This window comes from Bufo gargarizans, chromosome 4 (assembly GCF_014858855.1).
Source record: "Bufo gargarizans isolate SCDJY-AF-19 chromosome 4, ASM1485885v1, whole genome shotgun sequence".
In the NCBI taxonomy this organism is placed as follows: domain Eukaryota; kingdom Metazoa; phylum Chordata; class Amphibia; order Anura; family Bufonidae; genus Bufo; species Bufo gargarizans.
Genome location: NC_058083.1, coordinates 361602653 through 361746831, shown reverse-complemented (window position 1 = coordinate 361746831; position 144179 = coordinate 361602653). Strand labels below are relative to the sequence as shown.

Below are 144179 nucleotides of genomic sequence, written 5' to 3'. Positions count from 1 at the left end.
CCTACAAAGACCTCGGTGCCCGAGTAATTGTCCTGGAGGAACCCTACTCCCCGTTCTACAGAGAACCACAACACAGTCCCGGTTCTCCTGGTTAATTTGGTGGGGTACCCTGGCTGGGGGTTATCAATGACTTGTTTCACCCATTCCTCAACCGCTGACTTGTACTCCCAGGCGGTCTGGGCAAATGCGGTGATCTCATGAGACACCTCAGGATTAAGGCTCCGTAACTTGGCGTAGCTGGGCGGTGGAGTGGAAGCACCTTCCGCCTCCTTAGGAGGTACCGACAGCGGGGCAGGCTCGGGCCTGGTGATGTTGGCTGGGGTCACAGGACGCGGTGCAGGGGCAGACACGGACCGGGCCGGGGCCTCAGGGAGCGCGGCAGCTCCTACCTGTAGTTGAGGCCGGGCGGCTGGTTCCGGTGCCTCCTGGATGCCATTGTGGGACTCTGACGCCATCTGCTTCACTGGCTCATCCCTGACATGAGTAGGTGTGTCAGTGGTGTCCTCCGCGGGTGCTGGCTTGACGTCCACCTCCATTCTCATAGGCGCGTCGTCTTCCGCGGGGATACTTGACAAAGCAGAGGGCTCCGCGGCCTCCGGGAACTCCATCAAGTCCGGGCTCTTTGATGCAGGAACTGGGACCTCAGCGGTGGCCTTTTCAGTGATCTCCGGGATGCTGGACAAGGTAGGTGTCACAGACTTCTTTCGCAGGGAGGAATCCACAGCCTTAAAGGGGTTATAATTTGGTTAGGCTAGATTTCATCAAGTTAAAACCCATACTTACACCTTTTCATGGTTGTGTTATTGCTGTGTTTACATGCTGAAGTACATGCTGAGGGGGCGTGTAACAACAAAGCCTGAGCTCTGCCTCATGAATATTTCTGGGCGTGAACAACCTGACCTTTCCTTCACCCTGCTCTGCATTTTGCAAAAAAAAATAAAAAATACACACTTGTCATGCGGATGGACGGATCCCTCTGCCAGTCTTTTTCACAGTATTCCCGGTTTGTGCATGCGCAGACCGGAAGGATGGATCCGTCTATCTGCTTGCCATGTGGATGGACGGATCCCTCTGTCAGTCTTTTTCACAGTATTCCCGGTTTGTGCATGCGCAGACCGGAAGGATGGATCCGTCTATCTGCTTGCCATGTGGATGGACGGATCCCTCTGGCAGTCTTTTTCACAGTATTCCCGGGTGGTCTATGCGCAGACCAGAAGGATGGATCCGTCTATCTGCTTGCCATGCGGATGGACGGATCCCTCTGGCAGTCTTTTTCACAGTTTTCATGGTCTGCTCATGCGCAGATCGGAAGGACGGATCCGTCCTTTAGTTGTTTTGCAACGCCGGATCCGCAAGGCAGCTCCGTCGTCAGAGCTGCGTGCCTGCTGGATCCGCCGATCAGTGTGACAACGGACAGCATTTGTAGACGGATCCAGGTGCGGATCCGTCTAAAAATGAATTGCAATAACGGATCCGTCCAGTGGCACGGGCAAATAGCGGCAGGGCGGATGAACAGCCTGTCGGATACGTCCTGCCGCTAGTGTGAAAATATCATTAGCATTATATCTGTATCTAAGCAATATCTATATTATTCAAATATATATTCAATATGGATATTGCTTAGATAAATATATATATATTGGTGGCAGATAAGGATTTTATATAGATGAATATGATGGCCAATTATTTATTTATATTTCCCAGGGGGTGTTCAATGTGTACTAGTGGGGGGGGGGGGGGAACCAGGGCTGTAATAACGATCCCCAGATGCAGAGGGGAACGTTTACAAACTGCCACCTCTAGCCCCAGTGAATGCAGGAGGGTCAAACATACCCTGCTGCCTGAGAAGAGATCACCTCGGCTCTGGTATGTACTGCACATGAGCGATTGCATACCAGAGCCGAGGCAGTGAGAAGAGCTGGAGGGGGGAGGGCACCAGAGCTCTGACGTCTCGTTTACACAGCCTGGACACTCCCTCAAGCAGGGAGAGCTGTAAACGAGATGTCAGAGCCAGAGCCAGCTTGCTGACGTCAGGGGTCACATGACCCAGAACTGAACTGGACAAATGGTGATAGATAGCTTATGAAAGTGACTTTAACCACTTAAGGACCACAGGTTTATACCCCCCTAGTGACCAGGCCCTTTTTTACAAATCGGCACTCCACAACTTTAGCGGTTTATTGCTCGGTCATGCAACTTACCACCCAAATGAATTTTACCTCCTTTTCTTCTCACTAATAGAGCTTTCATTTGGTGGTATTTCATTGCCGCTGACATTTTTACTTTTTTTGTTATTAATCGAAATTTAACGATTTTTTTGCAAAAAAATGACATTTTTCACTTTCAGCTATAAAATTTTGCAAAAAAAACGACATCCATATATACATTTTTCGCCAAACTTATAGTTCTACATGTCTTTGATTAAAAAAAAATGTTTGGGCAAAAAAAAAATGGTTTGGGTAAAAGTTATAGCATTTGCAAACTATGGTACAAAAATGTGAATTTCCGCTTTTTGAAACAGCTCTGACTTTCTGAGCACCTGTCATGATTCCTGAGGTTCTACAATGCCCAAACAGTAGAAAACCCCCACAAATGACCCCATTTCGGAAAGTAGACACCCTAAGGTATTCGCTGATGGGCATAGTGAGTTCATAGAACTTTTTATTTTTTGTCACAAGTTAGCGGAAAATGATGATGATTTTATTTTTTTTATTTTTTCTTACAAAGTCTCATATTCCACTAACTTGCGACAAAAAATAAAAAATTCTAAAAACTTGCCATGCCCCTCACGGAATACCTTGGGGTGTCTTCTTTCCAAAATGGGGTCACTTGTGGGGTAGTTATACTGCCCTGGCAATTTAGGGGCCCAAATGTGTGAGAAGTACTTTGCAATCAAAATGTGTAAAAAATGACCGGTGAAATCCAAAAGGTGCACTTTGGAATATGTGCCCCTTTGCCCACCTTGGCAGCAAAAAAGTGTGACACATCTGGTATCGCCGTACTCAGGAGAAGTTGGGGAATGTGTTTTGGGGTGTCATTTTACATATACCCATGCTGGGTGAGAAAAATATCTTGGTCAAATGCCAACTTTGTATAAAAAAATGGGAAAAGTTGTCTTTTGCCAAGATATTTTTCTCACCCAGCATGGGTATATGTAAAATGACACCCCAAAACACATTCCCCAACTTCTCCTGAGTACGGCGATACCAGATGTGTCACACTTTTTTGCTGCCAAGGTGGGCAAAGGGGTACATATTCCAAAGTGCACCTTTCAGATTTTGCAGGCCATTTTTTACACATTTTGATTGCAAAGTTCTTCCCACACATTTGGGCCCCTAAATTGCCAGGGCAGTATAACTATGCCACAAGTGACCCCATTTTGGAAAGAAGACACCCCAAGCTATTCCGTGAGGGGCATGGCGAGTTCCTAGAATTTTTTATTTTTTGTCACAAGTTAGCGGAAAATGATGATTTTTTTTTTTTATCTTTTTTCCTTACAAAGTCTCATATTCCACTAACTTGCGACAAAAAATAAAAAATTCTAGGAACTCGCCATGCCCCTCACGGAATACCTTGGGGTGTCTTCTTTCCAAAATGGGGTCACTTGTGGCGTAGTTATACTGCCCTGGCAATTTAGGGGCCCAAATGTGTGAGAAGTACTTTGCAATCAAAATGTGTAAAAAATGGCCGGTGAAATCCGAAAGGTGCACTTTGGAATATGTGCCCCTTTGCCCACCTTGGCATCAAAAAAGTGTCACACATCTGGTATCGCCGTACTCAGGAGAAGTTGGGGAATGTGTTTTGGGGTATCATTTTACATATACCCATGCTGGGTGAGAGAAATATCTTGGCAAAAGACAACTTTTCCCATTTTTTTATACAAAGTTGGCATTTGACCAAGATATTTTTCTCACCCAGCATGGGTATATGTAAAATGACACCCCAAAACACATTCCCCAACTTCTCCTGAGTACGGCGATACCAGATGTGTGACACTTTTTTGCTGCCAAGGTGGGCAAAGGGGCACATATTCCAAAGTGCACCTTTCGGATTTTGCAGGCCATTTTTTACACATTTTGATTGCAAAGTTCTTCTCACACATTTGGGCCCCTAAATTGCCAGGGCAGTATAACTACCCCACAAGTGACCCCATTTTGGAAAGAAGACACCCCAAGGTATTCCGTGAGGGGCATGGCGAGTTCCTAGAATTTTTAATTTTTTGTCGCAAGTTAGTGGAATATGAGACTTTGTAAGGAAAAAAGAAAAAAAAAGAAAAATCATCATTTTCCGCTAACTTGTGACAAAAAATAAAAAATTCTAGGAACTCGCCGTGCCCCTCACGGAATACCTTGGGGTGTCTTCTTTCCAAAATGGGGTCACTTGTGGCGTAGTTATACTGCCCTGGCAATTTAGGGGCCCAAATGTGTAAGAAGTACCTTGCAATCAAAATGTGTAAAAAATGGCCGGTGAAATCCGAAAGGTGCCCCTTTGCCCACCTTGGCATCAAAAAAGTGTGACACATCTGGTATCGCCGTACTCAGGAGAAGTTGGGCAATGTGTTTTGGGGTGTCATTTTACATATACCCATGCTGGGTGAGAGAAATATCTTGGCAAAAGACAACTTTTCCCATTTTTTTATACAAAGTTGGCATTTGACCAAGATATTTTTCTCACCCAGCATGGGTATATGTAAAATGACACCCCAAAACACATTCCCCAACTTCTCCTGAGTACGGCGATACCACATGTGTGACACTTTTTTGCAGCCTAGATGTGCAAAGGGGCCCAAATTCCTTTTAGGAGGGCATTTTTAGACATTTGGATCCCAGACTTCTTCTCACACTTTCGGGCCCCTAAAAAGCCAGGGCAGTATAAATACCCCACATGTGACCCCACTTTGGAAAGAAGACACCCCAAGGTATTCAATGAGGGGCATGGCGAGTTCCTAGAATTTTTTATTTTTTTGCATAAGTTAGCGGATATTGATTTTTTTTTTTGTTTTTTTCTCACAAAGTCTCACTTTCCGCTAACTTAGGACAAAAATTTCAATCTTTCATGGACTCAATATGCCCCTCACGGAATACCTTGGGGTGTCTTCTTTCCGAAATGGGGTCACATGTGGGGTATTTATACTGCCCTGGCTTTTTAGGGGCCCTAAAGCGTGAGAAGAAGTCTGGAATATAAATGTCTAAAAATGTTTACGCATTTGGATTCCGTGAGGGGTATGGTGCGTCCATGTGAGATTTTATTTTTTGACACAAGTTAGTAGAATATGAGACTTAGTAAGAAAAAACAAAAACAAACAAAAAATTTCCGCTGACTTGTGCCAAAAAAAATGTCTGAATGGAGCCTTACCAGGGGGGGGGGGGGGGTGATCAATGACAGGGGGGTGATCACCCATATAGACTCCCTGATCACCCCCCTGTCATTGATCACCGCCCCTGTAAGGCTCCATTCAGACATCCGCATGATTTTTTACAGATCCATGGATACATGGATCGGATCCACAGAACGCATGCGGACGTCTGAATGGAGCCTTACAGGGGGGTTATCAATGACAGGGGGTGATCAGGGTAATCACCCCCCTGTCACTGATCACCCCCCCTGTAAGGCTCCATTGAGACATCCGCATGATTTTTTACGGATCCATGGATAAATGGATCGGATCCACAAAACGCATGCGGACGTCTGAATGGAGCCTTACAGGGGGGTTATGAATGACATGGGGTGATCAGGGTAATCAGGGTGATCACCCCCCTGTCACTGATCACCCCCCCTGTAAGGCTCCATTCAGACATCCGCATGATTTTTTACGGATCCATGGATACATGGATCGGATCCACAAAACGCATGCTGACGTCTGAATGGAGCCTTACAGGGGGGTTATCAATGACAGGGGGTGATCAGGGTAATCACCCCCCTGTCACTGATCACCCCCCCTGTAAGGCTCCATTCAGACATCCGCATGATTTTTTACGGATCCATGGATCGGATCCACAAAACGCATGCGGACGTCTGAATGGAGCCTTACAGGGGGGTTATCAATGACAGGGGGGTGATCAGGGAGTGTATATGGGTGATCACCCGCCTGTCATTGATCACCCCCTGTAAGGCTCCATTCAGACGTCCGCATGTGTTTTGCGGATCCGATCCATGTATCCGTAAAAATCATGCGGACGTCTGAATGGAGCCTTACAGGGGAGTGATCAATGACAGGGGGTGATCAGGGAGTGTATATGGGTGATCACCCGCCTGTCATTGATCACCCCCCTGTAAGGCTCCATTCAGACGTCCGTATGCTTTTTGCGGATCCGATCCATGTATCCGTGGATCCGTAAAAATCATACGGACGTCTGAACGGAGCCTGACAGGGGGGTGATCAATGACAGGGCGGTGATCAATGACAGGGGGGTGATCAGGGAGTTTATATAGGGTGATCATGGGTTTATAAGGGGTTAATAAGTGACGGGGGGGGGGGGGGTGTAGTGTAGTGTAGTGTTTGGTGCGACTGTACTGACCTACCTGAGTCCTCTGGTGGTCGATCCTAACAAAAGGGACCACCAGAGGACCAGGTAGGAGGTATATTAGACGCTGTTATGAAAACAGCGTCTAATATACCTGTTAGGGGTTAAAAAATTCGGATCTCCAGCCTGCCAGCGAGCGATCGCGGCTGGCATGCTGGAGATCCACTCGCTTACCTTCCGTTCCTGTGAGCGCGCGCGCCTGTGTGCGCGCGTTCACAGGAAATCTCGCGTCTCGCGAGATGACGCCTATTGGCGTTAGTGTGACCTGGGAGAGCCGCCGCGATGACGCCTTTCGGCGTTAGCGCGGCGGCAAGCGGTTAATAAACTTTCAATGGACAACAATAAAAGCAATTAGAATAGATTTATTTAAGTCGGATAACCCCTTTAAGACCTGGGAGACATGAATCTCCAGTGGGCGCTCTTCATAGACCGATTCCCCACCAAACGACATCTGGTTCCACCGAGGTTGGGGAAACGCCATCTTGACCACCTCTTCAATCCAGCGGACGGCTAGTTCTAAGGGTGGAGTCTTTATCCCCTCGGCTCACACTAGAAAGTTCACTGGGGGCAGTCTCTATTTTTCCCGCTCCCAGAGGGGCGTATTTGATATCTTAGCGCTCATGAGGAGGAGTTGCTAGGTTTTCCCGCTTCTGGGGGGCGTAGTCAATAGTTTCGCGCTCTTGAGGGGGTGTCTTTGTCTCTCACCATCTCTTGGGTTCGGTTACAACAACTTCTTGCAGGGGCGTGTATTCGCTATCTTCGGGATCATAAAGAAGCTGCGCTATTAGGGAGACATGGCCGATTAACCCTTTTAGTGCCGACATGCACAATGCAGCGTTTTCTGGGCCCGCAATGAAAGTAATAAAGTCAATTTTTAAAGTTTTTTGCACAATCTTCAGCCCTTGCAATACTGTGAAACATTTGATGGGATCCGTTTTAACACACAATTGGATCCGGTTCTGTTAGCAGGGGTGGCACACAATTCAATCTGATCCTGTTCGTGACACCACTTTAATGCAATGAGCAGGACACTGGTACAGTGGGTCAGCTATGCAGTGGGTCAGTATATATGTGTAGTAGTTTGTGACACCAATTGCAGCTTGCGCAGGTACTGTAGCAGGGCCCTTTAAGATGTTATAACTCACGTACCAGGTGAGGAATGCCAGAGGGGGATAATGTCTCTGTATAGCAGATATGGTAGTGTCAACGGTGTCTCCTACCTTGGTACGGCTGGACTCCTGGATCCTGGCTCACTTGCAATAAATTGAGTGTTGTTAATAGGAGTAATGAAAGAATGATGGAGATCCAGACAGGAGATATAATCAGATGATTTTCCTATTTCATTACGTAAAGTCATGATTTTATTAAAGACACGGAGGCGAGTATTGCTATTCTCCTTCTTTACTCTGACCAATAGCAGCAAAGAATAATATTGAAACATGTGACCAGCCCCTCCCCATAGTCCCAGTATAACAGGCAACTCCGCCTGCAAAACCTCCTCTTTCTTTGTAAACCAAGCCCAAAAAAGTCCAACTGAACCGCAAACCAGGAAACCCGAAACAGCCTGGAAACAGAACCGCCATCCATCCGGAAGCAAACTGGGAACCACTGGAAACAACGCCGAAGGATGCTTCTCAACTTGTCCACATGACACGATCGTCTGGAACTGAACTGCCGACCCGCCGAACCATGACGTAGACCAATGGAAACAGCACAGCAGGCCGGTCTCAACCTGAAAGGTGAAAAAACAGAGAAATGATAGAAACAAAATTGGGACATTGTATCCAAAATCAAATGGTTGCGACAAACCTACTCAGGAAAAACTCATAGAGTTAAAACCAATATGCGAATGACACACAATCAAAATCAGTCATAGTTATAAACCTAATCATAGGGAGGGAAAACATAGGGTGGGCAATACTCGCCTCCGTGTCTTTAATAAAATCATGACTTTACGTCATGAAATAGGAAAATCATCAGATTTTATTACAAGACCCGGAGGTTCGTATTGCAAGTTCAAAGTTAAGACAAATTATCAATGATAGATGAGAACACATGAGGACCCGGCCGAAAATAAAATTCTCTGAATGTGGAAACTCTGGACCAATCCGCCAATTTTAAAATGTCCTCCAGTCTGGCGCCAGAAACCACCAAAGAGGTAGCCGATGCCCCCCTAGCGGAATGCAGCGAGAAAAGAGAAGTGTCCACGCCCGCCAATTCCATGACCCACTTCATCCACCTAGCCAGCGTGGGAGTGGTCACTAGGGCAAAAGGCCCAATGGTAGACAGGAAGAGCTGAGGAAACTCTCGCAACCGATGAAGAGAAGTGCGAGCTTCATATTCCTTGAGGCACGCCACGGGACAAAGTGAAGGCGAGGCCGGGAAAGCAGGATAAGCAACTGAACGTATGTGGGTCTTAGTCCGTCTAGAGATGTCAAAGGAGACCCCCTCCGGGGTATGCGAGCAGGCATCCAAATCCAAAGCCCGCACGTCTGACACCCGCTTGCAGGAAATCAAGCAGAAAAGGGTGACAAGCTTTGCCGACAGCTGCCTCAGGGAAAGGAGAGGCCAAGAAGACAAAAAAGAAAGGACACAAGATACATCCCAAGTGGCAGAAAACCTAGGCCTCGGAGGACGAGACATCCGGGAGCCGCGTAAGAGACGGCAGACCAAAGGATGTTGACCCGCAGGAGTGCCGTCAAAACCTAGATGAGATGCAGAAATGGCCGATCTGAACAGGCTGATCGTGTGATAGGCCTTGCCGTGGTCAAATAAAGAGGACAGGAAATGCAAGATCTCCGTCACAGGTGCCGAAACGGGATCCAAGTCCCTAGCCACGCACCAGCGAGCCCAAGATCCCCAGGCTGATCTGTAAGATCTCCTGGTTCCTGGGGCCCATGCATTCTCCAAAAGGACTCTAGCTGTTCCCGAAACTCCAGGGACCTCCCAGGGTCCCCTGAAATCCGACATGCCAACAGGTGCAGGGATCCGTCCAAGAGAAGAGGATGCGGTTGGTGATGCGGACCGCGGAGGAGAGTCTGAGATATCGGGAGCAGGTACGGGATCTCTATCATCATCTCCAGAAGGTGGGGAAACCACGATTGGGAGTTCCAAAATGGGACCAGAAGCGCCAGATCGCCACATACCGGCTTACTTGAATCAGGGTCCTGGGAATCAGCTGGAAGGGAGGAAACGCGTAGAGCAGGCCCTTGGACCAATCCTGTAGGGTCCGGGCGCCAGCTGTAGAAACTAAGCAGTTGCGTATTCAGGTCGATGCAAAAAAGGTCCCGAAAGCGACGTTAAGGAATGGAACACCGCTGGATCTAACTGACAGTCGCTGGAGTCGGAAAGATACAGAGAACTCCAATCCGCATGAATGTTCTGGACGCCTGGAAGATATTCCGCCAAAACAATCAACTCCTTGTCTAGGCAATAGTCCCAGAAATCCTTCGTCAAATGAGACAAGATGGTGGAACGGGTGCCGCCCATGCCGTTGATGTAACGCACCGCCGACACATTGTCCTTGTGTAGTTGAATGCAGGATCTGGCCGTGTCTCTCGTGAAGCTCTTGATCGCGAACGAACCTGCCAACAGCTCCAGCGCATTGATATGGAATCCTGCTTCGGCCTCTGACCAGCCACCTCCAGTTGTGATCCCCTCGCAATGAGCTCCCCAGCCCGACAGGCTTGCATCCGAATCTACCACAAAGTCCGGACGATGCCTGAAAATAGCCTTGCCGTTCCAAGCTTGCAAATTGTGGATCCACCAGGATAGCTCCTCCTGGGTCTCCTCGTCCAGGGAGATCCAATCCGCATAGGAAACTCCCGCTCGCAGGTGGGAAGTTTTCAGGCACTGAAGAGCCCGGTAATGGAGTGGGGCCGGGAAAACCGCCTGGATAGATGAGGCCAGCAAACCTATGATCCTCGCCAGTTGACGCAATGGGATCTGGGAAGATGACCTGGCTCTGCACAATTCCTTCCGTATCGACCGAACCTTGGCCGGTGGTAGGCTGAGCGTCCCTGCCGTGGAATCCACCAGAAACCCCAGGAACTCCATCTCGCGAGACGGGGTGAGGCAGGACTTCTCCTGATTGAGAAGGAAACCCAGATCCGACAGAAGATCCATGGTCCAGCGAAGGTGATTTAGCAACACCGACCGACTCTGGGCCATGACCAGAATGTCGTCCAGATACACGATGAGGCGAACTCCCCGACTGCGTAGCCATGCCATAGCCGGACGCATCAACTTGCTAAAGCACCACAGAGCTGACGAGAGGCCGAACGGGAGGCACGTGAACCGCCAAATCCTGTCCTGCCAAGAGAAACACAGAAGGTTTCTGGACGCGTCCTCGACAGGGACAGTAAGATAAGCGTCCTTCAGGTCCAACTTGACCATCCAATCTCCCACCTGCAGAAGGTCCCAAAGGAGATGGATGCCCTCCATTTTGAAGTGGCGGTACCTGACGAACGTGTTGAGGGCGCGCAAATTGATGACGGGCTGTAGTTGGCCCCCTTTCTTCGCCACTAGGAACATATTGCTGATTATCACAAAAGGGGACATCGGGGCCGGCTCTATGGCCCCCTTGCGGAAAAGATCCGACAGCTCTGAGTCCACCAGTATGTGGCTCTCCACCGACAGCACTACAGGGTGTGGAGGAGAAATGGACAGTTGTGGCGGATGTCAGCTCGATGTGGAAACCCCTGACCGTGGATAGGACCCATTGGTCTGAGGTGATACGGGACCAAGCTGGAGAAAAAAGACGTAGTCTGCCCCCTACACAAACATTTAAAGAACTGAAACGAGTTGGTAGACTCACCGTAGGGACGTCTGGAATTAGGATTCCCTCTGTATCCTCTTGAATGCCAGGAACTTCCCCGGGAAGGGAAAAAAGACGACGGCTCCCATCTGTGCTCCTGGAAGGCAGATCTCTGAGAGAAGGAGCCTCGGCCCGAACCATGGGACTGAAACTGGGCACGGCCGGGTAGGCGGCCCCTAAAGCTGCCGGCCCTGGTAGAGACCCTACCGTGGAAAACTCTCTTCATTGAGCTCTGGGCTTTGTCTAGGGCAGTGAAAGCTCCCACAAAACGCCCTAAGTCCTTAATGAAGGACTCTCCAAATAATAGGCCCTGGGCCTCCTTACCAGCCTCAGTAAGAGCCAGGTTAGATAACTTGGGCTCAATTTTGAAAAGAATGGCTTTACGCCTCTCTATAGCTAGGGATGTATTTACATTACCTGCTATGCAAATGCCTGTTGTACCCATTCGCGCAATTCCACAGGATCAACCTGCTTATTCTCAGCCTTTGCCACCTCCGCCAGGTCAAACAATTTAGCTAACGGCCCGAAAATGTCAAGGAGCTTGTCCTGACAAGATCTTAACGCCGACTCTAGACCTCTACTCAGGTTCCAACCGGATTTTGCGAGAAACTGCGTCATTTTGGGGTCCACAGCTGGAGTCTCGCATACCTTATTGGGGATGACGGGTCTGGGGCATTCTGCCCTAAGCTTATTGCGAGCCTCTTTGGAAAGAGGGCAGCGCACTCGAGCCTCCAAATATTTGGAAACGTGCTCCAACGGCAACCACTCTGCAGAACGGGGATGGTGGAGCGAATCCAGGTCAAACAAGGGTTCCCCAGAGGGATCCGTTAAAGATGCAGGCATGACCTCTGCCGCGAACACTAGGGATCTACACCCGGGTAGGGGGTTATCATCCATGACCCCCGAGGGGTCCTCCTCTGCCTCCTCAAAGGTGTCATCCATAGCCTCCTCATCGGATCCGACCTCAGAGTCGGAACCCAAATCCTGCTGTGCTCTAGCACATTTCCAATTGCGCGTGCGTTCTGTCTGACGCGTACAGGCTCTTTTGCGCGGACCTAGCGCGCCAACATTGGTGGAAACATCATCACCCTTATTTCTTTTTCTGGAGGTAGGCGGCCCTGGCCCGGCGTGTGTTGACGCCATGGCGGGATGCAGGGTATGTGAGGTAGCCATATGGGCAGCAAGGGCCTGGGCAATAGATTGGGAGATGACCGAAGTCATAGACTCCATGGCCACAGCAATGGCGCTAGACAGTGGCGCCTGAAAATCTAAGGATTGATCACTAGTGATCAGGACTTGAACATCCTCCCCCAAAGGGGTTAATTCCACTAGAGGAACGTCCTCCTCTGCAGGGCCCTGCCCACTATGTGCAGCGTTAGGCATGCTGTACTGCTGAGTATATATAGATACCTATAAATGCCAAAATTCTATATTTTATATGAATGCACTAACTAGGCTGGGGACTACTAGACTGGAGATAGGGATTTGCCCCAGGCCAGTAGGAGAAAAAACGCTGAGAAACCTGTAAGGAAAAAACCCCAGACGGACCGAGGCTGCCGGAGCTCCGATTTGCACAGACACACAGCGGAAGCGGACGCGCCTGCAAGAATAAGAGAAGGCAGACGCAAGCTGCACTGAGGTAAGTAGCGGCGGGAACAAGGCGCCGGATAAAGGAGGGGGAGGGAAGAGGGCACAGAACAGGCAAAACCAGGTGCAGCAAGAGAGATAAAATTGTCCTACAGACTAAAGAGGGGGAAGCGCAGAATTAACCCCCAAATGGCCACCACAGACCAAGAACAGGAAAATTTCCCTATAAAACAGAGTGACTACAAGATATATATAAATATAAATATACCTCCAAAGAGCCCCCCCCCCCCCCCAAAAGGAGGGAAAAGTAGCACACAGATAAAACTAAAAACCCCAAATAAAAGAGCAATAAATCACACTACTTATCTCTGTGGTCAGCAGCAAAGAAAGAGGAGGTTTTGCAGGCGGAGTTGCCTGTTATACTGGGACTATGGGGAGGGGCTGTGTGACGGTAGTAGAAAATATCCCCGTCAAGCATTCCCTTCTTCCCATGAAAGAAAGTCACCCAATATTCCACGAGTAGGAATATCCCTGGGATCGCCGAGTAATCCACACATGAGTCAAAACTTAATGTTGGAAACACGAGACTAACTTTACTGGCGCACAGAACTCACAATTTATGCAGCATAAAACTCCTCCTCTGGACCCGGCTAGATAATTGAGTTTTAACAATACACACAGCTCAATTGTCTGCTGGCCAGAACATTTACAACTTTTAACCCTTTCAGAATACACACAGCTCAATTGTCTGCTGGCCAGAACATTTACAACTTTTAACACTTTCAGAAAAGTACTTTCCATCCCCCATACAAACATAATTTCAGCCTCCCTGTTCGGTACACAAATACATTCATTCTTGACATTTGGAACCGAACAATATAGACCTTAAAATAGCAGGGAGAGAATTAAACTGAAGCATATAGGCAATTGCATCAAAGTCCTTCACAGGCTGGTCACATGTTTCAATATTTTTCTTTGCTGCTATTGGTCAGAGTAAAGAAGGAGAATAGCAATATGAGCCTCCGGGTCTTGTAATAAAATCCAACTTGTCTTTACTGTATAGCAACAGATATCCATACGAGTTACAGCAATAGTCTTTTGGGTCCCAGCAGGTATTGGCAATATGTGGCAGGAATTTATATCTATTCTGCTTCTTGTCATATGCCTAAAGAATCTGGCAGGTATCTATCTTCTGCTCTGTCTGTCTTCTGCTTGTAATGGGCCTGACTAGCTGAGGAGGAATTTGGCTTCTCCTGGACTCTGGATTAGTACTCACAGGACTACTCGCAAGGAATTATGTCTTCCTGGAGATCGGTAGTTCTGGAGATTGTTGCTTGCTTGTCACCAGCTGAGGTAGGTGACTCAGGCTGGGAAGATGGATCCTTGGCCTCAGCCGAGGCTGGATCCAGGGTTGGGATCCTTGGTTCCGGGAGCTCCTACTAACACAACCTACCCCCAGCGGGGGTGGCTGGCATACTAACTAACTTCCTTCTCCTCCTCATGAGAGAGATAAAACGTAGTAGATTCTAAAGTAAAGAATAATCCAAAAAAGGAGTTTGGAGATAGATATATATATCTATTTATCTATCTCCAAACTCCTTTTTTGGATTATTTTTTACTTTAGCATCTACTACATTTTATTAGCGGATAGGCGCCATTTGGTGATTTTTCTTTTTATCTCTCTCCTGTTTTACTATATTGCTTTTCTGCATATAGTTTATAACCTAGGCTGCCCTGCTTGTTGGTTCTTTATCCTTCCTGTTTAGCAGAATCTGGACTTGACTACACACATTTTTTTCCACTCCACTGTGTCCTCCCACTTCTGCCCATACAGGGGAGACTAGACTGAAATGGACTATTCCAGGCTAGGTATACTATCTGGCTATGGTCTGCTACATACTGCTGCCACCTGCTGGCGGACAGGGAAATTACAGCAAATACATAATACAGGCCTGGAAAATACATATACAGGAAAATGCTAAGTTTGACTACACAAGACGACAATAAATATACACTTGACATGTTGTAGCAGGGAGACAGAGTTTAGTGACATTCTCTGGGATGTTACGATTCTTTCCCATAGATTTATAGGACATTTCATAATTTTCCCAAATTCTTACTCCCGACAGCCCTAGGACCAAGTCTTTACTGTGCCTGGAGTTTAGCCAAATCAATGTGAGCGGCTAAACACTACCTCTGTTCCGGTGTAGCGTTATACTACCCTACCTCGTGAGATTTCCTTACCCTCTGACTTCCTGTCGCATCAGTGATGACGTCGGGAGGCGTGCCTTACTTTTCACCATCTGCGCATGCCCAAAAGGACACTCTAGTGAAAATCTCACCACTGAATTTAGCAGCACACTGGGACACTACGCCTGCGTCGGGGAGCTGAGGTAGGGAAAAATCACGGGTCAGTGCGCAAGCGCGGTTAACTTATTAAAAGCCACCCGATATACGCGCCTGCGCAATGTGGTGGTAGGGAAAAATTACATCCCAGTGCGCAAGCGCCAAGGATAATTATGAATATCCATGCAAAAGCACTTTTAACCCTTTGCAGGAGCTATTCTCATATTGGTTCTTGATTGATTGTCCTCTTATATATAGGTTCTATTATATAGGGGGTCTGTCTGCACAGTATATTTGGGGGGCTGCCTGCGCATTAAATGGGGGGCTGTCTGCGCAGTATATAGGGGGTCTGTCTGTACAGTATATTTGGGGGTCTGCACAGTATATTTGGGGGGCTGTCTGCGCATTAAATAGGGGGCTGTCTGCGCAGTATATGGGGGGGCTGTCTGCGCAGTATATGGGGGGCTGTCTACGTAGTATATGGGGGGCTGTCTGCACAGTATATGGGGGCTGTCTGCAAAGTATATGGCGGGGCTGTCTGCAAAGTATATGGCGGGGGCTGTCTGCAAAGTATATGGGGGGGCTGTCTGCAAAGTATATGGGGGGGCTGTCTGCGCAGTATATGGGGGGGGCTGTCTGCAAAGTATATGGGGGGGGCTGTCTGCGCAGTATATGGGGGGGGCTGTCTGCGCAGTATATGGGGGGGGCTGTGCCTGCGCAGTATATGGGTGGGGCTGTCTGCGCAGTATATGGGGGGGCTGTCTGCGCAGTATATGGGGGGGCTGTCTGCAGTATATGGGGGGGCTGTCTGCGCAGTATATGGGGGGGCTGTCTGCGCAGTATATGGGGGGGGCTGTCTGCGCAGTATATGGGGGGGGCTGTCTGCGCAGTATATGGGGGGGGCTGTCTGCGCAGTATATGGGGGGGGCTTTGTCTGCGCAGTATATGGGGGGGGCTGTCTGCGCAGTATATGGGGGGGCTGTCTGCGCAAGTATATGGGGGGGCTGTCTGCGCAGTATATGGGGGGGCTGTCTGCGCAAGATATGGGGGCTGTCTGCGCAGTATATGGGGGGGCTGTCTGCGCAGTATATGGGGGGGCTGTCTGCGCAGTATATGGGGGGGCTGTCTGCGCAGTATATGGGGGGGCTGTCTGCGCAGTATATGGGGGGGGCTGTCTGCGCAGTATATGGGGGGGCTTCTGAGCAGTATATGGTGGGCTGTCTGCGCAGTATATGGGGGGGGGCTGTCTGCGCAGTATATGGGGGGGCTGTCTGCGCAGTATATGGGGGGGCTGTCTGCGCAGTATATGGGGGGGCTGTCTGCGCAGTATATGGGGGGGCTGTCTGCGCAGTATATGGGGGGGCTGTCTGCGCAGTATATGGGGGGGCTGTCTGCGCAGTATATGGGGGGGCTGTCTGCGCAGTATATGGGGGGGCTGTCTGCGCAGTATATGGGGGGGCTGTCTGCGCAGTATATGGGGGGGCTGTCTGCGCAGTATATGGGGGGGCTGTCTGCGCAGTATATGGGGGGGCTGTCTGCGCAGTATATGGGGGGGCTGTCTGCGCAGTATATGGGGGGGCTGTCTGCGCAGTATATGGGGGGGCTGTCTGCGCAGTATATGGGGGGGGCTGTCCTGCGCAGTATATGGGGGGCTGTCTGCGCAGTATATGGGGGGGCTGTCTGCGCAGTATATGGGGGGGCTGTCTGCGCAGTATATGGGGGGGCTGTCTGCGCAGTATATGGGGGGGCTGTCTGCGCAGTATATGGGGGGGCTGTCTGCGCAGTATATGGGGGGCTGTCTGCGCAGTATATGGGGGGGCTGTCTGCGCAGTATATGGGGGGGCTGTCTGCGCAGTATATGGGGGGGCTGTCTGCGCAGTATATGGGGGGGCTGTCTGCGCAGTATATGGGGGGGCTGTCTGCGCAGTATATGGGGGGGCTGTCTGCGCAGTATATGGGGGGGGCTGTCTGCGCAGTATATGGGGGGGCTGTCTGCGCAGTATATGGGGGGGCTGTCTGCGCAGTATATGGGGGGGCTGTCTGCGCAGTATATGGGGGGGCTGTCTGCGCAGTATATGGGGGGCTGTCTGCGCAGTATATGGGGGGGCTGTCTGCGCAGTATATGGGGGGGCTGCCTGCGCAGTATATGGGGGGGCTGTCTGCGCAGTATTATGGGGGGGGCTGTCTGCGCAGTATATGGGGGGGCTGTCTGCGCAGTATATGGGGGGGCTGTCTGCGCAGTATATGGGGGGGGCCTGTCTGCTGCAGTATATGGGGGGGCTGTCTGAGCAGTATATGGGGGGGCTGTCTGCGCAGTATATGGGGGGGCTGTCTGCGCAGTATATGGGGGGGCTGTCTGCGCAGTATATGGGGGGGCTGTCTGCGCAGTATATGGGGGGGCTGTCTGCGCAGTATATGGGGGGGCTGTCTGCGCAGTATATGGGGGGGCTGTCTGCGCAGTATATGGGGGGGCTGTCTGCGCAAGTATATGGGGGGGCTGTCTGCGCAGTATATGGGGGGGCTGTCTGCGCAGTATATGGGGGGGCTGTCTGCGCAGTATATGGGGGGGCTGTCTGCGCAGTATATGGGGGGCTGTCTGCGCAGTATATGGGGGGGCTGTCTGCGCAGTATATGGGGGGGCTGTCTGCGCAGTATATGGGGGGGCTGTCTGCGCAGTATATGGGGGGGCTGTCTGCGCAGTATATGGGGGGGCTGTCTGCGCAGTATATGGGGGGGCTGTCTGCGCAGTATATGGGGGGGCTGTCTGCGCAGTATATGGGGGGGCTGTCTGCGCAGTATATGGGGGGCTGTCTGCGCAGTATATGGGGGGGCTGTCTGCGCAGTATATGGGGGGGCTGTCTGCGCAGTATATGGGGGGGCTGTCTGCGCAGTATATGGGGGGGCTGTCTGCGCAGTATATGGGGGGGCTGTCTGCGCAGTATATGGGGGGGCTGTCTGCGCAGTATATGGGGGGGCTGTCTGCGCAGTATATGGGGGGGCTGTCTGCGCAGTATATGGGGGGGCTGTCTGCGCAGTATATGGGGGGGCTGTCTGCGCAGTATATGGGGGGGCTGTCTGCGCAGTATATGGGGGGGCTGTCTGCGCAGTATATGGGGGGGCTGTCTGCGCAGTATATGGGGGGGCTGTCTGCGCAGTATATGGGGGGGCTGTCTGCGCAGTATATGGGGGGGCTGTCTGCGCAGTATATGGGGGGGCTGTCTGCGCAGTATATGGGGGGCTGTCTGCGCAGTATATGGGGGGGCTGTCTGCGCAGTATATGGGGGGGCTGTCTGCGCAGTATATGGGGGGGCTGTCTGCGCAGTATATGGGGGGGCTGTCTGCGCAGTATATGGGGGGGCTGTCTGCGCAGTATATGGGGGGGCTGTCTGCGCAGTATATGGGGGGGCTGTCTGCGCAGTATATGGGGGGGCTGTCTGCGCAGTATATGGGGGGGCTTGTCTGCGCAGTATATGGGGGGGCTGTCTGCGCAGTATATGGGGGGCTGTCTGCGCAGTATATGGGGGGGCTGTCTGCGCAGTATATGGGGGGGCTGTCTGCGCAGTATAGGGGGGGCTGTCTGCGCAGTATATGGGGGGGCTGTTCTGGCGCAGTATATGGGGGGCTGTCTGCGCAGTATATGGGGGGGCTGTCTGCGCAGTATATGGGGGGGCTGTCTGCGCAGTATATGGGGGGGCTGTCTGCGCAGTATATGGGGGGGCTGTCTGCGCAGTATATGGGGGGGCTGTCTGCGCAGTATATGGGGGGGCTGTCTGCGCAGTATATGGGGGGGCTGTCTGCGCAGTATATGGGGGGGCTGTCTGCGCAGTATATGGGGGGGCTGTCTGCGCAGTATATGGGGGGGCTGTCTGCGCAGTATATGGGGGGGCTGTCTGCGCAGTATATGGGGGGGCTGTCTGCGCAGTATATGGGGGGGCTGTCTGCGCAGTATATGGGGGGGCTGTCTGCGCAGTATATGGGGGGGCTGTCTGCGCAGTATATGGGGGGGCTGTCTGCGCAGTATATGGGGGGGGCTGTCTGCGCAGTATATGGGGGGGCTGTCTGCGCAGTATATGGGGGGGCTGTCTGCGCAGTATATGGGGGGGCTGTCTGCGCAGTATATGGGGGGGCTGTCTGCGCAGTATATGGGGGGGCTGTCTGCGCAGTATATGGGGGGGCTGTCTGCGCAGTATATGGGGGGGCTGTCTGCGCAGTATATGGGGGGGCTGTCTGCGCAGTATATGGGGGGGCTGTCTGCGCAGTATATGGGGGGGCTGTCTGCGCAGTATATGGGGGGGCTGTCTGCGCAGTATATGGGGGGGCTGTCTGCGCAGTATATGGGGGGGCTGTCTGCGCAGTATATGGGGGGGCTGTCTGCGCAGTATATGGGGGGGCTGTCTGCGCAGTATATGGGGGGGCTGTCTGCGCAGTATATGGGGGGGCTGTCTGCGCAGTATATGGGGGGGCTGTCTGCGCAGTATATGGGGGGGCTGTCTGCGCAGTATATGGGGGGGCTGTCTGCGCAGTATATGGGGGGGCTGTCTGCGCAGTATATGGGGGGGCTGTCTGCGCAGTATATGGGGGGGCTGTCTGCGCAGTATATGGGGGGGCTGTCTGCGCAGTATATGGGGGGGCTGTCTGCGCAGTATATGGGGGGGCTGTCTTGCGCAGTATATGGGGGGGCTGTCTGCGCAGTATATGGGGGGGCTGTCTGCGCCGTATATGGGGGGGCTGTCTGCGCAGTATATGGGGGGGCTGTCTGCGCAGTATATGGGGGGGCTCTGTCTGCGCAGTATATTGGGGGTCTGTCTGCGCAGTATATTGGGGGGTCTGTCTGCGCAGTATATTGGGGGGTCTGTCTGCGCAGTATATTGGGGGGTCTGTCTGCGCAGTATATTGGGGGGTCTGTCTGCGCAGTATATTGGGTGGTCTGTCTGCGCAGTATATTGGGGGGTCTGTCTGTGCAGTATATTGGGGGGTCTGTCTGCGCAGTATATGGGGGGTCTGTCTGCGCAGTATATGGGGGGGTCTGTCTGCGCAGTATATGGGGGGGGTGTCTGTGCATTATATAGGGAGGTCTGTGCAGTATATAGGGGGGCTGTCTGTGAAGTATATGGGGGGCTGTCTGTGAAGTATATGGGGGGGCTGTCTGTGCGGTACGGTATATTGGGGGATGTATGTGCAGCATATTTGTGGGGGGCAGTGTATTATATTTGTGGGATGTGCGTTAGATGTGGAGCTGTGCACCACGTGTGGCCTGTGTGTTAGATGTGTACAACCCTAATTTAACAAATACTACGAAACTGCAGCCATCTCGTCACTTGGAGAAGGATGAGAAGCTGCCCTCCATCCAGAGGGACACACCTGCCACCAAATCCGTCGCTCACTGGATTCTGTAATCACCGTCTGCTGTTTATATGTGCACCGTCAGTCTGCATGCACTGCGTCTGTTCTGCCATTTGCTCTAAAAATAACACAACCGATTATAGTCGGTCACACTATAGTAATATCTGAAATGCTAGACCCTTTAGATCCAAAAAATTATATTAACATTAGTGGGTAGCTTATTTAAGTTAAGACGTAACATTTAATGTGCTGTTTAAATAAAATAATAGGCCCTTAAGTACTGAACACAAGATTATTGTAGCCACTGGTCACACTATTCTCCTAATAGATGGCGGAGGTGGGAGAGGACCGTATGTAGGGACAGCAATAAATGTTGACAGACAGGATGAAGGGTACTTTGATGGAAAGATACAGTGCTAGGACGAGGCCCTAAGTAGCCCTTTCAATCTATATTGATAGACCTGGCTGCTAGTCTGACCCTATTGTCACCCTCCCTAAGTGTGGACTGCCCAGCTTCGCCCAAAAGACAGAATACAGTCCTATTAGTAAAAGGCCAGATGGGTTACAAAGGGGACATAAAGACTGGTTTGATATGTGCAATGAGTATGGTCCAATTAAGATACCTTATTGATGTGGGGCATCCATGGCACAGTACTCAACTTAGTTCATGCACATATCCATCAAATTAGGTATATATGTGACTATATATATATATATATTCTCGTCCTGGTGAACAAAGTGGCGTGTTCTGGACGACATAAATGTAAACACATATACACCATCAAAAAAGTTTAGAGTGTCCCTGAGGATATATATATACAGTCACATATATACCTAATTTGATGGATATGTGCATGAACTAAGTTGAGTACTGTGCCATGGATGCCCCACATCAATAAGGTATCTTAATTGGACCACACTCATTGCACATATCAAACCAGTCTTTATGTCCCCTTTGTAACCCATCTGGCCTTTTACTAATAGGACTGTATTCTGTCTTTTGGGCGAAGCTGGGCAGTCCACACTTAGGGAGGGTGACAATAGGGTCAGACTAGCAGCCAGGTCTATCAATATAGATTGAAAGGGCTACTTAGGGCCTCGTCCTAGCACTGTATCTTTCCATCAAAGTACCCTTCATCCTGTCTGTCAACATTTATTGCTGTCCCTACATACGGTCCTCTCCCACCTCCGCCATCTATTAGGAGAATAGTGTGACCAGTGGCTACAATAATCTTGTGTTCAATACTTAAGGGCCTATTATTTTATTTAAACATCACATTAAATGTTACGTTTTAACTTAAATAAGCTACCCACTAATGTTAATATAATTTTTTGCCATTTGCTCTAACCATTAAAAAAAAAAAATTTTGTGTCACAACTCTGACCAGCATGTTCTCCTATGGAACACGAAGTACCTGAAGTGGAATGAAGAAGCCCATGTGTGAGGCCTACGCCCTGGCTGGAGCATTGAAGGGGCATCTGACACGTGACAAGCTGCTCCTGTGTACTGTTATTACCGCGAGTTCAGAGGTCGGCAACCATAGGTCGTCCACATGCTGTGAATTACATCTCCCATCATGCTGGTAAAGTATTATGGGAGGTGTAGTCCAAAACATCTGGAATAGCAAATGTGTATGAATGAAAAGCATGGTGTGTGTGACTGGTCAGTAACAAGGGTTGAAGCCTTGACGTGGCGTTACTGCTCACATGTGTATCCATGTGCCAATTCAACCAATATGAGTGACTGTAACTAATACTGATTAGGTAACTATAAATACTGTGACAATGGAGAATTAAACGACCGTATCACCTACACACTGCTTACACTGTGACCGTAACACCTACACACTGCTTACACTGTGACCGTAACACCTACACACTGCTTACACCGTGACCGTATCTCCTACACACTGCTTACACTGTGACCGTAACACCTACACACTGCGACCGTATCTCCTACACACTGCTTACACTGTGACCGTATCACCTACACACTGCTTACACTGTGACCGTATCACCTACACACTGCTTACACTGTGACCGTATCTCCTACACACTGCTTACACTGTGACCGTATCTCCTACACACTGCTTACACTGTGACCGTATCTCCTACACACCGCTGACACTGTGACCGTATCTCCTACACACTGCTTACACTGTGACCGTATCTCCTACACACTGCTTACACCGTGACTGTATCTCCTACACACTGCTTACACTGTGACCGTATCTCCTACACACTGCTTACACTGTGACCGTATCTCCTACACACTGCTTACACTGTGACCATATCTCCTACACACCGCTTACACCGTGACCGTATCTCCTACACACCGCTTACACCGTGACCGTATCTCCTACACACCGCTTACACTGAGACCGTATCTCCTACACACCGCTTACACCGTGACCGTATCTCCTACACACCGCTTACACTGTGACCGTATCTCCTACACAATTATGTCTGGTTTCAGCTCTGACCACACCTTTTGGACTCTTGTACACGACTATATACACTAAAACATGTATATAGTATAGTGTTAGTTAACGGGCGATATTGATCGTGCGTACAGGAGCACATGGCATCTTGATGTTGTTCATGTTGTGCCTCACAATGGGCTATTGTCCCGCATTCATATGATCTATTCTCTGTTCGTGCTAATAAATAGTCCCACCTGAAGCTTGACTTGCGCAGCATCATTGTAATCTAGGATTGTGTGTACTCCTGTTGGCATGATCAATGCCAGTGCGGGACATATGGCCCTGTTGTAGGGAATACAGTCGTGTGAAAGAGGCCTTAAAATGGGTTTTCTCATCTCAGACAATAGGGCTGTATCACTTGGATATGCCCCCATTGTCTTATAGCTGCTGTTCCCCGCACCTATATTGAGAACAGGTCCCCGAAATTGGAGTATGGCGCAATGCGCATGCTCTGCCGCCCTCCATTCTTTTCTATGTGAGAGTTGTGGATTAGCAAACAGTGGTCGACGGACCCCATTAAATCTGGTGTCCTCCAGCCACAGCGCTACCTGCTCCGTTCTCAATATAGGTGTGTCTCCCATCGGTGGTACCCACACCTATCAGACAATGGTTGCATATTCAAGCGATATGCCACCATTGATTCACACTAGTTATGTCATAGCGTCATAGGGAAATCATTAATCAAACTGTTAAATTACAATTTATTAATGAATTCCTGATGATGCTGATGGACCGTGACTCCCACAAGGGCTCATATGAAAAGGGGCAAGATTGAACAACGAACAAGCATTTGCTGTTCATGTGCCAATCATAGGGTCTACGATCAATAAAGAGCCAAAAGATAGCTCATTACTGATTGTATTGTCCATGGTTCACCTTTGGCAATAATGTCGTTTTGGGAAAAAATTAAAAATACCAAGGGCTTTTTAATAAACGTACAGTAGTGACCCTATGGTAGTTTTAATGTCACCACAGCGGTAGTGCCAAAGGTTACTGCTACCCTGTACTGGCCAATGAAAACACAAATACATTGAAGTTAAAGGGGTTGTCCGGGTTCAGAGCTGAACCCGGACATACCCTTATTTTCACCCCGGCAGCCCTCCTGAGCCTGGCATCGGAGCATCTCATGCTCCGATGCGCTCCTGTGCCCTGCGCTAGATCGCGCAGGGCACGGGCTCTTGTGTTTACAATAACACACTGCCGGGCGGTAACTTCCGCCCAGCAGTGTGTTCGGTGACGTCACCGGCTCTGAGGGGCGGGCTTTAGCTCTGCCCTAGCCGTTTTACTGGCTAGGGCAGAGCCAAATCCCGCCCATCAGTGCCGGTGACGTCACCGGGCTGCCTGTCAGCCCCATAGAGAGCCCCGGTACGTCACCGGAACTCAGAAAAATGCCTTTGCCCTGCGCGATTTAGCGCAGGGCAAAGGAGAGCATCGGAGCATGAACTGCTCCGATGCTCATGTCAGGGGGGCTGCCTGGGTGAAAATGGAGGGCTGTCCAGGTTCAGCTCTGAACCCAGACAACCCCTTTAACTATACATTTTTTAATTTTTGTATAAATTACAATATATCCATAAAAAAAAATATATATATACATATTATACAAAAAAAATGAAATTTTTAGTGGAGTAGGACTGTCGGGTAGGTGGTCTGGAGTTGGCAATGGTAGCCCCCCTGTCCTCTTTATTCTCTGAGCTAAAAATACAGTCCACAAGAAAGGATTGCAGGTTGAAATTGTGGGTTGTAAAAGGGTCTGAGGAGGAGGGTACCCAAGCATGTGTAGAGGTGGTGGGGAAAATAGTGGGACGGAGAAGTAGAATAAGAGACAGAAGGGAACACATGCTCGGGGGCTGGGAATGGGAAGGTTGTTGGTAATGGTCACTGGTGTGGGATGGGGTTGTGGGGGCGGGGGCCAATTTCTGTGACACATTCTCTAGCATGATATTAAACTCATGCAACTGCTCGGGCGTCATTGAGTCCACCAAATTCATAATGCTTACTCCATAATGGTAGTTAGGGCTGCGTTGGATCGCCGACTCTGCTCCCTCCCCCAGCGGCGAATCAAGGCAGCACTAAACTCCTTCTGATGTTTGTCCAAACCTTCTACAGTGTTGGAAACAACCTCTACACGGTCCACATAATCATTTTGCTTTGGCACACCGGATCTCTGCATGCTCAGCAGGGCTCTTAAATTTGGATGTCAACCTAAGAGCCTCTGTTGAGCAGAGGGATCCGGATTCTCCCGAGCAGATGCATCAGGGACAGGAGGTCTGGCGTTGGCGATCCATTCATTTTCCGCATCAGGAGGTTGTTCAGTCTTAGTTCTGTATGAAAAAAAAAAAAAAAACAACAAAAAACAACTGACCTTTAAAAACACCATCCAAGTCTGATGCTACGTCTACATTACACCATAAGTTGGCTGTCCAAAACAGGGTAGCCAAACGCTCTGCTGTTACAGTCAGTCCCTTAAATTACATTTCTGTTTACATTTCATTTACATTTCTTTAAAAAATATATATAATTTACCTTCTTTGTGCCATTGTGCGTCGCCGTAAACCAAGGCTGCTGTATATGTACTCCCTGAGGTTGCTCCGGACCCAGTCGGGGACTGAACCTCCTTCTTATAGTCCATCCTGAAGCCGTCCTGGATAGATCAGCAATGCGTTGTGTAACCTGTTTGAAAGTTGAAAGAAAAAAAAAAAAAAACATAACATGATGTAAGGTTAAGAACAATATGAATGTTTAAAAAAAAAAAATGCTGTTCTTACAACATATCTCCGGAGACACCGCATTTAACTCTCCCCAGGTCTCAGAAATGTCAGAACATATGTCCCTCTATGGCTGCTTGGTCCAATGATGATCAGTGTGTTGGCCGTCGGAGTGGTCCCGTAAAGATTGACGCACCACCACAAGTTAGATGAGGAGCTAGATATCAATGGTAGGCACCCCAAACTCCTCATCCCCTATGTTGTAGCCTCTTGAACCATGAAAGAAAAAAAAAAATATGAAAAGAATCTAATTTAAAGCAAAATAGAAAATGCAAACTTAAACTATTTAATCAAGATTCATAAGTCAATAAACGCCATGCACACTCCTGCGAACTCTGTAGGCGACTGAGGGATCTTACATATTGCATAAAAAAAATTAAAAAAAAATTAATAAATAGACAATGCTCTACCTTCTCCGCGAGTATCAATCAAGTAAACCACCTTCTCCCTCATATGCCACTTGACCCAGTACTCAAAGTAGACCAAAAAAATATAAGTTAGAATATGTAATTTTGAATTTATAGCTCGGTCATACAACTTAGAAGTCTGCCTGTATTCTCTGGCACAGGCACTACAAAAGAACCTCTAGAGGCCGAGAAGTGTTACCAACCCTACAAGAGGCGTTTGCCTGAATTATCAGCTTGCTTAGAACATAGCCCCTGGATAGGGGAACCAGGAAGGTCTGTTGTGTACAGCCTACGAGGGCATACGTACCAGAGACACCGTGTAGGTGTCCCAGTTGCTAAGCACGGTGATGGCTGCGTTACCTGTGCAGTAATTACCTGAGCAGGCAGGAGAGTGCCATCCAAAAGAGGTCTTCCACTAGAGGGGCACCAAACTTGGGTAGGGTAGGTTCCACCGTGCACGTTTGTCTTGACCTCAGAGGGATTCTGCATGGTGGAAGACCGCCTGATGCTCTGTTCTGAGGGAATCGGTGCAGAGGTGTCCCCAGAGGCAACGGACAGAGAAGGTTTCTTCACCATCCTCAGGCCTGTCCTGTGGCTACCCGAGGATGCCGAGGAGGGGTGGAAGCTAGTTGAGACCATCCAAGGAAGGTCCGTGGGCGACTCCTTGCGTGACCCTGTATCTGAGCGTGAGCGTGGCCCATCTGCAGGGAGGACCCGGGGGGGAAAGGGGGGCAATTTGTAGGTAGCGCTCCAGCGACTACGCCAGGGATTGGGCGAGGCAGGCAAGGTTCCCATGGTTCGACAGGGAGGGAGCCCATTCAGGGGGAACCTACACAAAAGGGTGGGAGAGGAGGACAAAGCGACCACATTGAAACCTCCATAGACAACGGACGCACGTGAAATACGTAGCGATCCGATAGGGAGGCAGGGAGAGGATGCCCTCATAGAGCAGCAGGGCTGTACTATCTGTCTCCAGATGCCACGTTCCCAAGAGGTGCTGCAGCAGCTATAGAACAGGTGCATGGCTGCAGGACAATGCGGCAATTGAGAGGGAGGGGGAGGAGCCTGCAGAGCAAATCAGCCAGAGGCTGCCTACCAGACCCCAGGAGCTGTGCAGCGCGCCCCATGCAGGAGAGCAGAAGATGGCGACCCAGTGAGAGAAGGAGCCGACAGCCGTAGGAAGAACCGCCCCTCTGAGAAGAGCAGGGAACCTGGAGCTGAAATGGGCAGGCAGGAGAGGCCCCTCCCAGGCTCCCCCCACAGAGGGAAGGTGACTGAGCAAGCGTGGGAAGCCAGAAAGTGGGCGGGAAGTTGCGGCCTAGTAGGCCCGAAAAGCCGGGGCCTCGATTAGTGGAGGGGGTATAGATTGTGAGGTCGGTAAAAATAAAATATTTTGTTACCTTGTGTCCTGGTAAGCCTTCGATGACTGATGCACCCACAGGATGGTGAGAGGGTGATAATTGTAGATGAGTAATATATAGGTTTTCAAACCTGCAGTATGAGAGGACACTCAATCAAGAACCAGCTCATATGAGAATAGCTCCTGAAAAAGGTAAAAGCGCTTTTGAAATGGATATTTATACTTACCCTCGGCGCTTCCGCACTGGAACATAATTTTTCCTTACCCCCACAATGCGCAGGCGCGTATATCGGGTGGATTTTTAATGAGTTACTGGGCCGTAATTTTTACCTACCTCGGCTCCCCGACACATGCGCAGTGTTCCGGTGTGCTGCTGAAATCGGCAGTGAGATTTTACCTAGACTGTCTTTTTGCGCATGCGCAGATAGTGAAAACTAAGGCATGCCTCCAGACGTCATCTCTGATGCGACAGGAAGTCAGGAGGTAGGGTAGTGTAACGCTACAGTGGCATATCGCTTGAATATGCAACCATTTTCTGATAGGTGTGGGTACCACCGATGGGAGACACACCTATATTGAGAACGGAGCAGGTAGCGCTGTGGCTGGAGGACACCAGATTTAATGGGGTCCGCCGACCACTGTTTGCTAATCCACAACTCTCACATAGAAAAGAATGGAGGGCGGCAGAGCATGCGCATTGCGCCATACTCCAATTTCGGGGACCAGTTCTCAATATAGGTGCGGGGAACAGCAGCTATAAGACAATGGGGGCATATCCAAGCGATACACCCCTATTGTCTGAGATGAGAAAACCCATTTTAAGGCCTCTTTCACACGACTGTATTCCCTACAAGAGTCCAAAAGGTGTGGTCAGAGCTGAAACCGGACATAATTGTGTAGGAGATACGGTCACAGTGTAAGCGGTGTGTAGGAGATACGGTGACAGTGTAAGCGTTGTGTAGGAGATACGGTCACGGTGTAAGCGTTGTGTAGGAGATACGGTCACGGTGTAAGCGGTGTGTAGGAGATACGGTCACGGTGTAAGCGGTGTGTAGGAGATACGGTCACGGTGTAAGCGGTGTGTAGGAGATACGGTCACGGTGTAAGCGGTGTGTAGGAGATACGGTCACAGTGTAAGCGGTGTGTAGGAGATACGGTCACAGTGTAAGCAGTGTGTAGGAGATACGGTCACAGTGTAAGCAGTGTGTAGGAGATACGGTCACAGTGTAAGCAGTGTGTAGGAGATACGGTCACAGTGTAAGCAGTGTGTAGGAGATACGGTCACAGTGTAAGCAGTGTGTAGGAGATACGGTCACAGTGTAAGCAGTGTGTAGGAGATACGGTCACAGTGTAAGCAGTGTGTAGGAGATACGGTCACAGTGTAAGCAGTGTGTAGGAGATACGGTCACAGTGTAAGCAGTGTGTAGGAGATACGGTCACAGTGTAAGCAGTGTGTAGGAGATACGGTCACAGTGTAAGCAGTGTGTAGGAGATACGGTCACAGTGTAAGCAGTGTGTAGGAGATACGGTCACAGTGTAAGCAGTGTGTAGGAGATACGGTCACGGTGTAAGCGGTGTGTAGGAGATACGGTCACAGTGTAAGCGGTGTGTAGGAGATACGGTCACAGTGTAAGCAGTGTGTAGGAGATACGGTCACAGTGTAAGCAGTGTGTAGGAGATACGGTCACAGTGTAAGCAGTGTGTAGGAGATACGGTCACAGTGTAAGCAGTGTGTAGGAGATACGGTCACAGTGTAAGCAGTGTGTAGGAGATACGGTCACAGTGTAAGCAGTGTGTAGGAGATACGGTCACAGTGTAAGCAGTGTGTAGGAGATACGGTCACAGTGTAAGCAGTGTGTAGGAGATACGGTCACAGTGTAAGCAGTGTGTAGGAGATACGGTCACAGTGTAAGCAGTGTGTAGGAGATACGGTCACAGTGTAAGCAGTGTGTAGGAGATACGGTCACAGTGTAAGCAGTGTGTAGGAGATACGGTCTCAGTGTAAGCAGTGTGTAGGTGATACGGTCACAGTGTAAGCGGTGTGTGGGTGATACGGTCACAGTGTAAGCAGTGTGTAGGAGATACGGTCACAGTGTAAGCAGTGTGTAGGTGTTACGGTCACAGTGTAAGCAGTGTGTAGGTGATACGGTCGTTTAATTCTCCATTGTCACAGTATTTATAGTCACCTAATCAGTATTAATTACAGTCACTCACATTGGTTGAATTGGCACATGGATACACATGTGAGCAGTAACGCCACGTCAAGGCTTCAACCCTTGTTACTGACCAGTCACACACACCATGCTTTTCATTCATACGCATTTGGTATTCCAGATGTTTTGGACTACACCTCCCATAATACTTTACCAGCATGATGGGAGATGTAATTCACAGCATGTGGACGGCCTATGGTTGCCGACCTCTGAACTCGCGGTGATCACAGTACACAATGCTGAAGTAGCTGTGCAAACAGGAGCAGCTCGTCATGTGTCAGATGCCCCTTCAATGCTCCAGCCAGGGCGCAGGCCTCAAACATGGGCTTCTTCATTCCACTTCAGGTACTTCGTGTTCCATAGGAGAACATGCTGGTCAGAGTTGTGACACAAAAAAAATAATTAAAATGGTTAGAGCAAATGGCAGAACAGACGCAGTGCATGCAGACTAACGGTGCACATATACACAGCAGACGGTGATTACAGAATCCAGTGAGCGACGGATTTGGTGGCAGGTGTGTCCCTCTGGATGGAGGGCAGCTTCTCATCCTTCTCCAAGTGACGAGATGGCTGCAGTTTCGTAGTATTTGTTAAATTAGGGTTGTACACATCTAACACACAGGCCACACGTGGTGCACAGCTCCACATCTAACGCACATCCCACAAATATAATACACTGCCCCCCCCCCAAATATGCTGCACATACATCCCCCAATATACTGTACCACACAGACAGCCCCCCATATACTTTGCAGACAGCCCCCATATACTTCACAGACAGCCCCCCCCCATATACTGCACAGACCTCCCTATATAATGCACAGACACCCCCCATATAATGCACAGACACCCCGCATATACTGCACAGACAGCAGCCCCATATACTGCACAGACCTCCCTATATAATGCACAGACACCCCCCCATATACTGCGCAGACAGACCCCCCAATATACTGCGCAGACAGACCCCAAAATATACTGCGCAGACAGACCCCAAAATATACTGCGCAGACAGACCCCCCAATATACTGCGCAGACAGCCCCCCCATATACTGCGCAGACGGCCCCCCATATACTGCGCAGACAGCCCCCCCATATACTTTGCAGACAGCCCCCCCATATACTGCGCAGACAGCTCCCCATTTAATGCGCAGACAGCCCCCCAAATATACTGTGCAGACAGACCCCAAATATACTGTGCAGACAGACCCCCTATATACTGCGCAGACAGCTCCCCATTTAATGCGCAGACAGCCCCCCAAATATACTGTGCAGACAGACCCCCTATATACTGCGCAGACAGCCCACCCATATACTGCGCAGACAGCCCCCCAAATATACTGTGCAGACAGACCCCTATATAATAGAACCTATATATAAGAGGACAATCAATCAAGAACCAATATGAGAATCCTGCAAAGTGCTTTTGGCATGGATATTCATAATTACCCTTGGCGCTTGCGCACTGGGATGTAATTTTTCCCTACCACCACATTACGCAGGCGCGTATATCGGGTGGCTTTTAATAAGTTAACCGCGCTTGCGCACTGACCCGTGATTTTTCCCTACCTCGGCTCCAGACGCAGGCGCAGTGTCCCGGTGTGCTGCTAAATTCAGTGGTGAGAGTTTCACTAGAGTGTCCTTTTGGGCATGCGCAGATGGTGAAAAGTAAGGCACGTCTCCCGACGTCATCACTGATGCGACAGGAAGTCAGAGGGTAGGGAAATCTCACGAGGTAGGGTATTATAACGCTACACACGTGTCACACATGTTTATCACGTCTCCAGTCACTGTACGTGCGCGTTCCATCTGCCACTACCCGGCATGCAGTGCGGGGGCTAATAGCTCAGCTCTCCTCCCTCTCCCTGGGGGTGACGTGGGCGCGGGTGTGTCACGTGATGCTTCGGTGGCGTTCTGGTCTGTTATCTCGGTTGCTAGTTGATACAGGACGGGCAGAAAACCCGGAGAGGTTCCGCTGATACCGGAGATGAGGGGCGGGTGACCGGTTCAGAAGCGGTAGGTGGCTGATGCTGTACACGGCGCGAAGGAGCATGATGAAGGAGGGGGGCAGGGAGGTCACTGCTCAGCTGGAATGGTGGCATTCGTCCACACCTGTGAACAGCATCCTGTGCTATGTACAGTTGTCAGGTGTCAGAATATTAGGACCAGCCATAGAGATGCAGTCCAGACGTACCAGTTACACTCTACATAGTCCAGGTCAGCTCTATGATATTGGCCAGTAGAATACACAGAATCAGCCATCCTCCTGTTTAACCCTTACCGCCCTGTGTACGGCCATTGCCCTTAGTGAAGCATTACCCAGCACCCACTGAAGCCAGTGGCTGTTCGTGTGATGTATGGGCACGAGGGCTCCTCCTGAGTAATATAGAGGGATTGCCCATAGAGCACCCCCTTGTTTGCATCGGCTATTGAAAAAGATGGGAGTGATCCACACCGGAGTGCGCTTGTCCTCTACCTGGAGTCAGAACTGAGGGTGACAGAGCTCTGTCTGTGCATAGGGCACTCAGGTTGGGTATTGATGCCCACATGCCATGTCTTCTGCTTGTAATGAGCCATCTATCTGCTCAGCTCCTGTAAATCTGCATACATGTTCAATATGTCAGGTTCCCTTTAGGTATTAAGGCATCTCTGCATTAAAGGGGTTGTCCACAGGATAGGTGTTAAAGGGATTCTGTCACCTCCCCTCAGCCAAAAAACGATTTAAAAGCAGCCATGCAGCACAGCTTACCTGGATTAAGCTGTGCTGTTTAATCTTGAAATCCGTCCAGCAGTTACTTTAAAAAACGACTTTGATCAATAAGGAAATGCGTCCTGAAGGTGCCCAGAGGGGCGTTTTTTTCTTCCTAGTGAGCCCAGTACCGCCCCTCTTTCAGTGCCCAGCCCGCCTTCCTTGTATTTTCTAACTGCCGCCCCCAGCCTGCCACAGCCTCTCCTGCCTCTCCTCCCCCTCCCTCACGCCGAACGAAGTCTCGCACAGGCGCAGTACCCACTGAGGGCTGCGCCTGTGCGATCATCAGGAGACTGAGGGCGGCAGCTTCATCTTCGTCACTGGGCATGCGCCGAGCCCAGTGACGTCCGATGCTCGCTCTTCCCTCAGTCAGCAGGGAAGAGAGAGCATCGGACGTCACTGGGCTCGGCGCATGCCCAGTGACGAAGATGAAGCTGCCGCCCTCAGTCTCCTGATGATCGCACAGGCGCAGCCCTCAGTGGGTACTGCGCCTGTGCGAGACTTCGTTCGGGGGGGAGGAGAGGCAGGAGAGGCTGTGGCAGGCTGGGGGCGGCAGTTAGAAAATACAAGGAAGGCGGGCTGGGCACTGAAAGAGGGGCGGTACTGGGCTCACTAGGAAGAAAAAAACGCCCCTCTGGGCACCTTCAGGACGCATTTCCTTATTGATCAAAGTCGTTTTTTAAAGTAACTGCTGGACGGATTTCAAGATTAAACAGCACAGCTTAATCCAGGTAAGCTGTGCTGCATGGCTGCTTTTAAATCGTTTTTTGGCTGAGGGGAGGTGACAGAATCCCTTTAAGTATGTTACTGCTGGAACCCCCACAGATTAGTGTACTGCTGCTCCATTCATCTCTATGGGACTGATGGAGATAGGTGAGCGCTGTGCTCTGTGACTCTTCAGCAGCCTCATTGATTTGGATAGAGCAGTGATGTGACCTCCATTCACTTGGGGTGTTTGGGGACCCTGTTCTCGTGATCGGTGGGGGTGGTCAGGTGATGGGAGAACCCTCTAATTTTCCCCATGTTTCCTCACAAGCAGTGGTATCTGGGGGACATGGTTCATTCATGTGATCGAGGTGTGTGCTTTCCTGCACGTATACTTAGAAGCCCTAATGTGAACAGAGCAATGAAAGGGCTCCTATCTGTATTCTCCAGCTATGGATGTGGTGGGACACATGAGTAGGGATGAGCGAACTTCTGTTTTCAAGTTCGGCGTACAAGGTTCGGGTTATCTAAGAATTCTGTTATGGATTCCGCTACCACGGACAATTACCTATGGTCCATAGTAGCGGAATCCAGAACGGAATTCTTAGATAACCGGAACCTTGTACGCTGAGCTTGAAAACAGAAGTTCGCTCGTCCCTACACGAGTGCTACCTCTATAATGCCCGGCAGGAATGCGTCAGTATATGACACGTGAGTGCGCAATTGTTTTATTTTTTTTAGACCACCTAAATGAGTCCAGTCCCAGTGATTGATCTCGCCACCCATAGGGCTCCACAGGGAGCAGAGATTTCAATAACTAAATTGATCCCATTTGTGCAAAGTCCTTGCAGTTAGACCCTACAGACCCATTCTATGTACCTGTGCTTGTTAACATAAGTGTATACATATATTATGGCTATTACATTGCTTGGCTGGCTTTGTTTTCAGAAACTAAACTTTGTAAGGGCACCTATTAAACGATATGGCGTCCGCCAGAGCTTAGATAATGGAATATGCTTCCAAGCCATGCATGCCATGCTAAATTGTATGGAAATGGAGTCTCTACAGCTTTTTAGACCAGGTTCGCATAAGTGCGTTCAATCGGGAAAATTCATTTTTTTGGCTCTGAGATGTCGGCTTCTCCTGGAACCCCTTACAGATCGGGAGGAGGTTCTGTGGCAGAGTTCAGGAAAACGCTGCGCTCAGTGAAGGAAGCAAAGCTATTATTGAGATTTTAAGAGGGCATGCAAATGATGGTAGTCGTACAAGGAGAACCTGTCTGGTGACAGATACTCTTTACCATCTAGTGTTTTTTTTTTGTTTTTTTTTTACTGGTTGACATTGCATGATACATTATTGCAGTTTGTGATAGAACTAGTTAAAGCTCTGAGTATGTACTGTCCTTCATATATGTTTAAGCCTCATTCACGCGTCACTGTTTAGTCAGTGATTGTGAGCCAAAACCAGGATCGGCGCCTCCACAGAGATAAGGAATGTTTAGAGCCACCTCCTGGGTTTTGCTCATAATCACTGACTAAACACTGGGGGAGATCTATCAAAATTGGTGTAAAGTAGAACTGATTTAGGTGCCCATAGCAACCAATCAGATTCCACTTATGTTCAGATGGAGCTCTGAAAGGTGGAATCTGATTAGTTGGTATGGGCAATTAAGCCAGTTTTAACCACCTCAGCTCACCTAGCTTAAACCCCCTTAATGACCAGACCACTTTTTACAATTCTGCACTACACTACTTTCACCGTTTATTGCTCGGTCATACAACTTACCACCCAAATGAATTTTTACCTCTTCTTCTCACTAATAGAGCTTTCATTTGGTGGTATTTCATTGCTGCCGACATTTTTTGTTATTAATCAAAATTTTGTGTGTCTTTTGTTTGTTTTTTGCAAAAAAAATGACATTTTTCACTTTCAGTTGTAAATTTTTTCAAATAAAACTACATTTCTATATAAATTTTTCTTTAAATTTATTGTTCTACATGTCTTTGATAAAAAAAATTCAATAGGTGTATATTTATTAGTTTGCGCAAAAGTTATAGCGTTTACAAACTATGGTACAAAAATGTGAATTTCCGCATTTTGAAGCAGCTCTGACTTTCTGAGCACCTGTCATGTTTCCTGAGGTTCTACAATGCCCAGACAGTAGAAACACCCCACAAACACCCCATTTTGGAAAGTAGACACCCTAAGGTATTCGCTGATGGGCATAGTGAGTTCATAGAACTTTTTATTTTGTCACAAGTTAGCGGAAAATGATTATTATTATTTTTTCATATTCCACTCATATTCCACTAACTTGTGACAAAAAATAAAAACTTCCATGAACTCACTATGCCCATCACAAAATACCTTGGGGTGTCTTCTTTCCAAAATGGGGTCACTTGTGGGGTAGTTATACTGCCTTGGCATTTTAGGGGCCTTAATGCGTGAGAAGTAGTTTGAAATCAAACAAAGTTGTCATTTTAGAGAGATATTTCTCTCACCCAGCATGGGTATATGTAAAAAGCCCCAAAACAGATTGCCCAACTTCTCCTGAGTACGGCAATACCACATGTGACACTTTTTTGCAGCCCATGTGGGCAAAGGTGCACAAATTCCTTTTAGGAGGGCATTTTTTGACATTTGGATTCCAGACTTCTCACGCTTTAGGGCCCCTAAAATGCCAGGGCAGTATAAATACCCCACATGTGACCCCATTTTGGAGAGAAGACACCCTAAGGTATTTCATGATGGGCATAGTGAGTTCATGGAAGTTTTTATTTTTTGTCACAAGTTAGTGGAATATGAGACTTTGTAAGAAAAAAACAAAACATAATTTTCCGCTAACTGTGACAAAAAATAAAAACTTCTATCAACTCACTATGCCCATCAGTGAATACCTTAGGGCAGTGATGGCGAACCTATGGCACGGGTGCCAGAGGCGGCACTCGGAGCCCTCTATGTGGGCACCCGCACCCTGAAAAAAGTCTATGGTGTACCAATATGCCTTAGACCAGGCATGCTCAACCTGCAGCCCTCCAGCTGTTGCAAAACTACAACTCCCATAATTCTCTGACAGCCTACAGCTATCATCCTACAGACGGGCATAGTGGGAGTTGTAGTTTTATAACAGCTGGAGGGCCACAGGTTGAGCACACCTGCCTTAGACTTCTCATGCAATTCATTCAGCGCAGGACGCACTATGAACAGCACATAGTTCACTGAATGTAGGCAGGCTATTATAGCTAAATAATAAAGTACATGGAAGATACTATACTGGATGGTAGTATTCAGGGTAAATTTCTGTGTTGGCACTTTGTGATAAATGGGTTTTGGGTTGCAGTTTGGGCACTCGGTCTCTAAAAGGTTCGCCATCACTGCCTTAGGGTTTCTTCTTTCCAAAATGGGGTCATTTGTGGGGTGTTTGTACTGCCCTGGCATTTGAGGGTCTCCGCAATCATTACATGTATGGCCAGCATTAGGAGTTTCTGCTATTCTCCTTATATTGAGCATACGGGTAATGAGATATATATGTATGCCTCACCATGTAATCCGACAGCGTCAGCCCCACTCTGCTGCCCTTGAAGCGGATCCTGCGCAACCTGTGGTCTAGCAACACTGGGCCGGGTACACCTGGTGGTATCGGGGACCTCAACCTCATCATCCGAACTTTGGGTCAGACTGCCACTGCTTTCTACAGGTTCGTATTCTGACCCGCTGGATTCGTCAGATGAGGGTTCCCATTCCTCATCTGACTGGGTCAGAAGCCTGTAGGCCTCTTCAGAAGAATACCCCTTATTTGCCATTTGGTCAACTAAATTGAGGGGGTATTCCCTGAGACTACCCAAGAAAAAAAGCAAGCGTGTCTTACAAATGGGAGGCTAGCAAAGTATGTAAGCCGCTGCGATTGATAAAAAATATCAAAACTGATTTTTTATTTTATTTTTATCAGTGACTGCGGTAGGCTGGGCGCTCACCGACGCTAACTACCTAACAAAGGGGCCTAAACTATCCTAAAACCTAACCTTCAATACTAGTGGAAAAAAAAGTGACAGGGGTGATCAAGGGGTTAATTGGGGTGATGGGGGGGGTTATCTGGGGCTAAGTGTAGTGTTTGCTGTGTACTTACAGTAATGTGTGCTCCTCTGCTGGGACCAACCAACGAAAAGGACCAGCAGAGGAGCACACAAGCCATTTAAAGGGTTTCTACCACCAGAAATACTGTTATGTAGCTGACTGACATTAGCGATTCGCTAATGTCAGCACTACATAACAGTATGTTTCTAACAGTAGTTCCTGCATCCGGTTTTGTTAAAAACGTACTTTTATAGATATGCATTTCAGCCGCCCATCGCGTCCCTCCAGCTCGCCCCGCTCCTGTTGATTGACGTGAAACTTCTCAGTATCGAGTACCAATTCCCGCGCCTGCGCCGTGCGCTTCTGTATTTGGCGCAGGCGCAGTGAGTGAATGCCGCGTTCCTGGTGCCGGCTTCCTCATTGTAGCGTAGTTGGCGCAGTGAGGAAGCCGGCGCCGGGAGAATACAGAAGCGCACGGCGCAGGCACGGGAATTGGTACTCAATGCTGAGAAGTTTCACGTCAATCAACAGGAGTGGGGCGGGCTGGAGGGACGCGATGGGCGGCTGAAATGGTTAGTGGACGGAGCCCTCATAGCACATAGAGGCTCATTAGCATATCTATAAAAGTACGTTTTTAACAAAAATGGCTGCAGGAACTACTGTTAGAAACATACTGTTATGTAGTGCTGACATTAGTGATGCGCTAATGTCAGTCAGCTACATAACAGTGTTTATGGTGGTAGAAACCCCTTTAACACCTTATATTTATAAATATAAAGTGTTAAATGGCTTCTGATTCCGTTTTTTTAAATATCGCCAGCCTGCCAGCGATGATCATTGGCTGGCAGGCTGGTGACGGTCCCCCGCCAATCTTATATTGATGACCTATCCTGAGGATACGCCATCAATATTAAAATCCCTTCAATTTTCAGCTGAGCATGGTCCGTGGTATACAGATAACATAGAGGGCAAAATCAATGTCAAATGGACATGAAGATGTGAACGATCTATAGCAATAATGAACATGCTGTGGATTTTATATCGGTCCATGCAGATATTTCCTGAGTGTGTAAGTGGAGTGTAAAATACTCCATTCTGGCCTTATTCACATGACCGTGTCCAAAACATGGGTGCTGGCTGTGTGCATATCACAAGACATGTTCTATATAATTTTGCGGGGCCATGCAATGGACATATGGACAGAGTGTGCTGATCTTTTTTGGTCCCATTGAAACGAATGGCTCCGCATCCTATCCGCAAAAAGTGCGGACTGAAAGGTTTTGTGCATGAGGCCTTAGGCTACTTTCACACTTGCATTCGGGGCTCCGCTTGTGAGTTCCGTTTGAAGGCTCTCACAAGCGGCCCCGAACGGATCTGTCCAGCCCTAATGCATTCTGAGTGGATGCGGATCCGCTCAGAATGCATCAGTCCGGCACCGCTTGTCCTCCGCTTGCAGCGTTCGGATGTCCGTCTGGCCGTGCGGAGGCAAACGGATCCGTTTGAAGTTGACACAGTATGGCTCAATTTTCAAACGGATCCGTCCCCCATTGACTTTCAATGTAAAGTCAAAACGGATCAGTTTGCACTATTTTAGTTTTTTGTTCATGGTAATGCAAACGGATCTAAGCGTTTGCATTATAGGTGCGGATCCGTCTGTGCAGATACCAGACGGATCTGCACCTAAACGCAAGTGTGAAAGTAGCCTTACATGTATTATCGTCAGAACGTTAGCGGATTCTCAGGCTTTAGGAATCTGTGCCTGAATCATGAACATGGCCTTAAAATTCTTTCTGACTTAAGCCACAAAATGTGGTGACTCAAGCTTGGCGTAGTTGACAGGTAAGGATCTAGGTGTGTCTGTATTGGTCTGCCTCATCATATCTCATCACAGTCATCAGCATGGGCACCTTAATTGTCCCTAGTTATTTGCATTCTCAGCTAATGGGTTATTTTTATTCAACACGTTTTTCGGCGTATGATTAAATTGAAGTCTGTGGTGTAGTATTAATTATATCAGTACCTGCTTCTTCAGTCCCCTTTTGATACAGGACCAGTGGTCCAGTAGTCTCTCGATAGTCTGTTTCCAGTCAGGCAGCAATGACCTGCCCATACTGCAGTCACTGATATAACATGTACCACAAATGTGTGTGTGTTTGTTTGTTGTGGTGGTGGGGGGGGGTCTTTTGGACCAGTTGTGTTTTTCATGTCAGCATGCTGGTGGGGGAGTTATCAAAATTGGTTGATAGGAAATATGGATTAGTTGCCCATAGCAACCAATCAGAATGAAGGGGAATCTGGTTGCTTAGGACAACTAAGCCAGTTTTCCTTTGCACCAGTTTGGATGAATATCCTCCCGTGTACTTTTTTTCACTTATAGATAGGCCTATGGAAGAAATGCTGGTAAAAACTGTCACACAAATGTCAGAAGACTATTAAGGAAACACAGGAAATACAAGCGGTTTTTAGGCTACTTTCACACTAGTGCTCAGAGCGGAAACCTGTAGTGAGGGGACTTTCATATCTGCTGCAGACCCCACTGAGCTACATGATGTCATCATGTGAAGTAAGGAGGTGAAGGTTAGTCTCGGCCCACAGACGGGCACATAACCTGTCTGATCTCATGACCGTTGTCATTCCTTTTTTCTTCCTTTAGAACTGGGTCTTGCCATTCGCCTTGTCAATGCGTGTGTTCTTCCAAAGTGTGATACTGTCAGCCCTGACTGTACAATGTTGGTGTGTAAGGACACAACCATTAAATGTACCCAAAACTTTTCAGGAGAAATAAGAGGAACCACACAACACAGAAATATATAATAGAAGATGCTTCCTGAACTTTCAGGAAGAAGAACATTTTTCTCTAAATCTGACATGTCAAGAGAACTGACAGGTCCTCTAATAAATGTGTCATGTGCATCGGATCTACCTATGGATAATGGGGTCCCTTGAGCTGGACACTGCATTCAGGTGGGCTTTATCCACTGCCCAGTAGCAGTGCACGACTCTCACCATTTCTTCTCTGCCTGGATGGTGGCTGGTGGGCACCCCACCAGTCACACAATGGGGGTCATTTATCAAAGACTGGCTTTTTAAGCGTGAAAATGTTAGTAAATGACCTCAGATGTGTTTTTCGGCACAGACACATTGTGAACAAAGCCTCAGCTTGCAGTAACTGAGCTGTGACTGTGTGTGGCTAAGTATATTTAGAGCAAGCTGTACTTAGTGTCTTTCAGTTTATTTAACTATGTTGCCATCTAGTTAAAGGGAACCTGTCACCGGGATTTTGTGTATAGAGCTGAGGACATGGGTTGCTAGATTGTCGCTAGCACATCCGCAATCCCCAATCCCCATAGCTCTGTGTGCTTTTATTGTGTAAAAAAAAAAAGATTTGATACATATGCAAATTAACCTGAGATGAGTCCTGTGTGTGAGATGAGTCAGGGACAGGAGTCATCTCAGGTTAATTTGCATATGTATCAGCGTTTTTTTTTTTCTTTTTTCTTTTTTCTTTTTTTATACACAATAAAAGCACACAGAGCTATGGGGACTGGATATTGCGGATGTGCTAGCGGCCATCTAGCAACCCATGTCCTCAGCTCTATACCCAAAATACTGGTGACAGGTTCCCTTTTAAAGGGGTTGTCGCATTACACAAACATATCCCCTATCCACAGGCCCTGCTGAAGGACCTTGCTGATAATAAAAAAAAAAAAAACTGCAGCCTGTGTTCCCTGTTTGAATGGAGGAGCAGACACCTATGTGGTCCCACCGCTCCATTCATCTCTAGAAGTTCTGTTTTAGAGTCCTGTGAAGGAATCGGGTACAGTGTATGAGCGTGATTTCCTGTCTGGACACTGCTTGTTTTTTAGGAGCGCATGGCATTATACAGATTTTATAATGCTGTGTCTTTGCCTGACCTTATTGCTACAGAATCATTCTGAAATAAAGCGGTCACTATGATTCTGTGGCGATAAGGTCATGCAGAGACACATAGCATTATAAATCAGTAATGCCATGCGCTCCTGCAAATCCAGAACGGAGGATCACGCTCACACATAGAGTGTGATTTCTGCAATGGACTCGCTCGTGTGAAATGGCCTTAAGGCCCCTTTCACACGGGCGAGTTTTCCGTGCGGGTGCGATCCGTGCGGCGAACGTATGGCACCCGCACTAAATCCTGACCCATTCATTTCTATGGGGCTGTGCACATGAGCGATGTTTTTAACGCATCACTTGTGCGTTCAGTTGAAATCGCAGCATGCTCTATATTTTCCGATTTTTGACGTGACGCAGGCCCCATAGAAGTGAATGGGGTGTGTGAAAATCGGATGGCATCCGCAAGCAAGTACGGATGCCGTGCGATTTGCACGCATGGTTGCTAGGAGACCATCGGGATGGAGACCCGATCATTATTATTTTCCCTTATAACATGGTTATAAGGGAAAATAATAGCATTCTGAATACAGAATGCATAGTAAACCAGCGCTAGAGGGGTTAAAAAAAATTAAAAAAATTTTAATTCACCTTAGTCCACTTGCTCGCGAAGCCCGGCATCTCCTTGTGTCTCCGCTGCTGATGAACAGGACCTGGGGTGAGCTACTCCATTAAATAGAGCTTAAGGACCTTCGATGACGTCACTCCGGTCATCACATGATCTTTTACCATGGTGAATCACCATGGTAAAAGATCATGTGACGTACCATGTGATGACCGGAGTGACGTCATCAAAGGTCCTTAACCTGTATTTAATGGAGCAGCTCACCCCAGGTCCTGTTCATCGAATCATCATCAGCGGAGACACAAGGAGATGCCAGCTTCGCGAGCAAGTGGACTAAGGTGAGTTAAATTTTTTTTTTATTTTTTTTTAACCCCTCTAGCGCTGGTTTACTATGCATTCTGTATTCAGAATGCTATTATTTTCCCTTATAACCATGTTATAAGGGAAAATAATACAATCTTCAGAACATCAATCCCAAGCCCGAACTTCTATGAAGAAGTTCGGGTTTGGGTACCAAACATGCGCGATTTTTCTCACGCGAGTGCAACGCATGACAATGTTTTGCACTTGCGCAGAAAAAATTGCGCATTTTCCCGCAACGCACCCGGCTCTTATCCGGGCAAAAAAACTCACGCCAGTGTGAAAGAGGCCTAAGAGTGCCAGATATTGCCAAGAGCAAGCACTTTATCTAGTGCCAAGGAAAACTAGCATAGTTGCCCATAGCAACCAATCACATATTTTTTTTATTTTATTTTTTTTCCCTAGTCCTTCACAAATGTCCTATACGGCCATGTGCGTGAGTCTGTATAACTTATTTTAGTTTAAGCTGAACGTTCCTTGAACCCGAGCCTTTGTATCCTATGTTTTATTAGGAAGAATAATTCTACAGAATTGTGCAGTGGAATAAGTCACAGGCCTGTACGTGTCGGTAGCTTCTAAGCTGGCACTTCAGGGGCAAACCTGGTTGCTTGCCCAGAGTGCTTAGCAACGGCCTGGTAGTGTTCTGGATCTGCCTGCGTGGTTATCAGCCAAAGTAATACATCTTATTTTTGTTAAAAGGTATTGCAAATAGTATTCTGGAAAGGTTATCCGATTTTAAAAACTGATGGTCTAATCTTTGTATCATCAGAGCCAGTAGATTGCGAAGACACAGTGATAGTCCTCAGCCATTCATAACTTTTAATGATGTACAGGCCCGAAATCTTGCTATTTGTTGCCATCTTTTTCGATTAACCACTTAGTGTGCCTGGACATAGCTGTACATCTGAAGTGAACGAGGGGAGTATGGAGACTAAAGAGCAGAGCATGCTCCATATGCTGACACCCACTTGCTGCTGCCTGTAGAGGAGATAGCTCTGATCCAGCCACTTCACTGCTCAGGTGACTTGGTCAGTCACCACCATTGCATCTGAGCAGTGTGTGAGTTGGCTCCCTCTGTCCTGATTCAATGAAATCACAGTGTGCCTATCAGCTTGTATGACAGCCTGGGGCCTTGTGAAGGCTTCCAAACCTGCGATTTGTAAACTGTCTAAGGCTACTTTCACACTAGCGTTCGATCGGATCCGTTCTGAACGGATCCGATCATATTAATGCAGACGGAGGCTCCGTTCAGAACGGTTCCGTCTGCATTAAAATGGCAAAAAAAAGCTAAGTGTGAAAATAGCCTCGGACGGATCCGTCCAGACTTTCAATGTAAAGTCAATGGGGGACGGATCCGCTTAAAGATTGAGCCATATTGTGGCATCTTCAAACGGATCCGTCCCCATTGACTTACATTGTAAGTCTGGACGGATCCGCACGGCCAGGCGGACACCCGAACGCTGCAAGCAGCATTCAGCTGTCCGCCTGTCCGTGCGGAGGCGAGCGGAGCGGAGGCTGAACGCCGCCAGACTGATGCAGTCTGAGCGGATCCGCTCCATTCAGACTGCATCAGGGCTGGACGGAGGCGTTTGAGTCCGCTCGTGAGCCCCTTTAAACGGAGCTCACGAGCGGACCAACGAACGCTAGTGTGAAAGCAGCCTAATATAACGTGCCATTAAAAATTGCCATTTGTCCTGCAGAAAACAAGCCCTCATATGGGTATGTGAAAAGAACAGTAAAAAAATTATGACTCTTGGAAGACGGAATAAAAATACGAAAACTATCACATTCCCAAAGGGGTTAAAAGGTATCAACTACTAAGTACACTATATCTTCCCTGAGTGGCAACCCTCTTTATTCTGCGAATTTTTTTTAAAAAAAACTAACATGAGAGGAGCGTGTGCCCAACAGGGAGGAAGTCACCACCACATGATGTATCGGATGATGAGGAACAGTATAGCATATCTTCTGAGGTATACATGATGCATTGGAGGATGAACGAAAAAGAGGATCTGCCTAGGCGTAAGGACACTGGTGGAGGCGGTCGTGACCGTCGGATAAAAATTCCTTCTTTATTTGAGAAAAGCGCATGTGTATATTAAAACGTGTTTCGGGGATAAGTAGTTCCCCCTTCATCAGGTTTAATGGGGAGTATTACAAACATGCGAGGAAAAGGTGGGTATTTAAAGCATAAAAACCGCCAAAAACACACCTGTGGGCGGTCCCTGATTGGGGGGGGGGGACAACAACATCAGGTGTCATTTTCAAGGCAGGGTTCATAACAAGTATTCGCAGTAGGCATTGGAGAATGAGGAACAGTATGGCATATCTGCTGACGTATACATGATGTATTGGAGGATGAGGAAAGGTATAGCATATCTGCAGAAATATACACAATGTATTGCGGATAACGAGGAACGGTATATGTTATCTGCTGAAGTATACATGCTGTATCGGATGATGAGGTATTGCTTATCTGCTGAAGTATATATGATTTATCGGATGATAAGGAAAAGTATGGCATTTCTGCTGATAGCTCAGTGCCTATTGAACGGTATAGCATATCTTCCGAAGTATGATGAGGAACGGTATAGCATATCTGCTGACAGCACAGTGCCTATTTAGAACAGGCAACACTTGTGGGACTGGTTTCTATGGATACACTTCACAGCTGCAGCCTTGTGAGTAGGGTTGTTAGGCAGTGCATCCTAGCACTAATGAGGTCTTCAACTCAAAGCTTAAAGGGGTTGTGTCACTTCATCAAATGGCAGTTATCCATTTGATGAAGTGACACAAAGCATTAACTAATGTATTGTGATAGTCCATATTGCCTCCTTTGCTGGCTGGATTCATTTTTCCATCACAATATACACTGCTTGTTTCCATGGTTACCACCGCCCTGCAATCCATCGGCAGTGGTTGTGCTTACATACTATAAAAAAACAAAACGCTAGCCTACATGTGCTCTACCGGTCATTTAATGTGCAAGCACGACCACCACTGATGGATTAGAGGGTGGTCTGTAAACATGGAAAAAGTGTATAATGTGATAGAAAAATGAATCCAGCCAGCAAAGGAGGCAATATGGATAAGGCTACTTTCACACTAGCGTTCGGGTTTCCGTTCGTGAGCTCCGTTTGAAGGAGCTCACGAGCGGACCCGAACGCAGCCGTCCAGCCCTGATGCAGTCTGAATGGAGGCGGATCCGCTCAGACTGCATCAGTCTGGTGGCGTTCAGCCTCCGCTCCGCTCGCCTCCGCACGGACAGGCGGACAGCTGAACGCTGCTTGCAGCGTTCGGGTGTCCGCCTGGCCGTTCGGAGGCGTGCGGATCCGTGCGGATCCGTCCAGACTTTCAATGTAAGTCAATGGGGACGGATCCGTTTGAAGATGCCACAATGTGGCTCAATCTTCAAGCGGATCCGTCCCCCATTGACTTTACATTGAAAGTCTGGACGGATCCGTACTAGGCTATTTTCACACTTAGCTTTTTTTTGCTAAAATAATGCAGACGGATCCGTACTGAACGGAGCCTCCGTCTGCATTATTATGATCGGATCCGTTCAGAACGGATCCGATCGAACGCTAGCCGAACGCTAGTGTGAAAGTAGCCTAATAGCCATACATTAGGCTTGTATTAACGTTCTCTACATGATAAAGTTGTTGTCACTTCAGCAAGTGGCCTTTAACTGGCTAATTTTCCGTATGGATGCGATGTGCGTTGTGAGCGGACAGCACCTGGACAGCACCTGAATTCTGACCCACTCATTTCAATGGATCTGTGCACATGAGCAGCGTTTCTCACAGATCATCCCTACCTTCAGTTAAATCACAGCATGTTCTATATTGTGCGTCTCTTAGGCAGCCTGGCTTCATAGAAGTAAATGGGGCTTGCATCCGGTTTCAGTGTGTTTTTCACTGATTGTGACTAGGAGATGTTGAGTGTTAGTTTTTAGTTTTTCTTCACAGGCATGAAAAATGCATAGAAACCTTTTTGTGCAGAAAAAACTGAAACTCTGAACGCAATCGCAGACGTTGGTAACCCTAGTCCCATGAAGCTGTTGATGTGGATCTTCTGCACATATGATCCGTTTACTGCTGGAGGAACCTCATTGTGTTTGCAGTCTTGTATCTGCTTTCCCTCTGAGTGACAGAAAACTTCTTGCTCCATCCAACTATATTGCTGCACTCGGCTGTGCATTTACCAGGGATCAGTGGGGCCCTCAGCGATCCTACATCATGTTATGAGAGACACTTGTACCGACCACCTACCTGCACACGTGTTCCATGTTCTTCATGGTGATATCCATTATTTGCATACCGCTATTCACAGCCTCGCTCTTACATTTATTCATTTGTAAGTTGTTTTACAGGACATTTTAACACAATCAACATCAATTGTACAATTTTTATTTATTTTAAAGGGGACCTGTCACCATGAAAATGTGAAGTAGTCTGCAGGCAGCCTGTGATAGAGCAGGAGGAGCTGAGCAGATTGATAAATTATTTTATGGGAAAAGGTTCAGTATAAGTTATATTTTGCGAGTACTTGTAATTACACTACGCTGCAAGGGAGACAATGTATAAGTAATGAAGAAGCAGCAACGCTCGCATGAAGCACCGGCTCCTCTTCAAATACCTGATGGACAGGGAGGCCGGGTGTCAGACCCCATCGATCGGATATTGATGACCTATCCTGTGGATAGGTCATCAATATATACTACCTGTACAACTCATTTTAAGGTCTGATTCACATGGCCATGCTCGGTCCAGGAAAAACATTGTGGCCTATGTGTTGGCCAAATGTCGCGGCTCCCCTGACCTAAACTGAATGCAAGATGTCTGATAAAGACTAAGAAAATGTAGAAAAGGACGACTGGAGATTGCTCATGTTTAACCATCTGGGGTCTTTTCTGGCTGACTGTAAGGTTTCCATTTAGGTTGGGATCAGTGCCATCAGCTCGACCCCAATTCCATTAATCCTCTGTGCCATCTGTCCCCAATGCTTTGAGTACTCTGTGCCATCACCCCCCTCCGATACCAGCGTGCCCTCAGCTCCCCCAGTGCCACCATCTCCGCTCCTAGTCTCCAGCAGCCCTTTAATACTTGCCTCTCCTGTAGGGGCAACGCTCTACAACTCCTCTGTCTTCTATGTCCTGACGATGTGTCAGGAGGACAGTGCAGTGCGCAGGCTGGTGGGTGACTACTGAGAGGTGAGTAGTAGCAAGCGCTTCACTCCCACGCTGAAACATCAATGCAAAACATTTGAGAATTTATTTGATATTTTTGTCGAGTAATCGTTTCAGCCCTAGTCACATGGCCAATTACACACACATCTTTTGTTATACACACCAACTATTGGTCTGATTGTACAGCAATTGGTCAGATAAGGCTACTTTCCCACCCGCGTTAGGTGCGGATCCGTCTGGTATCTGCACAGACGGATCCGCACCTATAATGCAAACACTTGTATGCGTTCAGAATGGATCCGTTTGCATTATTCTTTGAAAAAAAAAGTCTAAGTCAAAACGGATCTGTTCTGACTTACATTGAAAGTCAATGGGGGACGTATCCATTTTCAATTGCACCATATTGTGTAGGTGAAAACGGATCCGTCCCCATTGACTTACATTGTAAGTCAGGACGGATCCGTTTGGCTCCGCATCGCCAGGCGGAACGGAGCCAAAGTGATGCATTCTGAACAGATCCTTATCCATTCAGAATGTATTGGGGCTGAACTGATCCGTTTAGAACCGTTTGTGAGATCCCTAAAACGGTGACAGCAATGCTCCCCAGAGAGAGGGCAGGGACCGTTCCTGGGTGTCCCTGCCCTCTAGGTCGCTGTATACACAGCACTGAATGTGCTGCTTTATTACCACATAAAGTGTCATGTCAGATTTGCAAAATTAGGCCTGGTCAGGAAGGGGTTAACAACTTGCTCATAAGGATTAATGGTGCTGGGAGACACTATTGTCTATAGATGTAATAGCCACTGAGAAATGGATACTGCATTTATATATTCATCACTTCCCCCACAAAGACATTGTCCAAAGTAGAAAATCCCCTTTGGAATATCCTGTAGGTCCTTTAAAATATTAAAAGGAATACTCGGGGTACTCATGGGTTCTCCGATTTACTAATAGACACTAGTTATGTCTGCCTTCAGGTCTGCTCTGGAGTATTATTTATCTTACATTGATTGATGCTGCCTGCGGTATTGCTCATATTGAATGGCTGTACATGTTATCTATGGAAAAGCCCTTTAAGGCACCCCAGTGTACATGTAGATCATTGTGATCAGCTGTGCCAGCACAATAATACTCAGGAGGGTGACTGTGACACCCCTGAGACCTCCCCCCCCCCCCCCCCCCCCCCCCACACATCTCCAGCTGACACTATGCTGCATTTGGCTGGTCGGGCAGTCTCCTGAGGCCCTTGGCTTTCAGGCTAGGTCTACACGACGACATTTGTCGCGCGACATTTTGTTGCACCAATGTCGCGCGACAATTTTTATAATGGCAGTCTATGGTGTCGCACTGCAACATGCGACATGCTGCGACTGCGACGCGACAGTCGCAGAAAATCCATTCAAGATGGATTTTTCTGCGACTGTCGCGTCGCAGTCGCAACATGTCGCATGTTGCAGTGCGACACCATAGACTGCCATTATAAAAATTGTCGCGCGACATTGGTGCAACAAAATGTCGCGCGACAACTGTTGCGCCCTATCTGTCGCGCGACTTTTTGTCGCGCAACAAATGTCGTCGTGTAGACCTAGCCTCAGAGCCAGCGGCTGTGTACACTGACGTGACGTACTTTCACCTTCAATAATAGTCATTTCAGATGTCTTTCACTGGTTTTATGTAATTGCATTTCAGAATATTTCCATTCAGCTGTGGGGGAACACCCTCACCTCAAGTCCTAAAAATAGTTCCTGACGTGTAATTTGGTTGCTAACTCTCTATGTAAACAGTGGGGTAAGGATGTCTGCAAACTAACTTTCTCAAGAAAAAGGAATATATAGAACCCTGCCACGTGAAAGCGTTTGGTAGTCTAGAAAACTACCCCCGTGTTATAATTAGACTAAATGGGGGCCGGAGTGAGCGTAGTACTGGCAGGAGCACCAGTACAGAGCTCACTGCGACCCCTACCCCCTCGTAGCATACATGTCAGCCGGTGTACATAACAGTCAAAAGCGCTATAGTGAATATTTTGGCAGTAAAACTAAGAACATAACAGAAATGAGGTTGAGGGCATTTGAGAATAATTTCAAATAAAGTTATACAAAAAGTTGGTCACATTTTAAGGGCTTGTGTACACGGCTGTAGTTTCTGTCCACCTCCAATCCGCATTTTTTTTTGTGGCTCTGATGTGGACCCGTTCATGTCACAAAGATGCAGCTGTGTGTTGTCCGCATCTGCACATCCGTTCCGCAGTCCTGCAAAAAAGAGAGAGCGTGTCCTATTCTTGTCCGTTTTGTGGACAAGGATAGGATGTTTGTAGAGGAGTTTGGGGGGGGGGGGGGGAAATGGTAGCATGCACTTGGCTGGGATTTGTGTTTTACGGATACGCAACTGATGAGGTTGTGTGCATGAGCCCTTAAGAGGACTTGTCAGCCTGGTACAGATGGCTGTTACCAGCTGGGGGTATGTCCCTGTATAGTCTGACCGTCCGATCAGTGCTGCCAGTGTCAGACTTTGCAGGGACACGCCCCCAGCCAGTAACTCCCGTCTGTTCCTTTATCCATCCATCAAGCTAGTCAGTCAGCTGAAACAATTGAGCGTTTGTTAAATTGAACCTGATGAAGGTACCTTATCGTTTGAAATCATCTGGTTTCATCATCATTTTTTAATTTTATTTTTTCCTAATATTTGTGGACATCTTTATACATATACTGTATATTGTACGTAAACTGGCCATATCCGATTATTATATATTATAATTTTTTTTTTTTTTTTTTTGTGTGTGTGTGACAGATCCTCAGCCTAACCACTCCAGATACAGGAAACAAATCAGACATTTTGGACTTTAAAGTGGTTGTCTGAGATAATTGGAGCAATGCCCCCAAATGCTGTAAAAATAAATAGAAATAATGACATACTCGCCTTGTCACCTCCTTTCTCGGCGTCACTGCTTTTTCACAGACTGCAGTGGTAACATGCAGGTGTACAGCATATGACCTCTGCAGCCAATGACTGCTCTCAGGGACTAAAGGGCGCCAGAGAAGGTGCTGACTAGGGATGAGCAAAACGACTTCGGATGAAACATCTGAAGTCGATTCGCCTAAAACTTTTTTTAATACTCCGTACAGTATTAGAATGTATTAGCTCCAATGAGCCAAAGTTATTACTTCGTGAGACTTCGCATAATGACTTCAGAAATTGATTTATACTGTAAAAATCAATTTCCCGAACTCTGGTTCTGTTCCAAGTGATATCTTTGAACCGAACCTGAGTTCGGGAAATGTGTTTTATAGAAAAATAAAAAATAAATAGTATAAGGCCTCCTCCCTGTGGCCGTATTGCGGCCTGCATAAAGCGTGTCCAAATACACGGGCACCGGCCTTGTGCATTCCACATCACGGAGATGCGGAACAGCGGCACGGATTGGAATCCTAACGTAAGCACTACAGAATGACAATATATTCAGACAGGTAACAAAATATTATAAATTGTACAACCTATAGTGCTGTGTAATGTAAAGGATCTGACAAGTTAAAGGAGTTGCCAAAGATAATTAGAAAATGTATCATTAAAAAGGTCAGCACTAGGGATGAGCGAATCGGCTTCGGATAAAACATCCAAAGTCGATTTGCATAAAACTTTGTTTCAATACTGTACGACGCAAGCGTGACTGTGCTGTCTGCAATGCACAGGCACAGACCATGGGGCAGCCACATGCGGATTCGGACCCAGTCACTTGAATGAGATCCACGATCTGCATCTGACGGTCCGCACCCAAAAAAAAGTGCATGCGCTACTTTTTTGCTTTGCAGAGGCACGCTGCGGACAGCACAGTCACGCTTGCTTCGTACAGTATTGAAACAAAGATTTATGCGAATCGACTTCAGATGTTTTATCCGAAGTCGATTCGCTCATCCCTAGTGCTGACCTTTTTAAATATATTGTCATTTCAAAATGAGAAGGCATGTATGTACATGAGGAATAACGCTATAACTGGCCATTATATGACCGGTATATGACTTTTATCATTTTACCCTTCTGCAGGCTCTGATGGTCAGCCTCTCACTAGCTCAGGGAAAACTATGTAGCTGTGTATCCAGCAAGGATGAGGGGCAGACAAAAAACATACCGTACTAGAGCCAGGAGCAGCAATGACTCTGGTTAGATTAATCAAAACTGGTATAAAGGGAAACCTGCCCACAGCAACTAATCAGATTCCACCTTTAATTTTTCAGAGCTGGAATATGAAAGTTGAAATCTGATCAGTTGTTATGGGCAACTAAGCCAGTTTACCTTTACACCAGTTTTGATAAATCTCTTCCCGTGTGTGTGTGTGTGTGTGTGTGTGTGTGTGTGTTTTGCATTTATAACGTTCTCCCTCAGTGAAGCTTAAAGGGGTTAGGCTACTTTCACACTTGTGCTTTATCGGATTTGTTCTTTTACGAATGTAAAGTCAATGGGGGACGGATCCGCTTGAAGATTAAGCCATATGGTGTCATCTTCAAGCGGATCCGTTCCCATTGACTTACATTGTAAGTCTGAACGGATCCGCTCGCCTCCGCACGGCCAGACGGACAGCTGAACGCTGCAAGCAGCGTTCAGCTGTCTGCCTGGCCGTGCGGAGGCGAGCGGAGGCTGAACGCCGCCAGACTGCAGTCTGAGCGGATCCGCTCCATTCAGACTGCATCAGGGCTGGACGGAGGCGTTCGGGTCCGCTCGTGAGCTCCTTCAAACGGAGCTCACGAGCGGACCGACAAACGCAAGTGTGAAAGTAGCCTTATCCGAGTATAAATGTTTCCCTTTCATTGTGCTTCCCCTGCCAGGTTCTGCAACTTACTAATGTACTTGCAGTACTTTTTCTGTCGCACTCCAGAGATTGGGAAAGTGGTCACATGACTGCGCGTTCTGTGGAGACTGGGTCAGCAGAGGCCACTGCTTGTCATATTGAAGCTGTTTGAGAGGATACAACAAATGGATGATGAGGATTGTAGCACACAGCACTATGGGAAGTGTTGTGGCTGTAGCTCATCTACATGCACAACCTGGAAGTACAGGTTGTAAACAATGGAGTGTAACAGGAGAAGTGAAGAGTCAGGAAAAGTTGATTGGTACACTCTGTAGGAGATTAGACAAGGTTTATAAAATTTAATAAAATGTTTTAGGATTCTGCACAGCCCCTTTAAAATGGGGCTCATCTCTGCCTCTCATCAGATGAATTTAACCAGGGATTTGAGAGTGAGTTATTAGTGTAGGAGGCTGCTGAGGGAGAGTCTGATAAATGACAAAAGGGACTTTCTCTAATAAGATATATTATTATACACTTTCTTATACTATTAATTTTTGCAAAGTTGTGGAAACAGCAATGACTCTTTAACCCCTTAAGGACACAGCCTTGGGACCAGGCCATTTGTTGCAAATCTGACCAGTGTCACTTTAAGTGCTCATAACTTTAAAATGCTTTGACTTATCCAGGCCGTTCTGACATTGTTTTTTTTTGTCACATATTGTACTTCATGACACTGGTAAAATGAAGTCAAAAAAATTTTTTTTTTTTGCACCAAAAAATACCTAATATAACAAAAATTTGGAAAAAATTAGCAAATTTCAAAGTTTGTTTCTCTACTTCTGTAATACATAGTAATACCCCCCAAAATTGTAATGACTTTACATTCCCCATATGTCTACTTCATGTTTGAATTATTTTGGGAATGATATTTTATTTTGGGGGGATGTTATAAGGCTTAGAAGTTTAGAAGCAAATCTTGAAATTTTTCTGAAATTTACAAAAACTCAATTTTTAGGGACCAGTTCAGGTCTGAAGTCGCTTTGCGAGGCTTACATAATAGAAACTACCCAAAAATGACCCCATCTAAGAAACTACACCCCTCAAGGTATTCAAAACTGATTTTACATACGTCGTTAACACTTTAGGTGTTGCACAAGTTATTGGCAAATGGGGATGAAATTTGCGAATTTCATTTTTTTGTCTATTTCATTTTAACCCATTTTTTCCACTAACAAAGCAAGGGTTAACAGCCAAACAAGACTGTATCTTTATTGCCCTGACTCTGCCGTTTACAGAAACACCAAATATGTGGCCGTAAACTACTGTACGGCCACACAGCGGGGCGTAGAGTGAAAGGTGCGCCGTTTTGGTTTTTGGAAGGCTGATTTTTATGGACTGGTTTATTTAGACCATGTCCCATTTGAAGCCCCCTGATGCACCCCTAGAGTAGAAACTCCCTAAAAGTGACCCCATCTAAGAAACTACACCCCTCAAGGTATTCAAAACTGATTTTACATACGTCGTTAACACTTTAGGCGTTGCACAAGTTATTGGCAAATGGGGATGTACGGCCACACAGCGAGGTGTAGAGTGAAAGGTGCGCCGTTTGGTTTTTGGAGGGCTCATTTTTATGGACCGGTTTATTTACACAGTGTCCTGTTTCAACCCCCCCTGATGCACCCCTGGAAACTCCCTAAAAGTGACCCCATTTTGGAAACTACGGGATAAGGTGGTATTTTTTATGGGGAGTATTTTTAGGGTAAATATGATTTTTGGTTGCTCTATATTACATTTTTGTGAGGCAAGGTTACCAAAAATTTAAATTCTGATATTTCATCTTCATTTGCCATTAACTGTTGAGGAACACCTAAAGGGGTTAATAAAGTTTGTATAATCAGTTTTGAATACCTTGAGGGGTCTAGTTTCTTAGATGGGGTCACTTTTAGGGAGTTTTTACTCTAGGGGGGCATCAGGGGGGCTTCAAAAGGGATATGGTGTCAATAAAAAAGGCCATCAAAATCGGCCTTCCAGAAACCATGTCGGTCCTTTCCTTTTGCGGCCTCCCTTTTACTGATACAGCAGTTTACGACCACAAATGTGGCGTTTCTGTAAACTGCAGTATCAGGGTAATAAATTTTAACTTTTGTTTTGTTACCGGAAAAAAACGGATTGAAATGGAAAAGTCCCCTACTTATTTACAGGACACAAACTCCTTTTCTGGAGGCAATGAATCGCTTCCAGTGGCAGGATGATTTCAATTTAGTGTCACTTGATGTGGAAAGCCTGTACACCCGTATCCCACATGGGGAAGGTGTACAGGCTGTCATCAAAGTTCTTAGCAAAACTAACAAGAGTGATTATCTATTGCATGTTTGTCCAGGAGGCACTTAATTTTGTACTCGGTAATAATGTGTTTACTTTTGGAGGGCGCTGGTACAGGCAGATCCACTGTACGGCCATGGGCACACCGATGTCTTGCACCTTTTGCTAATTTGTTTTTGTCAGTATTTGAACACCGTTATGTCTGCTCCACTTCTAACCCATATCTGCAGCATATAAAATTATTTCTGCGCTACGTGGATGATTGTTTTTGTTGTGTGGCAGGGCACGAGGCAGTCTTAAGAGGATTTTGTGCATTTTCTCAATAGCCATAATGACATGAACATGAAGTTCACCTTGAATTTTGGAGGTGGAACTTTAGAATTCCTTGATGTCATGGTTACTATAGAGAATGGCGCAATAGTTGCCATGGGTTACCGCAAGCCTATGGCCACTAATTCCCTGCTGCACTACGACAGCTATCATCCACGTAGCGTAAAACAAGCAGTGCCATACGGACAGTTTATACGGCTCGGACGCATAAATAGCACGGAAGCGGGTTATAAGAAGCAGGCTCAAGAACTAAAGGAAAGACTAATAGCGAGGGGTTACTCCGAGATTGCTCTAGATGCAGCATTGGCAAAAGCAGGTCAATTTACCCAAAAGGAGTTACTTAAAAATAAAGATAAAAAGAGTAGCCAAACAAGAAACACAGAAAGGTTTACCTTCGCTTTCAGGTTTAGCCCTCTGGCAGACACAATTAAGCAGGTCATATTCAAGAATTGGGAGATTCTCAGGAACGAGGAAGGGTTACAAGATGTAATAGGTAGTAAACCACTGATCACTTTTAAGAAGTGCCACACGATCAGGGACAAATTAGTAAGAAGCAGATTGAGGGAAACCAAAGCTAAGAATTGGCTCACTGAATGTACCCCAGTAGGGAGCCACAGATGTGGCGATTGCTCATTTTTTAAACAGGTCATACAAGGCAAGTATGTCTTCTTTGCAGGCATTGAACACAGGCTCATGCAGTTCACCACGTGTAAAACTAAGTATGTAGTTTACCTGGTCTTTTGCTCCTGTGGATCTTTCTACATAGGAAAGACTATTTGCCCTATGTATGAAAGGTTCAGGGAGCACATAAATTCTGTTAGATCAGGAAAAGGCCCTAGAGCAGGTATTTGCAGGGGGGGAAGGGGGGGGGGGGGGATAGAGATCGCCTCCTTATGCAGAGGGAGGCAGATTGGATCATTCGCACAAATGCGATGGGACTGTTGGGGTTAAACGACCACAATGATTTAAGTGTATATTTCTGAGGCGACAAGCATCTAGATTAGCCTTTGCATGTAAATGTAGTAGCTGTCAGGGCTGATTTTATATCAGATACCGCATACATGGTTCAGTCACTGCTCAGGAAGCTGTTTACTGATATGCCTTAGCGTCAGAGGTTGCCTAGGCAACTTGAGACCTGGTATAAAGGAGCGCACAGGTAGCGTGATGAGATCAGAGGCCAGAGAAAGCGCAAGGTGAGCGAAACGGCCGTCGCCTGTTTGATCACTCAGCATATACACTCTTCTGTCCGCCCCAGCCTGCTGAACTTTGTATCTGATTCCACAAGAATAAAGTTACTACTTGCAACATTCAGGTGAGTGCCGCTATCTTTATTCCTTCTACTTATCGCATCGAGCTGATCAAAGAGGGGGCTGCTCTTTGACCTGAACGTGAGACGGGTGGCAAAATAGTACTGGTCCTTCCATTTGATTCTGTGAAACCCCCAAAGGTGAGGTTGGATTGGCAACAGCTTGAAGGCATCCGAGATATCCGCCTTCGAAAGCCAAGCGCCCGCCCCCACTTGTAAGATCAGTTCAATGGCTTCATCCAGGGAAGAGTAATGCATCGAATATTCTTCAGACGGGATCAAAGAGGTGAGACGGGACACTGGATGCATGAGGTGCTGACAAATCGTAAATCAAACGCTTTCTATTGGTGTTTCTTTTGCTGACCAGACTGATGGGGCTTACCCTATAGACCTGGAAAGGAGGTTGGGAAAAGGGGCCTATGATGAATCCCTTCTGCAACTCGGCCTGCAGAAGAGCATCCACCGAGTTCGGGTCCTCCATGGCTGACACGAGGTTGGGGGCCTCCCATGAACCCTGGGCAAGGTGACGAGACCGGTGTGGAAGCCTACGGGAAACCCGGACTATAGAAATTTGACGAAGCCGGGGTTGTGGTGGGTTTTGAGGAGGGAGACAAGAATGGGGACATTAATGTCGGCTAGTCAACTTTTTGCAGAGCGCTAGGAGCAGGAGGATTGGGGATGGGCCCGAAAGCAGGTAGAACAGATGTGCTCCACATTACACTTGTAATTACAGAAGCTAGTGTTAAAATTGTTGCACAATTGATTTTTTCCTAGGTATACAATGGTGCGACCTAATTTATCCAGGAGTGGACCTGGCTTTTGGGGGGCTGAAGTGCTGGGCTGCTGTTTAGGCTGAGAGGTGACGTGAGAGTTTGGGCACCAGTCGGACGTGTGCAGTACTGACTGGCAGTTGGAGCAATACGGGGACCTGAGACCGGCAAAATGTCTGCAGAACAGTTCCATATCTAAGGATGCCCAATTGGTGACATGCTGGAACTGGGCGAGGGCTGTGGCTGCCTTCGCCGAGAATGACCGATGGTAGCCGCAGTAGGAAAATCCTCCGTATTTGTACCCGAGCTCCGTGACCCTGTATAGTTATGCGTCAAGCTCCTCCCTTCTAGCTGGCTGTGCCGAGCAGATGATGTCCCGATACAGGCTGAACGCAAGCACAAACTCTGGGATGGAGTTTTTTGTTGAGGTAAGTGTCTTTGGCCTTCAGTACAACGGACACATCACCGCATGCGATGGTCCTGTCTTCCACTGTGTCATGGGTGGAGATGAGGACCGCCGCCAAATTGACATCCTTGCCTGCAAGTATATCTCCGTGCAAGTTTTCGGGTACAAAAAAGGAAGGAGCAATCTCGGGGGCCCCGGAAAACCTACCTGGGGAAGAAGGCCGGGAAGTGGACAGACCTGGGCACGGACAGGTGGGAGCGGAAGGTGACTCGTCCCTGCTTTTGACTGCCTGGAGTCTGGTATTTATGTCGCAGATGGAACTGGACAGGTTGTTGATGGTGGCGTGCAGTTGCGTTAGGGACAACTGTATGGTTGACATGGAGACTTGCTCCGTGGATGGCTTTGGAAACAAAAGGCGATATAGTTCAGCCTTACGGGCTGTGGCCGAATGACGGATCCCTCGCTTGTTCAGCTCGGCGATCATCTTGGGAATTGTCCAAGTCCGGTAGGATGAACGCCTTGCTCGCTCTGACACCGCGGACTCTACGGTTGACAGAGCGTCCTCGATGTCGGAAACGTGAGACATGTTTTGAGCTGAAAAACAAAGGGGGACATGAGGGAAGCTGGAGGGGGAAAATTGTGGGATGGGTGCGGGCGGTGCTGCCTGAGAACGCTCGTAGGAAGGTGGGGGGGTTAGCTTAGCACCTGAAAGAACAAGACCGTACATGTTGACTTCATGAACCGTGACTGGGATGCGACCAGATGTTCATGGGATATGACGGTACAGGTGCCAGAAACGAAACGTGTGACTGCTGCGGAGGCGGGCCCAGCGTGGGGAATGAGCTGAACCGGCAGCATGGAGGGGGATAATGGAGCATGGACCATGAACCATTGACTGATGGAAAGACTAGCAACAAGGCTGCAAATCAGCAATGCTGGCCAGACTGGGACAAGGATGTTCATGGCAGGTACCCTGCGCATGATCATTCCGGAGGAAATGATATGATGCAGAGCACTTTGCGGGACTGCTGTGCCGGTTTTGATACGGAGCGAAAAATCTTGTTGCGGCCGCAGCGGAACCCTGGAGCTGCTAGAGACTTCCCTAGTCACAAAAGCATGGCGTCCACCATTCAACTGCAATGAGTGATGGCAGCCATGCGGACACACTGTGTGGCAACCATGACCCTGGCGTGACTATCAGCGACTGGTACAAAGGAGGGCAAAAGGCAGTACACCTTGCGTGGAACGTGCGCAGCAAAGTGCCCCACGTGACGCCAGGTGCACTGTCCATCATTTAAGGTACATTTATTTGATTGAATTGGTTTATCTGGACAGAACACATGCTGAAAAGGCGCTGAGATCTGTGAAAGTACTGACATGATACACAAGGCTGCAGAGTGGTGGTTTGAGATCCACATGTTTACTTCAGGTAACTAAGCATTCAATTTGGATGAACTGTAATGGCTACGAGGTACAGGGAGCACAGCCGGGCAGCGCGGGCGGCCCCCCGCCGACTTCCGGTTCACCGCACGGCGGTCACGGATGCGTTCCATGACGGCGGGTGGAAGCGGCGGGGGTGGGAGAGGAACGTCGGGTGCGTGCTAACGGCTCCGGGGAGGACAGGACGGAACCTAAAGGGGTTATGAAAAGAAAAACTGGAGGGGGCAACTTACCTAAGAGGCGGCGGGTTCTGGTGCACAGAATCGCCGCACGTGTGGGCAGCTTGGCCGGAAGTGAAAAACTGACTGGTGTAACTCCTCCTACCAACGAAAGGCGAGAGAGGACGAGCACCAGGTGAGCTGGGCGGCGGGGCTTAAGAAACGCACGACTAGGGCTATTCTGACGAGAGAGAGATCGAGAGAGATCTTTTTTTTTTTTTTTTCTCCCACTCGCCCCTCCCCCTTTAGTTACTGGCCCAGCCGGCCCGCTAGTGGCGTCGCTACGCTGTTGGCTGTGCAGGGCTGCGCACAGCGTGAGGTCGCTCTGTGACCTCGCGCTGTGCGCGCCAGTTTAGAGCACAGTCGACTGAGGTAAGTGTTGTGTGTTTTTTTTTTTTTAAATATAAAAATGGGGCTAATGAGGCATAAGGACTGATGAGAGGCATAATTTGTCATCCACAGATGCCCCCATAACAGTGTGTCTTCCACAGAACCACCATAACAGTGCGCCTGCGCACTGACAAGAGACAGAAAAAAGGGGAAAGAATCCGCGGAAGCAAGCAGAGGATGGCACAGCAGACGACTTTTTCAAGTAAATTGCTTTATTATAAAGGTATTCCTGCATACTGCAATTCTCTCGTATTTTGTAATTATATATATATATATAGATAGATAGATAGATGTGGGCAGCACAGCTGTCTGGACGGTACGGTCGCAGTGCCAGCGGCTGAGGAGGCGATCCACCTCCAGCGATATAAAAGTAGAAAAATCCACAGCACATCCAAGTTGTAAAAAGTAAAAAGACGGCTTTATTCACCAGACACGCGACGTTTCGATCCGCTCAATGGGATCTTTTTAAAGCAGTGACAAAAGTGGGCAGTGCATAGTGCATATTTATGCGGTTTAAACATCATTAAACAATTAACAAATCAAGTACATTTATCACATATAATACAATGAAAACGGCAATAAAATAATGTTATCACTTGTGTTTGAACAGTCAGACTCTGCAACTCATTTAAGTGTATCACAATGGCATTATTCCTTCTTGTACAATACATCATAGCCATCGAAATTATAGCATAATACATTAATTGTGATAATAGTGAATACAGGTGTAGGTCTTTCCAATACCTTAATAATCTAAAGTGCACAGGTGTACCTTCAGTTGGAGATGACATGGATCGCGGGAGTATGTGGCGAAGTCAAAACACATGGATCTCGGCGTATCAGACAATGCAATGCGCATGTCAGAGGACCTTTCCAAATAGTTCAGTCACATGATCGCGCGTACACCGGTCACGTAGTGCGCATGTCCAAGAACCTTGGAACATGTGATCGCACCATGTGATCACGCACCCGATCTCTTGACTAAATACATCACGTCACAGAAAAGGAAAGGGGATTCTAAATTTTCCGTACCTTACACTACCTAGAAACAGCTGATCGTGTATCCGATCATGTGTTCCAATATAAGATCGCCTCATCATGAAAAGTATACACATGTAGAATACTTAGTTAGATAGTATAGTAATCTTGATGGTATCTGCATCTCAGCACATGAAAACCTTGCCTGCACCAGCATATCCTGATCACCGTATGTCAGTATTGACCGCAAATTGCCGGCTCCGATGTGGGAGGCAAATAGATATGGGTCAGTGGTTCATCCGGGAACTTGACAGGCAACATCTTAGACTGAAGTACCGTTATTATAAAGAGAGGGAAGGAGAAAGTGTATAGTGAGCGGTAGTACCGCCAGATACCCATTCGAGTTGTCAGCTCAAAGTGGTCGTTCTAGTGCCTCCCAGTCATATCGAGGAACACAACCTATGTGGCCCGGTTGTCACCGCTTAGCCCCAGGTTGAAATAACCCCCTGTTCATAGGATCCCATTCCCGGAAATCCGATGTAACAGCCCGGGGTCATCCTCTAGGCTGGGGGGCAATCACAGAAAACACCCATTAGAAAAATCCTAGTGTCGCCTATCCCTCTGATACCGCTGATTCCAAAAGCAACCCCCATAACCGGCCAGAAAGTGCAGGTCGCTTTCTGAACATCGTCGGTCCCCCATGACAATGCTGTGCATGGCAATGTTCATGTGCTAAGTGCAGAAAAAATTGATCATATACTATAATGCTCAAAAATTAAATAAATGGTAATGTGTATGAAGAAAAAATGATGAAGATTCGTGATATGACTAATCCAGGTCCCATGATGATCCAGTCGATTGACCTTGCACTGCTCTCCCCTGGCAAAAACCAGATCCATTGTCACCATCCCCTGAGGACAATAAAAACAATATATAGAATTACCTTGTTAATTCAACAAGGGGCACTACCACAACCTACTATGTACATGCATGACAACGATTTTCGCATTAAATATGAATCCATCGCTAATAAGTTTGCATTGGACCTTATTTTACTTAACATGGAGTTTCTTCAAAAAGATTTGGCTGACACCACCGAAAAACAGGAAGCTTTACAAGCCACATTATGTTCCCTGTTGTCCACAGACGAATATCAGGAATACTTATCTAAATTTCAACCGTTCCTGGATAAATTAAGGACTGAAATACAGGATACAAAGCGCAGCAAATGGCAGCGCGACTCATCGGATTACAACACAGGGAATGTCTACAACTGGACAATGAATCGCCAGCCACAACAACGCACTCAAAAAGCAGGAAAGAAACCTCCTATCAGGGACTTAACCCAATCGCAACAAAACAACCTTGTTACTGAGCCTTTTTTAGAGCACACAGCAATCTTGTCAGGAAGAAACGGACGCGACGCGGAGGACGAAAACGCCACCGCTACCAATACAAAAACAAGGAGCAAGTGGCTATTTGTCAAAAAACGCAACTGAATGATGCCAACATTGTGGTAAATATTTCATCACACGTTTTGTCAGATACACAATTGAGTGTGTTGGCCAGCGGTTTGAGTTTTTGTCCCAATAGTAATACAGATTGGTTACAACTTGAAGCGGACTTATATCAATTTTTCCGTAGACTTAAACTCAGAACCTGGTTCTCAACACATTCATCTACAGACAAAATTAGTACCCATACTGAATTGAAATTGAGTGATTATAACCTGTCCAATAAGAGTGATTTTGTTCCACCTGTGTCTTCTCCAGCAATTGAGTTATTCATTGATGCAGTGATCAAAGATGTAAATACATTGAAATTGAATGCTCATAGCAAATTTGCACACCCTAATATGACACTATTGGAGTGGCGTGCTATTGATGAGTTGGTCCATGACCACAGTCTCACCATCAAGCCTGCTGATAAAGGCGGTGCGATTGTGGTCATGGACACTCATCAATACATTGCAGAGGCCAATAGACAGTTGGACGATTGTGAGGTCTACCAAAAATTGAATACTGACCCCAGATGGGACATTGAACGTAAGATACAGAGTGTAATACAGGGGGCTAGCAATGCTGGCATTATTGATGACAAGCTTAGAGATTTTCTAACAATTTCACATCCCATGACACTGTTTCTATATTTGCTGCCCAAGATCCACAAAAATCTTAAAACTCCACCTGGGAGACCCATTGTCTCGGGCCGAGGCTCCATCTTGTCCAATATTTCTATCTTTTTAGATAGGATATTGCGACAATACGCAGTATCAGCTCAATCTTATATTCAGGACACCTCAGATTTTCTGAATAAACTTGCAGTGACCACCGTTCCACCGAATGCAATTTTAGCATCGTTGGACATTACCAGTTTATACACCTCAATCCGACACAATTTTGGGATTGAAGTGGTCACTAGGGCCCTGACCCAGTCGACCTTTTCAGCTGAATGTCAGGACTTCATTTTACAACTGCTACATTTGGTACTGACATGTAATTATTTTTTGTTTGGAGATTACTTTTACCTCCAGAGGAAGGGGACCGCCATGGGGTCCAATGTGGCCCCGACTTACGCCAACATGGCGGTCTCCTTCCTCGAAGAGATGTACATCTATGTATTGCCCCACTTCCGGCATGTCTTGAGGTGGTGGCGATACACAGATGAAATTTTTTTGATTTGGACTGGGTCAGAGAATGCACTTATTGAGTTTTTTCATTTTTTGAATACTATTGACATAGATATTACATTTACATTAGAACATTCAAGCGAACAAATTCACTTTTTGGACACTTTTGTGACTATCAAAGAGGGTATGCTGTCGACGAGCTTGTATTCCAAGCCCACTGATCGCAATACCTTATTGAGTTACAACAGTGCACATCCAAGAGCCATGGTGAAATCACTCCCTCTGAGTCAGTTCTACCGTGCCAAACGCATTGTGAGCAATAATGATGAATTACCGGATACTCTCAAACGTATGACACAGGCCTTTGTGGATAGAAATTATCCTCTGTCTCTACTAAATGAACACCTTACTACGACGCAAGAGAAATCATGTGACGATCTTCTCAAAAAGGATAGGAATAACAACAAACATATTAAGAGAATTCCTCTAGTTACTACTTTATACTGAAGATAGTATACAGGTTAGACAAATCATATTAAAACACTGGCCGGTACTAAAGAGTGGACATGGGGGAATTGAAGAATTTCTTCATCCTCCCCTCATGTCATATAAGAGCTAGGAATCTCAAAGACAAAATAATACACACTGACATAGGCCCACAAAAAGAATCTGGCCAGACCTTTCTACGTTGCCCTAAATTGGGAAGTTTTCCTTGCTTAAACTGTATAAATTGTCGCTATATGCAGAAAGGTAGCTTCTTTCTGCATCCATCGACACAGAAAAAATACCAAATTAAACATTATTTAACATGCGAATCTTCATTCGTTGTATATATTCTTTGGTGCCCATGTCAGTTATTATACGTGGGGGAAACCTCACTGGATTTTAAAAGTCGAATCAACCAACATCGGTATACCATCCGTAAAAAACATATGGATCTTCCAGTTCCAAAACATTTCACTGACATGGGCCACAAAGAAAGGGACCTCAAATTTATGCTCATAGATCACATTCCTACTCCCCGCAGAGGTGGCAATAGACACAGTCTACTCAAGAAATGTGAGATCTGATGGATCGCTAGACTAAACACCTTGAGACCCCAAGGGTTAAATGTGGATTATAGGCCCTGGCTTTTGTCTTGAGTGGTCATGTTGGGATTCTGCTCGCCTGTTTCACTTTGAAGTTATTTGTGGTAGTGCCCCTTGTTGAATTAACAAGGTAATTCTATATATTGTTTTTATTGTCCTCAGGGGATGGTGACAATGGATCTGGTTTTTGCCAGGGGAGAGCGGTGCAAGGTCAATCGACTGGATCATCATGGGACCTGGATTAGTCATATCACGAATCTTCATCATTTTTTCTTCATACACATTACCATTTATTTAATTTTTGAGCATTATAGTATATGATCAATTTTTTCTGCACTTAGCACATGAACATTGCCATGCACAGCATTGTCATGGGGGACCGACGATGTTCAGAAAGCGACCTGCACTTTCTGGCCGGTTATGGGGGTTGCTTTTGGAGTCAGCGGTATCAGAGGGATAGGCGACACTAGGATTTTTCTAATGGGTGTTTTCTGTGATTGCCCCCCAGCCTAGAGGATGACCCCGGGCTGTTACATCGGATTTCCAGGAATGGGATCCTATGAACAGGGGGTTATTTCAACCTGGGGCTAAGCGGTGACAACCGGGCCACATTGGTTGTGTTCCTCGATATGACTGGGAGGCACTAGAACGACCACTTTGAGCTGACAACTCGAATGGGTATCTGGCGGTACTACCGCTCACTATACACCTTCTCCTTCCCTCTCTTTATAATAACGGTACTTCCGTCTAAGATGTTGCCTGTCAAGTTCCCTGATGAACCACTGACCCATATCTATTTGCCTCCCACATCGGAGCCGGCAATTTGCGGTCAATACTGACATACGGTGATCAGGATATGCTGGTGCAGGCAAGGTTTTCATGTGCTGAGATGCAGATACCATCAAGATTACTATACTATCTAACTAAGTATTCTACATGTGTATACTTTTCATGATGAGGCGATCTTATATTGGAACACATGATCGGATACACGATCAGCTGTTTCTAGGTAGTGTAAGGTACGGAACATTTAGAATCCCCTTTCCTTTTCTGTGACGTGATGTATTTAGTCAAGAGATCGGGTGCGTGATCACGCAGTGCGATCACATGTTCCAAGGTCCTTGGACATGCGTACTACGTGACCGGTGTACGCGCGATCATGTGACTGAACTATTTGGAAAGGTCCTCTGACATGCGCATTGCATTGTCTGATACGCCGAGATCCATGTGTTTTGACTTCGCCACATACTCCCGCGATCCATGTCATCTCCAACTGAAGGTACACCTGTGCACTTTAGATTATTAAGGTATTGGAAAGACCTACACCTGTATTCACCATTATCACAATTAATGTATTATGCTATATTTTCGATGGCTATGATGTATTGTACAAGAAGGAATAATGCCATTGTGATACACTTAAATGAGTTGCAGAGTCTGACTGTTCAAATACAAGTGATAACATTACTTTATTGCTGTTTTCATTGTATTATATGTGATAAATGTACTTGATTTGTTAATTGTTTAATGATGTTTAAACCGCATAAATATGCACTGCCCACTTTTGTCACTGCTTGAAAAAGATCCCATTGAGCGGATCGAAACGTCGCGTGTCTGGTGAATAAAGCCGTCTTTTTACTTTTTACAACTTGGATGTGCTGTGGATTTTTCTACTTTTATATTTATATATACCTATTTTGTTTTTGCCCCCCCCCCCCCCCTCATTTTTGACTGTGGTATCTTTGTGCCCCCCCCCCCCCCCCCATATACAGGTCCTTCTAAAAAAAAAATAGCATATTGTGATAAAGTTCATTATTTTCTGTAATGTACTGATAAACATTAGACTTTCATATATTTTAGATTCATTACACACAACTGAAGTAGTTCAAGCCTTTTATTTTAATATTGATGATTTTGGCATACAGCTCATGAAAACCCCAAATTCCTATCTAAAAAAATTAGCATATCATGAAAAGGTTCTCTAAACGAGCTATTAACCTAATCATCTGAATCAACTAATTAACTCTAAACACCTGCAAAAGATTCCTAAGGCTTTTAAAAATTCCCAGCCTGGTTCATTACTCAAAACCGCAATCATGCCAGAGTGCTGTATCAAGGCACCTCAGTGGGAAGTCTGTGGGAAGGAAAAAGTGTGGCAGAAAACGCTGCGCAACGAGAAGAGGTGACCGGACCCTGAGGAAGATTGTGGAGAAGGACCGATTCCAGACCTTGGGGGACCTGCGGAAGCAGTGGACTGAGTCTGGAGTAGAAACATCCAGAGCCACCGTGTACAGGCGTGTGCAGGAAATGGGCTACAGGTGCCGCATTCCCCAGGTCAAGCCACTTTTGAACCAGAAACAGCGGCAGAAGCGCCTGACCTGGGCTACAGAGAAGCAGCACTGGACTGTTGCTCAGTGGTCCAAAGTACTTTTTTCGGATGAAAGCAAATTTTGCATGTCATTCGGAAATCAAGGTGCCAGAGTCTGGAGGAAGACTGGGGAGAGGGAAATGCCAAAATGCCTGAAGTCCAGTGTCAAGTACCCACAGTCAGTGATGGTCTGGGGTGCCATGTCAGCTGCTGGTGTTGGTCCACTGTGTTTTATCAAGGGTAGGGTCAATGCAGCCAGCTATCAGGAGATTTTGGAGCACTTCATGCTTCCATCTGCTGAAAAGCTTTATGGAGATGAAGATTTCATGTTTCAGCACGACCTGGCACCTGCTCACAGTGCCAAAACCACTGGTAAATGGTTTACTGACCATGGTATTACTGTGCTCAATTGGCCTGCCAACTCTCCTGACCTGAACCCCATAGAGTATCTGTGGGATATTGGGAAGAGAAAGTTGAGAGACGCAAGACCCAACGCTCTGGATGAGCTTAAGGCCGCTATCGAAGCATCCTGGGCCTCCATAACACCTCAGCAGTGCCACAGGCTGATTGCCTCCACGCCGCATTGAAGCAGTCATTTCTGCAAAAGGATTGCCGACCAAGTATTGAGTGCATAACTGAACATGATTATTTGAAGGTTGACTTTTTTTTGTATTAAAAACACTTTTCTTTTATTGATCGGATGAAATATGCTAATTTTTTGAGAGAGGAATTCTGGGTTTTCACGAGCTGTATGCCAAAATCATCAATATTAAAACAATAAAAGGCTTGAACTACTTCAGTTGTGTGTAATGAATCTAAAATATATGAAAGTCTAATGTTTATCAGTGCATTACAGAAAATAATGAACTTTATCACAATATGCAATTTTTTTTTAGAAGGACCTGTATTGTTCCTAGAGTCGCCACTGCGGCCCGCTGCTTACTTACTGTTCTCTAAAGGGGCGGTCCTAGGGGTGGGTAGGGGCGTGGCCAGGGGAGGGGGGGTGAGTTCCACCACCTTTTCTCTGAGAAAAAAATGATCTTTGGGCACGTCGGATTATGTTGGCTCCTTAACAGTAATGCTGAGTCTAGTCTTCACCTGCTCCTTTCAAAGGATCGGCCCCGTCTTCTATGTGTTTGTGTTACAGTTCATGATTTAACAGAGCCCACTATTTTCTAATAGATCTCTGACACAGCCGTATATATGGTTAGTCAGGAGTGTTTTTATTGTGTCATGTACAATTTTAGCATTGTACTGTACCCCCAGCTGCTGTACTTGGATTAATGTCAAAACTGGGCCAGTTATCTGCATATCACAATACTTGCTCAGCTACATATTAATAGTAGTATAGCATTGCATTCCTGTCCAGCCAGCCCATGTTCTATGCTAGATATTACCAGCGGAGGGCGTACTGCTTATTGATGACCCATCATCTCATGATCTATGCTAGATATTAGCAGAGGCTGCATTCCTTGATACAGTTCATGCAGAACGTCATCAAAGTCACTGATGTTGCTATTGATCAAAAGGGCAGAAATAAGAACATATTGAAGCACTGTTACTTTTTGGTTAACTCAAAGTCCCTTTGCAAGGGCAGATAACCTGTGCCAATAGACCATATAGCTTGTTCATCGGGACCAGTTTAATACATTTTAAATGTTACTTTTTGTACTTTCTGTGGAATTCCTATCATTAGTAGTTATTTGTCCTTTTAGAGTTAACAATCTCCAAAAACTAAAAGCTTCGGCATGCGGAGTAAAAACAATTATTTTATTTCATGCAATTAAAAATCCAGTACATGATAGCATATTCACCTATGCATTTCAGATTAATCCAGTCGTATCATCTCATGTGGGGGGCATAACACTAGGATATGCCCACAGTGTGTGATAGGTGCAGGTCTCACTTCTGGGACACGCAACTAAACTGAGAACATAGTGGCAAAGTCTCTGAGGGCACACAGCACATGCGCAGCTGCCCTTCTTTCATTCATATGGGAGGGCTGAAAATAGCAGAGTGCTGGCTCGGGTATTTCAGTCAGCCCCATAGAAGCGAGTGGGTGGAGCAGTATCCGTGCTTCCGGCGTGTGCCTCCAATTCATTTCAATGGGACATCCAGTGCTCCCATAGGAATAGATGGAGGGCAGCCGAGCATGCATGGTGCACCCTCGGGACATTGCTGACTCCGTTCTAAGTATAGGTATGGGTTTCAGAGGTGGGGCCCGCACCTATCAGACATTGGGGACATATCATAGCCATGTGCAACCACTTTAAAGGGGTTACCCCATAACAAATCAGACATCATATTGTACACGACAGTCTCTTTCCAGGAAATCTAGAACCAGCCCAGTACCTCACATGGATCCAGAGATCTCCCCATTCATTGCTCTGCTAGATTTATATCAAGCTGAAAGCTCAACCTGGGTGTATTTTCTGCTGCGGCTAAGGGGGCTTGTCCATTCAGCGGAAGCCCTCCCCTATTACCGCTCAGGCGGCAGTTGAAGGATGAAATTGAGCGTGTGTCAAGATAAGAAAAAGCAGGTGACTCTATACAGATAAATTTTATTGAATAACACTTACCGTATTTTTCACCCTTTAAGACGCACCCCCCCCCCCCCCCCCAAAAAAAAGTGGGGGCAAAATGTCAGTGCGTCTTATGGATTGAATGATGCAATTTACACTGATACACCGCTGCCAGCGGGTGTATCAGCGGGGAGAGAGGAAGGGCTTTGGGCCGGCATCTAGTTTTGTAATGGCAGCGGGGCCTGGTGCAGTCACTGTATTTTATTACAGCAGGCCCCGCTCACTGTAGTAATCATATCTAACCTGTAGGCAATGTTAAACTATAGAAATCATGTGTAATCCAGTCTGTAGTACTTACTATAATCTTCCGTAGCAGACAGGAGGGCGGGCGGCAGCCTAACTTACTACGTCACAAGCCTGCTCCTCCCACTTCATGAATGAAGTAGGCTGCTGCCGCCAGGCCCCCTGCCTGCTACGGAGGATTGTAGAAAGCACTACAGGATGGATTGCACATTTCTATAGTTTAACATTGCCTACAGGTTAGATATGATTGCTACAGTGAGTGGGGCTCGGTGTAATAGAATACAGTGACTGCACCGTGCCCCGCTGCCATTACAAAACCAGACGCCGGCCCCCAACCCATGTATTGGGGGTCATTTACTACACGGGGACACTGTTATGCTATATATGTGTCATCCACAGATCAGTGGTATTTTCAAAACGTAAAAGTGCAAAGTGGCATCTATAGACCTTAGGCACTATTTTCTTCTTAGAGGAACAAATGAAAAGACAGACATCTCAGATTTTCTGTAGAATAGCCCAATATGCGGTAAGGTGTATAGCCCATAAATGATTTGACCAGAATTTTTTTTCATTTTACATGATTCTATATTTATTCTGCTTACTAACTGCTTTATGTTCTGGTGCCTATTTTTGCATTTTTCCATAAACCTGCTGTATTTATTTATTTTTAAAGAAAAGAAAGGAAAAAAAAACTTATGCAAAAATAAATTGCTTGCTTGCGCGGAGCTAGTTCTTGGCACAGCGTTCATTATTACATTTTTTCAAATTCGCATCTTGTTTATCCATTTAAGGCAGTTCTGCTAATGCCCTGTCAATGTGTTATATCCCATGAAATTCAGGACCAAAACTGCATATAAGCACTTGCGCCGTCATCTGTAACAGCATAGCCATGTCTTAATGGCAGTTTATAAGCACATAGAGAAGCTATAGGACCCAATAAAATCAGTTTTATTAAGGCAAAATTCATAAATGGCACCAGATAGAAGTATATAAGCCTATATGCAAATAATTGCGTATCAAAATGGGTCGAAAACTAAAACCAGTATAACAACAAGACCCATATGGGTGTTAAAGGTGTTGTCCGAGTTCAAAGCTGATCATACCCATATTTTCACCCAGGCAGCCCTCTGATGTTATCATTGGAGCATTTCATGCTATGATTCTCTGCCTTGCCCTTTCGCAGGATCGTGCAGGGCAAGGGCTTCTTTTTTGCTATAACACACTGCTAGGCGGAGGCTTCTGCCCGGCAGTGTGTTCGGTGACGTCACTGCATCTGATGGGTTGGCTTTAGCGCTGCTCTAGCCATTTTATAGGCTAGGGAAGCGCTAAAACCTGCCAATCAGTGACAGTGACTTTACTGGTGGGCTGAAACCTCTGCCTGGCATCCCTGAGGAGAGCTCGGTACGTCACCGGATCTCCTGAAAATGCATTTTCCCGCGATTCAAAGCAGCTGTCTGGGTGACTATATGTGGCATGTCCGGGTACAGCTCTGAACCCTGACAACCCCCTTAATTGTATGCCCATTGGAATGTTTCCTTCTTGATAGTCGTCTGCTTGCTCAATGAAGTTAATCGCTTATCTAAGGGATGGTGGCGCCTTGTAAAGGGGTGAAAAACGTTTGTTTGCTCCACTTTCTGTGCTTATATCTCCTCCATTAGGGGACTCCCCCAGATGGTTTGTTTACCCCTGGCAGCCTAATATCCCTCCAACACCAAAAATACCAAAATATATAATACCTCCTTGCCTTGGCAAATACAAATACATTTTTAAATCCTTCCTCTGGCGCCCTGCTGGAAACTCTCAAAACTTCCTTTGGGAAGAATAGAGATTAACCCTTTTTTTTTTTTTTCTCCTTTTCTCTGCTCAATGAAGGACACATCTGCATTTACATGCAGCGATCACCTCCACAGTATGAGGACGGGGGATGGTTATTGCGATCACTCATCCCCGTACAGAATCATGAGGTGTTAATTAGCCATAAATAGAAATTCGGGATTACGTTACACTTGCATGGGTTGTCCACTCCTCAGGATAGGCCATCAGTATCAGATTTTGTGGTGGATCAAACTCCTCATTGAATTGCTGCTCCTTTAAAAAAAAAAAAAAGGCGATATTGCTATTGGGTTGATTTGAGTCATTGAACGTTTTCAGATGCAGTCGAGTTTTCATGATTTAAACATGAGTGGGGAAACAGATTTCCAAAATCTAGAGCTTATCCTTTCTGCTGCCATTCCAGTTTCCGGAAACATTTTTCTTTTTTGGGACCAGTGAACATAGAGAGCAACTCTATGGGGCACATTTATCAAGACTGTGTGCGTTTTACACATCGGTCTTAGGGTCCATTCACATGTCCGTAGTGTTTTGCTTATCTGCAAAACACTGGGCCGGCACCCCAATTTAAATACTATCCTTGTTTACAGCTGCAGACAAGAATAGGACGTGTTCTATTTTTTACGGAGCCGCGGACCGGTAATGCTGATGCCGACAGCACAATCTTTTCTGTCCCCATTGAAAATAAATAGGACTGCACACGTTCCACATAATTGCGGAATGGATCTGGACCCAAAGCCCGGACGTGTGAATGGACCCTTAATAAAGCCCTGCACTGGTGGTGGAACCGTCGCAGTCTTAAATTTAGACCGTTTTTTTTTTTTTTAACGCCTTACCACGCCCCCTTTTTTAAACCTGGCATGAGCGGGGAAAAGTCACAGATTAGGACGCAAAGGACTAATATAGGCGGATTTCTGTTTAACCCCTTAGGGACCCATGACGTACATGTACGTCATATCTGCTGGGACACATGACTTACATATAACATAGTACATAAGGCCGAAAAAAGACATTTGTCCATCCAGTTCGACCTGTTATCCTGCAAGTTGATCCAGAGGAAGGCAAAAAACCCCTGTGAGGTAGAAGCCAATTTTCCTCACTTTAGGGGAATAAAAATTCCTTCCCGACTCCAATCAGGCAATCAGAATAAATCCCTGGATCAATGACCCCTCTCTAGTAGCTATAGCCTGTAATATTATTACGCTCCAGAAATACATCCAGGCCCCTCTTGAATTCCTTTATTGTACTCACCATCACCACCTCCTCAGGCAGAGAGTTCCATAGTCTCACTGCTCTTACCGTAAAGAATCCTCTCCTATGTTTGTGTACAAAACTTCTTTCCTCCAGATGCATAGGATGTCCCCTCGTCACAGTCACCGTCCTGGGAATAAATAGATGACTGGATAGATCTCTGTACTGACCCCTGATATATTTATACATATTAATTAGATCTCCTCTCAGTCGCCTTTTTTTCTAACGTGAATAACCCTAATTTTGATAATCTTTCAGGGTACTGTAGTTGCCCCATTCCAGTTATTACTTTAGTTGCCATCCTCTGGACCCTCTCCAGCTCTGCTATGTCTGCTTTGTTCACTGGAGCCCAGAACTGTACACAGTACTCCATGTGTGGTCTGACTAATGATTTGTAAAGTGGTAGGACTATGTTCTCATCACGGGCATCTATGCCCCTTTTGATGCAACCCATTATCTTATTTGCCTTGGCAGCAGCTGCCTGACACTGTTTTTTGCAGCTTAGTTTGCTGTTTATTAAAATTCCTAGATCTTTTTCCATGTCAGTGTTACCGAGTGTTTTACCATTTAATAAGTACGGATGACTTGCATTATTCCTTCCCATGTGCATAACTTTACATTTGTCAGTGTCAAACCTCATCTGCCACTTATCTGCCCAAGCCTCCAATCTATCCAGATCGCTCTGTAGTAGTATACTGTCCTCTTCAGTGTTAATTACTTTACACAGTTTAGTGTCATCTGCAAAAATTGATATTTTACTTCACTTCATGGTGATCGGTCGGGTGCATGTAGCCTTACACTGTGTAATACACTTACAGCCAATGCATCACAATACACAAGTATTGTAATGCATTGTAAAGGGGGCTGGGCCCAGAGTTTCAAGTCCCAGAGTGGGACAAAAAATAGCGAAAAAATAAATAACCTTTAGCCAAAAAAATTTACGTTTCAAATAAAAATTTAAAGCGTCCTAAACATATTGGGTATCACTGTGTCCGTATTAGCCGGCTCTATTAAAATATCACATGACTTAACCCCGTTTTGACGGTGAACACGTCAAAAAAAAAAAAAACATAACTCTGCCAAAAAAATTATAATTTGGTCACCTTACATCACTAGTGCAAAGAAAAAGGTGGTCAGTCAGCACATCCCAATGCGCAGGGGCACGTTGCTATGGCTGGAAACAACACTGTAAAACAAAACATGGAATGCAGCAGCTCTCTGCAAACCAAATAAAGTACAAAAATGCATAATAATTGCTAATTCTATACTTTTAGAGATGCTTGGCAAATCATTTTGTACAAAATTATTCGAGTCCGTCTGCCGCACGTCAAGGCTATCTCCATAAGACTGGTTCCTAACACTAAATTCTACCTGTAATGTGCCATGACGGCTACCATACAATTCAGGAAGTGTAGGTTCCACATGCGTGCTGGGCCTGCTTTAATCACTAGTGCAACACCAAGCGATCAAAAAAGTGTGTGCCCCCCAAAATAGTAGCAATCTAACTGTCACCTCATCCCACAAAAAATGATACGCTACCTAAGACAATTGCCTTAGGTGTTTCAAAAATGCTTTTATTGTGTTAAATGTAAAAATAAAGACATATTAGGTGTCGCCACGTCTGTAACAACTTGCTCTAAAAATACCACATGACCTTACCCTGTTAAAATAAAATAAAAAAATTAAACCTGTCAAAGCCATTTTTTTTGTCGCCTTACATCACAAAAAGTAGAATACCTAGTGATCAAAAAGTCATACACACCCCAGAATTGTACCAATCCAACTGTCCTCTTATCCTACAAAAAATGAGACCCTACATTAGACAGTCGCCCAAAAAACAAAACAAAACTATGGCTTTCAGAATATGGAGACACCAAAAAATTGTCATATTTGGTATTGTCGCATCCATAACAACCTGCTCTATAAGAATAGCACATGTTTAGTTATATTGCTATTCTCCCGGTGATCGGGTTGTATGCAAATTAGTATTGATGAAACTGGAATTGCTTGATGTGCATATATGTGATTTATATTTACATTGTAAAAATCTTTCATATTTTCTGATCACCTGATGGTCAGCTGATTTCGTATGGAAATATGTTTCTTTTACTCTTATAACTTCTTCAATTAAAAGACAATTATACAAAAAAAAAAAAAAAGAATAGCACATGTTCTAACCTGTCAGATGAACGTTGTAAATAACAAAAAATAAAAACTGGGCCAAAACAGCTATTTTCTGTTACCTTGCCTCACAAAAAGTGTAATATAGAGCAACCAAAAATCATAGTACCAACAAAACTGCCACCTTAACCCGTAATTTCCAAAATTGGGTCTTTTTTGGCATTTCTACTCTAGGGGTACATGAGGGGGTCTTCAAATGTGACATGGCAACTTAAAATTATCCCAGTGAAATCTGCCTTCTAAAAACCATATGGCGCACCTTTCCTTCTGCGCCCTGCCGTGTGCCCGTACAGCAATTTACGACCACATATGGGGTGTTTCTGTAAACTACAGAATCAGGGCAATAAATATTGAGTTTTGTTTGGCTGTTAACACTTGCTTTGTTACTGGAAAAAAATGATTTAAAATGGAAAAATCTGGCAAAAAAGTGAAATTCTGAAATGTAATCTACATATTCTTTTAATTCTTGTGGAACACCTAAAGGGTTATCAAAGTTTGTAACATCAGTTTTGAATACCTTGAGGGATGTAGTTTCTAAAATGGGGCCATTTATGGGTGGTTTCTGTTAGGAAATCTCAACGTCCCTCTGGTACCCTTTGGCACCAAACTTCTAGTATCGGCTTGGTTTGAGTCTTGTTTTGACGTCAGGAGAGCGCTTCACTCAGTAGGGAATAACAGACATAACAATGTTGTACTGAATGAACGCTCTGAAGTTTATTTTTAACGCACACAGGTTATATAGAGGGGGTTTTACCTCCTTGATTAGCATATCATCGTAAGTTTTTCATTCAACCTATCATATTAAAGGGGTTGTCCGGGTTCAGAGCTGAACCCGGACATACCCTTATTTTCACCCCGGCAGCCCCCCTGAGCCTAGCATCGGAGCATCTCATGCTCCGATGCGCTCCAGTGCCCTGTGCTAGATCGCGCAGGGCACGGGCTCTTTTGTTTTTAATAACACACTGCCGGGCGGTAACTTCCGCCCAGCAGTGTGTTCGGTGACGTCACCGGCTCTGAGGGGCGGGCTTTAGCTCTGCCCTAGCCGTTTTACTGGCTAGGGCAGAGCCAAATCCCACCCATCAGTGCCGGTGACGTCACCGGGGTTCCTGTCAGCCCCATGGAGAGCCCGGTACGTCACCGGAACTCTGAAAAATGCCTTTGCCCTGCGCGATTTAGCGCAGGGCAAAGGAGAGCATCGGAGCATGAACTGCTCCGATGCTCATGTCAGGGGGGCTGCTGGGGTGAAAATGGAGGGCTGTCCAGGTTCAGCTCTGAGCCTGGACAACCCCTTTAACACGTTCTATACTACAGGCAAAAAAAGAGCAACAAAAACGGAACTTCCATATTTGGGATGTTATCCGGGAGTAGTGCCAAAGAGATAAGATTCATGGTTAGGCTACTTTCACACTAGCGTTCGAGCGGATCCGTTCAGAACGGATCCGCTCATATTAATGCAGACGGTGGCTCCGTTCAGAACGGATACGTCTGCATTATAACTTAGAAAAATTGTGAAAGTAGCCTGAGCGGATCCTTTCAGACTTTACATTGGTGTCATATGGTGTCATCTTCAAGCGGATCCGTCCCCATTGACTTCCATTATAAGTCGGAACGGATCCGCTCGCCTCCGCACGGCCAGGCGGACACCCGAACGCTGCTTGCAGCGTTCAGGTGTCCGCTCACTGAGCGGAGGCTGAGCGCTGGCAGACGGATGCATTCTCAGTGGATCCGCCTCCACTGAGAATGCATTAGGGCCAGACGGCTGCGTTCAGGGCCGCTTGTGAGCCCCTTCAAACGGAGCTCACGAGCGGACACCTGAACGCAGGTGTGAAAGTAGCCTTACAGAGAACAGAAACTTAGCAGAAAGCAGAATTAGTTTTAACATATAAAAACATGGATTCCTTTCAGTTTTTATTATGTAAGCCTCACAAAGTTACTTCAGACCTGAACTGGTCCTTAAAAAGTGGGTTTTGGAATTTTTCTGAAAAATTTAAAGCTTTGCTTCTAAACTTCTAAGCCTTCTAACATCCTCAAAAAATAAAATGTATTTTGCAAAATGATCCAAACATGAAGTAGACATATGGAAAATTGTATAGTAATAACTATTTTAGGATGTATCACTATCTGTTTTAAAAGCAGAGAAATTGAAATTTTGAAAACTGCAAATATTTCTAAATTTTGGGTAATTAAAAAAAAAATTATTAATGAAAATTAAATATTTTGACTCAAATTTGCCACAGTCATGAAGTACAATATGTGATGAGAAAACAATCTCAGAATGGCTTGGATAAGTAAGTGTTTTAATGTTATCACCACATAAAGTTACAGATGTCAGATTTGCAAAAAATAACCTTAAAGGGACACTGAAAGGGCCAATAAGCATATTGAGGTATATATCTGGCAGTACAGGTCTTATAATGGGTATTACAATCGTCTAAGTATCCCCCCTGTCCACATTATACATACAGTAAACTTAAAGGGGTTATCCCATCTTAGACAATGGGGGCATATCGCAAGGATATGCCCCCATTGTCTGATAGGTGCGTGTCCGACCTCTGGGACCCGCACCTACAACGAGAACGGAGCCGGGGAGAGTTGTGGCTGGAGGACCCCGGGTTTCCCAGGGTCCGACCACCACCAGGCACAGCTCTTCGCCTCTCCCATTGAAGTGAATGGGAGCGCACCGCACATGCGCGGCCAACGCTCCCATTCATTTCTATGGGGCCGACGGAAATAGCCGAGCCAGCGCTCGGCTATTTTCGACGGCTCCATAGAAATGAACGGAGGGCGGCTGCGCATGCGCAGTGCGCCCTCCTCCACTTTCTCTGCTCCGTTCTCCTTATAGGTGCGGGTCCCAGCGGTGGGACCCGCACCTATCAGACAATGGGGGCATATCCTTGCGATATGCCCCCATTGTCTAAGATGGGATAACCCCTTTAAGTTTTATAACCTGCTCCAACGGTCTTCAATCTGCCCAAGGGGCGGCGTTTCACCTCTCTTGCGCCCAGCCAGCCTCCCCAACTGCCGCTTTGAAGCGCCGCCCAGCTCATGAATATTCAGTTTGCTGGGCGGCTTCTGCGGTTCCCGCTCTGAAGCGCTGCGCTGAACAGTGCCCTGCGCATGCGCCGGATCTTGTTAAGTCGGGGACAGTAAGCGCCGCCCAGCGAAGTGAATATTGATGAGCTGGGCGGCGCTTACTGTACCTGACTTCACAAGATCTGGCGCATGCGCAGGGCACTGTTAAGTGCAGCGCTTCAGAGCGGGGACCGCAGAAGCCGCCCAGCAAACTGAATATTCATGAACTGGGCGGCGCTTCAAAGCGGCAGTTGGGGGAGGCTGGCTGGGCGCAAGAGAGGTGAAACGCTGCCCCTTGGGCAGATTGAAGACCGTTGGAGCAGGTTATAAAACTTAAGTTTACTGTATGTATAATGTGGACAGGGGGGATACTTATATGATTGTAATACCCATTATAAGACCTGTACTGCCAGATATATACCTCCAATATGCTTATTGGCCCTGTCAGTGTCCCTTTAAGGTGAAAAATGGCAGGGTCCTGAAGGGGTTAATAAATTACCCCCCATCTCATCTGTGATTTGGACATCAATCTTATACAACACATGAAATAGGACAGTGATGTCTTCACACAGCTGTTTAATTTCAGGACTGCTCCGCCTATCCATTCTAGTGACCCCCACCATCCTTCTAGTCTACTTTCACACTAGCGTTAATATTTCCTGGTATTGAGATCTGTCATAGGGTCTCATTACCGTAAAACTCTTCCAAAATGCATTCTGTTCTCATAACTGAGAGCAAACCGCAGCATGCTGAGGTTTGCTTTCCATCCTGGGATGCGGATCAGTCCCCCATTGACTTTCAATGGAGTTCATGACTGATCCGTCTTGGGTATGTTAAAGATAATACAGCCGTATCCGTTCATAACAGATGCAGACGGCTGTATTATCAGTAACTGAAGCGTTTTTTCTGAACCCTGCCGGATCCAGCCAAAATGCTAGTGTGAAAGTAGACTTGCATCTCCAACATACCAGAGCCATTTGGAAGCACTGCTTTGACACACTAGTGTCCTGTACCTTGTGCTCTGTTTATCCTATCCCTCCTGTGTCCTTTTCCGGTGTAAAAGAAGGCCTGGGTCCCAACCCACCCCCGCGAAGAACCTGAACTCCATCCTCCTGAGGACACACACAAAAAAAAAAAAAATCACAAGGTAGAGGAAGTGGGAGGTGCTCAAACACATATAACATTTTTCAAAGGGCATCAATTTTTAAAATGTTTATCCTGCCATACCAGGATAGGGAAAAGAGTTACCCAATTTCTGAGGTCTGACAACTGGAACCAGATAGGCGTTTCATAGATAAGGCGTAATACGTCTTTAGCATCGGCAATAATTTTTACCCCAAGATGTTATCAATCCAGTTTACTCTTGCCCAGGTAATGTAATGTTGTTTGCGTCTAAGAAATCCCAATAAAAGTTTTTATCAGGGTCCACTGTAAGTATAGAAGAACTTTGCAGGAAGGAGACCCAGAATTAAGACAAAGGGGTTATCCCATGACTAATGTAAACAATTTAAAGCAGACATCGTATAGTACATGACAACCTCTTTCTAACAAAGCTAGAACCAGCCCTGTACCTCACATGGATCCAGAAATCTCCCCATTCCATGCTCTGCTAGATTTATATCAAACTAGCAGCTGAAACGGAGCGTCTTTTCTGCTGCAGCTAAGGGGGCATGTGCATGCTCTCCCTATCACAGTCAGGAGCCAGTTGAAGAATAAAACTGAGCATGTGCGGTCATCTCAGTGAGCAGGTCAAAGAAATACAAAAAATAAAAAACTGCAGGTGGCGCTACACAGATGCATTTTATTTATTAAAGGGAATCTGTCACCTGCTTTTACCATTTTAAGCTGTCACCATCGCCATGTTCACTAAAGTACCTTATTTCCTGCAGTCGTCTTCTTACTTTATTTCGTTTTGTCCTTTTGATAAAAAAAGCCCTTTTTATGATGTGCTAATGAAGCTCCAAGGTGCCCAGAGGGGCGTTTTTTATTTCCCTCCCCATGTCATCGTCTACCTTCTAGAAATGCCCCGTCATTCTTCCTGTCGGCGGCCAGAAAACTTGCGCAGTACGCCTGCGCGATCATCAACCACCTCAGGGCAACAGCGCTCAGATTACGTCACTGGGCTCGGCACTTGCCCAGTGAGACTTTTGAGGCTGTTACCCTCAGGAGCTTGATGATCGCGCATGCCGCAGGCGGTAGTGCGCATGCAAGTTTTCTGGCCCTCGACAGGAAGAAGGATGGGGCATTTCTAGAAGGTAGACGATGACGTGGGGAGGGGGCGGAACCGTTTCCCGGGGCTGTGGGAGGATATTTCAGGATCAAGAGGCGTTCTTGGGATTCAAATTAAGGCGGGCTGGGCACGGCAGGGGGGGGGGGGGGGTGTCACTGGGCACCAGAGAGGAAAAAAAACGCCCCTTTGGGCACCTTGGAGCTTCATTAGCAGATCATAAAAAGGTATTTTTTATCAAAAGGACAAAACGAAATAAGTAAGAAGAAGACTGCAGGAAATTAGGTACTTTAGTGAACAGGGCGATGGTGACAGATTCCCTTTAACTTAGACTACACTAAATGTTTAATCACATGCAATTTAAACAGTATTCAGATCCAGATGTTGGTTTGAAAACTAGAATATTTTTTGTGGGACAACCCCCCTTTAATAGTGTCATCACTAGCCTCCTGGTCAGGAGCAAATCCCACAGGGAAAGAGTCGGCCACCACAATAAAAACTTCATGCAAGTCAATTCATACAATACCACACGGTATTTGTCGCTGGATTTTCTGTGACTGCAAATAGATGTGTTACCATCTCCTTTAGTTCATTTGTTCTCATTAAACATTTAGGTATGATTGAAATGGTCTAATACTTACCACGATGAACACAGAGGAAACCCCACATACAGGCTTGCAAACCAGTGCAGAGGATGGCTTAGGGGATTGCCCTATTGCTGAAACAGAGAAGACCTCTTTTCAGATGGCATCTGACCTGAACGAGAACAACTTAAATGGAGATCAGCCTTTGAACAGAAACACAGAGATCAGCCTTCATAATAGAGATGCCCAGGATAACAATAATAATGAAAACGGCAACTTGGTGTGTGGTCAACTTAACTGCAGGAAGAGCTGTGAAGGGGATTGCACAGTGGTAGAAAGTTCTGCTCCTCTGTCCACCAAGGACAGTGCTACAGGAAAACATGTGGCCAGGAGACGCAGTAATAGAAATAAGAAGACTCCGAATGGAAAATCCTCAGGTAAAAAAATGTATTTTCTTAAAGGGAACCTGTCACCTCTACCATGCTACCCTCACTGAGCGTTTCTATATGTTCATTGTGTTATCCTAAACATATAAATTACACTTTTAATTTCATTCGCAGACTAATTCAATAAGTATTATGCATTTTGGTAGTTCCCTACTTTATGCAAATTAACATAAGTCATATCTTGTGTGACCAGAGAAGAGTCATATTTTCAAGCTCTGACTCATCTCGGGTTAATTTGCATATGTATCAAATCGTTGTTTTTTTTTACACAATAAAAGCACACAGAGCTATGGGGACTGGATATTGCGGATGTTCTAGCAGCGATCTAGCAACCCATGTCCTCAGCTCTATACCCAAAATCCAGGTGACGGGTTCCCTTTAAACTGCTTTGTTGAGAACTAAACCAAAAATGAAGCAAAATTCTCTTTTGTGTTCTATATGGTCCTGATATCTGCAATTGTAATTTTCAGAATCGGTTGACAGGAAACGCATACCATTACTTACAAATATATGACTAAGTCTATCTGTAATGTGCAATTTTCCTTGCACTCATTCGTGGTCATGTGACATTTTTCATTGTGTTGGTTCCCTTTGTAAATTACATGCCGTCTACATCTGAGGAGTGGCAAGGATTGTAAGGGTACTTTCACACTAGCATTATTCTTTTCCGGCATTGAGTACCATCCTAGGGGCTCAATACCGGAAAAAAACTGATCAGTTTTATCCAAATAAATTCTGAATAGAGAGCAATCCGTTCAGGATGCATCAGGATGTCTTCATTCTTTTTGCCTTTTCAGGACGGAGATAATACCGCAGCATGCTGCGGTTTTATCTCCGTCCAAAATTCCGGAACACTTGCGGCATTTTTTTTCCATTGAAATGCATTAATGCATTTCAATTAATGCTGGATTCGGCTCCAAGTCTTTCGGCAAAACTGATTCGGCATTGCGGTCTGCGCATGCAAAAAATGTGAATAAAATAAATGCCGGGTCCGTTTTTTCGGATGACACCTGAGACTGATCCGACATTTCAATGCATTTGTCATACGGATCAGGATCCTGATCCGTCTGACAAATGCCATCAGTTTGCATACGTTTTGACGGATCCGGCATCCTGCCAGAATCCTCTGCCGCAAGTGTGAAATTACCCTAAGGCTCCATTCACACGTCCGCAAAATGGGTCCGCATCCTTTCCGCAATTTTGCGGAAAGGGTGCGGACCCATTCATTCTCTATGGGGACGGAACGTGCTGTCCGCATCCACATTTGCGGATCCGCACTTCCGCATCCGTGCTTCCGTTTCCGCAAAAAAATAGAACATGTCCTATTCTTGTCCGCAATTGCAGACAAGAACAGGCATATTCTATTATGTCGGCAATGTGGGGTCCGCAAAATGCGGAAAGCACATTGCCGCTTTCAGTGTTTTGCGGATCCGTGTCTCCGTGTATCCGCAAAACACATTGCGGACGTGTGAATACAGCCTTAGGCTTTGCCCTGTAGAAACAACATTATCTGTGTCCTTGCCTCTCAGGGCGGTGTTCTACTCATTCTCCTGGACCCTGCCCTGTAGACGTGATGTCAGCCATGATGCTGTTTTTTAGTTTTTTCCAGCAGAGTTTCAAGCACTCAAACAAGCTTGGATCCACAGATGCCATCAGAAATTTCAGGGCTCCATACAGGCAAACCGTGTGCCCCATCCCCATTTTTATTCACACCAATCGCCATAAATAATATGATCACTACAGGTAATTATGATTACAGGGATGCCAAATACTGTTTTTTGTGATATTCAATAAAAACAAAAACAAAGTTTATGACCAAAAAAATAGAACACAGTATTTGGTATCCCTATAATCATAAGCTGTACAATATAGTGAACATATTATTATGGTGATTGGTAGATGGTGCAATTTTTTTCCTTTCATCTCAGTAATATACTATTTATTTAGTGTTCAGTTTTTTTATTACAGAAAATTCAGTCCTTACAACAGAGCCGATCTGTAGTGTAATGGTAATTCTTCTGCCTGACACATACAGAAGGTCTGGAGTTGATATTCTAATGAAGGCGTTGTCCCTGCTCCTAGAGGCTCCGTTCTCCCACCACTGGCCACGCCCTGCTACACTAGATTGCGCTAGATCACCCTTCACTCGCTGTGCCTGCGCCAAATTACTGAACGGGACGGCGCAGGCGCGAGATTTACACAGCAGACAGGGCCGGCAGTAGGAGACTAACGCTGCCTGGCCCAGTCAATAGCAGGACGTGGTCAGAGATGGGATAGTACTGATTTCTAGAATGAAGGAGTTCCATAGTACAAGTAAACCCCTTTGGCACGGTCTTGATATTCTGGTCACTGAAAATCACTGCATTTTATTCAAAGGGCCATCCATTCATTTATAATGGTCATATTGAAAAGGTGCTAACAGGATGTGCACATCGCTAATGTCAGCTAGTTTAATAGGGTTCATTCTGGTGATACAAACCCTTTAAACTTTGCTGACTAATATATTGGTACTACTGGACGAATGGGGGTTTATGGATACATTCTGCATATGCACAGGAGAGCTTTCCCAGTTTACACAGCAAACCTTTATCAAACTACACCTAAGGACATCGCCCGAGGACAACACCGTTTGTGAATCTGCATGTGTAATTTAAAAAAGGGGGAGTCTGGTATGTCAAGAGCTACACATGAAGGTGGCTAGTACTGATTTCTAGAATGAAGGGGTTCCACAGTATGAGTAAACCCATTTGGCACTGTCTTGATATTCTGGTCACTTAAAATCACAGCATTTTATTCAAAGGGCCATCCATTCATTTATAATGGTCATATTGAAAAGGTGCTAACAGGATGTGCAGCCATATTGACTTTAAGCTTTATACCCTTTCAACATCGTCAAATTCATCATGGTGGAGTCCCTTCCCCTCATCCTGATGTATGTTACATGTATGCACATGGTGATCACGCTAGAGAAAGCTCTGATCCAAGACAATTTAACCCTGCACGGTGCTGAAAAAGGGGGAGGACTCCCTTTATCCTGCCCCTGTTATCTTTGCGACCTCAGGGATAACTGGGGGGGAAAAAAACGTATAACACACATACGTATTATATAACCCCACATTGACTTCTACCATAATGTTATACTTACAGTCGTGGCCAAAAGTTTTGAGACTGACACAAATTTAGGTTTTTCATTTATTTATTTTTTTGACGGCAGTTTGCATTCACTCTAGAAGGTTAAGAAGAGTGATCAGATGAATAGCGATTTTAACCATCGCTCCCTTCAAGAAAATGCGTGCGGGCATCATTGCTTTTCATCAAAAGGGCTTCACAGGCAAGGATGCTGCTTGTTGTGATTGGGCCTAAGTCAGCCATTTATTGGATTGTCAAGAACTTTAAGGAGAGAGATTCATTTGCTACAAAGAAGGCATCGGGATGCCCCAGAAAGTCCAGCAAATGCCAGGACCATCTCCTAAAGAGGATTTAGCTATGGGATCAAGTCACCACCAGTGCAAAGCTTGCTCAGGAATGGCGGCAGTCAGGTGTAAGTCCATCTGCACGCACAGTGAGGTGAAGGCTTTTGGAGAATGACCTGGTGTCAAGAAGGGTAAGGCTACTTTCACACTAGCGTTTTGGCTTTCATTTGTGAGATCAGTCGTGGCTCTCAAAAGCGGTCCCAAACGGATCAGTTTTGCCCTAATGCATTTTGAATGGAAAAGGATCCGCTCAGAATGCATCATTTTGACTCCGTTCAGTCACTATTCCGCTCTGGAGGCGGACACCAAAATGCTGCCTGCAGTGTTTTGCTGTCCATCCTGGAATGCGGAACATGACGGATCCATCCTGACACACAATGTAAGTCAATGGGGACCGATCAGTTTTCGCTGACACCATTTAAAACTGATCCGTCCCCCCATTGACTTTCAATGGAGTTCATGACAGATCCGTCTTGGCTATATAAGACATAATACAACCGGCTCCGTTCATGACGGATGCTGTATTATTGTAACTGAAGCGTTTTTTCAGATCCATGACGGATCTGCAAAAAAAAAAACGCTAGTGTCAAAATAGCCTAATAAAGAAGCCTCTTCTTTCCAAGAAAAATGGCAGACTGACATTCTGCCAGAAGTACTAGGATTGGACTGCAGAGGACTGGGGTAAAGTTATTTTCCTTAATGAAGACCGTTTCAGACTGTTTAGGACACCTTGAAAAGTAATTGTCTTGAGAAGAAAAGATGAGCGCGTTATGAGTCCTGTGTCCAACAGGAAAGCATCCTGAGATCACTCATGTTTGGGGTTGATTCTCATCTAAGGGAGTAGGCTCACTCTCAAGTTTGTCTAAGAGCACTGCCATAAATAAAGAATGGTATCAAAACATCCTCCAAGAGGAGCTTCTCCCAAAAATCCAGGAGCAATTTAGTGATCAACCATGCTTTTCCCAACATGATGGAGCATCATGTCACAAAGCAAAAGCGATAACGAAGTGGCACAGTGAACAAAATCTCAAGATTTTGGGTCCATTGCCAGGAAGCTCCCCAGATTCTCAATCTTATTGAGAACCTGTGGTCAATCCTCAAAGTGGGTGGACAAAGAACAGAAATTGTGTTTTAAACTTCAAGCACTAATTAAGGCTACTTTCACACTTGCGTTCAGAGCGGATCCATCTGAGACGGATCCGCTCATATAATGCAGACGGTGGCTCCGTTCAGAACGGATCCGTCTGCATTATATTGTAAAAAAAATTCTAAGTGTGAAAGTAGCCTCAGATGGATCCGTCTAGACTTTACATTGAAAGTCAATGGGGGACGGATCCGTTTGAAAATTGAGCCATAGTGTGTCATATTCAAACGGATCCGTCCCTATTGACTTACATTGTAAGTCTGGACGGATCCGTTTGCCTCCGCACGGCCAGGCGAGCGGCAGCCTGCAAGCAGCGGTCAGGTGTCCGCCTGCTGAGCGGAGGCCAAACGCTGCCAGACTGATGCATTCTGAGCGGATCCGCATCCACTCAGAATGCATTAGGGCTGGACGGAAGCGTTCGGGGCCGCTTGTGAGAGCCTTTGAACGGATCTCACAAGCGGAGCCCCGAACGCTAGTGTGAAAGTAGCCTTAGCAAGAATGGGTTGCCATCCTCCAGGGTTTGGCCCAGAAACTAATATCCAGCATGCCAGGGCACACTGCAGAAGTCTTGAAAAAGAAGGGTTGACACTGGAAATACTGAGTGTTTGCATAAACTTGTTTGTCAAAGTTAAAGGGCTTCTGTCATCCCACTAAAGTGATTATATTTTTTTTTTGGGCTAGTGAAATTAGTTATATTGCGATATATGACAATATAATTGTGTTACTTACTTTGATCCAGCAGTTTCTGCAAAAAACGAAGTTTTATAATATGTAAATTCGGTCTCTACCAGCAAGTAGGGCGGCTACTTGCTGGTAGCTGCTGCAGAAATCCGCCCCCTCGTCGTGTTGATTGACAGGGCCAGCCGGGATCTCCTCCTCCGGCCAGCCCTGTCGGCATTTCAAAAATCGCGCGCCTGTGTTGATTCGGCGCAGGCGCTCTGAGATGAGGAGGCTCGTCTCCTCAGAACTCCCTCAGTGCGCCTGCGCCGATGACGTCTTCTATTTCGGTGATGTCATCGGCGCAGGCGCACTGAGGGAGTTCTGAGGAGACGAGCCTCCTCATCTCAGAGCGCCTGCTCCGAATCAACACAGGCGCGCGATTTTTGAAATGCCGACAGGGCTGGCCGGAGGAGGAGATCCCGGCTGGCCCTGTCAATCAACACGACGAGGGGGCGGATTTCTGCAGCAGCTACCAGCAAGTAGCCGCCCTACTTGCTGATAGAGACCGAATTTACATATTATAAAACTTCGTTTTTTGCAGAAACTGCTGGATCAAAGTAAGTAACACAATTATATTGTCATATATCGCAATATAACTAATTTCACTAGCCCAAAAAAAAAATATCACTTTAGTGGGGTGACAGAAGCCCTTTAAGAGAAAACAAACAAACTATTAAATGCTGATAAGTGTGCTTTAGTATATCATTGAAACATCTGACAAAAAGATGGCAATGTGCTGAAAAAAATATGTGCTGTAAAAAAAAAAAAAAACTTTGGTCACTACTATACGTTAAAGGCACAGCTCCCACATATTTCGAATGTAGCAACTGGCTGTCCCCATCATCTAAAGTTGCAGTCATTTTATATTCACCCTATTAGAGCTCTATTACGGTGAATAGGACTTTACACTCTCCCTGCTGCCCTGTGCTTTGTGCACACAACAGCAGGGAGCTGACCATGGCAGCCAGCCTCTGATGTGCCCCCCAGCCTCTCCCTCTTATCAACCCCCCTCCCTCCCCAGTTTTAATCATTGGTGGCAGTGGCCACAGGGTCCCCCCCCCCCCCCCCATTGGTGGCAGTGGGCAATGTGCCCCCCCCTCCCTCCTCAGTATTGATCATTGGTGGCAGACCCCCCCCCCCCCCCCCCCCACAAGCAGGACCATGGTTGTGGCTGCCATGGTGAGCAGCATTATACTCGCATGCGCCGTGGCCGCCGGGCGCTCCTTCTGTCTGTGCGGCGCATTGCTAATGCTTATAACACAAATTTATATCGCCTATAGCGCCCGCCCCTAGTGTTCATTAAAAAATGTCATTTTGCTTTTGCAGAGTGTGTGTAGGTCCTTTAGATAGCTGTTGGTGCTGCTGAATCTGACTGCTTTTATTTCTGATGGCTTTTTGCCATCCGCCTCCCCCCTCTCAAAGATAGGAGCAGGAGGTTGCACACAGCAAGCATCCAAGGAGGGCAGTTCACACAGGCTGTGGATATTGAGGAACGCACACAAGGCATTTTTACAAAGGGAAGACGGCATCATTCTGGATACTCTGCTCCAGTATGTGTTACTGAGAGGTAGACCCCACATCAGGAATCTCTGAAACTAGAAGTAAACTGCAAACTGAATACCAGAGGGTCTAAAAATGAATGATGGAAAGCAGATTGCAGCTTAAAACTTTTTTTTCCCTCATATGTAAAAGTCAGTTTTCTATCAAAGGTTATCATAGCCTTTAAAGTGTATCTAAGAACTTTGGGTCTTCACCATATATTGTCTGGTGTACTAGTTTCTAATAAATAATGATAAACCTTTTATGCAAAACAATTATTGCTTTATCCACCATCTTAACATTTCTGTGACTAATCCTTCAGGATTTTTGGCATCAGCGGATATATCTGTTTCAGAAGACAAGTGTGTAGATTCTACTCATGACATGGCCACACTTGACTCGCATGTTAGTCCAGAACACAAGAATCAGAAGCAACTTCGAGACTCCCTGTTTTCCCTCATTCGAGACGGGTGTGAACAAACTGATGGCCGGATGCTTTCTATGTGCCTTCATCAGGTATGGCTTTGCAGCTTGGTTCTTAAAGGGCTTCTGTCACCCCCAAAACTAATTTTTCATTTTTGTGCATATTAAAATCCTTATTGGACGACTATTCCCTATATAGGGCTCTTACCTTGTTCTGTGGCTTGGTTTCACAAAAAATCAAGCTTTTAAAATATGCAAATGACTTCACTACCAGCAAGTAGGACGTCTACTTGCTGGTAGCCGCCGCATCCTCCTTTTTAAAAGAAAAACGCCCTCTCCTCCTGTTGATTGACAGGGACAGCGAGGGCTCTCCTCCGGCTGGCCCTGTCTGCAATTCAAATCCTGCGCCTGTGCCTTACGTGTCTTCATTCGGCGCAGGCGCTCTGAGAGAAGGACGCTGGCTTCCTCAGGACTCCCTCAGGGCGCCTGCGCCGATGACGTCACCTCTAAACCCATTTGCATATTTTGAAAGCTCGATTTTTAGTGAAACCAAGCCACAGAACAAGGTAAGAGCCCTATATAGGGAATAGTCGTCCAATAAGGATTTTAATATGCCCAAAAATGAAAAATTTGTTTTGGGGGGGTGACAGGTATTGAAGGTGACTGGTCATGCACCTTCAATACCTGTTGGCCAAAACCCTGTACCTCTCTACTCCCCATACTCATCCATGCTCAGTGTGCAGGTGTTCTCATTGGAGAGCGGGGAGTAAGCTGATGTCAAGCACCTTTGGCGATCCTTGTGGACAGGATTGGATATTTTGAAATTTTACATGCCCAACTTGTTTTCCCCAGCTTCCTCTGTTAGGGTAGAGTTGGCATCCCCACACACATAAGTTGTGAGTTGGCAGGTCCAGAAGTGTGGGTGTGTCCGCCTTTTCAGTTGGGAGTTGGTTGAGGTAACCTTGCAAAAGATAACCTGTGCAGCTTTCTTTTTCTAGTGTTATTTGTTTTACTTCATTTTAAGCCTTCCCGGACTTCCGCCGTAAATGCACTCAACCGTATCCGTTTTGCGGTCTGTAAATATTGGTCCGTGGTATGCATTTTGCGGACATAGTCCATCTTTTTGCAGAACGGACATACAGGTGCAGAAAGCACACCGTCTGCAAATTTTCTCCTGTGGGCTCAAAGAATCCCAGTCCAACCCCGCTGGTGTAAGAAAATGTTTCGAAAATTGCTATAAAACCAATTCTCTTATTGATGTAACTCAAAGTAGAGCTTCGACCCAAAATATGTGAATGTCTGAATAGAATGAAAGAGCTGAATACGCCAAATTGTTTAACTGTACTGTTATGTATATCTTTTTAGATAGCAGAGACCTATTTTCAGGAAGAAGACTGTATCCTTTTTTCATTTTTTATTTTTATTAAATCCAATACAGTGGGAACTTCTAGGCAGGCAACACTTAGACATTAGTGCCTAACTTTTTGGGTAAGGGTACTTTCACACTAGCGTTATTATTTTCCGGCATAGAGTTCTGTCAAAAGGGCTCTATGCCGGAAAAGAACTGATCAGGCATATCCCAATGCATTCTGAATGGATAGAAATCCGTTCAGTTTGCATCAGTATGCCTTCCATTCAGTCACTGTCAGGCGTTTTGGCTGGACATAATACCGCAGCATGCTGCGGTATTATGTCTGTCCAAAATGCCTGATCAGTCGCTGGAATGCCGAATCCGGCATTAATTCCCATTGACTTGCATTAGTGCCGGATCCGGCATTGCAAAACAACTGAAGGGCTGATCCGGGAATACTGTGAAAAAGACTGCAAGACAGATCCGTCCATCCCCATGACAAGCGGAGAGATTGATCCGTTCCGTCTACAAATGCTGTCAGTTGTCACACTGATCGGCGGATCCGGCAGGCAGCTCCGACGACGGAACTGCCTGCCGGATAAAACTAACGCTAGTGTAAAAGTACCCTGACATTCCTACTTCTCTGGCTCCTCAAGTCTTCAGTCTATTGGCTAATAAATAAGCAGATATTGTGTAGTACTGGTGCCTTGTAGCGCTGAGGTCCTGGCTTCAAGTCTGACAAAGGACAACATCTGCATGGAGTTTGTATGTTCTCCTCGTGTTTGTGTGGGGTACTCCAGTTTTCTCCCACACTCCAAAGATATACTGATAGGGAACTTGGATTGCAAGCTCCATTGGGGACAGCGTGATGCAAGGGGGTCCAAAGCCCAACAGATAAGTTCTGGAGACTGAAGTTGCCTCCAGAACTAATAAAGAAAACTAAACTGGACAACCACTTTTTAAATTTTCTGCTATTAGACATTTTTGTTAAAATCCTGAACAGCTCCTTTAATTTGAACGCTAACGTTATTTAGCACATTAGTGCAGGTGCCTTTCCAGTTTCATATTTGGCATTACAAGGAAATGATTCTTGACTGCTCATTCAGATGAGAAAGGAATGCAGTTCATCCAGCTGGAGCGAGTCTATCACGAGCAGCTGCTTGCCAATCTGTCTGCTATTCAGGAGCAGTGGGGTGAGTAAATGAGCACGGTGTACAGCTTAGAATTTATAATTGGTGCCATTCACATGCTCTTCGTGTAAGAAATGCTCTAGTGGATCAATACTGTTTGTTTTGTTATGTTCTTGTTTCATTTTTTAAAATGCTTTCTGGATGTCTAGAAACTCTATGCCGAGCCGCTCTGTGCATGAGTCTGTGAAAAGATGTCCATATAAATGTTTTGGATCACACACTGCAGAATTGAAAAAGTTTCATAAGTTCAGAAACCTTTTTGGAAAACTCTAGTAAAACTCTAGTAAAGTGGGATTATTCTGCTTTCAGGTCGTCATTTTCATTTACTCAGGTTTCTTTTTCTCTTGACGCTGTTGCACCATAATGGAAATATATCACCTATCCACAGGCTAGGTGGTATGTGTCTGATCAGTGCGACCCCACGGCTAAAACTCCCCCCAATCACTAGAAAGAGCGTTCCGCCTCCTTGCTGCACAAACACACTTGGGCCTCTTGCACACGACCATATGTATTTTGCGGTCCGCAAAAATAGGATCCGCAAAAAATATGGATGACATCCCTGTGCATTCTGTATTTTGCAGAACGGAAGAGCTGGCCCCTAATAGAACAGCACTATCCTTGTCCGTAATGCGGACAATAATGGGGCATGTTCTATTTTGCGTAAATGGAATGCACATGGAGTACCTTCCTTTTTAATTTGAATTAATTTTAAAAAAACATAAAAAATTTTTAGTTTTTTTTTACGGACCCGTTGAAATGAATGGTTCCGTATATGCTCCGCAAAAAAAACCCGGAAAGGACACGGAATGAAAATACGTTCCTGTTCAAGATGTCTTAGGCAGAGGTTGAGCAGCGGTTGAACTCCGGATGCCTGTCCTTTCAAAGCGACTTACGTAGATATGACGTTACAGTTTTAATCAGCCCCACACATATTGAATTGAGGGGAATGGTTTGTGATCGCCCACTACTGCATTTGGTCTTTTCCTCAATGTGGTCGTCCAATGTGGAGGAATGTGGGCTTCAGTTACAGTGATGGCAGGAGGTCAAGTGGTGGAGGCCATAGGTGGTAATTACCCATTGTGGCACAACCTGTTAAAATCGTCTTAATTACTGAGGCATGATATTTAGACATCCAACATTCATAGTTTGGATAAGAGCAACACGTGACCCCTCAGATGACGGAATTCAGGAAAAAAGACTGGCACAGATTTAACCTTTGTATCTCAGAAATGTCTGAACATTTTCAATAAAGTTGAAAACAGAATTTTTTGCCCAAAATGAGTAAAATGCAATAAAAAAAAGGTGTCCATAGCCTTTAAAAGGGTTTTTTTTTGTTGAAATTTTTCTACTGGTGAACTATCCTCTGGATAGGTCATCAGTATCTGATCGGTGGTGGTCCAACACCTGGGACCCTTACCAATCAGCTGTTTGAGAAGGAGCCAGCGCTCCTGTGAGTGCCGCAGCCTTCTCATAGCTCGCCAAACACAGCGCTGTACATTGTATAGCGCTCGGCCCCATTCATTTCAATGGTGCTGAGCTGCGTCTAGGCCACGTGAATGATGAACGTGTTGTCACTGGCCTAGGCAAAGCAGCTGATCGCCAGGGTTCCCAAGTGTTGGACCGCTGCCTTTCTGATACTGATGACCTATCCTGAGGATGACAGAAAACCCCTTTTATGTTTTGCAATAAATTAAGTTTCCAAGGTTGTGTTCTTCTTTCTAGTGACAACCCCATTTTCTAATGGAAGGTGGTGTGTACTGACATATGTATTGGTCTGGAATATACCTAAGCGTACAGGTTGGGACCACTACCATCTACATCCTAATAATTATCATTTTGTTATCATCTTGTCCATTATTATAACATGCAATTGTGCGATTTGCTTGGATATAGTTTGAATAGGACATAACTAAATGTCTAAGAGCCATGGCATTCTTAAACTAATTTCTCTTTTACCTGCACAATGCAAAATTTACAGAGGGTTATGCTCCTGACCCATTGGGAGTATCTAGATTGTTGCTGTAGTTTACATGGACTGATTATAGTCTTCCTTCAAGAAAGTTTTATATTGTCCGGTCCTTACTGATTAGGGCAGAAGTTCAAAGTTATAAAATGAGTATTCCGGTTATAAGGAGTTATTCTTTATCTGCAGGATAGGGGATAACTATGAGGTCAATGGGGGTCCTACTGCTGAGACCCCCAATGATCAGAAGTACAGTGCCTGGCTATCTCCCGTAATCCCATAGAAATCAATGCCGTGGTGGCATGGATTTCCGACCAGCCTCTCCATCTATTTCAGGGGAAGCACTAGAGGCTATGGGGCCCCTGTTCTTGTGATTTATGGGAGTCCCAGCAATAGGACCTCCACTGGACCTTATGCATAGGGAATAACATCTTATACCTGAATTACCCCTTTAATATTGCCTTTATTTTTCCTCCGTAACGTTGAAATCTTGCTCTCCCTTAAACTATACAGAAACAAAATGGAAGAAAACCAAATCTGCATCACTGCCCTCCCCCTCAGAGAATGATCTAAGCCGCCAAGAGCTGGAAATGCTGTCTAACATATGCGGATCACATCAGGAGTAAGTTTTCATATACTTATTTGACTTAATTTGCTACTACAAACATGTTGAAACAACTAGATGAGACAGAGTTCATATATATACTTTTTTGTCCAATTAGTTTTTAGTTTTACATTATATTGCCAGATGGTTTTATGTGGATTTGGTAATCAGGACTCTCATGGGAGAAAAAAGTGTGTCTTATATGGTGAAAAATACGGTAATTAGGCCTATCCTCATGTACAGTATTCATTTTAGGACATGGCCAGATATCAATCTGGCCATGTCCTAAAATGAACACTGTACATGAGGATAGGTCATCAATCTTTAAATCCCGGAAAACTCCTTTAACTTACGTCATGTAAATTATAAATGAAAAGTAATATCCATCTGAATGCAGAATGCTCTTGTGTAATATGGAGAAGTGTGTTCTTAGAGCATGGAAAGGTTGTGACCTCATTACTCATGTACAAGATGTGCCTGTTAAATGTCTATTTTATACATTTACTCACAGTAATATAGAGTTTTTTTCCACTTGGCTAAAATGCCGCCATGAACAATAAAATATTCATGTTGTACAGAGACATTCGGGCACAACTAGTAATGTGTTGCAAATAAAACTGCTTGCAAGATTGTGTGCCCAATTAAAGAATCCCACCACTCCTGCTATTGTCAATGTTTGTGGACAAGAATAGTCATTTCATAGGACGGGAGTGTGAAATAAATGGTATGCACACAGAAGCAATCCATTCAAGGATCCAAAAAACTGATAAGACTGTGTGCATGATGCCCTGATGTAAGGGTCTGTTTACAGACAGCCACTCCAAAAACCCGCCAGCGGCCACTTACTGCCTCAATGGAGGGGCAGCGCTTAGGATCTCAGAGTTGCAGCCTATAGTTGCAGACACACTAAGAAGGTACATGTCTGATTTTGACGCAGCCACAGCTTTAACTGGCCGGCTCCATGATCTTTGGTGCAGACTTTTGAATGGGAGGCAGTGGTGAGCACTGCCTCCCATTCAAAAGTCTGCACCAAAGTTCTGCGGAAAACTCTCCATGTGAACAGGCCCTAAGAGCGTCAGTCTATAGAACTCTGCCAATTCATTTTGTAATATATTCATTAAACAATTTCCAGGCAGGCCTAAATGACCTTTTTTGAATCTAAAAATCTATTGCAGATTTTTGGCACTGTGTTTCTGGAGATGGGTTGTTGATCCGGGGATTTATTCTGATATCCATATTTGCCTCCAGAAAGGAACTAACACTTGGTGGGGGTCCAACACCTGGGAACCCCGGCACAGCGTTGTACATTGTATAGCGGCTGTGCTTGGTATCACGGCTCAGCTCCATTCACTTCCTAGGCCATGTGACCGATCAACGTGTGGTCACACGGCCTAGGAAAAGCCAGAGAAGGATGTGGCACTACTACCGTGCCAGCGCTCCCTTCATTGTTGACATTGCAGCGGTGAGCTGTGTAATTAGAAGAAGCCATCCCATTTACTTCAGTGGGAAGGCTCCTTCCTATTCAAGTACAGAGCCAATCTGGCATTGTTATGTCACACTAGAATTTGAAAAATGCACATAAAATGATACCTAATAGATACCGTGTTGTAGAATTAAAACATTGAGAAAAAAATCTAAGCAGGCACAGCTGTCCCCTATGAGCTGGTATTCACAAAGGCTGGAAATATTAGACATTTAGTATTTGTGCCAGTTTCTGTTCAGCATAAGACGTGGAGGCTGAAAATCCTTTCTTATTATGTTTGTTTCATTTCTCCCTCACAGACCGCAGGCCTCTATATGGCAGGTAAGTACATAGTTCATTCACACTGTATAAGCAGTTTGCTGCTGTACTAGGGTATGTTCATACCCTTGAGGTTGAGGTACAATGAGAACCACATTGGAAAAAACACATACATTTTTTACGCAGTTTTCTCTTTGGATGCAAAAGTGAAATAAATAAAGGGGATTCACTTGTAAAAACTGCTGCTGCATTGAAAACAGAGGCATAAATGCTTGTGTTTCTTTTTTTCAAATGCAGTTTTAAAAATGTTTGCATTGGTGCCAGAGGGGACTAAAGACATCAAACGTGAGACCCTTTCCCCCACCGATCCTCCACAGCTGCTGTTCCGGCATTGCCCGGGCCTCCACTGCTCTCTACTTCCATTTCGACATGCAGGGAATATTGAGAGGTCATTACTCTGCATTTCCTGTGTGCCAAGAGCAGTAGGGACCTAGGCAGTGTCAGAAGGGCAGCGGTGGGGGGTCGGTGGAGGAAAGTATCTGTGTTTTCTGTTTTTAAAAGAGTTTTCCAGGATTTTAAAACTGGTGACCTATTCTCTGGATACCCGGGACCCCCACCGATCAGCTGGTTTAGAAGGCATCGGCGCTATTGTGATCACTGCGGCCTTTTCAGTGCTTACCAAGCACACTGCCATACATTGTATAGCGACTGCTCTTGGTATTGTGCTCAGCCCTATTCACTTCTTTGGGGCTGACCTGCACCTGGGCCACGTGACAGATGAATGTGTGGTCACTGGTCTAGGAAAAGCTAAGAGAAGGCTGTGGTGCTACTGCAAAAGAACCTCTACCTTCTCAAACAGCTGATTGGTGGAGGTCCCAGGCGTCAGACCCACACCAATTTAGATACTGATGACCTATCCAGAGGACTAACCTTGTCACTGTTCTGGTTCCCGTTCCTGCTGCTTCCAGTCCCCAACAGATCACATGTGGTGACATTCCGTGTACACAATTTTGACCATTGCCGTCCATTCAGTGGCCTCAGAGGTGACATGTGTAAATGGCAAGTAACTGGAAGCCGCAGGGGTAGGAGTCGCTGGAAATGAGACACTGTGGCATTTTTTTTTTTATATATACCGTACACCCCTTGTAATATTTTCCCAGTGTGGGGCAACACCTTCTACCTTGAAGATTTGAAGAAATTGGATTTTATTTTTCATTTCTAAATTTTCAACTAATGTTGCATTCATTGGTGTTTCTTCTAGTCTTCTACTTCAGAGAAAATTCAAAACCTCCATCAGTTAAAGGGATCAGTGGGATATGATGTGGATGGCGAGTGTCCAGGTATGGATTTATTATTTGACAATTTGCTTCTTGTCTTGCAGTTGTAGAACGACTGAGCCTGTATTCTTGCACTGGAAAGCAGCTTGTTATGTGTATTCATTAGCTTACTTTAGAATTGTTCTATTACTCGATGGTTCTGAAATGTGTTTATTGGGTTAGCAAGTACTTTGAATGGGCATTAGGCTAGTTTGTAACCTGCTCCAAAGGTGCTGGCGTTGGGACCAGAAGAAGGTGGAGATAAGGCACCAAAAAGAGGAGCGGGGTTCAATTCAGTTGGAAGTGCCTAGGAACCATCAGCAATGGGGACTGCCCAACTAGTGTGCATATGAATCAAAATACATTTTTCGGGGGCTCAGAATATCAACAAATGGACATAAAGGTCACATACTCCCTTTAAGAAGGACTTAATACTGCACAAGGAGATTTTTTTTATACTAATGGAACACCGCCACCACCAATTTTTTTTCTTTTCTCCTCATCGGATTCACATTGAATTGGGCCCGCGTAGTACTTGTGGACTGAGAACAGTTGACAGTACTTTATTCATTGGTAGTGTTGAGCGAACTTGTGTTTTAAATTCGGCGTCTAAAGTTCGGGTTATCGAAGAATTGTGTTATGGATTCTAAATTCTGTTATGGTCCATGGTAGCGGAATCCATAACACGATTCTTCGATAACCCAAACGTTGGACGCCAAATTTAAAACACAAGTTCGCTCAACACTATTCATTGGCATATACGATGTATGAACTGCTCTGTTTTTTATGATCCATGTTTGCTATTATTTGATGGGAACCTTCATTGATTACTCTGTGGATGAAAATCTCTCCTGGTCTCATGATTGACACAACTGGTCCATGGCTTGTCACAACACAGCTCTGATGACTATACTGTAACTGTGGTCAGTCCTGCACCGAGATGTTCACATGGTCAGGACATGTGTGTGTCCACTGGTATTAAATGATCAAAATTCCATGTGGCTTGTGACTTGGATGCTGCAGTGACTTAGCACACTGGGTAAAGGGTACATTGTCCTTTTAAGAGGAGAGTACTACTTTTTTTTACACTTTTTTTTTTTTTTTTTTTATTCCCCGTTTTAGGAAACAATGCAGCATCTGGCACAGTTTTCCAGCTATATGATGTGATAAACATCATATAGCTGGAAAACTGCCAGATGCTGCATTGTTTCCTAAAATGGGGAAGAAAAAAAAAAAGGTGTAAAAAAGTAGTACTCTCCTCTTAAAAGGAGGCTATTGGTAGTTTTGACCAAGTTAAAGGTTTTCTTTTTAAGTTCCAGTGCATGGAGTTTATATGTTCTTCCAGTGTTTGCATGCGTTTCTTATGAGTACCTGTTTCCTCCCACACTCCAAAGAGATACTGATGGGGAATTTAGATTAAAAGCCTCCCTAGAGTGATGACAATGTCTGTAAAGCACTGTGGAATATGTTGGCCCTCAGGATAAGTGATTAATACTTGATCAGAAGGGTTCCGACACCCAGCAACCCTGCCAATCAGCTATTTAAAGAGTCCTTGGCACGCTGTGAGCATTGTGGTCTCTTCCTAGGCAACTGAGGTTTATTGGTCATGTGGCCTAGGTGCACTGAATGTGGCTGCACTGCAATACCAAGCACAGCAGTTATCCAATGGACAGTCCTGTGCTAAATAAGCTGCGAGGAAGCAGCCAGATCCCTGTTGACTACAGTGTGATCCGATGGGGATCCACTGCATTCCAGCAGAAATGCTTTTTTTTGGCCGGACAAGAAGTCCTGTATACTTGACTTTTTGTTTGGCCGAAAGCCGGCATTTATGCTGAAGATTGTCCGGATCCCCATCGGATGATATTGTAGTCAATGGGAATTCGGCGATACGTGGCCCTATCTGGCATTGCTGGATATGGTGAAGTCCAGCAGGCTGGACCTCTGAGATGTAAACGTAGCCCAAGAAAAAAGAAGGCGGCTAGGGAACCTCATGATTAGTTGTCCTGAAAATGATAGCATGAGTACAATGAACTCCATACGACCACGTCCAAATCCATCTCTATTCCCTGCATGTTACAGGGTGGAATATTTCAGAGTTTACTAACCAGCTTACAACAAGACTAATTATAAAGATCACAGCTACATCGGATTAAACTTGCTTTTTGCCCCGATACCTACTTGGACAGAAGGCCATCAGTGCAATATGCTAGCAGCAGACTCTTCCAGGCAAGCTATTTCCAGATGCCTGTTATTGTCATTGAGAGGTAGGGAAGATCTATAATGTCTTTCTAAAAGTAGAAATTAAGACTTGGGTTTGATTTTTTTTTATTCATCCAGGAAGACCATTACTTGATGCTAAAAGAAAATCTGGATAAAGCACCAGATAACACGAACCGCATGTTCTGATTCCCAATCATACTACCAATTGGAAAACCCTGAAATTCATCCCCCACCCCATTCTCACTACAAAGAAACTTGGTGTAGGGGCTGGTAAAGTATTCTGGACTACTTTCCCTGGGCCTCCGGCCAAGCAGACTGGGGGGATTTTTCAATCCCTAACATATAAATGATCAACCAATCAGCATATTACATTGCTAGCAAGTAGAGCCAATCAACAGGTGCGGTATTAAGTGCATGCACTGATTGGCTGTCTAGTAACACGTCTCTACAGTATAGTACGGTACACATCCTGTGAAATTATCAACCCCTGGCTGCCGGAAAAGTAGAGTCAAAAAGTTGGAAACCATTTGCACAAAAAAATTGTGACTCTTTGGGGATTTTATACCACATCGCACTTTTCTAGGGGAAGGAGGGGTGTAGCGTGGCCGTGTTAGGGGCAAGGCATCAAGAAGCCCAGCAAACTAACTATAATTTACACCATAGCTGGCATAATGACTTTCTGCCGCATGAGGAGGCAGCGATATTCCTCATTTATTAATGAGATTGTCTGTCTGGGTTCTGAGCTTCCGCCTAGCAGTGTTTTCGGTGACGTCCCCGGCACTAATGGGCAGGCTTTAGCTCTGCCTTAGCAGTTTTACAGGCTAGGGCAGCACTTAAGCCCGCTCATTAGTGTCGGTGACTGATATAAATATATCAGGGGTCAGTACAGAGATCTCTCCCATCATCTATTCATTCCCAGGACGGTGACTGTGACGAGGTGACATCCTCTGCGTCTGGAGGAAAGAAGGTTTGTACACAAACATAGAAGAGGATTCTTTACGGTAAGAGCAGTGAGAATATGGAACTCTCTGCCTGAGGAGGTGGTGATGGTGAGTACAATAAAGGAATTCAAGAGGGGCCTGGATGTATTTCTGGAGCGTAATAATATTACAGGCTATAGCTACTAGGGAGAGATCGTTGATCCAGGGATTTATTCTGATTGCCTGATTGGAGTCGGGAAGGAATTTTTATTCCCCTAAAGTGAGGAAAATTGGCTTCTACCTCACAGTTTTTTTTTGCCTTCCTCTGGATCAACTTGCAGGATGACAGGCTGAACTGGATGGACAAATGTCTTTTTTTAACCTTATGTACTATGTTACTGGGCTCACTGCTAGATGGAAGACTCCGCCTAGCTTACCCATGGAGAGCCCGGTACGTCACCGGCTCTCCCGAAAAAGCTCTTGCCCTACACGATTCAGCGCAGGACAAAGAAGAGCATCGGAGTATGAAATGTCTGAGGAACTGCGTTGGGGAAGATGGGGATATGTCCGGGTTCAGCTCTGAACCCGGACAATCCCTTTTTAAGAAGCCTAATCCTCAATCCTTAACAAATTAGATGTATCTTGCTCCATTGCAAAGGAGATCAGGACTGGTATATGAAACACCAGTCTTGAGAAATTCCCCCTCTTTGTGTACTAAGGAGGCCCCTGCCTAAAGCATAGGAAGTAATTTGCCAGCTTCCAGCAGCTCTCTGATCCTGTACACACAGATGCACATACTTATCTATATACAGAATTATTTTTGTTTTTAAAGAAAAAAGTATGGGACAAGGTCCCAAAGACGTCCCCTCCTGCCCATCATCACAGTCTCTTAATGGCCAGCTCTGCTGCTGCCATACATGATGCCACCATTTTTAAGCCTTCTCTTGGGTAAATCAGAAGCCATTGACTATAGTATCCATCTTTTCAAGGCAAACAGAGAAATTCAGAAAAGCATCTCTATGGTCAAAATCTCAGCGGTTTGGGGGTTTTCCGTATAGTTTGTAGCAGTGTCACACTTCTTCAGACTTTATCTGAACTACCAGGCAGAACATGTTGAAGAGCTTTTTATCTGCCAGAAAATGTTTAACTTTTTTACATTTCATTTATTTAGATCTTATGTTTAATTTACCATATGCACAAAGGAAACTAAGTGCAAAAGAAAACTGTGCAAAAAAGAATTGTTCAGCTTAGATACCCCCTTTCCTAAATGTCCCACTGGCTAGTAGATTGGTAGGGTTGTGCTAGTAGGACCTCGATACTTAGCTGCTGTCCTAGGGAAATAGGGGCTGTGTCCTTACAAATAATTGGGAAGGCCTAGCAGGACAGCAATGTTGCAATAAACCCTTAGATGCCACAGTCAATAGCGATCAAAGCAGTCGGTCATAACAATTTATTCAATTAATAAGACAACACAACATTTAAACAACACAGTAAATAATGTGGAAAAAAGGATAAAATCGATGCAAGATTTATATCCATACTTCCTAAAAACAGTTAATCTGTCATTAAGGATCCATTCACACATCTGTAGAATGGGTCCGCATCTGTTCCGCAAATTGTAGAACGGGTGTGGACCCATTCATTCTCTATGGGGCAGGAATAAATGCAGACAGCACACAGAGTGCTGTCCACATCTGCATTTCCGGAGGGCGCCCCCGATCTTCCGGTCCGCAGCTCTGGAAAAAAATGATGTCCTATGGACAAGAATAGGTAGTTCTATGGGGGTGCCGGCCTGGTGTATTGCGGATCTGCAATACACTACGGACGTGTGAATGGATCCTTTTATATGTACCCCCAAATGATTTTATTGAAAAACTTCCCCCTAAAAACAAGCCCTACATCAATGAAAAAATTTAAAAGTTCCTGCTCCTGGAATGCAGCAACATAAAAACGTATTTTTTTTTTCTTTAAAATGTAACATTATCATGTAAAAGTAGTAAAATCTAAAAACTGTACATACTTGTATCACTGTAATTTTAGTAAAAATCTAAATGTCATAGCTCTCTAAATGCAGAACATAACAAGTAAAAGACTCCAACGAAACAGGCTCGGTAATGAAGAACAGTAAGCCCTCTCTGGTACTGAAGTGGTTAACAGAGCTGGTTGGGTAATATAATAATCCTCACAGTACACTCAATATGAACTAGGTCAGTGTGAAGATATCGTCATATAGGGAGGGCAAAATAATCAATGTAGGCTGACAATAAACTGTGATAGGGTTTGATTACTCAGAGAGCTTTCCACATGCTGGACATTGAATTATTCATAGTATAATAAAATAAAATATGACCTTTCTAATGTATAAATTTGTCATGATTTTCCGTATCTAAGTGATGACAATGATTTTTCCATTTAATCACTGTAGGCCGAGATCTTAAAGCAGTTTTCTGCTTTCCCCATATTATAGGACTTATCCTCAGGATAGGTCACGAATATCTGAGTAGCGGGGTCCGACACCCGGCACCCCCGCCGATCAGCTGTATCGGGAGACTGCGCGCAGTGCTCGTATGAGTGCTACGTTCTCATCACGGTTTACCTGCTTGCTATCGACATTCCAGCAGCAAGCAGGTGTAATTCCAGCTTACTAGAATGGGGCAGAGTGTAGCTACAATTGTTCAGTACCATTTAAATGAATGAGACAGAGGAACTGTAATTACACTGTTCACTGCTGCAATGTCGACGGCGAGCAGATGTGCAGCAACTACAATGCAGCGCTCACAGGAGTGCTACGTTCTCTTCATACGGCTGATCGGCAGGGGTGCCGGGATATCTGACCCCCACTGATCTGATATTGATGACCTATCCTGGGCATAGGTCGTTGATATGGGGAAAGCAGAAACCCCCCCATTTAAAGGAGATTTCCAGTCATTTCCTCCAATTACATCTCTGCCCCAATATAATCTGTCGAGGGAGAGTCAGGACCCCACACACTTACAGGTCCTTCTATAAAAATTAGCATATTGTGATAAAGTTCATTATTTTCTGTAATGTACTGATAAACATTAGACTTTCATATATTTTAGATTCATTACACACCAACTGAAGTAGTTCAAGCCTTTTATTGTTTTAATATTGATGATTTTGACATACAGCTCATGAAAACCCAAAATTCCTATCTCGAAAAATTAGCATATCATGAAAAGGTTCTCTAAACGAGCTATTAACCTAATCATCTGAATCAACTAATTAACTCTAAACACCTGCAAAAGATTCCTGAGGCTTTTAAAAACTCCCAGCCTGGTTCATTACTGAAAACCGCAATCATGGGTAAGACTGTCGACCTGACTGCTGCCCAGAAGGCCATCATTGACACCCTCAAGCAAGAGGGTAAGACACAGAAAGAAATTTCTGAACGAATAGGCTGTTCCCAGAGTGCTGTATCAAGGCACCTCAGTGGGAAGTCTGTGGGAAGGAAAAAGTGTGGCAGAAAACGCTGCACAACGAGAAGAGGTGACCGGACCCTGAGGAAGATTGTGGAGAAGGACCGATTCCAAACCTTGGGGGGACCTGCGGAAGCAGTGGACTGAGTCTGGAGTAGAAACATCCAGAGCCACCGTGTACAGGCGTGTGCAGGAAATGGGCTACAGGTGCCGCATTCCCCAGGTCAAGCCACTTTTGAACCAGAAACAGCGGCAGAAGCGCCTGACCTGGGCTACAGAGAAGCAGCACTGGACTGTTGCATGTCATTCGGAAATCAAGGTGCCAGAGTCTGGAGGAAGACTGGGGAGAGGGAAATGCCAAAATGCCTGAAGTCCAGTGTCAAGTACCCACAGTCAGTGATGTCAGCTGCTGGTGTTGGTCCACTGTGTTTTATCAAGGGCAGGGTCAATGCAGCTAGCTATCAGGAGATTTTGGAGCACTTCATGCTTCCATCTGCTGAAAAGCTTTATGGAGATGAGGATTTCATGTTTCAGCACGACCTGGCACCTTCTCACAGTGCCAAAACCACTGGTAAATGGTTTACTGACCATGGTATTACTGTGCTCAATTGGCCTGCCAACTCTCCTGACCTGAACCCCATAGAGAATCTGTGGGATATTGGGAAGAGGAAGTTGAGAGACGCAAGACCCAACGCTCTGGATGAGCTTAAGGCCGCTATCGAAGCATCCTGGGCCTCCATAACACCTCAGCAGTGCCACAGGTTGATTGCCTCCATGCCTCGCCGCATTGAAGCAGTCATTCCTGCAAAAGGATTCCCGACCAAGTATTGAGTGCATAAGTGAACATAATTATTTGAAGGTTGACTTTTTTTTGTATTAAAAACACTTTTCTTTTATTGGTCGGATGAAATATGCTAATTTTTTGAGATAGGAAATTTGGGTTTTCATGAGCTGTATGCCAAAATCATCAATATTAAAACAATAAAAGGCTTGAACTACTTCAGTTGGTGTGTAATGAATCTAAAATATCTGAAAGTCTAATGTTTATCAGTACATTACAGAAAATAATGAACTTTATCACAATATGCAAAAAATTTTTGAAGGACCTGTACACTGTCGGAGGAGACAGCTGCTATTACATGTAGTGATCTTCTCCATAGTAGAGGGAGGAGTGATCGCCATGCCATCGCTGATCCCCATACTGATCACTGTTTGCTGGCAGAAAAGCGTGATTACACACTATTTGCTGCCAGCAAACGATGACTTTTAAACCTGAAAGATTCCAGCTCTTAGAATTTGCTTAGGGAATCTTTCACATTACTACTTCTATTGGACCCCATACTGTGTTGGAAGCTATGTCTGAGATGCAGATCCACAAGGGTTTGCAAACAGATTCTGGGATTCCTTCACCTTACATTTTTTGTACTCACCTAGTCAGTGGCGTGCAGCCCTCTGGTCACCAGTTTTATGGAAAGGGTGAGTTTTTGGTGAATGAACTTGCGACAGATGCACTTTAAGAGAGTCCTGACCCTGCAAAAGTGCTGACAACATAAGTGAGGTGTAATAGTTATAACATACTTGGTGTATGGTCATCCACTTTGCGCTATGATCCCCAGTGTCCACTAGGCTTTCTCTTACTGTGAAAGGTTCTTTGCAGTACCTTTCCCATCTGCTCTTGAGTGACCACTCTAGCTGGATGGACGGTGGTGCGATCACTCTATCGCAGGGGGTAGGTTTACTGCAGAGAGCCCAGAGCACTTCACAGTAAGGGCTCGTTCTCATTGCGGTTTGCAATGCACAGGCACCTTCCGTGGGGCAGGCGCATGGGGATCGCAGACCCATTCACTTGAATGGGTCCGCGATCCCTCCATTCTACAAAAAGATAGAGCATGTTCTATCTTTTTGCGGTGCGGAGGCACAGAACGGAGGCACCGTTCCACATATCCGGATTTGCGGATCCATTGAAATGAATGGATCCGCATCAGCGATGCGGAATTACAACGGAATGGTGCCCGTGTATTGCGGGTCCGCAATACGAAAACGGGACACCAACAGTCGTGTGAACGAGACCTAAGGGCAAGCCTAGCAGACAGTTGGGATCTTGGCGCCAAGTGGATTAAAAGTCCCTTTTCTGTGTTCTACATTTAGTATGACCAGCCACCTAGGTATTTTATACCTGCTTTACGCTTCACCGATCTCATTTTGAGGGGTCAAAACTGCTGACAGACTCCCTCTAATGTACATGCACTGTATTATTAGGATACCTTTGCTAGAAAGACATTGGGACATATTTGCTAATGAAAATGCATTAGAATTATGTGGCACATATATTGTCTTAGAGACTTTTTATGACCTACTCGATGAGGACATTGCTTCTTGGAAAAGGGTCAGGGCATAAGATGCACCAGGATTCTTCCACCCAATTCTGTAATAAAGTAAACCAACTAATAGTTGATACAAACTTACAGTAGAAAGTCTAAAGGTGTGCCAGAGTTCTCCTCCAGGTATGTTCTTAGACGGTCTACCAAATATTTGACAGTATTAGGGTACATTCACACAACTGCATTTTCAGTCCGTGTTTGATCCGCATTTTTTGGGGCCACAAAATAAATGCAGACAGTACACAGATGTCATCCATGTGCTGCCCGCATCCATGTTGCCCAGCCACAAATTATAGAACATGTCCTATTCTTGTCCATTTTGCAGGAAAGAACATGTTGTTTTTTTGTTTAGTTTTTTCAATGGGGCCCGCAAAAATGCGGAATGCACACAGACCACATCTGTATTTTGAAGATCTGCTGTTTATGGACCTCAAAACTGATACGCTTGTGTGAATGCCTCCTAAGTGTATATGGCCCATTGTGTTGAGGACAAAATTGCAAATAATTACTAGAAGATGCATTGCAATAATTACTCTCTGAAGCGTTATGAGCTAAATTGGCTAACGAAGGCAAAAAAATATGAACGCTAGTTAAACAGAGCCTTGGCTGTGAGATGCAGAAGAAATCTACCAGGACATAGAAATGCAGACACATTGCCAAATGTTCCTCATGAAGCCAAGAAATCACTTCAGTGACTATATTCCTTCTAGTACTGTTTGTATTCCCTTATTCCACGGCATGTAACATCTATTTGTTTGTTACTATCACTTGTGCTCAGCAACTGTTTTTGCTTGCGAACACCATGACTACACTGGATACCAAGTCAGAAACAGCAGCTGTTTTTTTTTCTTTCCTAATCCTAAAAAGATCAGCATTAATCACGCAGGTCTCATGCCCCGAGCTCCCTCTGCACGAGTGCTATGGGCTCTCGTTTCTGCCAGGCTTGGGGCAGCAAGTAATTTAGGAGACTTGTAGCTGGAATGGGATACGAGCAGTACCCCTTTTCTTACTAGAAAATGAATGCTGAACACACAACGGCATGACGTTAACAATTGTTTACACATTCCCGTTAACGTCATGGCGAAAATCTCTGCCATTGAAGCATTGGGCCACCAACCTGTAGAGAAGGAGGCATCAGAATGTGTTGAGCCATATGCACACCCTCTGTCGCTGCTGGTATCTCCAGATGTGGGAGGTTCCAGTCATGATGTAGCATGCATGGATGATTTGTCTTCACAATTGGTGTAAATTGTGTTAAATTTATGCTTTGGTGCCATTTGGAAGGCATGTTAGACCTCATAGCATCTATAGACTGCAAATCCCAGTGTGGTCTGGCCCACTTACCTGCTTTTTATTTTCCTCTGGCTTAAAATAGTGTACAGGTGACATCTAAATTGGCTTGTTTGGCAAACAGCTTTTCCTTCCAATCTCCACATTCACGCGTTATTTGACTGGAACTACATTTTTTTTTCAATACGGAAAGGGTCCAGACACCTCTGGTTATGGGTCTGAGAATATGCAAAACTACCAAAACTTTAAAAAAAAATAAAAAAAAAAATGGTGTAGTTGGTATTGCTGTAATTGCCTCAGTCAAGGTTGGCAACTATCTGAAAAATTCAAGGAGACTTGCAGGAGTTTTCTGGTCTTCTTATAATGATGGCCCATACTTCAGTATAAGCCATTAATATCTGATCGGTTTGGTGAAGCACCCTGCTTCACTTCAGTGGGAACAGCGCTGCAATATATACTGCACCACACAGACTGTATATAGGGGAGGAGAAGACCTACAAATTATATACTTCACCACACAGACTGTATATAGGACAGCGGGAGACCTGACAATATAAACTGCACTACAGATGTATTTGGGGAGAAGGCCTGACAAGAAGGCAATTGCGGACAAGAACAGGCATATTCTGTTAGTGCTGGCAATGTGCGATCCGCAAAATGCGGAACGCACATTGCCACTGTCCGTGTTTTGTGGATCAGCAAAACACGTTGCGGACGTGTGAATGGACGCCTACACTGTGCCCATTTTAGAAACTGTCAGTACTGTCAAGTGAGACCGAGCGTCCGCCCCTATGACCTCACTATAATACCGTAGTGATTAAGAAATGGTGATATCACCTTTTGTAAATACAGTGGTATATTATAGATACTAGTATATTGCCCAACCCTAGGACCTGCAAACAAGTGCAGTTTTCAAAACCGATCCACACCAAAAACGATGTGTTTTAATGGCTGTTTTTGGTGCGAATTTGATGCAGTTTTGCTTCAGATCTCACTCTTCCATTGAAAAGGGTGCAATTTCTGCACAGAAGGAAAAGGCAATATGTACGTGATTTTATTTTTATTTTTATTCCCCCCCCCCCCAGCTTTTCAGGATGTAAATCGATGCAGAAAAAACGTGCATAATCCGCATTGTGTACAGGTATTCTAGAAGGACCAGCAGTAAAAAAAAAAATTGCTGTGTGCTCTAGTTTTCTTGACGAGGGAGGCGCTTGTACACGTTATTGTGATTTGTATTCGGAGCTATAGACATGTAATACATACAGGGCCAGATTTATCATTAGCTTAAGTCAAAATAATGGAGTTAAAAAGTAGCAAATTTTTGCGCAGTCACTAAAACTGCGCAGAAATCTGCGACTTATATTGGTTCTGCGCTATGCTCACCAGTTTTCTGAAAGTGGCCGTGTTTTCTTATGTAAATGAATTTACTATTGTGACAATTTCACTCCAGTGAGGACTATGCTTATCTTATGAGACTTTTTTGTAAAAACTTGCAACTTTTGTAAAGCCGCTTACTGACAGATAAACTGCTACAGTCAAACCACATTTATCACAGTAGTAAAGGACCATTAATAAATCTGACTTAGGCTACTTTCACACTAGCGTTCGGGCGGATCCGTTCTGAACGGATCCGCTCATATTAATGCAGACGGTGGCTCCGTTCAGAACGGATCAGTCTGCATTAAAATGGCAAAAAAAAGCTAAGTGTGAAAATAGCCTCGGACGGATCCGTCCAGACTTTCAATGTAAAGTCAATGGGGGACGGATCCGCCTGAAGATTGGGCCATATTGTGGAATCTTCAAACGGATCCGTCCCCATTGACTTACATTGTAAGTCTGGGCGGATCCGCACGCCTCCGCACGGCCAGGCGGACACCCGAACGCTGCAAGCAGCGTTCAGCTGTCCGCCTGTCCGTGCGGAGGCGAGCGGAGCGGAGGCTGAACGCCGCCAGACTGATGCAGTCTGAGCGGATCCGCTCCATTCAGACTGCATCAGGGCTGGACGGCTGCGTTCGGGTCCGCTCGTGAGCTCCTTCAAACGGAGCTCACGAGCGGACCGACGAACGCTAGTGTGAAAGCAGCCTTAGCCATATGACTTTGGACATATGTAAAAGTGGAGTAAGATGTAAGTGTAATGATAAATCTGGCCCACAGTCTTTAGGATTTAATATGAATTTCCAGTGTGACCTTAAAAATATCCGAAACATAGTTTTTCCATTCTGGTATGAATAATGCGCTGGGTAATGTCATGATATGAGGCTTTATGCTGTGATCTGGGCTTAGCTGACAGGGAGCCAATAATCTTGCTCTTACTCCATTTAATTTGACCTTTGCTCTGCACCCAGTCAGCATCTTTCAGCAGTATCGATTTCCAATGGACAGTTCAGTGTGGGTCTAATGAAGAACACTAGTATGATGAAAGCAGCGTAGAAGTACCGGCGGTGGGAGGGAATGGCACATTTTCTTCCAGCTGTTGTACATGATCTTGGAGAGTGTCATTGCTAATTGTACATTAGCTTACATCTGTACAAATGCCACATGCCAGCCTAGGAGACGAACGAAGCTTCTCATTATTTATTCATCGTCTGATCTCTAAATTTAGCTATAGTCTAGTCATGGCTAACTCGGGATAGAATGTGCCCTAAACAATGAGGTCTCAACTCGTCAAGTCTCCATCGACGTGCTGACTTGTAATACGGGTGGCCAGGCGGGATTATTTTGCAAAGAGACTAAAACTCTTTTTCCTGTTTTCTGTTCAGCTAGAGCAAGTGGATCTGGCATAAAGATCTCAGCAAGCAGGAAGCCTGGCGTGGCAGAGATGACTGAGCACTCACTTCCTGATGGCAGCACAACAGGCAACCTGAGCATGGTAGCAGACCATCAAGCTGTGGCCGGGAAGAGCCACACAGAGGGACAGCAGTTCATCACTTGTGGAAGAAGCTTGGAGTCACCCACCCTGTCCACAGGGACAGGAGGCAGGGCTAATCCTGACGGCAGCTTTCCTTCTGGGGATGCCGGGCAGAATAACAACCTCCTGCAACCTGAAGCAACACCACGAGGCAACGTGTCAGAAATAGAAACGCTCTCCAAGGACAGGACAGAAGAACGAGCTGACAACCCAATGGTAGACAAATTAATTACAGCATCTGTCGTTCACTCAGATTGTTCATTGGAAACACAGGATGACTGCACTGAAGGGAGTAGTTCCTTAGAATGCACGAGTTTCATCCAGACTGTCCACACTGTCAGCAGCTCAGAAGATGGAGCTACAACGAGGATTATTAATACAGAGAGCCAAGTAGGTGAAACAGGACTTTGCCCGATAGGCAGTGCTAATCAGAAATGCCTGGAGGAACTGAACAAGTCTCAGAGGCAAGCAACAGTTGAGTTTATAGCGAGTCTCCTCAACGGGGACCTGAAAGAAAGTGAGAATTTCCTGGCTCACTTGGACTTCCAGGAGGAGACCTATTCTGAAGAAGAAATGTCACCAAGCCCAGGGGAATCTGTCTTGGGGGATAACCTGCTATCACTAGATGAACTAGGAAAGAGGATAGAGATAGAGGAGGTAAGTTGTCATGTTTCATGTTGTGTTTATATCTCACTTGTAGTCCTACCAAGTCGTTGTCGCCAAATCCATGTGGTAAAGTCACAGCATGTAAAGTACATGTCTTTTTTAGCCCTATATGCAGAGTGGAATGCACCTTACAACAAGAGTAATCGTCTTGTGAGTAATCGTGACAGTAGAGCTTATAATGCATACAGTGTACTTATTCCTCCCTCCCTGAGTGTGCCTGTGTATTGGGGGGGGTTAGCTGTTTGGCCAACAGCTTTCTAATGTGTATTGTCAACTTTCACAGGGTATTCCCTTCAGAGACATTGGCCCCATTGTCTGATAGGTGCGGGTCTCACCTGTGGGAACCGCACCTACGCCGAAAATTGAGCGTATCGTAGAGAGTGGTGGCTGGAGGACCTCGGGTTTCCCAGCAACCGCTCCCATTTATTTCTATGGTGCCGACTGGCAGCCCTATAGAAATGAATTGAGGGTGACTGCACATGCGCAGTGTGCCCACCACCTTTTCCCACTCCATTCTCAGTGTAGGTGCTATTGATATGCCCCCATATACCTGCTTGGCTGGGCTGAGAATACATATGTAGTGAGGAGGAGAGTCACCAGCAGCAGCTTATCTCCAGAGAACAAAAGGATTGGGCCGTTGCAAGCCAACTTGCCTGATCCTCATCTCCTCCAACATCAGCCGTCAGGAGGCCTCTATACACATATGGGGAGATTTATCAAAACTGATGTAAAGGAAAATTGGCAGCCAATCGCACTTCGCCTTTCATTTTCCAAAGGAGCTCTAAAAAAAAATGAAAGGTAGGATCTAATTGCTTGTTATGGGCACCTAAGCCCATAAATCTAATAGGTTACGATCATTTAACCAACAGCGCTCCCTCTCCCTTTCCCTCTCCCTCTCCCTCTCCTCCATACACATGTACTTTTGACTTGGCTGAAAGATTACCTGTTTTCAGTCGGAAGAGGTGAAGAAACTGCTGCCCTAACACTTACGGTGGCAGCTTACCTCCCAGAAAAAACGGTTCAGATGAAAATATTAGGCTACTTTCACACTAGCGTTTAATATTTTTCGGTATTGAGATCCATCATAGAGTCTCAATACCAGAGGAAAATGCTTCAGTTTTGTCCCCATTCGTTGTCAATGGGGACAAAAGTAACTGAACAGAACGGAATGCTCCAAAATGTGTTCCGTTCTCATACCAGAGAGCAAATCACAGCATGCTGCGGTTTTCTTTCCGTTGTGGGATGCGGAACAAAACTGATCCACAATGCAAGTCAATGGTGACTGATCCGTTTTCTCTGCCACAATAGAAAACTGATCTGTCCCCCATTGACTTTTAATGGAGTTCATGACTGATCAGTCTTCGGTATGTTACAGAAAATACAACCAGATCCGTTCATGACAGACGCAGGTGGTTGTATTATCAGTAACGGAAGCTGAACCCTGCCGGTTCCAGCAAAAACACTAGTGTGGAAGTAGCCTTAATTTCACCCGATCCTTCTCTCCCCCCAACATCATCTGTCAGGGGAGAGTCGAGAGCCCCCCATACACATACCAGTGTCTGCCAAATCTGGCGTTCCTGGTGGGACAATACCCTAATGTGCCGGAGGCCTTTAGGCTCAGCTCCTGATAAGTAAAGCAAAATTTAGCGGCTATTCAAATGATATATATGATGCAGTAGAAAATGCTGCTGAAAGGTTTCCATACACTTGGAGAGGTTGTAAGTGCAGTAAATTGTCCTGGAGAAGGTAATACCATGTCCTTGCAGTAAAAGATGTTATCCTTGTTCAGAACTCTGTCCTACTCTGTCAGTGCACTGAAGTAAGCAGGATGGCCTCCTAACTTGGCCAAGTTCACACTTGAGTTATTTGGTCAGTTATTTCCTTCAGTTAGTGTGATCCCAAACCAGGTGTGGGTCAAAAAGACAGAACAGGAGCAAAGCTTTCCATAATACCTTCTCTAGAGCTGTTTTCACACCTAAACTCTGGAATATTTCCAGATTTCCAGGTCTGGAGATTTACCAGAGTTACATGTAGTCATCACCCCAGAGATGTTCCATGTCGGGTGCGTTCTCACCATAAAGGAAATGTTCCAGGTGCCATGGGCACTGTGATTTTCTGGAACACTTACTGACGTTTTCTCACATGCCCTCCCTCGGACATAACTCGGAGTTAGTACTTGGGCTCTGGGAAGAAAAAGTCTGGGTAAAGACTGGGACTGATATTGTGGATGTGCGCATTCACACATACAGCCCCTCCGGATAAACTCCAGAAAATGTCAGGATTCCACTGTAAGTCTGAATGGGGCTTAAGTAGGCTTCACTGCTGGTTTTGGATCACAATAACTGACCAAATAACTTGTGTGAACCAAGCCTAAGGCTGTTCAGATATGTCACCATCTAAGCAAAAATACAGCTGTAATTCCAGATTGCTTCCGAATTGCTATACAGATAAGGATATCGGCCTCCTTTATCGTGGACTTATGGCAGGAAGTCAGGGAAACGTGGAGCTGTTTTGAACCAAGGTCCCTTAAAAGGGTTGTGTAAGTTCAATAAAGTTCTCCTTTCACACTCGCGTTTTGTGCGAATCCGTCATGGACGGATCCGTTCAGATAATACGAGCGTCTGCATCCGTTCAGAACAGATCTGTTTGTATTATCTTTAACATAGCTAAGACAAACCCGTCTTGAACACCATTGAAAGTCAATGGAGGACGGATCCGTTTTCTATTGTGCCAGATTGATCATAGAAAACTGATCCGTCCCTATTGACTTACATTGTGTGCCAGGACGGATCCGTTTGGTTCAGTTTCATCAGACGGACACCAAAACGCTGCAAGCAGCCTTTCGGTGTCTGTCTCAAAAGCGGAATGGAGACGGAACGGAGGCAAACTGATGCATTCTGAGCGGATCCTTTCCTATTCAGAATGCATTAGGGCAAAACTGATTCGTTTTAGACCGCTTGTGAGAGCCCTGAACGGATCTCACAAACTGAAAGCCAAAACGCCAGTGTGAAAGTAGACTAAGCGATACTTGCCACATTTCTCCCCCACCAATGAGCTGTTTGTTTTCCTGTAACGTCCAGTAGACCACAGAGGGCTGATCGGCTGCAGGTGACTTGTATGTGCAGAATGTCACCATTACAGCCAGGTAGGTGACATCAGTAGCAAGGATTGAAGCGCTATGCTGGAAGTGTCGGTGAATATCGCTTCGTCTGTTATTCTAACATAGGCATCACCAGCTGTTCTGAAACTACAACTCCCAGAATGCTCCATTCACTTCTATGGGAGTTTGAAGACCAGCCGAACATGTTGCATTCTGGGAGTTGTAGTTTCACAGCAGCTGGAGCAGGTTGCTGATCCCTGTTGTAGTTCTAATTAGAACTCTGACAACCCCCGATTTTAAATCACTACTAAGACAAGTGATCTGTGCTAAAAAATTGTGGCCAGGGATCTGAAGAACTTAGATATTTACATTACATGTGTGCTGCAGGTTTTTAAGGTAAATGGTTATATTTTTTTTTTTGTTTAGAACAAAAACTTGGTGAAAAAGTAGCCTGTGAGGTAGCCACGTATGGTGCTGAGGTTTACATACTACTATTGTGACATAATGAGGAAAGAGGAAGGGCCTAGGAGAATAGAGGCCGGGCCCTCATGTTTCAGGTGTATTTGGTTTCCCATGTCCTTTTTTTTTCTCTTCTAACGATAAGTTAGGAGTACGTTTTGTACTTTTTTTTTTTTTTTTTTTTTTTTTTTTTTTTTTTTTTAATGATACAGAGACACATTGCTAGTGACAAAGGTGGAAAACCGTCTGCTGCTGTGAAGTCTGACATTGAGCAGTGTAGCCAGTAGACATGCATGGAAAACAACCCAAATATGAAGGCACATCGGCTAACCAGCTTCACCTTACCCCTATGTTCCCCCACCGTTTACTTGATTGCAGCTGTTGCATACCGGGATACCCACGACTGGCCTCAGTGGTATAAAGACCATGAACGCCATTAGTTTGTTTCACCAGTCACATGGGTGTATGGACACATCACTGCTGGAGCAGCTGTGCATAGATGACAGGGTAAGAAATTGTTAAATGTCGCCTTGGACATGTTTTGCCCGACGCTGAAAACCCATTTTAAATGGATTTTCATATTATTTGAATGTGGATATTATAGCGATTGTCTCCACCATTATATCCTAACTGAATGCACCATTTGTACGTAGCATTGCCGCTTTCTGCTTGTGATCAGAGTAGTCAGTGGGGGCGATATATCAAGACTGCCAGAAACTTTAAGTCTACGCCAGCCACAGGTTAGTGGAGATTTCAGCTATAAATTCTGCCACTTTCTGACAAAAGGTATAGTAAATGTAGCGACACTAAGCAACGCTCAAAAAGTCCAAAATTATGGTGCACACATGCTGTGTGCCATAATGAGTAACTTTTTTACCCCATAATTGTGGCGTGTAGGCCTAGATAAATGTTTCCTCATGACGTGTGTTGTGATTGTGGCATGTGCTGGAAGCAGACGGCAGACACATGCAAGCAGTGCCAGGACAGCTGTTCTACAAAGGAACACAGTCGTCTAGTATGATCTCATTTGTATGTGATGTCTGGACAACTTGACCCAGGAATATCCTTATATATTGCAGTTATGTGCCCTGTGTCAGGCTCATAAAATCTGTTCTAAAATGTCCATTAGATTGTAGTAACAGTATAACTTAATTATAATCATCTGCATACTTTTTGCCCAGGTATCCTTTATATGATGTTCACCAGCATATAGATCTCTCCTAATAAGTGAATTAAAGGGGTTGTCCCACAAAAAATATTCCAAAGTTTTCAAACCAGCACATGGACCTAAATAATTTTCTTATTTCATGTAATTAAAAATGTGTTATAGCCACTGAGTTATTCACGGAAATTGATCTGTATAGTGCCACCTGCTGTTTGCTCTAATCTGTGTCGTCCTCCCTGAGGTGGACGCACATGCTCAATTCCATCCATCAACTGTAACATAGCCTGAAAAGACATGCACCCATCCAGTTCAGCCTTTTATCCCACGGAGTTTATCCAGAGAAGGGCAAAAAAAAACAATGTTCCTGATTTTAGGGGAGACATTCTTCCCGACTCAAATCGGACAACAGAATAGCTCCCTGGATCAATGACCTTTTCAGAAATCTAAGTACTATAGCCTGTGATGATGATATACTCCAGAAATGCATCCAGGCCCCTCTTGGAACTCTTTTAGTGAGTTCAAATGTCACCAGCTACAGCAGACAAGACAGGCTGCTTGAGAAAGGACATGCCCCTGAACTTGGTGGCCATCTTGAATGATGCCATCTTGGATTCAACTTCAGTATTTCAAGTGGAAAGGTGTGTTGATGTGTTGGATCACTGTTCCTGGGTGATTTCTGGGTCTCGGGCTACCCGTGCGATTCACCTTTGGTTTTGTTGCCTTGCCCTGGCATGTTGTCACTTATTAAAAAATTTACCAGGCCATGCCCATTTACGTTTTTACTTTTGTGTTTACCAGGATGGACTACTTCATTTTGGCTTGTGGAACAATGTATATATCAGATTAGTATGTGTGATGTTAAGTGTTGGAGAAAAAAACGAACTTGCATAAAAATCCTGATTCTTCTTCTGTACAGGCAAAATGAAGCATGGCGTTATCCCAAGCAGAACTCATTGAGATCGTCCTAATTTTCTGTGAAAAAAAGCAGATCGCTGAAGATGTCAACCAGTGCCACCTTCACATACCCACAATGCAATGTCCAAACCAAGGAGTCCTGTGGGCAATAGGAGGTATTGGTTGAAATCTTCTATAATTACTTGTGTGATTCATTCACGAGGATGATCTCGACTCATTCCGCTTGCGATAACGCTGTCCTACACATCGCCCATACAGAGGAAAAATCACTGCTTCAGCATGAGAATTAATAAAGTTGTGTTAACACAAGGCACACCATATTTTTTTTTTTCTGGTGAAAGTCTACTAGTTCAGTCTGTCTCACACCTACCTTTCCGTTTGGAAAACTAAAATTGAATCCAAGATGGCCACCATGTTGGTGACATGGTTTAACAGCTTTCCCCATAACTTGTGTCTAGAGATGGTCTGTCTGCCAAACCATTTTAATGTTATATAGGTGTTTCCTTGGTTTTGACCTCCCATGTGAACAATCAGAAAAAGGAAAAAGCAGAGCTATAAATGTATGCATTACATTATGGGCCAGTTCAAACTAAGTTTTTTGGGCGCTGATCTTGGAGCATTTCTGCCTCAAAATCGGCTCCAAAAAAACACCTCAAAACAGCCTCCCGTTTTATTTCAATGGGAAGTAGCACTGAAAAAAAGCAGCAGTATACCATATCTTGGGGCAGAATCGGCACTGAATTTTCCATTTAAATGAATAGGAAGTAGAAGAAGAAAAAACTGCTCTATGTAAGTCTGTGTTCCCCACGTGAGGCCACAGCTCGCTTCTGGTTGCCAGTCTTCTTTCTGTATCCCGTAGGACAGAGATGCCCAACCTCCAGCCCTCTAGCTGTTGGAGGCAACTCCCAGCATGCCTCGACAGTCAACAGCTATCAGCCTATCGCAGGGCATGATGTGCGTTGTGGCTGGGGGGGGGGGGGGCGCAGGTTGAGCATCCCTGCCGTAGGACATGCACACATTCTTCCTGGCTCTTAAAGGGCTGTTACACCAAACTGCGAAGATGTGCTGTTCTGTTTATCTGTCCATGTACTGACTTTCTGACTATTTCCTGACTCTGATCTTCTGCTACCTGATTACTGTATTGACTGCTGCCTGCCCTGATGTCAGATTTATTTTACAGATTTGCATGAACTCTGTCTGCTCTGAACTCTCACTATCCCTGACTATGGTTGTGTCAGCTGTCAACCACATTGGTATATTCCAAGAGGAAGATGCCTGGTGTCTCCACTGCAGTGAAGTCTAGATCCCTGTATAAGGGGAAAAGGGTGACTACTAGGGGACTGCCTGGATAACCCTTTTAGGTTTAGCGTAAAGTTAAATTGGTTGGTTGACACAGTGATTCCGCACCCACTGACCATTACAGTATATCAATCTGCTGATTGCACTGCTTTTTGTGGTGACAGGTTCTCCAAGTCAAAGCTAACTAACTGGATTAAAATAAAATTGGAAATATAAAGTAAAGACCTCTACATCCTGCTTGATCCACTTCTCACCTTCCACCCAAGCTGCATCAGAATCTGCATGTGTGTTTTCAGTTTTAAAGGGAACCCACTGGAAGGTTTTTGAGGGCAGCATGCAGCAATGTCCCACATCAGTCCACGTGCCTATTTTGACTAAATTTTAAGTTTATCATTTGCAGCCTGTTACTGTGAATGAGGAATCATGTATTCATGAAAGGTGTGCTCCCCTCGTCCACCCAACAATTATCAACCGTTTTCTACCTATTACTGTACATGGGAAGAAACCTGTGAATCTGCATGCCAGACACTACTGTATGGAGTCCAGACAAGGGAGCAGTCTCACTAACGGACATCCTTTATGTTAGAGCAGCTTGCATATGTCCAAAGAATACTAGTCTAAAGGCGCCAGTATAAAACTGCCTGTTGGGGCTTTACAATGGCTAACACCCCCTTGGAAGAGCTCCGGGTAAGTGGTGAGCGTGCACAGTCCTAGGTCAACTGTCAGAAATGCGCAACAGTCCATAGTATACAATTATCCAAGCGTAGAATTCAGCACCCCTTACGTGATGTCAGCAAGGATATTTTATATGGCATTTAAATGCTGTGAAAGCTGATATACGGTATTACACACTTCCTAATACGAGCGGTCATCCTAAAACAGCCTGTCCCTGCCGATAGGTCTGTGGGTTATCGCACTCCAATAATACTGTTATATTAAGCAGTTTCTATTTCTGTGGTTACATAGTTAATATGACTGAAGACAGACATATTGTAAGTCCATCAAGTTATGGATGTGTTATGTAGCTGAGCTTTATAAGGGTATTTTCACACTAGCGTTATTCTTTTCCGGTATGGAGTTCCATCCTAGGAGCTCAATACTGGAAAAAAAATGATCAGTTTTATCCTAATGCATTCTGAATTAGAGCAATCCGTTCAGGATGCATCAGTTCCTCTTACGTTTTTTGGCCGGAGAAAAAACTGCAGCATGCTGCAGTATTTTCTCCATCCAAAATTCCAGAACACACGCCAGACCCAGCACTATTTTCCATTGAAATGTATTATTGCCAGATCCGGCTCCAAGTGTTCCGGAAAAACTGATTTGGTTTTGCGGTCTGCACATGCGCAGACCTTTACAAATGTGAAAACAATAAATCCGGATGACAACCAGAGACTGATCCGGTATTGCAATGCATTTGTGAGACAGATCCGCATCCGTATCCGTTTGCATACAGATTGCCGGATTCGGCAGGCAGTTCCGGCGACAGAACTTTATTTATTTTTTGACTGTTTACTTTGTTGCATTTTTATGTGTGCAGATTTCAGATTTATTGCTAGTCATTCTTTCCATAGAATATAACATACAGTCTTATATGGAATATTTGTTTCATATGTGTAGAGGGAGTCACATAAATGGTATTGATGGAGTTACGGCATGTGGTATGTGATGCCAGAGCTGTTTTTCTGTCGGGTGTTTATCTATGGCGTGTCCTCAGCTGATGGATATTTGTTCAGAGTAAACTATTGCTAATTCTTTCATCATGTATATGTAATTATTGGTGAGGCTCTGTAACAACCTTGTTTACATGTCTACCTGCCAACATGTAAATTGACTGGGAGGTCCGTGGTAAAGCAACTTGGTGTTATTTTTTTTGTCTTAAAGGGGTTGTCCGGGTTCAGAGCTAAACCGCGCAGGGCATGGGCTCTTTTTTGTTTTCAATTCACACACTGCCGAGCGGTAACTTCCGCACAGCAGTGTGTTCGGTGACGTCACCGGCTCTGAGGGGCGGGCTTTAACTCTGGCCCTAGCCGTTTTACTGGCTAGGGCAGAGCTAAATCCCGCCCATCAGTGCCGGTGACGTCATCGGGGTTCCTGTCAGCCCCATGGAGAGCCCCGGTACGTCACCGGAACTCCTAAAAAAAATGCCTTTGCCCTATGCAATTTAGCGCAGGGCAAAGGAGAGCATCGGAGCATGAACTGCTCTGATGCTCCTGTCAGGGGGGCTGCCTGGGTGAAAATGGAGGGATGTCCGGGTTTAGCTCTGAACCCGGACAACCCCTTTAAAGGTTAAAGGGACTTTCTGGGGGGGCCTTGGCCTAGAAGCTGTGTGGTTTTCTTGTCTCCTGCATATATCCGAACACCGGAGATTGTGTGATCAGGGGGCTTGGTTTGAATCATACCCTTCATCAGATGTCATCCTGCTATAGCTTGTGTAGGTGTGTGCATGTATGCGTCATAGCATCCACGTGACCCTCTCATTGACCCATCTGAGGACTGGGGAAGAACATGTGAGCATGGAAGGGAGAGAAGAGCAGCGTACAAGTGCTGCCGGGGCGGTAAATAATATAGTGTCATAGGTGAAAGGAACAGGAACGGTGTAGACCGACTATAGTGCGGGAGGACGATACACAGAAGTTGTGAAAGGAACATAGAGGTGTAATGAATTCAAGGTAAATGTAGTCTGCTGTAGTGAGCACTAGGCCAGAAGCGAACTCTTGTTGTCCTGGGTTGTCCAGGACTAGAAAAAGTTATTTTTTCCCCAAAAAACAGTGCCACACTTGTCCACAGCCTGCATGTGGTACTGTTTGCACAGCCTCTTAAAGGGGATGTCCAGGATAACAAAAACATGGCTGCTTTATTCCAAGAACGGCACAACTCCTGTCTAATGGTTGTGCCGGGTATTGTAGTTTAGTTCCTTTTGACGTTAATGGAACAGAGTTATAAAATACCACAGACAGGTGTGAGGCTGTTTTTGGAAAATACTGGACAAATCCTAGGAATATTAAATGTGCACTGATTTCCCGACTTCATTGCTGCTCCCATTGTATAGGAAGGTATTTCTGCATTTGTTCCACCAGCGGCAGAGAGCTTCCTGCCCTTGTTTGTGTAATGACATGTTTGGAGGGGGCTGATGGTCTGGCTCAGTTCAGTAGCTAAGCCAACCCCCTTCTTGATCAAAGCTGATGGAGAGACAGAGAAAGGTGCTGGCTTGGCTAAATAACCGATAAAACCAGCCCCTTCATACCTGTCACCCATACAGAGAGAGGGAGAAGAAGCTCTCTGCCTGTGGTGGAACAAATGAGACCAGCACTGACATTAGGACATCAGTGCAGATTTTATACAAAAAGTGTTTTTTTTATTCGCTTCAGAATAAATATAAATTTAAAACTAATCTTTTAAATGTCTTATCTGTAGGTAAATTGGTGTTATCGGTGGTGTTGCTGTGTGCAGAAGGGGTTGCACTGCCTTGTGCACACACAGTAAGGCCAGAGTTATACGTCAGGAACATAGATCACAATAATGCCTGTACAAGTGTCGAAAACTCCTGTTCAGGCCAGTTTACACCCACAAAAAAAGTCTGACGCGTATCAATACATGTTAGACTTTTCCTTGCCAGTCATAAGCGCTGTAAAGGGCACAGGCAGTGCAGCGATGCTGATGGTGCCAGAGATAACCATTAACAAAGCTCCTTACAGCAAGGAGCTTTGTTATTGGTTGGTTTGGGCGGGCTGCTGGACCATTCTGCACACTGCCTTGAAGCTCATCATGGGGTGGTGCCTGTCGGGATAAGCAGCCTCTTAGCAGGCATTGGGCCTTAAATTTTGAAACTTTTGATATGTCATAGGGACATATCAAAAGTATTGATTAGTGGGGGTCCCTGCGCTGAGACCCTCGCTGATCTCTAGAACGAAGAGTCAGACGTGCCCAACTAAGCGCTGCTTCTCCTCACTGCTGAGCAGAGGAGCAATGTTATTTACATGAGACTATATGTTGCAAGGGCAGTGATGGTATTTACATGGGACTGTATGATGGAGAAGTTGACAGGAGGGGAGATATGTCATTTAAGACTAGTAATGGGTACCCTGCATAAATACCAACCTCTTGGGCATGTTCATACCAACCGCAATTTATTTTGTTGTCCTGCTTTGTTATTTGAGCAGAACAACTAAAATAATGGATGTTATGGATCAGGTACATAACTCAGAAGAACGGAGCTGGACAGACTCCATCGACTATGATGGAGTCCGTTCAGTTTTCATTTGGGATCCTGTCTTTTTACCAGACAAAAAAAGTCCTGCATACATGGCTTTTATGTTCAGTCTTTTTGACAGAATCTGTGACAGAGGCCGCAAACTGAGCCTTCAAAGCAGACGTGAACAAGCCCTTAACATCATGTAGGCCTACATATTAGGGATCTACCGATTATCGGCGTTACCAATATTATCGGCCGATATTCATGATTTTTAAAGTTATCGGCATCTAATCTTGCCGATAATGCATCCAGCGCGCACGTGTTCCCACAGCAGCACAGGGGAAAAGGAGTCGCTCTCTCCCTCCCGCCTGTGCCGCGCTGCCAATGAGGAGATACGGGAGGAGGAGGGGCGGGCGCACTGCGCCACCAAAGATAATTAACGTCTAATACAAATACAGGAGGCGGTGCCCAGCCTATATGACAGGGAGCTGCGATCAGCGGCAGTTAACCCCTGCCACTGATCGTAGCTCCCTGTCAGAGGCAGGGTGCCGGCTATGTGATTCTGCGCCGACACACTCGCCGCCTGTATTGAACGTTAATTGGTGGCACAGTGTGCCCCCCCCCATTGGGCCACAGGGACCCCTCCCCTCCTCTCTTTGCTCCTCTGATCGGAGACACAGCAGTGTAAACCTGGGGCTCCGAGCGGTTACCATGGAAGCCAGGTCGCTACAGAAGCACTGGCTGCCATGATAATCTCCCTGCTGCTATGTGTACTATGCACAGGGCAGCAGGGATAGTGTGAAGTGCAATTCACCCTAATAGAGCTCTAGCTCTCATATATTTAATCACAGCTTCAGTCCTGTACTACTTCCCCTTCTACAGCTCATGGGGGTTTTGCTGTCACTTGTGCTGACAGTCATTGATGTGATTCAAAGTTTGCTGTGAGTGCTCTGCTTTCTCTCTACACTTGTACAACATCCTATGTGGTTCTTCACTGGCAATCTACATTGTGTGTGCTTTCCTTCCTGTCTACAGCCTGTGTGAGAGGCAGCATGAGCAGTGCTCTGATGGATTTATGTCAGATTCAGAAGCGCCACCAGCTAGGTGAAGGTCATACACACACTCTAAAGAAGCATATTGGTAGAACTATCTAATGAACACTGTTTACAAGATGTTTTAGCTTTGTATTTAGGAAGCAAATGAGCTACATATAATAAAAAATCTGTGTCAGGTTAATGAAGTAGTCTTTTTTGGTAATGAAAGGGTTACAGAGTGCAGTGTCTGAAGTCTGCCCTTTATAACACTTGTGCATGGAACCATAAGCCAACATTCTTTTCTCCAAGGATACTGTTCGCATTGTTTCTCCACCAGTGCTGTGATAAGACTGAGATCCTAGCACTGTATACGATACCGCCACAGTGCTTAATGAGGAAGGCCATTATTTGTGAGGCACAGGTAAGTTATCGTATGGAACCCCAATGTTTTGTGACTTATATTACTATTATTACAGTAAAAGCAAGTCTGTAAAACTGGAATCCATAACTAGTATGCAGTAATATTACTGCATATTCTGGTAGGGTTAGGGCTTTGGTATGAACACCACATCTTATAGATCATCTACAATAAATACTGCAGAGTATAATGGCCATATTAAGGATAGCTGTGGTCAGATTTGTACCTAATGGGCAGGACAGTTGAACACTTGGTGTCAACAAACAATTTGCGTACCGATATGACACGTTAAACAGGTCTTCTGGAACATGTTCCATTTAGCGTATCTGTAAACTAAGCTGAACTAGTATGAATTCCCTTTTTAAGAAAAGGTCAAGGGAAGTATACTTTGCAATGCCTTTCAGCTCTAGTAAATAGCTAAAATAATTTGTAGGTGATGGCTTAATTTCAATGGTAAATAGGTGTCCAGTTTAGTTTAAATCCTTCTCACTTTAAGGGGCTTTGTCACCTCCACCATAGCTGTCCCTGCAGAGGGAATCCTCCCCATGGCTGGGTTCCAACTGCTTCTCTACCGCACTGCAGATCTTTGGTCTCCCCGCATCAACATCGGATTGAGGCAGGTCATGTGACCCAGTGACAGAGCAGGGTGTCAAATTAGCTGGGACCAAGGGGCACAGATCAGGTAAGTGTGATTTATTCTGCAGGTCCAGCCATGCTGGATGGTCTTGTCAAAATGTCCCTGGAAGTGAACAGCCCCTTTTAAGGGTATGTCCATAAATGATGGCAAATATCAGGAGTGGATTTTGTTGAAGGTTCCCCTTAAGAATCTGTTTTATAGGCAGGTTGTTTCAGATTTGCCATGGATTTCACCTTATGCATTGCACAGGGTAAATCCACATAAAGTACTGACATGCTGCGGATTTAAAATCCACACCCCAGGTCAGATACCGTATAGATTTTCCCTCTGCAGTGTGTGGCTGAGATTTGTTAAAATCTTATTTACTACTACTACTCTTGCTACTACTACTCTTGCTACTACTACTACTCCTACTACTACTACTACTACTACTACAACTCTTACTACTACTACTACTACTACTACTACTACTACTACAACTCTTACTACTACTACAACTCTTACTACTACTACAACTCTTACTACTACTACTACTACTCTTACTACTACTACAACTCTTACTACTCTTACTACTACTACTACTCTTACTACTACTACTACTACTACTACTACTACTACTACTACTCTTACTACTCGGACAGCATCTCCCAATAGGGCTATGGCTGCATCATGTTCACCTAAGTGGGGGAGAAAATGTGGATAAGAGCTGGTGGAATCGTAAATCTGCCTACCTTTACTTGAAGGTTCTGAATGCTCATAATGTAATTGGCAGGAAATATTGTTCATTTCTCCTTTTTGTATAGTCCTTTGTACTTTAGGTCGTCTCCTTTTGTATAGTCCAGTACTTTAGGTTGTCTAGCAACTACTTCGCTTCCTAGATGAGTGACCACAACTTGAGTAAACATATTGCATACCTTCTAATTAAAAAGTCAGAAATCGGTATGACCATGCTCCACCCCTGAGAGTGCAGGTTTTAGGTGGGTGGTTTTGCATAAACATCATCCATTTTGTGCCCCAGTTTGTACCATTATCCTTGCAAAATTGGGACAGTTGGCAAGTATTATGTTTTGTTTGTGCTGTTGCAGTTACAGTGCCATCTGTCTACTATATGATACATTGCAGGATGGGAATTTTAGCATTATTTTCTTCCTGGACCCCCATTGATGCTGAGAACAAGGAGCCACAAGATCCATTTTCTTGCTGGAGAGTTGACCACACGTGCAGCCACTGGCCTTAGAAGTGAATTGGAGTGATGAAAAGTGCAGCACTCCTGTTTCCACATTCTTAGTCAAAAGCTCCAATTCTCAGTAATCGTGGTTTCCCAGAGGATCTCTTATTACAGCTCCGTGAATGAAAATGTTAAAATAGGACATCCTTTCTAAAGTGAGGAAGGATATATGCAGTACAGATTGTCTGGAGATTTAGTGCAGATGTGGTGGATGGACACTTCAGACTTTATACAGCACAGTCATTTGAGATTCACCACGCATCTTCTCACAAGATCCACTATGACCTTGCAGGGGAAATATTGGCACGAGTGTTTATATCTCACCCAGATTTCTAAGGCTACTTTCACACTAGCGTTGTTTAAATCCGGCATTCAATTCCTACACCGGAACTGCCCGCCGGATCCGTAAAAACGTGTGAAAACGGATTACATTTGAATCCTGATCAGGATTTTGATCACAATGAAAAAATGCATTGGAAAAAACGGATCCGCCATTCACATTTTTGAGGTTTAACATGGAAAAGTCAGATCCGGTTTGACTGAACACACGGCACCGGATCTGGCGTTAATGCAAGTGAATGGGAAAAAGACCGGATCCGGCGTTCAGTCAAAGTGTTCAGGATTTTTGGCCGGAGGTAAAAATACAACATGCTACGGTTTTCTGAAAAGCCTGATCAGTCAAAAAGAGTGAACTGAAGACATCCTGAACGGATTACTCTCCATTTAGAATGCACGGGGATAAAACTGATTCTTTTCCGCTATAGAGCCCCTAGGACTGAACTCGGCGCCGGAAAAGAAAAACACTAGTGTGAAAGTAGCCTAAGGGCTCCTTCACACTTGCGGCAGGACGGATCCGGCAGGCTGGTCTCCCTGTCGGATCTGTCCTTCCGCTGTTTCGCCGAGCCGCAGGACCGCCGCTCAGCCCCCATCCCCATTATAGTCAATGGGGACGGAGCGGCGGCTCGGCGAAACAGCGGAAGGACGGATCCGACAAGGAGACCAGCCTGCCGGATCCGTCCTGCCGCAAGTGTGAAGGAGCCCTAAGGCCTCTTTCACACTTGCGTTGTCCGGATCTTGCCGGAATTACACGCCGGATCTGGAAAAACGCAAGTGAACTGAAAGCATTTGAAGACTGATCAGTCTTCAAAATGCGTTCAGTGTTACGATGGCAGCCAGGACACGATTAAAGTCCTGGTTGCCATAGTAGTAGTGGAGAGCGGGGGAGCATTATACTTACAGTCCGTGCGGCTCCCGGGGCGCTCCAGAATGACGTCAGAGCGCCCCATGCAAATGGATGACGTGCCATGCGATCACGTGATCCATGCGCTTGGGGCGCCCTGACGTCACTCTGGAGCGCCCCGGGAGCCGCACGGATGGTAAGTATACTGCTCCCCCACTCCCCACTACACTTTACCATGGCTGCCAGGACTTTAGCGTCCCGGCAGCCATGGTAACCATTCAGAAAAAGCTAAACGTCGGATCCGGCAATGCGCCGAAACGACGTTTAGCTTAAGGCCGGGTCCGGATCAATGCCTTTCAATGGGCATTAATTCCGGATCCGGCCTTGCGGCAAGTCTTCAGGATTTTTGGCCGGAGCAAAAAGCGCAGCATGCCCAGAGGAGGGCATCTAAAGTAATAACTGGAATGGGGCAACTACAGTATCCTGAAAAATTATCAAAATTAGGGTTTTTCACTTTAGAAAAAAGATGACTGAGGGGAGATCTAATTAATATGTATAAATATATCAGGGGTCAGTACAGAGATCTATCCCATCAGCTATTTATCCCCAGGACTGTGACTGTGACGAGGGGACATCCTCTGCATCTGGAGGAAAGAAGGTTTGTACACAAACATATAAAAGGATTCTTTACAGTAAGAGCAGTGAGACTATGGAACTCTCTGCCTGAGAAGGTGGTGATGGTGAGTACAATAAAAGAATTCAAGAGGGGCCTGGATGTATTTCTGGAGTGTAATAATATTACAGGATATAGCTACTAGAGAGGGGGGTCGTTGATCCAGGGAGTTATTCTGATTGGAGTCGGGAAGGAATTTTTTACTCCCCTAAAGTGGAGAATTTTTTTTTTTTTTGCCTTCCTCTGGATCAACTTGCAGGATAACAGGCCGAACTGGATGGACAAATGTATTTTTTCGGCCTTATGTACTATGTTACTACTATGCTGCGGTATTTTCTCCGGCCAAAAAAACGTTCCGGTCCGGAACTGAAGACATCCTGATGCATCCTGAACGGATTTCTCTCCATTCAGAATGCATTAGGATAAAACTGATCAGGATTCTTCCGGCATAGAGCCCCGACGATGGAACTCTATGCCGGAAGAAAAGAACGCAAGTGTGAAAGAGCCCTAAGCTGGGTGAGAAAGTTTTGAGAAGTCTTTCTTTCTGGCATTTGTCAAAAGGTAGGATATATTATGTAGCAAGTGAAAAGTCAGTTCTTGAAGTTGACTTGCTGGAAGAAAAATTTACAAGCTTAAGGATCTTATCAAGTTTGACACTTACCAAATTGTGATGGCTAGATGAGCGGGTCAGAGCATTTCTAACAAGCCCCAGAGCTCAAAGTCCATAAATGAATTCTTAAATCCAGTAACATTTGTTTTTTGTTTTGTTTTTTTGTTGTTGCAAGGGGCGAAAGCTTGCTGGATTTTTCTAAAATCATGCTTTAGTTACTTGAAGACAGTTTAGTTACTTGAAGATGGCTAACCTCTGGCACTCCAGCTGTGGTGAAACTACGACTCCCAGCATGCTCCATTCATTTCTCTGGAGTTCTTAGAACAGCCAAACCCACTAACTATTGTAATAAAGAGTGAGATGACTGGAGCCATAAGATGTAAAATCATTGATATTCAGGGGAGCATGAGGCTGGTTTCATATGGGCGTTGCAGGAAAAGATGCGGGAACATGCACGATTTTTCCCCGCAAGTGCAAAGTGTTTTAATGCGTTTTGCACGCACGTGAGAAAAATCGGCATGTTTGGTACCCGAACCCGGACTTCTTCACAGAAGTTCGGGTTTGGGTTCAGTATTCTGTAAATGTTATTAATAATAAAGATGAGGTTTTATTACCGATTTCATCAATCAAACAATTGCAATTTGATTTCAATAAAGGAGTAAGGCCCCTTTCACACGGGCGAGTTTTCCATGCGGGTGCTATGCGTGCGAAAAAGAAGGTAATACAATATCCTGATTTCTGTGGAAGTCTGAAACTACCTTAGGCAGGAAAGATGGCAAGGGTCTAATAATTACTTGATTCTCTTGAATCGTAGTATAGGGAGAAAAGGCTTGGATCTCTGAGACCCTTCTTGCAGAGATGATGGCTAGAAGAAAGGCTGTTTTTATGGAGAGAATGTCAATCGGGAGATCACAGAGGCTCAAAAGGTTCTTGGGAAAGAACTGACAATACCCTATTTAGGTAGTTTGTAGTAAAAAAAAAAAAAAAAAAAAAAAAACAGCTGCTACTTGAACTCTTAAGGTGGATGCCTTGAGTCCCTCATCTAAACCTGGCTGCAGGAAGTGAAGGATCTTTGGGATTTTGGGAGGAATGAAAGGATCTGGACTGGATCCTAAAAAGGAGGAAAAGATTTTCCAAACCCTATTATACTTCCTCGCTGTTGTTACTTCCTGCTACCTAATAAGGTTGAGACTACTGTGTCGGCAAGGCCTCTCCCTAACCAGATTTCCCTATCAATTTCCAAGCTGCCAGCTTGGAGAATCTCTCTCTGCATTGGGGTGAAGGACGGGACCCTGGGAGAGAAGATCCTCCCTTGGAGGAATGATCCAAGGAGGACCCGTTGTCAGGCTTATCAGAGTTGAATACCAGCTCCTCTTCGGCCATCTTGGAGCTATTAGTATGATGGAGGCTCTTTCCCTCTGTACTTTCTTCAGGACTTGAGGAATTAGGGCAAATGGAGGGAAGGCGTACCAGAACTCCTGATTCCAGTCCTGTGCCAGACCATCTATTGCTGTAGGATTTTCTGAATAGTTGAGGGAGAAGACTTTCCACCTTTTTTTTGTTTTTCCGAGATGCAAACAGATCTATTGTTGGAAGTCCAAATCTAATTACAATCTGAGAAAAAGTTTCTGCGTTCAGACTCCATTCCCCTTGACTGAGCTTGTTTCGGCTTAGGTAATCTGCCAGGACATTCTCTTTTCCTTTTTTTTCAAAATTTATTAGGTGGCATACAACACTTTTTGAATCTAGCACAGGTAAACATCACATTCTGAAGTCTTTTCAGCTGTCCCAGCTATGGCAGGTCAGGAGTGGAGAGCAGTTGAGACAATTTTTTTTGACACAATCTCTATAATAAAGCCATAAACCAACCTACTCCACAGAAGCGTCCACAAACAGTTGGAATTCTGAAACTGACAACCAGTCGCAGCCTATGAACACAACAGAAAAGTCACAATTTGATTCAAAATAAAGAAAAAACAGTTTGAAAAATCAGGGCCAAAATGTTCTCAGAAATTAAGCCAACAAAGAGGAGGTGTCGAGTTAGACAAAAGTCTAACAACATGATCCAGCATGACCCACTTTGATAAATCTGGCACATTATCAGCTCGTCTACAGGTTTAGTAAATCTGCCCCAGCATGTGTAAATGCACCCTTTGTAGTACCGGCTGTGCAGTTGTACCTGTCCCTCCCAGTTGCATACCATTGCTGAGCCTACAGTAGAATCAGCACTTCTCAAAATCCAGTAGGTTATGTCCTGGTCGTGACTTCAAAGACTGTGTAACCTTAAAATAAACTTGCAAGCCATATTCAGCATTCCCTGCACCATGATGGTTTAGCTAAATCCAGTCAATTTCAGATCATGGGGTGTTCGTAATTTCTGCAGTTAACACCCTATCTGATTTTACTGCTTTACATGGCACAGACAAGCAAAGTTTGTATTGTAAAACATAGAAAATGAATAGAAATGCTAAAGATTTCCAGTGTTGGCAAAGCAATGACTAAAGCATATTATTTCAGGGGGACTGATAGATGGCAGCTCCAGATACAGCATGGCACATTCATTTATCCAATTGCTTTTCTTCAGGTTTACTCCAAATAATAGCTGTGTTGTATTGCTCTGTGTACTCGGCTATCCATTTTTTTCCAATGCCATCAAAACTGCTTCAGAAGGACCATACAAGTCACACAAAATTGAGGTCTAGTGGTGGAAAGCCCCCTTAGAAGAAGCCACGCCTCTTGAGATCAGAGTACAAAGCAGTCACACCCATAAATATTGGGACATCGACCCAATTGTAAAATTTTTGGCTCTATACACTACCACAATGGATTTAAAATGAAACGAACAAGATGTGCTTTAACTGCAGACTGTCAGCTTAAATTTGAGGGTATTTACATCCAAATCAGGAGAACAGTGTAGGAATTACAACAGTTTACATATGTGCCTCCCACTTGTTAAGGGACCAAAAGTAATGGGACATAATCATAAATCAAACTTTCACTTTTTAATAGTTGGTTGCAAGTCCTTTGCAGTCAATTACAGCCTGAAGTCTGGAACGCATAGACATCACCAGATGCTGGGTTTCATCCCTGGTGATGCTCTGCCAGGCCTCTACTGCAACTGTCTTCAGCTCCTTCTTGTTCTTGGGGCATTTTCCGTTCAGTTTTGTCTTCAGCAAGTGAAATGCATGCTCAATCGGATTTAGGTCAGGTGATTGACTTGGCCATTGCATAACATTCTACTTCTTTCCCTTAAAAAACTCTTTGGTTGCTTTTGCAGTATGCTTTGGGTCATTGTCCATCTGCACTGTGAAACACCGTCCAATGAGTTCTGAAGCATTTGGTTAAATATGAGCAGATAATATTGCCCGAAACATTCATCCTGCTGCTTTTGTCAGCAGTCACATCAATAAATACAAGAGAACCAGTTCCATTGGCAGCCATACATGCCCACGCCATTACACTACCACCACCATGCTTCACTGATGAGGTGTTATGCTTAGGATCAGGAGCAGTTCCTTTCCTTCTCCATACTCTTCTCTTCCCATCACTCTCTCGTAAAAGTTGATCTTGGTCTCCTCTGTCCATAGGATGTTGTTCCAGAACTGTGAAGGCTTTTTTAGATGATGTTTGGCAAAATCTAATCTGGCCTTCCTGTTCTTGAGGCTCACCAATGGTTTAGATTTTGTGGTGAACCCTCTGTATTCATTCTGGTGAAGTCTTCTCTTGATTGTTGACTTTGACAAACATACCTCCTAGAGAGTGTTCTTGATCTGGCCAACTACTGTATTGTGAAGGGTGTTTTCTTCACCAGGGAAAGAACTCTTCGGTCATCCACCACAGTTGTTTTCTGTGGTCTTCCGGGTCTTTTGGTGTTGCTGAGCTCACCGGTGCGTTCCTTCTTTTTAAGAACGTTCCAAACAGTTGTTTTCGCCAGGCCTAATGTTTTTGCTATCTCTCTGATGGGTTTGTTTTATTTTTTCAGCCTAATGATGGCTTGCTTCACTGATAGTGCAGTGCAAACGATTCCAAATGCAAATAGCACACTTGAAATGAACTCTGGACCTTTTATCTGTTTAGAATTGTGTTGATGTCCCAATATGTATGAACCTGACTGTATATATGTCTTGAGTTTTACCTGCGACAGGTTGCTTAATATTCTGCTGATAAAAATCTGGCAACCACTGTGAACACAGTTACAGCACCTCACAAATTGTCACCCAGACTTCCTGGAGTTCGGAATGGTAGACCGGTGTCTTTTATTTTTTATGTTTAGGGTATTTGTTGCCTTATGTGTTTCCTTTTAGAGTTAATACCAAAATGTATTGTTTTCATTGTATTTTTGACTAGGTGAGCCCTGCTGCTGGTTTGGTCTCCATATTGAAGAAGCGTAATGGAAGTGATGGGGAGAACCACAAAAAGACAAAGAGGAAAGTGAGATTCCTGGAAACAGATGATGTTCTTGACCAAGGTTTGTATGCAACTTGGATGGAAGGTTTATCACACGTCTTGTACACTTAGAGTAGCGATCCTTACACACAACTTTTGACATGTCCTTGCGAGAAGTCAGAATTTTAGCTATTGGTAGGGTCTCCGCATCCAGGCCCCCACCAAACAAAACATCTGGCGTCTCGCTATGACATGTCAGAAGTTTTGTAAAAAGAGAAGACAAAAAAGCTCCCAAAGGTAGCAAATAAAAACTGCATGCTGCACTGGATACTTTGAGGTAGGTGTTTTATTGTATAAAAACACATAAAAAAAACTGTTACGCATTTCAACAGCTGTTCACCATCTTTATCAGGCTCTTTATGAGCCCGATGAAGCTGTCTGATCGTGCTTGAAACGCGTAGCTGTTTATTTTTTTTATGTATTTTTTTAGACACACCCCTGTTTCCAAGCTTTATCAGTCTCAGATCAGAACCCCCATAAGGTCTCGGATCAGATGTTAAAAAAATAAAATCGACTTGCCTCACTTTCTTCGGACAGCACTGCATCTCTGCAGAACCAGGATTCACCACTCCCTGGTCGTCTTCCAGCCCGCGCTGCCCTGTGACCTGACGCTGCACAGATTCGGACCATAGTGCACATCTACATGCACTACGTCCCGATACTGTACGCAGTCAGCACACAGTGCTGAGCGGGACCTAGAGAAGACCAGGGAGGGTGAGTAGAGCCAGCACAGTTTTCCTCACTGCTCCCTGCGCCTTCTGCATGCTGATGACCACTTCCATAATGTAAGCGTTCATTAGCATTCAGACTATAAGACACACTGCTGTTTTTTCCCCTTACTCTGAAAAAAGTGCATCTAATAGTCCTAAAAATACAATATGTGGTACTGATCCAGACTGCATGTAGGGCCGAGAAAATTGGAAACTGTGGCCGGCTAGGAGAACATCTACTAACACAATGTAAATCACTATAATATAGCAAGTCTATGCTTCTGCCTGGGGTTAAAGATTTATCATTACACTAAAATAGCCATTACATTGCCAGAAATCTAACCATCAATATGTTTTATTGCAGAGGAGATTGGCGGAGGATCCTGTATTCTGCTGGTCGCACTTTGCCTTGTCACTGTGTTTCTTAGTATTGGTGGGACTGCATTATACTGCACATTTGCTGACGTGGAGTCTTCTATATGTAAAGATTTTACTGCAAACATGGACTTTTACTACACTCAGGCGGTACAGGGAGTAGAGGAGTTAAAGCACTGGCTGTTTGTCACTTAACAGAAAAGAGCCTCCCCCTGCCTCCACATGGCCTTTATCTACCGATATAAACTCTATAAACATTTCCTTTTGAAGATGTAAAAGAAGATATGCTGTAATATTTTTAATTAATATTAAGAAATGACAATTGGGGGGGGGGGCGGCAAAATCACTTTTTCAATATGGCATACGGGCCCTGCAGTGACTGGTAACCACTGAAGATGTATAATCCACCTACTGTTTTTACAATCTGCATTTTAATATAGTGAGTCTGTGTATGGTCTGTAAAGTTGAAGCCCACTGTATTTTGTTTTTGTGTTGTGTGATTTCCGTTCCTGTTTTGTGTCTGCTCCTCTGTGGTCAGACAACTGAAACATAAGTGTATTTGTAAATCGGCATTTAGATCATGATGTATCTTTATAGATATTCTTTTATTGCAAAGGAACAATACAGATCCGTTTTCTATCTTCATGTTAAAGGGCTTCTGTCACCCCCCCCCCCAAAAAAACCTCATTTTTTTATTTTTGGGCATATTAAAAACCTTATTGGACGACTATTCCCTATATATGGCTCTTACCTTGTTCTGGGGCTTTAAAATATGCAAATGACTTAACTACCAGCAAGTAGAGCATCTACTTGCTGGTAGCCGGCTGCATCCTCCTTTCAAAAAAACGCCCCCTCCTCCTGCTGATTGACAGGGCCAGCAAGCGCTCTCCTCCTCTGGCTGGCCCTGTCTGCAATTCAAATCCTGCACCTCATTTGGCATAGGCGCTCTGAGAGTGCTCGCTTCCTCAGCACTCTCTCAGTGCGCCTGCGCCAATGACGTCACCTCTAAACCCGAAAGAAGATGTCATCGGCGCAGTCGCACTGAGGAAGTTCTGAGGAAGCGAGCGTCCTTCTCAGAGCGCCTGTGCCAAATGAGGTGCAGGCGCGGGATTTGAATTGCCGACAGGGCCAGCCAGAGGAGGAGAGCGCTCACTGGCCCTGTCAATCAGCAGGAGGAGGGGGCGTTTTTTTTTTAAAGGAGGATGCGGCAGCTACCAGCAAGTAGATGCCCTACTTGCTGGTAGTGAAGTCATATTTGCATATTTTAAAAGATCGATTTTTAGTGAAACCAAGCCACAGAACAAGGTAAGAGCCCTATATAGGGAAAAGTCGTCCAATAAGGATTTTAATATGCCGAAAAATGAGTTTTGGGGGGTGACAGAAGCCCTTTAATTACCCTTTTGGTTTAGTTATTTTTAGATTATTTTGCGTCTTTTTAATGCAGGACATAATGTATGGATACTACAGGGAGTGCAGAATTATTAGGCAAGTTGTGTTTTTGAGGATTCATTTTATTATTGAACAACAACCATGTTCTCAATGAACCCAAAAAACTCATTAATATCAAAGCTGAATATTTTTGGAAGTAGTTTTTAGTTTGTTTTTAGTTTTAGCTATTTTAGGGGGATATCTGTGTGTGCAGGTGACTATTACTGTACATAATTATTAGGCAACTTAACAAAAAACAAATATATACCCATTTCAATTATTTATTTTTACCAGTGAAACCAATATAACATCTCAACATTCACAAATATACATTTCTGACATTCAAAAACAAAAACAAATCAGTGACCAATATAGCCACCTTTCTTTGCAAGGACACTCAAAAGCCTGCCATCCATGGATTCTGTCAGTGTTTTGATCTGTTCACCATCAACATTGCGTGCAGCAGCAACCACAGCCTCCCAGACACTGTTCAGAGAGGTGTACTGTTTTCCCTCCTTGTAAATCTCACATTTGATGATGGACCACAGGTTCTCAATGGGGTTCAGATCAGGTGAACAAGGAGGCCATGTCATTAGATTTTCTTCTTTTATACCCTTTCTTGCCAGCCACGTTGTGGAGTACTTGGACGCGTGTGATGGAGCACTGTCCTGCATGAAAATCATGTTTTTCTTACCTTGCAGACTTCTTCCTGTACCACTGCTTAATGAAGGTGTCTTCCAGAAACTGGCAGTAGGACTGGGAGTTGAGCTTGACTCCATCCTCAACCCAAAAAGGCCCCACAAGCTCATCTTTGATGATACCAGCCCAAACCAGTACTCCACCTCCACCTTGCTGGCATCGGAGTCGGACTGGAGCTCTCTGCCCTTTACCAATCCAGCCATCTGGCCCATCAAGACTCACTCTCATTTCATCAGTCCATAAAACCTTAGAAAAATCAGTCTTGAGATATTTCTTGGCCCAGTCTTGACGTTTCAGCTTGTGTGTCTTGTTCAGTGGTGGTCGTCTTTCAGCCTTTCTTACCTTGGCCATGTCTCTGAGTATTGCACACCTTGTGCTTTTGGGCACTCCAGTGATGTTGCAGCTCTGAAATATGGCCAAACTGGTGGCATCTTGGCAGCTGCACGCTTGACTTTTCTCAGTTCATGGACAGTTATTTTGCGCCTTGGTTTTTCCACACGCTTCTTGCGACCCTGTTGACTATTTTGAATGAAACGCTTGATTGTTCGATGATCACGCTTCAGAAGCTTTGCAATTTTAAGAGTGCTGCATCCCTCTGCAAAATATCTCACTATTTTTGACTTTTCTGAGCCTGTCAAGTCCTTCTTTTGACCCATATTGCCAAAGGAAAGGAAGTTGCCTAATAATTATGCACACCTGATATAGGGTGTTGATGTCATTAGACCACACCCCTTCTTATTACAGAGATGCACATCACCTAATATGCTTAATTGGTAGTAGGCTTTCGAGCCTATACAGCTTGGAGTAAGACAACATGCATAAAGAGGATGATGTGGTCAAAATACTCATTTGCCTAATAATTCTGCACGTAGTGTAGATATCCGGTGAGCAAGACACCGTTTTACCCCCAATTTTTTTTATTTTTTTTTACAGAAATCTGATAAATATGTACAATTTATTGGGATAACCCATTAGAAATCATGTCTTTGGGGGGTAATATATTTTTCTTTTTGAACACTTCGTACTGGCTATGAACATGTTCGTACTGGCTGGCCCAGAGCATTTTTCATGGTAAAATATATTTATTTTGTTTGATCAGTTGAAAGGGAATTTACATTTTTGTGATGTGTTAAGATATGTGACTATGACGTTTTTGTCTAATGTTTCTACAACAAATGAAATGTCTTGAACCATTACAATGTGGGGTTTTTTTCAGTTCCTTTAGAACAAACCATGTGCTGTTGGCATTATTTGGTGTCTTATTTTTTGTACTTTTTTCCATTGGGGGACACAGACCATGGGTATAGCTTAGAGGTATTAGTAGGAGGCACACTATTCAAATATAAAAGAGAGCTCCGCCTCCTCGGGCTATACCCCTAGGCTCCACCAGGAGGAACTCGGTCTTTGCTTAGTGTCTGGTGAAGGAGGTTCACTGATTGATTCGACTCCTTTTTGTTATTTTTCTAGATGGGGACACAGGTCGGCGTAGCGCCTTCCTGGTCCCCCGTGGAGTGCCCGCCGCCGCCTTTTGACGCTGCCTGGCTGCCTCCATTTTCCCCCAAAAGAAGACAAGTGGATCCGGGCTCGACCTGTTAGCTCCGGCATCCCACCAGCTCCTGGGTCACCTGCTGCTGCCCTCCATCCAGAGCACTGTACTCAGGGAGTCAGATGTCTGAAGAGGTGAGCCCTGCTGGTCCGGAGCAGAGGGAGAAGACTGCAGGGACAGATAAGTATGGCTGCAATGTCCCCCCCCCCCCCCCCCCCCTCGCTCCTTGCTTGAAGGTCTATGGGCCGCCTGGTGAATGGAGACTGGACGTTCTGTCTGTCAGGGGGTGGGTTTCTGGAGGCACTATGGGACATGACAGTGTGGAGAACCGTGTCTGCAGGGGAAGTCGCACTGACTGGTATCGGTGGCTTCTATGAGGGGCTTGGTCGGCCTGACGCCCTTCCTCCTACCACTCGCAGACAGCGCCCGTCGGCAGCAGGCCTCTTGCTGCTTTCTTTAACCGCCGCGTTCGGCGCTGGGGGACATTTATTTTTTTCTTAAAGAGTGTGCGCGCTCTCTTCGCGCTTCTATAGGGGGCGGTGTGATGCGTTGTGGGGGGCGGAGCTTCCGTACTTTGCTCTGCTGTCTGCCGCAGCTTGCCTGAAGCTCCTCTCTCACGTGGCTGCTCCCTGCTCCTCTCTGGTCGGTGCTGTTGCTGGGTGGTAGGACTTTTTTTTTTTACTTGGTTGCCATTATGCTTAAGCCTGGGGCCCCCCCTTAAGTCTTTCAAGACCTCTTCATGGACCACAATTGGGTCCTGTAAGGAGTGTCTTCTGTCACTGTCGGTCTCTGGTGACTGTGCCTCCTGCCCTGCCCCTGGACAGGATCATTCTTGTCCTCCTTCGCTTGCCCAGCCCATTCCCCCCGTCCCTGAGGAGTCTGCAGTTCCCGCTTGGGCTTCTGCCATGTCCAGTGCAGCCACTGATTTGGCCTTAGTCGCCAAGGCAGCCATGTCCTTTATGGGATGTATGGCAATTTCCAATCCTGCGGCTCCGACCACTCAATCTACTCACAGTACCTCTAAGAGGCAGCATCGATCCTCGGATGACTCCGTTCCCCCCCCCCTCTCGTCTGGAGGCACGTTCGGATGACTCTTCCCCCCCCCCCCCCCCCCCTCCCCACAAGGAGCGCCGGTCTGAAGGGGAATTGTCATGGAGCGGGACCCTCCACCATGACTGACTTGGTGGCGGCTGTCCGACACCTTTTAATCTTCAAGGGGACTCTCCCCCTTCCGCTAGTCGGGAGTTTGCCCTTTTTCCGTCCAAGAAGCCGGAGACCGCCGTTTTTCCTGTCCATGAGGAATTTTACGCAGTATTAACCCGGGCCTGGGACAGTCCTAATCAAAAGTTCTCGCCCACCAAACGCATGGATCTGCTTTATCCTTTTCCAGCTGACAGTGTGGAGAAGTGGTCCTCTCCCCCTAAGGTGGATTCCCCGGTGGCCAGGTTAGCCAAGAACACAGCTCTCCCTCTTCTGGACGGCTCCTCTTTGCAGGACGCTGTGGACAGATGCCTAGATTCTCTATCCAAATCCATTTTCTCACATGGGTGGCCAGAGCCCTCTCAATGTGGTTGCAGAGCCACCACCAAGACCTGGCGGATCAGGATGCATCTGCTGGCGCATTAGAATTGGTTCTCCAGATGTCTCAGGCTTGCAGCGCAGAGAGGTCTGTTTGAAGGTGTGGGACGCCGATGCGTTCCCTTGATAACCTTCCCTTTTTGAGGGTTCCAGACTTTTTGGGGCTCAACTGGATGAGTTCATCTCTGCCGCTACTGGAGGCAAGAGTACTCCTCTTCCCCAGCCTAGAGCTAAGCGCCCTTTTCGGACCAGGTCTTCCGGTTCTCAGTACCAGTCCTTTCGACGCTTCTTTTCTAACAGAACGTCGCCGGCTTCCTCCGCAGGGTGGTCACAGGACTCCCGCAAGAAGCCCTCCTTCAAGCCCCAGTCTTCCTGGCGCCCTAGGGCACAGTCGATCCGCCCTGCTGCCCCCAAGCAGTCTTCCGCATGAAGGGCCGCCCCACCCCGCGTGGTGGGGTGCCGCCTGCTCTCCTATCAGCAGGTTTGGAGGGCTCATGTTCAGGACGCCTGGGCCCTAGAAGTTGTATCGTCAGGTTACAAAACAGAGTTCGCGTCAAGACCACCAGAACGTTTTTTCCCTTCTCGCGTTCCGGGAGATCCAGCCCAGGCCTCGGATCTCTTTATGGCAGTTTCTTCCCTTCTGGACCGGGGGGTTATTACCCCAGTTCCCCCAGGGGAACAAGGCATTGGTTTCTAATCAAACCTTTTTGTGGTTCCAAAGGAGGAGGGGTCGGTGCGTCCGATCCTGGATCTGAAGCTGCTCAACAAGTTTCTGCGGGTGCGGAGGTTTTGAATGGAATCCCTCCGCTCTGTTATTGTTTCCCTTCTTCCAGGGGAGTTCCTCGCGTCCGTAGACATCAAAGACGCCTATCTGCATGTCCCTATCGCAGTGTCTCACCAACGATTCCTGCGCTTTGCCATTGGGGGCAGGCACTTTCAGTTTGTTGCTCTTTCTTTCGGGTTAGCGACCGCCCCTTGGGTCTTTACCAAGATCGTAGCGCCGCTCATGGCGCTTCTTTGTACCAGGGCATTCCTTTGCTTCCCTACCTGGACGACATCCTTATAAAGGCTTCCGCAGGCCGAGGACAGCGTCCTGATCACTGTTCAGACTCTGGAACAGTTCGGTTTGGCTGATCAATTTCCCAAAGTCCTTTCTCCTCCCGTCCCAGAAGCTATCCTTCCTGGGGATGGTTTTGGATACCTCGGCCGCCAGAGTGTTTCTTCCAGTCTCCAAGTCCTCCCAGATCCAGGGGGCAGTGTCGCACCTGCTGGGCTCCCCGTGTGTCTCCATCCGGGAGTGCATGCGGGTCCTGGGTCTTATGGTAGCCTCCTTCGAGGCCGTTCCATATGCCCAGTTTCACACTCGTTTGCTACAACAGGAGATCCTTTCCCTCTGGGACAAGATCTCTTGTGGTCTGGACCGTCTCATCCGCCTGTCTCAGCGGGTTTGGGCAGCTCTCCCTTTGTGGCGGTCCCCGATAAACCTGGGATCGGGAAGATCTTTCATCCCGTTCTCCTGGACGGTCGTCACCACCAATGCCAGTCTCCTGGGTTGGGGCGGCGTTCTCCAGTCTCACATGGTTCAGGGGGTTTGGTCGGCGGCGGCGGAATCTCGCCTCCCGATCAACATCCTGGAGCTGAGGGCGATTTTCCACTCCCTCTCCCATCGGACTCCTCTCCTTTTCGGACACCCGGTGAGGATTCAGTCGGACAATGCCACGGCTGTGGCTTACGTCAACCATCAAGGCGGGACCCGCAGCCGGATGGTGATGCAGGAGGTGACGATAATTCTACTGTGGGCGGAGTAGCGCGTTCCGGTGTTGTCACCGGTATACATTCCAGGTGTAGACAACTGGACAGCGGACTTCCTAAGCCGCAACAAGGTGGATCAAGATGGTCTCTGCATCCGAAGGTATTTGAAGACGTCTGCTGCAGGTGGGGCTGTCCAGATGTGCACTTGATGGCGTCCAGGCTCAACCACAAGCTCCCGGTGTTCCTGGCTCGCGCCCGGGATCCGAAGGCATACGGGGTGGACACGCTGGTGTCTCCGTGGCAGGACTTCAGCCTCCTCTATGTCTTCCCTCCGCTGCCAAAGGTTCTACGCAAGATCGAGGCAGAAGGGATCCCGATCGTTCTAGTCGCCCCGGATTGGCCTCGCCGCGCATGGTTCTCGGACGTGGCTCGGATGCTGGCGGACGCCCCATGGCCTCTTCCCGACAGAGAATCTACTGTCTCAGGGGCCGCTCTTCCACCGGAATTTACAGTCTCTGCGTTTAACGGCGTGGCTGTTGAAACCGCCATCCTGAAGAAGGGGTTCTCGGATTCAGTAATTAGAACCATAATCAGAGCGAGGAAGCCTGCTTCCTCCCGGATTTACTATCTTACTTGGAAGGCCTTCCTAGCCTTTTCTGAGAACTCAGGTTTCCCTCCCCTTCGTTTTTCCATCCCTATGGTGCCATCGTTTCTTCAGTCCGTACTTGAGATGGGACTGTCGCTGAGCTCCCTGAAAGGTCAAGTTTTGGCTCTGGCCGTCTTTTTTTTCAGAAGTCCCTTGCTCTTCTGGGTCCTGTGAGGACCTTTCTTCAGGGGGTGGCGCATTCGGTTCCCCCCGTACGTCCCCCCTTTGCCTCCTTGGGATCTCAATTTGGTCCTGCGTGCTCTCCAGACGGCCCCCTTCGAGCCTCTGAGGGAGCTCTCCCTGTCTTTTCTCACCTGGAAAGTGGTCTTCCTTGTGGCCATAATTTCCATCAGGCGGGTATCGGAGCTGGTCGCACTTTCCTGCCAGGAGCCTTTTCTGTTTTTTCACCAGGATAAGGTGGTGCTCCGTCCGGTTCCCTCGTTTTTGCCCAAGGTGGTCTCTCCTTTCCACCTTAACGAGGATCTTGTCCTACCCTCCTTTTGTCCTTCTGCAAAGCCCTGAAGGTGTATCTGACGGCTACCGCCTCCGTCCGCCCTTCAGACTCCCTCTTTGTGATTCCCGAGGGACCTCGTAAGGGTCTGGCGGCCTCCAAGGTCACTGAGGCGCGATGGATCCGCTCGGCTATCTCCGCGGCTTATCGCGCTTGTGGTAGGGTTCCCCCGGCTCGGATTACCGCTCACTCCACTAGGGCGGTGGGAGCTTCCTGGGCGAGGCGCAATCGTGACTCTGCGTCTTGGCTGTGTAAGGCGGTCACCTGGTCGTCCTTGCATACCTTTACAAAGTTTTATTAGTTGCATTCGCTGGCTTCAGTGGATGTTGTTTTTGGCCGCAGGGTTTTGAAGGCTGTGGTTCCTGTTTGACCATTGGACGTTCCTCCTGGCAGTGCCAATATTTTTTTCCCACCCCATGGACTGCTTTAGGACATCCCATGGTCTGTGTCCCCCAATGGAAAAAAGTATGAGAAAAGGAGATTTTTTTGTGAAACTCACCTGTAAAATCTTTTTCTCGTCTTTTCCATTGGGGGACACAGCTCCCATCCATTCTGCCTGTTGCAGGAGAGGAATTTTTTCAGTTTAGTTCTGTTTGTGGTTGGTCCTCGTGGGCTTTGGTACGATGGCTTCCATTATTTGTTCTTGTCTCCTTCTCCTACTGCTTTTGCAACGCCTGAGTTCCTCCTGGTGGCGCCTGGGGGTATAGCCTGAGGAGGAGGAGGAGCTCTCTTTTATATTTGCATAGTGTCCCTCCTACTAATACCTCTAAGCTATACCCATGGTCTGTGTCCCCCAATGGAAAAGACGAGAAAAAGATTTTACAGGTGAGCTCCCTTCATTTTAATTTTTAACCAGTTCAGGAAAATCTTAAAAGGTGGAAAGTATCATTGGAAAATTGTCAACACAGATATTTTTTTTAAAGGCTATATTAAATGAATTATGCACAAATATCAGGTTGTCACAGCTAGATCTGTGTCCATCAGTCTTGCCTTGTGCCACTCTTCTGTGCATAAATGTATTTGCCCTTTCCAAGCCGAATAAAAAAAGATAATTTCCATGGTTAAACTGCTGTTTGACTCCTTTATTATCAGAATGATTATTGATGATTTACATTGTTGCTTTTAGCTATTGCATTTTTTATGTAACACCTGTATCTACCCTACCTAACCATGAGCTCACATGAGCAAGTCCACTCACTCCTCCTAGACTCCTCTGCAGATGACACAGATTATTATTATTATTATTTTCATCTTGGGATCTGCAGGGATTTCTTGTGCTGCCATACCTCTACAGTATAACAGAGCTCCAGATGGCGACCAAAATGGTCGCAAATGCGACCTAGAATTGCTAAATGGCGACAAGACTTTGTAGTCTTGTCACCATTTGCGCCTAGACCTCTGCCGCTTTCACATTACTAACATGGGATGCGCTGCTGTGAGCATGTGCCATGTTCTTCTCAACAACACAGGGGAGAAGTAGGCAGTCCGCCAATGGGCTGATAGCAGGGAGGAGGAGGGATGGGGCTATGGCCACTGCGCCATCAATGAATATCGTTTATGCTTAAAGGGACACTGACAGGCCCAATAAGCATATTTAGCTATATATATGAATGCATATATGTGTATTAAAAGCATGTGTGCGCCCTTGTGGAGCTGAAACGCCGCCCCTTGGGCAGAAAGAGCGATTACATAAGGTTATCAAACATCATTTTGCTGTATTTAAAAGGTGGACAGGGGTTATAATTGTTTTTAATACACATTAGAAGACCTATGCGCATATATATATAATATATATATATATAGCTAAATGTGCCGGGTATGGGATATGGCCGGGCACCCACATGGCAGCCTGCGTTAGTATTAAGCATAAACGATATTCATTGCTGGTGCACCACCCTGCCAACCCCAGTATTATAAAGTAAAATCATTGGTGGCACAGTGCGTCTCCAACCCCCCCCTTCCCAAAGTATTATAATCTTAGGTGGTGCAGTGTGCCCCCAACCCCCCCCCCCCCCCCTTTAGTATTATTAGTGGTGGTGCAGTGCTCCCCCATCCCCCCCAAGTATTATCATAGTCCTCTATCAGGGTGAATAGGACAAGGGATGCAAGATCCCAGGTTCTAGCCCCTAAGGGGGTAAATAGGTATTAAATAAAAAGTAAAAAAAAATGATATTAACTTTAATTCGCTCCCTTGCCCATTTTACATATAAAATATAAAAAAAATTTACATATTGCCACGCCCGAATAAGTGTGAACTATTAAAATATCTCCTATGCGGTGAATGCCGTAGCATAAAAAAAAAAGTGCAATTTGCAATTTTTTTGGTCACCTTGTCCCAACACAAATTAGGATCGGACTGTTCTATTATGGTCCAGACATTCCATAAAATCTAGGATTACACGCGCCTTTTTGGTGTTTAATTTTTTTACGTGGTATCAAGTATCGTATCGCAATACTTTTTTATGGTATCGAAATAGAGTCAAAATTTTTTTTTTTTTTTTTTTTTTTTTTTTTATTCTACTGTATATTGATACTGCTGGCATGCCTGCCGATCAGCTGTATGAAGAGAATGCAGCATTCCCTCCTATTCACTCGAATACGGCAGAGCTTTAATTATACTTGCTAGCTGCTGCAATCTCGACGGTCAACAGTGAAGAGAATGTGGCCCTTCTTTGTTTTTCTTTTTTTTTTACTGATCAAAAATCTTTGGCTTGCCTTCTATAAGTAGTGATGCACAACCCACACCTTGTTATGCCATTCTTTGTGGCCTACAACCAACTTTGGGGGCTTCTTTGAGTTTGGCATGCCAAGAAGAAGAGAGAAGGTGGAGAAGTTGGTTGCTGCTCCTGAATCCAGGCTTTCTCAATTGTAGTCCTTTGTGGTTGTTAAACACTCCACTCCCATAAAATATAATTGTAGATATCCACACTTGTACATAACCATCTCGACTCCTCTTCTCTGGAGTGCCAAATGAGGGAGCAGGGGACCTCCATTCCCCCAATAAGCGAAAGTTCTAGATGTGGAACCCCAATGATCAGTCATTTATTATATATACGAGGCAACCTCAAACTGTGGCCCTCCAGCTGTTGCAAAACTACAACTCACAGCATGCCCGAACAGCCTACAGGTATCAGCCTACAGCAGGGCATTGTGGGAGTTATAGTTCTACAGTTGTAGATTATTTTTTTGTATTCATGGCCATGGCCTGTCCTCAGAATCAATATTTGATCTGCAGAGGTCTGACACCCCGCACCCACTCACCCAGCTGTTTCAGAGTAGCATAGACGCCAGAACAACACAGCTCTGTCCGTTCTGTAATGGACAGAGCTGGAAAATGCAGCATTGCTCTGTCCATTACAGAATGGATGGAGCTCTTCAACCAGCTGACTGGCAGAGGTACAGGAGGTTAGTTGATCAGATACTGATGGCCTAT

At 45.7% G+C, this 144179-nt stretch overlaps 1 protein-coding gene across 2 annotated transcripts; it reads left to right on the top strand.

Annotated features, from left to right (window-relative positions):
• Positions 1-31683: 31683 nt before the first annotated feature.
• On the top strand, positions 31684-133289 carry CNST (consortin, connexin sorting protein). Of its 2 annotated transcripts, none has more exons than XM_044291929.1 (11): positions 31684-31860; positions 80441-80847; positions 88055-88248; positions 89521-89551; positions 90613-90699; positions 93173-93281; positions 95046-95067; positions 96266-96344; positions 109331-110136; positions 131403-131523; positions 132576-133289. In XM_044291929.1, the coding sequence occupies exons 2-11, from the start codon at positions 80472-80474 to the stop codon at positions 132779-132781; spliced, it is 2031 nt and encodes a 676-aa protein (XP_044147864.1). In that variant the 5' UTR covers positions 31684-31860; positions 80441-80471; the 3' UTR covers positions 132782-133289. The 2 variants fall into 2 exon arrangements, with proteins under 2 accessions (XP_044147864.1, XP_044147865.1); XM_044291930.1 differs by lacking the exon at positions 31684-31860 and adding an exon at positions 68813-68980.
• Positions 133290-144179: the final 10890 nt, after the last annotated feature.

Excerpts from the sequence above, each read along its gene's own strand:
- CNST (XM_044291929.1), top strand. The coding sequence starts at position 80,472 with ATGAACACAGAGGAAACCCCACATACAGGCTTGCAAACCAGTGCAGAG. Across the intron at positions 88,249-89,520 it reads TTTCTATGTGCCTTCATCAG|ATAGCAGAGACCTATTTTCA; the intron begins GTATGGCTTTGC and ends ATATCTTTTTAG. Across the intron at positions 110,137-131,402 it reads AGAGGATAGAGATAGAGGAG|GTGAGCCCTGCTGCTGGTTT; the intron begins GTAAGTTGTCAT and ends ATTTTTGACTAG.